Genomic DNA, 144179 nt, shown 5'->3' with positions numbered 1-144179 from the left:
TATATTGATGCATTCCTACTACCAAAGAGCATAGAAGACTTTCTATACTCTTTGCTACTACTCTTAAAAATCTACTTTTTTTGAAGAAGAAGAAGAACCTTTCCATTAAACAATTGGGTACTTTATAAAGTTCTTTACACTAAGAAAAATGTTCTTTTAAGAACTGCTCTCGCTGTAAGCTTCTTGAGGGACTTCAGAATGGTTCTTCAGTGGCATTGATGTGAAAACCCCTTTGTTTTTGAGTGAATAAGCTTTTTTCAATAAACCAACTTTTCTGTTATTCACATAGGGTCACTATGACAAATCTGTTAATCTGGTCATTAAGGTCATGCTTTACTAATTATGCCTACTTACTAGTATTAAATAATTCATTTTATTCTAAAATGAATTACTTTCGGTGGCGTGCTTGTAGAAATGTGTCAATAAGTAGGCCTACTGCTTGTTGTAGGCTATATCTGACATATAGGCCTAAAAACTTCAACTTTGACTTTTGACTGGGTAACTTTGACATGCATAAAGAATAATATTTACACAATTCACACAGTTATATACATACATTAGGTATCTCCATTGGTGTGTTATGTAAATGTCTGAACCACTGAATTGTTGGTCCCGTTTGCACACAGTGACAGTGACTGTGTGGAATATGAGACTCGTTCAGTTGTTCAGTATACGATTAAGTCTTTTGTTTGTCTCTGGCATAAGGGATATTCAGTGAGTCATTTGCAGCCTCAGACAAGTCCAAATACATCACTGTGATAATGATCAGAGTGGGTTTGAAGTAAATATTTTTCATTTGAATCAACTCTTTCTGTTTCTGGCATTTTCACATGTCACACCTTTGCCCAAGTCTCTCCATTGCCTGCCAGTTCCTCTTTGATTTCAAGCCCACCCTGGGAGTTACCATGTGTAGAAACATTTGGTTACCTAACCTCCACATAAAAGTGCCCCTGCTTCTCCAGATCCAGGTCACCAGCTTATTTATCTTTGCTCCTCAGTGGTGAAATCAACTCCCAACACCTGTTAGAACAGTGAACACTCCAGCCACATACAAATGAAGTCTTGAAAGACATAAAAAATTAATAATAATAAATTCTAACAAATAAAGTCATTTAATCAATGCCTCAGGTGATTTCACAATTTGTGGCGCTCCACAAGGGCAGGTTTAAAATATATAAAAGGCACGTTGACAGGATTTTGCTTCATTTGCAGCCATGGATGTTAACATTGCTCTTGGACTTTGCTGCACTGGTTGTTCTAGCTTCACAGCTGTATAATAGAGAAGGTATGTTTCTGAAAACTGTTGTTTACATCAATATTTTAATGCTTAACTGTATCAATGACCTCCTTTAGTCTTAATTTTGAAGCTTAACCTATGCTAAAATTATGAATTGATCAGAAGTAGTTCTGAAGGTTTTCCAAACTAAAATTCATGTTCATTAAATGGTTTTGTTAATAGCCAACCTACGGTGGTGTGTGGGAAAATGCAAAATACAATGAGAATTTTCCTTAAAGGACTTCAGGATTACTCTAATGGCAACCAGGCAAAGCAAAATAATAAAGGGTCAGGGGTGGTTAAGCCAATAGTGGGCAGGCCTGCGATGGCTATTCAGGTCTCCAAAAGTGAAAGCTCCTCGTTTTACAATTTTCTCAGATCTTATCAGGGAGTGTTGGCCGCTCAGAGGACCAAGGGAAGCTCAGTTTCTTCTTGCTGTGTTTAAGGTGCAGGGCAATGAACTAGACTAATGTTCTTCTCATGCTAATTTAAATTTTCATGTCAATAGCCACCTGCTTCCTTACAACATGCTCAACATAGGCTTCATACAATTTAGCCAATAAATTCTATACTATTGGCATCAATGGGGAGGTGGTGATTCTTACAGTGAGTGTACACATTGTACATCATTGTATTGTATAACTTTTTTTGTTTATTTTGGTATATAGTTGTGTTGTACCACTGTGAAGCATGTCTCTAATAAAAATAAAATCACTGTGCATGGGAGGTGACATAAAATTTGATTCTTTTCTATTTCTACCACTTTTTCATACAAATTTCATTCAAATTTCTGACAGTTTTTATATGCTTCATCACAGGACTATGTAATTAAGTATGTAACTGCAAAACACACATAAATTTTAGCCTAAAAAATGCCTTGTATATATACACTGTTTAATCTTTCACAACATGATCATTTATAATATGCAATGAATAACAATGAATAAAGAGTACAAGCTAATTTTAAGTTATATACAAACATACACAAATTTACTAGCAGTGATATTAAAAACCATAAAATGTAATAGAGATGGTTAACTAAAAATAGAAAAAAATATATTCATACACTAATACATAAATTCTTTAATTTTGTATTGGGTCAGTGGGGTCCACACAAATTATGTAGCCTAAAGGGACTTTTTCTATACAAAGCAATATACAAAAAAAAAACATGATTGGCTGCATTATTTTTTTCCCTTGCATGTCTTCCGACAAGTCCCTCCCTTGAGCTGATACTTGTTTGCTTTGGTTTCCACGGCTATATGAACGACTTCTCGATTGTCCAATCACGATCGGCTTTAAAATCATTCCGACCAATCAGATGGCCTAGTAGGCGGAGACTTGACGCTTGAGAGGCGGGACTCACCGGGGCCTCCATCACTTCCTGTGCCGTAGCCTGGGAACCTCTACGCTTCCTTCTGGGCTTCGGTACCCACACAGTGGACCCGGTACTTTATTATAACATCTCCTTCGAATATATATCGCACTGTTTATTTGTTTATCCATCAAGTGTGGATTCAGCGGCTCAGAATGGAGACATCTGGTAACTCGAGTAAGAAGCAGAAACTGAGTAACGCGCCTGAGAGCTGGGTGAGTAACATTAACCGTTAGCAGCTGGATATTGAGGGATGTTTTGTATTACTAATGTGGTACAGTTACAGTAACACACCTCGTGTTATGAATATGGTGTTTTTACTTATGCTGAATCCGACCCATCTTGTTTTTAACTGATAATATAAGCGAAATCCAGAATATTCGTGCTTGTAATAGAGGTCCTTAGTTGTATGAATGTATGAAAAGATGCGTATAATCAATTTATGCATAGATATTACAATTATATTATATTATTTGGTATATATATTATGGCATTAAAAGTATGTGTTTTTTATATATGCATATATAACAAAGTCATTAATTAAAAATAATAACAATTAAAAATAACACCAAGAGACGTGTCCATTCATATTATGTAATTACGTAATGAATAAAGAATGCAATACAACAAACAACGTTTAACTGAAAATGTAACCAAAAACACTTTTTCACATACGTCAATCAAACAGGAGATCTTTGTCAGAGATGAGATAGATGAAATAAATGTGATGTTAATGTGTTTCGTGCAATTTGTGCAGGGGATGCAAAGAGCCACCAATGTGACGTATCAAGCCCATCATGTGAGCAGAAACAAGCGTGGCCAGGTAGTCGGCACTAGAGGAGGATTTCGAGGATGCACGGTGTGGCTTACAGGTACTCTATCAACTTTATTTTGTAAAATAAACAACATAATGTTTCCATCATGGCTGTATCTAAAATTTTCATTAAATATCTTGACCTGTTTGTTCTGCATCCTCAGGTTTGTCTGGTGCGGGTAAGACGACGGTGAGCATGGCTCTGGAGGAGTATCTGGTGTGTCATGGGATCCCCTGCTACACTCTGGATGGAGATAACATCAGGCAGGGCCTCAATAAGAACCTGGGCTTCAGCCCTGAAGACCGAGAGGAGAACATTCGTCGTATCGCAGAAGTGGCAAAACTGTTTGCTGACGCTGGGCTTGTGTGCATCGCCAGCTTCATTTCCCCATACGGCAGGGTGAGAAACATGCAGAACTTTTTGTGTGTGTGTGTGTGTGTATAAGACTTCTTAACCATGTTCAGAAAAATATAATGTGTTTTATATTTTCTCTCATAGTCAAGCTTTTATGGCTCATATAGTCTGATAAAGGAGAATATGGAGCTCGTACTTGAGACCCAAACTGAAATATTCAATATGCATGTATCCAAGATGTTCAAGTAAACCTCAGCTGCTTCAGTCCAGGAAGTGTTCATCTTATTCTCACATTTACTCTATAAAAACATTATGAATTTCACAGCTAAAACACACATGTACCACAGCCTCAAGGGAGATGTACTTGCCTTCGAGATGCATGTATCAACTATGATGCAGTAGGCTTTATAAGGTTGAATGTTTGATCAATTGTTTTTTGTCTGCTGTATGTCCTCAGGATCGTCAGAATGCAAGGAAGATCCACGAAGCTGCTGGCCTTCCATTCTTTGAGGTGTTTGTAGATGCTCCTCTGGATGTGTGTGAGCAGAGAGATGTGAAGGGGCTCTATAAGAGGGCTAGAGCGGGAGAAATCAGAGGTAAGACAATTTTATAGACATACATATTGTACAAAATATGTGTCCAAATATGCTTATTTCCACTCACTCTTTTGATGTAGATACGCTGTGTTTTATGTCTCAAATTGAATCTCTAAATGGTCAGTAGTCAATAGGACAGTCATTCCTAAAGTGTCAACAAACCCAAAGTATTCTCTTAATTTGTGTGACCTATTTGTGCAGAAATATGTAAAATGATTAAACGAGACAAGACAACGGCCTTGGAATGTTTTGAGGCACTGAAGATGGAAAAAGAGTTCTTATATTTTTGCAAAATGTTTACAATAGATTGTGGGCTTATTGGTGTGCGTAGCATTTCATCTTGGGAAGCACAATTGTGATATTAGCATTGTGTGAGTAGTTTGAGAGTAAGTTTAAGGTCTTTGAGAGGTCACACAAAAAATTTTGAGCAAACCGGTGGTGATTCATCACAACCCTTTTGGTTTCCTGAAGAGATTGGGGTGATTATTTGAAAACAGGTTTCTGGTAGGAGATGACTGTGACTCAGCGACACTGTGTTTCCTGCTGTTTTTGTTAGACTTTTCATTTCTTTCAATACGTAAGGGTAAATCAGGTGAAGAGTGATACAGGAAAGATGCAAATCTGAAAGCTGCTAATATCTTGTGAATAGAATGATTGACGTTCATAGCAGGAAGTGTCTTTTTCTCATGTAACTGATACATGCACAACACATCTGAGCTGCTTTATACGGTGGTAGAAAACAACAAATCATTTCAGCGCTACTAAGAATTGAACTGTTTCCAGACCTAGCGAATGAAAATTTGTTTTCATGAAGTGCATTCAGAGTATGTCTGTTTCTGCTTGTGAATTAATTGGGCTTTTAATATAACGGGTTACTTCTGTTGTCCTCAGGGTTCACTGGAATAGACTCTGAGTATGAGAAGCCAGAGGCCCCTGAACTTGTACTGAAGACAGATTCTTGCAGTGTGAACGAGTGCATCCAGCAGCTTCTGGACCTCCTGCAGGAGAGGGTAAGTTCAGTCCTTTCATTCATGTTAAAGTGAATTCAGTGTGAGCCTCAGCTATATGTATCTTCATAGCGTATTTGGAGATTGTGATCTAAATGTCTTGCTTGGTTTACAAAATAATGCATATTTTAAATGACCGGTTGCAAGCACTTCTTGGCACAGAAGTGTTGGTTACATCAATGAATATGTTTACGTGCAAATAAATATTTTGTAACACTATAAATGTATTTACTGTTGCTTTTGATCAATTTAATGCTTTCTTGCTAAATAAAAGAAAGAAAAGAAAATCGTACTGACTCCAGACATTTGAATTATAGTTTATTTAGCAGTGGCAACTCATGGCTAAATGGATGTATTTCTGTGATTACGACAAGACAGCAATTCTAGTTTTTAAATAGAATGAATGAAATTGACTTATTTTGATGCCTTCATGCATTTAACCATCATATTCAAAATATGGCCTTAAACTGAATTTTATGTATATTTTAACTTACTCATTATCACATTACATGATGGAATATTTTTCTATGCAGTGTACGTTGACATCCTTATTTAATTAACACAAGGCCACAGTTGTACTTTAACATTGATTCTTATAGAAAAAGTTGCAAGTTGTCTTAGCAGCATCTCTTATCCTTTCATCATACTTGGATGTGAATGACAATGATCTCTGTTTGATAATGTTTTGACTGTTTGCAGGACATAGTTCCTGTGGACGCATCCTACGAGGTCAAGGAGCTCTATGTGCATGAGAACAAGCTGGACTTGGCAAAGGCGGATGCAGAGACCCTTCCAGCTGTGGAGATAACTAAGGTATCTTCCCTCCTCATATGCCACTCAAATACAGATTTAAACTCCTGCAAATGGTTTGCAAACACATTATGACTTAATAAGGCATAACTTGCATACATCCTAACAGCTAATGTCTGTTCTGTATTGGTGTGGTAGGTGGACATGCAGTGGGTCCAGGTGCTCGCTGAGGGCTGGGCCACTCCTCTGAATGGCTTCATGAGGGAGAGAGAGTACCTACAGTGCCTGCACTTCAACTGTCTGCTTGACGGTAAACAGATGACCTTATGTGATTTTATGTCTTCTCACGGCATAATTTCTTTTTCATGCACTGGCTTCTGAATGCACCACTAGATGGCGACGTTCGACAGTGCAATGCACCTTTTTCTGCCGGCCACTATTACATTCAGGAGTGCATCATCTTTTCCACTTGTTTGGATTTACTGAATCATTTTCTTTTAATTGACGATGACAGAGTGAAGAAACAATTTTTAGAAATATTTTGTGCATTTGTTAAACAGAAAACTTAAGCAAATTGATTGGCCACCAACATCAGTAGGGCATGAAGATACCCAACTCAAGGAGGTCAACAAGTACCTACAAATAATCTACTAATATTTAAGAACTTCAGGGAAGAATCCTGAGAACAACTCCGAATGGGGGTCCAATTGCAAAAAAACATTTCATTTCAGTGAGGGAATCTGAAGGCTCAGCAAGTGGAGTTTAAATGTTAATTAGTGGTAGAAATAAAAGAGCTATTATAGTTTTAATGGTGGCTTGGGTGATGTTTATCGCATGCTCTCAAGCCAGTTTCAGAAACCCGATCATCTGAAATAAAAAGTCGGCACCTTTTTGATTACAAGAACGACAAATGTGCGAATGGCTTTTTAAAACCATAATGCGTTCCTCGCATTTATAGAACTGGGTAATTACAGCAATTTCCCACATCAAGCTTGAGTTTCCAAAAAGTGTCAATTTAGTTTTACAGCCTCATAACGCTCTGCTGTGTGTTGTCTTGCCTAGTATTCAAATTTGCGTTCAAGGTGTGCATTGACACACACACACACACACACACACACACACACACACACCCCTATTAAGATAAAAAAGTGGGCCTGAGTTTAGTTGTGACAGAATACAGCAAGAGAAAGCCATTAGGTGTTCATGCATTACATCAACAGTGTTATTAGACTTGATTTTTGTACATCACACCTTTTGATATTGTTTTGATCCTTACAATATGCCCAGATGGACTCGTGTTGGACCAGACTGCCGTCTTTGTGAAGTGGACAGATTTGTGCATGTTGCGGCCTGATACTAGTTTAATTTGGATTGAGCTGAAATGGGATGCTCGCAGGGCTCTTTCTTATGGAAAACAGCTGTTTCTGCTATGATGTGTGTGTGTGTGTGTGTGTGTGTTTCATCCTGAAAATGGATTTTAAAAGCTTCCCGCTCATATTGCTTTAATCAAGGTGTTGGAACTCTTACGTTCTTAGAAAACTCACCACTTTCACATTCAAGAGTTCTTTCTCTTATCTCGCCCCATAGGTCATAGGACTCTTCCTTTTTAGGCCTTTAAAAGCTGTCGATTTTTCAAAGGCTCAGTCTGGTTGATATATGTACCGTGCATCTGACCTCTGTTTATAGGTGGGGTTATTAACCTGTCGGTACCGGTGGTCCTCCCGGTTTCAAGTGGCGATAAGGAGCGTCTGGATGGCAGCACTGCGTTCGCGCTGGCCTACGGTGGTCGGAGGGTCGCGATACTGCGAAACCCAGAGTTCTACGAACATCGCAAGGAAGAGCGTTGTGCCCGGCAGTGGGGCACCACATGCAAGGATCATCCATACATCAAGGTCAGAGGGGGTCAATATAGACAAAACCTGTATGATTAGAAGATTACTAACAGTTTCCTAACAAAAGTGAAAAAGCTAAAGTTCTGCATGACCAGACACAATCATAGCCATTTAGAACGTATTTCATTGATTGTAATTACTAGATTACTGTAATTACTTTTCTCTGAGCAACTCACTTCTTAGAACTCGGAATTACGCGTTTGAATTTCAACACTATTAATTCCAAATTAGTTGGTGTAATTCGAGTAATCAACAGACAAAACCACAATACAGGAAGTTGTGCAAACAGTTTTTTTGCGGGACATTAGATAGGTGTTTAATGCTGCTAGCTACATTAAACTGCATTGTATGTCTTTTGTTTGTTTTTAAATTGTTCTTGCATAATTAAGATATTTACTGTAGTCAATTTTTGGAGTTATTAAATAGAAATATTACAAAATAACTGCTTAACTACATTGTAATGCTAAAGCCACTGCCATTTTAAGTGGTTAAAATTTATGCAAGTAGTTACAAGTATGAGGATTTGAGTGCATTTTACAAGTTGGAAATGTACTAAACCTCTGGTGCTGTATATTATATATAATATTTATTTATTTATTTATTTTTTTCATTTTGCCGGGGTTTTTTCATGGTACTAAATTGTATTCATGGAATAGTTATGATCCATTTGTTACCAGTTAACGGTTAAAAAGTGGTTAAATTATAACCACTTTTTGAGCATGCTAAATTTCAAAATGTCATAAATTAAAAATTATTTTGAGCAGAGACTTATGTTCGGTGTCTTTTTTTAAAAGGACACTTGGCAGATTATTGCTGAAGTGAAAAAAGTTAAAGTGAAACTTGGTAGAAAAATGGTAGAAGTTTAAGTTTATTATTCTGAAAAGATGTATATGAAATGTGTTTTCTTAAACATGTTTTACTCTAAAACTCTGTGAAAATCAAAGCCATAATCTAAACCAGTTTTGTTCCAAAATTGAGGTTGATATCTCAAACATGAGATTTTGAATGGGCACTGTACCAGATGTTTCAATTAGATAAGATTTGCTTCACACTATTTCCAATGCGGTAATTTTTTTACTGTTTTTAATTTTTTGCAGGACCGTTTAACCTTTCTAAATCATGTCCATAATTATATTGTGTTCACATAGCAAGTGCCAAAACCTTTTCCAAGTTTCGTACAATTCTGATGAAGTAAAAAAAAAAGAAAAAAGGCCGAACAGCACTAGAGGGTTAATTACGGTAATTCTGACGTGGAGTGAATGCACCTATACAACAGTGTGGCGCTAGGTTTTGGACTAATGTGATTTTGTTGTGCTGTTTAACCACATATGTAAACCTAACCATAGACTTGATCCTGGTTAGGATAAAATTGTTGATAAAATATTTCTATCAACTTATGTAAGCAGTTGGAAATAATTAACATCATCCTGTATCTAATTTTTGTTGTCAGCTCCCTCCCTTTTCTGACTCACAAACCACCTGGAAAGTCCCGATTATATGCATGCATGAATGAGAGCACTGTTTAGACTACATACATGTTAATAAGAAAGCAGAATCACAGTGATTCAGCAGCGTGATCCATTAATGCATCACTTTTCACCTGTCTGAGACTGAGCACCCTTTATAGCAATAATTTGCTTCATTGCTCTTTAGTGAACTTTATGAGCAAATATTACTGCTCTTGCTTTGGTTTTCATCTGAAACTCAACCCGCAGTGTTGCGCTAAAGACATTACAGCTTAAATCTACTGTTTTCTTAAAGGACACCTAAGAAGGGACATCATGACTGTGAGTTATCCCAGGGAAATTTTCTTCTAAAATGAAGTTTTGTTTGAATCTGCAATTGTGTTTAAAAGAAAAGGTTTTCTACTTATGCCCCATTTTTTGAAGGTAAAGTCATGGATATCTAGCGAGAAACAGCTGACCTGATGCTTTAATAGGTCTTTGTGCGGTCGCATTGCCAAGCTTTCCTTGGACTGCACTCTGACAGAAGACAGAGCCACGATGCCCTCTTATTCGGTCTATGGAAACAAGGTCTCGCTCTCCCTCTCATCTTTGCTCAGGCCCCGCTTTAGTGATCTCTTTATTCCTCGACCTCCTTCATTTCACACGTGTTTTAGTTGGATTTCTCGCCCGGCGTTCTATTTAAACAGTGTTTAGGCAAGTGGCGCTTTCCTCCTCTCCTCTCCTCTCCTCTCCTCTCCTCTCCTCTCCTCTCCTCTCCTCTCCTCTCCTCTCCTCTCCCCTCCCCTCACCTTCCTCTTACAAATCTTGCAGAGTAAATACTGAACAATTGTTTCCATCTGTAAGTAGGGATTGTGGGCTTAGGTGGACTTTAATGGCTCCGCTCTGTTCCAGCTCGCACTAATGGGCGCCAACGGAGAGCTTTCGGACTCTGGAATGGCCCTGTCTGTCTGCTTGCCTTTGGTCACAAATAAACCCATCCACAGACCAAAGAAAGAAATTGCATGCACACAGGAGAGAAACTAGCAATCGGCTTTCTTTATTTGCAGTATTCTTCTCTCAGTGGTGTTCTCTTGATGAGGTTTAGACTTCTTACAATCCATAAACTTTTGAGTCCTTTTGGAGCTTGTCAAAAGAAAATATTTTTTTCAGAATATTTATTAAGTTATTATTAAATTATAAAATGATATAAACCATATAATATATAATAGTAAAATAATTGTATATATAATTGAGTTTTTATTTCAATTTAAAATTGCGGTAAAAGGTTTACAGTTTGTACATGAAATTGAAATTGTATATTTAATTGTGCATACATATTTACATAAATTTTTACATTTAAATGACTTCTATCGTCATTTTAATTTTTTTTTCTTTTAAAACTCTAATCATTCAATAATAAGCAAATCTCAAAATGAATATGCATTTTTCATAGTGTACTTTATGATCTTGTCATGCCTAAATTGATGTGTAGCATTTTAAACAATTTATTTTATTTCTGGTTTGCATAATTCTTCTTATTATAATTCTAAATTCTAGGCAGAACAGCATAGAATTTAAATATCAGATTACTGGCCATCATTTTTTATTTATTTATTGTTTGGATAATTAATTCAATCAAAATTCTTTTGCGGAAAATGGCTTGCGAATGTTATTTCTAGTTTTTCATCTTATGAATCTGTAATTTGATTTTATGAATCTGTATATGTGAAATATGAAATATACAAGCTGAGAATATACTATGTTCATAGAATCTGGGCCCGTATTCACAAAACATTTTATCTTACCACTAAGAGTTCTCCTAAATGGCAGTAAAAGTTTTTAGCTAAGAGTTTTCTCTTAAAACCTATTCACAAAGCTGCTGAGACAAACTTTTACTAAGGAACAGAGACAAGTCTTAAGCTAAGAGTAATGGCGGGGTTGACCTTGTTGCAATGGATCATGTCAGCATGCTTACTATGCACACAGTGATTGGCTGATAGGAGAGGGGAGGGGTCTCTGTCAGAGATGTATTGATAAAAATATTGTAGAGCACGATATTATGGATAGTTGTGAGTTGGTCTTAGTGACTTACTACTCCTAACATTTCACAGATTTAGGACCTAGTTTTAGCGCTAAAACGCTTCGTGAAATACTCTTAGAGCAAACATTTATGAGTCCTAAACTTAGGACTGACACACCCACTATTTTTAAGATTTTCTCCTAAATCGGCGAGTTATTCTTTTGAAGACTGTGATTGGTTGGTTGTCAAGAAGGAAATAAAAGAGCGCTTTTAAGAGTAGGGTATATTATAAACCTTCACTTTGAAATTACAGGCGTAATTTTTCCTGTTTTACCGTACTCGATCTCGCTCTCTGTCTCTCTCTCACACACACACACACACACACATTATGTATGTATATATATTCTTTATTTTTTATTTACCATGCTGTCATACTTACCGTATTTGATAGGAAATTAACAGAGACATTGCCTAATAAGTGCTGTAACAGATCCAAATCATTACTGCTGCATAGTTGCATTTTTCCAGTTGCCAAATATGTTAATGTAGTGATTACGTCCATTTCTGGCCCTATGGCATTTCAGCGTGGTGTCGGAGATGTTAGCATGTCTTTAATAAGATCGGTCACAAACATGATCCCTGCACGATCTAATGTGTAGCGTCTTATTAACTCACTGTCATGCATTGTGTGCAACACATTTCTTCTCCCTCTTCATGTTTCGTCCATTTTCTCCACTGCTAAAGAAACTCTTAAGCCCTTAAAAGTCCTCATCCGTACTCCTAACAATTTTGGACCTTAAGATCTCTTTTAAGGGTTAAGATTAATTCTGAATTACTTTTTTTTTTTTTTTTTTACCAGGATCTTTTCTTTAATTTTAAGAGGAAACACCCACATTTCTAAGAATTTTCTTAGAATTTTGTTACTAGGAGCAACTCTTAGCACTAAGATTTTTCATGAATATGGGCCATGGTGTCATAGAATGTCTGGTGTGTGTTAAACTCCCTCTGCTGAAGCGTGCCAATCAGCAGGACTGTAAAACATAATGTGAGGTAAATACACTTTTCCTGTTTATTTCGGCAGTCAATCTGACAGCTGAATCCACATTGGGGTTTTGGTGCAGGGGGATGTTAACCAGACTTGAGAGCATTTACCTAATTGCATCATCTATATTTTTTTTTTTTTTTTCCCCTCATTGAAAGGGGTATAGTGCTCAACCAGTGCTCCGCTATTTTCTATGACAGCTAATAGAGTTGATTTACTGTATAGATGCGATTAGTGCCAACAGATCACTCATTGAGTTTTTCCACCGCCAGTCTCTGCAACATAAATTAAATAAACGGCTGCTACTGTTGCTATACTGCGGCCAGCAAATGACAGCTGCACATGCATTCAGTCTTCAAATGCAATGCATCGGATGAAGCGTTTTATTAATATTCACCACTTTTAGGCCTCTCCAAGTTTGCATAATATGATCACATACGAGCCACCAGTGCTGCTGTCAAGTCAAATCAATAGATGAAAGTCTGTGGAGTCTGTAGCCTGATATGATAGGTCACTATATAGAGAGATTGTAATTCCTGGTTTTAAATGAAACTGTGTAGAAATTTAAGCTAATCAACGAGGGGCCCAATTTTAGGAATGATATCAAACTTGTAGACTAGAGCTTTCTAACTAGAATTATTAAACTTGTACAGGGAAAGAAAACTGTATTTACTATTTAAGTTCCTAGGCTGCTACAATGAGCACTTTTAAGGAAAAGCTAGTTGGGTTGTACAGCTCACAACAATCATATTTTTGAAATTCATAGTTGATTCATAGTTAATTTTTTGTATGTTTTCAGAGCCAACTGGTGGTTGGTGATTTTAAATATTTTTTTCTGTCTTTGTGGCTGGTCTGTGGCCAGAAGAAGACTGTAGACAAGACTTTATTCAATAGTTATGTTAGACCACTTTATTACAACATGTTGAGAGTTTAAGTCAGTATGTTCTTGCATGCATCATTTGGTTTCAGAATCTGAAGGGTTCATTATGTTCCTCATGCTTCAAAGAAACAGGAGAAATTATGGCAGTTTTTCCGACAGTATTGTACAGATGATCATTGGTGTTTTTCCTGATGGTCTTTCCTGTGGCAGATGGTGATGGAGAGTGGAGATTGGTTGGTCGGTGGTGATCTCCAGGTGCTGGATCGGATCTACTGGAATGACGGGCTGGATAGTTACAGGCTCACACCAACTGAACTTAAGCAGAAGTTTAAAGAGATGAATGCAGGTATGGAGCTACACTCTAATTTTGACTAGTATGTTGTTGTGAGGTAGAAGTAATCTTGCCCTCGAACTGTAGCGGGTCACATAGACATACATTTTCTTTAATGGAATTGAATTGTGTTGTCATAGACTTGCATTGATTCGTATATTGCTGCAATTAAAATATATATATGACAAGTTCTGAAATATTAAACACTCTTCTCTCATTTTTAGATGCCGTCTTTGCCTTCCAACTGCGGAACCCAGTGCATAATGGCCATGCGCTGCTCATGCAGGACACGCAGCGGCGTCTAACTGAACGTGGCTATCGTCGACCCGTGCTTCTGCTTCACCCACTGGGCGGCTGGACCAAAGATGATGACGTGCCGCTGGCCTGGCGCATGAAACAGCATGCGGCTGTTCTGGAGGAGGGACTGCTTGACCCCAACTCCACCATAGTGGCCATTTTCCCTTCACCGATGATGTATGCCGGCCCAACAGAGGTTAGTGTAAAATGAAAAGGACCGAGAACAGATACCTGAGGCACCCCATTAAAATAATAACTTAAGGTCAGCTGGTCATTATATTTTTCCATATTCTTGCTTTAAGTGGAGATTCTTGAACCTCTAGTCATTTATTAAAGATATGATGTTCACCATATATAAAAAATTAAACCCCCCCCCCCCCCCCCCCCAAGACTATTTTTAATGCAGTTGGTAGCGCTTCATTTTGAAATACCAGATTCAAATTAGTCTTGTAGTTTTTGAGATCTTTCTCAGTATGTTATTCTTAAAGTATCCCATACTTGCATACTTTAGGAATTACAAATTATTTGATATATGCAATATTTTATAGAAAGAAGCTCTATCAAATGCACTTTGTACTAAAAATGATAATTAAAACGGCATCTGAAGCCAATGAACATTTGTATGGAAAGTTAGTGGTGAGGAAACTTGCACAGGGCACATTCCTCCATGAATCGTCGGTGGTGCACTGGATTTCTGATCTGTTCCACCTAACCTGTGCTTGAGGCTGAAGACAACAGGACAGGCTCTTCTTGTGGGCATCATGCATCTCTGGACTTTCCAGTAGGATTTGATTTGTGTCTCCAAGAGAGATATAAACAGAACCAAATTGTTTAGAAGCCAGTGGCGTCTACAATCCATACATACATGCACACACACACACACACACACACACAGAGCAAGCACAAATGGGGAGCTTTCTTCTGACAAAACTTGTTGCTGGTGTAGTGTTCCATGGCTATTTTGAAGTCTCTTGTTCTTTAATCATGTGGCCGGGGACATTAAAAATATATTGGGAGCAGACAGAGTCTTAAGACTAAAGCAGCCCACAGGAAGCACTCGTTCACCTCATTGACTTATGAGGAGGAAGCAGGGGACACGTTGACTCCACAGAAAAGAATCAGCTTAGGTGATGTAGGCCAATTCTAATCATATGTCCATAATAAGAGATGTTTTCATTTATCTTGAAATAATACGTTTTGACGTTTTTTTAAATTGTTGCCATCTCTGTGCCATTAAACAAAATATCACATTTGGATTTGGTTTACATTATCATTGTTCTTCCAATTTTAAGCATAGGATTGTTAATCAGAAAATGAAATCTGTCACCCTCTATCTATTCACCCTCATGTTGTTCCAACCTTTCTTTCATTTGTGAATAACATAAGTTCAGCACAGATTGTGCCATATGTTTTTTTTTTTTTTCTGTATCAATCCGTTTGACTTGTACGTCTTATAAAATCACACAGCTGTTTTATCTCAAAAACCAAAATTGAAGTTAGACACTTAAAATCTTCCTGTTGTGGGTGGTCTCAAATCTTATTCGCATGCATTTGGTTGCAAGAACATTTTGTTATGCCATATTCAAATATACACAAATGTGAATGACATTTGAGAGCTATAACACGTTTATAATTTTAAGCAAGTAATCGTTTAAATTTCGCCTTTTTCTCGCACAATGCTCAACAACAACTCCAATTCTCATTTGTAAGTCAACTGGATGGACTAACACTTAGATTAGTTTTATAAAAAAAATAAAATACATCTGAACTGCTTCCAACAGGTGCAGTGGCACTGTAGGGCCCGGATGGTGGCTGGGGCCAACTTTTACATAGTGGGCCGTGACCCCGCAGGAATGCCTCACCCAGACACAGGTAAAGACCTCTACGAGCCCTCCCACGGAGCTAAAGTTCTCACCATGGCCCCTGGACTCATATCCCTGGAAATCGTGCCTTTCAAAGTGGCAGCCTACAATAAAGCCAAGAAGGCCATGGATTTTTATGACCCCAAAAAGTAAGTTTGTCTTTTTTCCCCCTTTAAATTGGCCTTTCTTTCTATTAAAACAAACTAACTATACAAATTGAGTAAGTCAAGTATCTTTAAGCAACTAATTTCATCAAATTTGAGACTTGGGCATATTGAGAGTTGTGGTAAATTGAAACCAACCGCTGAAGGCATGAATTTACTTCATAAACATTTATCTTCTATACATGTTCAAACAATCTATCACTGTACAATCTTCCCTCCATGTTAGGCTTCCTCGATTCCTAGCTGCGTTGCCAAGAATAACAGGAAATTTTTTGTTGTTGTGTGCTTTCACCAAATTCTACGGCTTTGCTCCATTCTTTGAAGTCATTTAGAAGTGGAGATCTGCCATTATTCCTCTGGTGCTGTGCAAATGCTGCGGAAGATGACTAACGAAAATCATGCGTTTTCATTGCGTCACTGCTATCGAGTTAACAGGCTTTTCAGTCGTCTCTGGTGAAGACCAAGTAGCATGTCAACATGCAGCAAAATGGACTTTTAATGTTGCATGATCTTTATGCAAATGAACCGCCCACACAGAGTTTAAAGGAGTTAAAGTTAAAACTTAAAACTTAAAAAAAAAAAAAAAAGAAGGAAATTGTATCCATTTCTCACCCTCACTGTCATTCCAAAACAATATATGGCTGTTTTTTTCCCATGGAAGAACAACAACAACAAAGACAGATCTTCAAATAGATCTTTCATCTGTTAAGATTCAAAGAGGACCAGAAAAAAACCCACTATGAAAATAATCTATACAAATCATTTAAGTGCATTAAGGTCACTCTGTTCAAGTTTAAAAGAATATAAACATTTGAAGTAGTCAATAAAGAGCAGCTTGGAGATTCTGTAAAACATCTCCTTTTGGCTTCCATGCAAGAAAACTGTAATATGAGACCATTTTTGGAATTACTGTTCCTCTACCTATGTTTTAAGTGGTGCAATTATTTATTGAGATCATTGCTTACCTTGATATGTGATGTCGAGCCGCATGTGACAGTGGGGCTGGAGGTTACTGGCATCACTTCCCTCCTCCATCCCAGCAAGACCCCCGAAAAATTGGTTGGGGGGGCGGGGTTGGGGTGGCAGACTCACACTCCGTCTGACTTTCAAAGGGCCCCGCTTGGCGCCTTAGTAAATTTATGGCGTTCCGTCTGCTCCTTTAGCAGGGTGTTGGGCCTGGCCAAATTCGAGACGAATATGGATGCTGAGCCTAATTGCCAACCATCCCCCTTAAAGTCCTCTTCTAAAATGCCTCAAATCAGTCCAACCTGTTTCTCATTTAAATGCATATTAACTGTTCTCTATGGAGTTGGAGTTTATGTGTTCCACCCCTTCAGCCCATTGAAGTGACTACCAGGTGGAATGGTGATAATATTCCATAAACTATCATTTGGGGCTCCATCCAATAGTAGGATGCATCATATTTGCCTGTTACTACTGGATGATTGCTAAGGTGTTCTGAATGCATGTTAGGGTATTGATAGGGTGTTTTAGGTGGTTACTAGGGTGCTACCATGTAGTTTTGTATTCTGAATTCTTACTAAGGTGTTTGCAACATTTCTTATTATTATCAATGTTGAAAACAGTTTTGCTACTTAATATTTTTTTGGAAACAGTCAGGACATTTTTTCAGGATTCCTTGATAAGTAGAAAGTTAAAAAGAACTGCATTTATTTGAAATGGGAACTGTTGTAACATTATAGTTGTCACTTTTCACTTTCACTTTTGATCAATTTAATGCATTCTTGCTGAATTGAAGTATTAATTTATTTGGGAAAAAAAAACGTACTGACCCCAAACTTATGAACGGTAGCAGTGTATTTTTATCCTGTACCGTAAGCGTATATAAAATAAAATGAATCCTATTAAACACTCTATATGTACCATAAAAATTACTTGACTGACTCAAAATATTTGGGTTTGTTCAAATGCATTACTCAACATTCCACATTATAAGCGCATAAAACTGCTTGTCTAGACTGTGCACGACACGTTTAATGAATGTGGTTACAATAGGGAAAGCGCAGTGCAACAGTGTACATTTATAAATTCATTGCACTGTTTGAATTTGTTTTCGTAAGGTCTGCATCTTAATTGAAGAACAACTAATCCGTAACAAATAAACCCTATCCGTAGGAGCCGTTGAGGATTGTATTTAGACTAGTGTTCGAGTTTTATTCATGCAGTTGAAGACTAATTAGCTCTATTTATCAGACGTTTTGCACTGTTTATTTTCAAAGCATTTGTTTAAATGAAAATGTGTAGCCGAGAGTTTGGATTTAATGACGTGGGTCTGAAGTTTAGATTTCTGTTTCTTGCTAATTTATTTTTTGTCTAGAAGTAAAGTCAGCCTGTTTACCTCCTCGTCTTTGCACCGTTGAAAGGAATTATGTGGCTTGAAGAGCCACTTGAGAGAACATATTTTTATCATAGAGCTCTTTTCAGAGAATAATGCATCGTTCCCTCCAGAGCAAAACGTCCCGAACAATGGAGCAGTGTACAACACCTAGTTATTATCTCTGACGCAAACCCCGAGATTATGTTTCTTTTTCATTTTCTTATCACATTTGGTTCTACACCGTCCCTTTACCGTGCACATCTTAACATTCCCTCTGCCGTCTCGTTTTACCCAGACACCAGGACTATGACTTCATCTCAGGAACCCGCATGCGGAGGATGGCTCGCGAGGGCCAGAACCCTCCAGAAGGCTTCATGGCACCCAAAGCCTGGAATGTTCTCAAGGAATACTACCAGTCTTTGGAGAAGGCCTAAGCTGGTTTCCAGGTGCGGAGAGAGTGAGCCAGAAGCAATTCTGTTACAGTGAAAGAAGGGAAAGGAGGCGGAGATGGAGGTGATCTTGGTTTGTAAAAAACCAAAACACACACACACACAATAATTGAACACTGGGACCACCCAAAGGACTTATTGCACTGTTTTGGATGTTGTTCCTCATTTAAATCACTTTCATAGTTCAGAGTCTTATGGCAGCATTTTTATATGTTCGGTTAAAAAAAAAGAAAAGCGAGTTAACTTATGAAAGGTGCATTTTAAGTATTCAATACTGTAAAGACAGAAAACTAAACTGTTTTATTAGCAAATTATGCCATCTCTATTCTTGTACACTCCATAATCGCTGTTGCAATTGGATAAAATAAAAAAATTGCCCTACTTGCCTTAAAGAGCTTTTATTGAAACTGTTACATTTACAGCATTGTTCTGGCTTTAATGCATGTTGAGCTCTACTGACAGCATTTATGCTGATAAAAGTCAGTAAAATCAGTAAAGCTGATACGTTTTGCACAATATGTGCAAGAATAAAGGACTTTTTGCATAGAGAAATATCAAAACAAAAGACCTAGAACCCGTTGCATAATTAAACAATGTATTTATGAATATAAAAATACATTGCAAGTACACTAATGTAAACTTTTTTCTGTCTTACATTTCAACCTGCCACAAATGCTGTTGGTAGAGCTTAATGTACTGAGCAATGAACAATTCCTGGAGCCAAAATGTGTGCCTGGATGTGACTGTATACAGTTATTGTGACGGTTGATATCATTAGAAAAAACCCTGTTGTTTTATTCAACAATTATTCAACTAGGTGTGGTGACAACAGTATATCCTTTGTGTTCGTTTTGGCAGCATCTTATTCTAAAATCTGGACAACTGTTTAAGGAACTTGCTTGCAAAGCAGCAAAACTATTTAAATCTGTGAGGTTTGTTCTTGAAGTTACTGGCATAACTTTAATAGCATCTGTCTAGTCTGTAACATTTCTAACCGTAGTGATTTGATATTCCTTTGTTTGAATCTAGTGTTTTGTTGAACAAAATGATTTAGCTTTTTCTTTAGGTGCATTTTTTGTAGTATTTATTTGTATGACTTTTTGTGTTGTACTAGAATAGAAAAACTATCATGTAGACGTTCTTCAGTTTACAACTCCTAGTTGTCCTGTTTATTTTGAACAGCATTGTCCTTCTTACCTCAGTGTCTTTAATAAACCATTCCACCAAAAAAAAACACAAATATCAGCTTCATTAATATTAAAAGTCTGTGTTTGTTGAAAAATATGAGAAGACATGAAAATCACTGATCATAGCGTACATTTTCCCCAGTTCCCGTAGTTAAACAGTGCCGTGTGCAACTGCTGTACAAGGTCAACGAAATATATCAGAAAATACACACAGAGAGCCAGCTGGCTTCCAGATGCAGTTGCGCCCCTGTGAAAGTGGGACACCTAGGGTTAATCCAGACACTTTCAGGAATACCCTGCCCTCTCCTTTGATTCCATGGTTTTTCTCCATATGTCCTCTGCCAGATCTTGTTCGATCTATGGTCCGCATCGAGTGGGGCCTTCAACATGAGTGAATAGCACTTCAGTCTGAACATGACGTGAACGTTTCCCTGGGTTTAAAGTTACGTTTTCCCTCTTCATCTGTTTACCTATATTCCTATAGGATCACTTGAATTATTTCGATTGAGACGCAAGAAGAGCCTTATATCTTTATTAAATGTGCCAGAACAATTTCAATACAAAGGGTGCCCAACTCTGTCAATCACGTAACTGTGTATGTGTATGATAAATGATGCTTGTAAATGTTTCTGCCAACTGTGTATTTTTTTTTTCCCCTTCAGCAGTGTCTTTTAACACAGGCTTTATTAATACTGACAGACAGGGAAGCGGCTTTTGGTTGCACCTGGTTCTTGTCTTTGCCGTTCCGCAGTAAGAGCCTCGGCCCGTTTGACCTTCCCTCCAGTGCTGAAAATGCAAACCACCATAAAGGTAAATTCATCAAATCATGAGGAAATCATTACAATATCCTTAACATATAAAGACGGGTTAGTGAAGTTGTTTTGAAAGGTGATGGGGAAAGAATTATTGCTGTACAAATATTTGCTGCTGTTGTTGTTGTTGTTGACGATAGACATCTTTGTCAGAACAGCATGTGTTTTCCTGGCAAATAAATATACGTTAGAGTTTATTTCTAAGTATACAAACTCCAGACTCTTGGATCGTTCAGCAGACAGTTTGTGTCTTTTTAATATCTCAAAGCGTTCCAGCTTATAGGTCTTGACCTTCTTGACTGCATGTAAATCATACCACGGTCAAAAATGGTACATTTATATACTGCATTAATATGCAGTTCATTAGAGAACAAAAATAATAAAAATGACTAATTATGACCAAAATCATATTTTGCACACAACCACATGATTTTTCCCCTCTTAAAAAAATGGAACATCTAATAAAATGGTGTCACCTGGGAAGTGACATCATTGTGGGGGGAAGACAACACAAAAAAAAAAAAAGGTTGGGCAAACTTAAAAGTTTAAGGCAACCAGCTTCAGCAGGTTTTTGAGTTTTCTCAACTTCTTGTTTCAAGTTTATACAACAAAAAATGTAGAAATTTCCTAAAAAAATAAGTTGAGAAAACTCAAAAATCTGCTGAAGCTGGTTGCCTTAAACTTTTAAGTTTGCCCAACCTTTTTTTTTTTTTTTTTTGAAGGGAAGTTAGATTTTTATTGTAGTCTTGATTGTAGATGTCAAGCTCAACCATTCAACAGTCAATGTTGTTGTAAGAAAGACTTTTTAGTTTTATTTTATACAATATAGTATTACATGATTCTAGCAATGCCAAGGTTATGGATTCAATTCCCAGTAAATACATGATTAAAAAAATCTGATACCTGCGCACCTTGTTTCTCGGAATCTTTGTTGGAAAAGAACCTAAATTTTTCCTGAAACTTTCAAGTCCCATTTTGTACCCATGTGTGGAGAGTGCCCGATAAAAGCCGTCCATGACAAAAATCTGCCTCCTATAAAAGGACAATGAAGCTGGGCTATTATCTTTAACTGCATATAAAACTAAAACTATTAAAAATATTTCTTGGTTATTGAAATTAATCTGAAAAAAAATTGGCATCTAAAAATGTAAAGGTATGTTTTAAACACAAGTTTAAACGCAAAAGAAGATATTTTTAAAAATTTTGGAAACGATCAGTTGACGGTAGCCATTAACTTCCATAGTATGAAATAAATTACTATGGAAGTCAATGGCTACCGGCAACTGTTTGGTTACCAGCATTCTTCAAAATATCTTTGTTAGTGTTCAAGAGAAGAAAGAAACTCTTGAGGGTGAGTAAATGATGACTTTTCATTTTTGGGTCAACTGTCCCTTTAAGTAACAAACCTGAACTAAAACTAAAACTGAAATAATATAAATTTATCCTGAATAGTAATGTTGAGAAAACTATAATAACAAAATTACTAACCATTTCAATTAAAAAAAAATTATAAATAAAGTTTAAATTTAAAATAACTTTAAATTTAAAAAATAAATAATAATAGTGTATAAATAATACTAAAACAACTCAAGCTTAGTCCCCGGCACTTTACTAGACACATGTTACAAGGTCTATACTGATTAGCAATTAATTAAAAATCTTGTCTTTAAATTCCTCCTCCAAAATTACCTGTATTTTTCTCAGGTGCTTTATATTTGTGATGAAATTAGTATGTTTGCTGACATTCCCATGTGATTTTCATAGCTTATGTAAATATTTGCTTGGTTCCACATGTTTTTTCCTGCGATGTCAGTCACAAACATTAATAATTTTCAGCGACTGCATCCTTTTCCTTTTAATCTGCTTCCATCCGGTTTGGCATATCTACAGATATTAAAATCTGAGATATAGGGCATGACCTCAGATGTGAGGGGTTTGAAATGAAGAGATCACATGGATAGAGGGGTATCATACATCAAATGCTAGAGCCTGGCATGTTCACATCAAAGAGACGCATCTGTTTCATGACATGATGAGGACCCGGTCCCATGAGGCAGCGAGGAGGAGGACATGACAGGCAAGCCTCTCGTTCTCCTCATCTTGTCCTCGTTCACCGTCTGAGTGTCTTCACATTGTATGGCAGTGCTCCAACCTCATGCCACCTACCTGGGTAAGTGAAAGTGATCTTTGTCATTACGAAAGATTCTGTCGTCTCCGTATCAGACGGCACGCCTAAAGGCTGTTCACAAACCATATGATGCATATTGTATGTTTAAATTACAGGAGCTGTTCAAATCTGCCATTTCCAGGAGCCAAGTGGTGACCCAGTTGTAAGTAAACAAGATTTTCTATATAAAATAAAAAACCAGTATACACGGTGTATATAACTAAATCCTTTATATTAATAAACATCGCCACTATGTCCTGACAGAATGACAGGGTTCATTTGAATAATATTTCTCTTTTATGGTTTCAGCTGTGTCCATATCTTAATATTGATGTAGCCTATAATCAACATCAGTCAGTGAGAATGTCAGTCTATCTTAAACGTCCTCTTTTCATATTTTACCTGCTACAAGTTCAACAAAACCATAAAGAGTATGTAGAGTTGTGTTGTGTGTAGGGCTGGGTATCGAGTTTGAGCCTACTTTTTAGGCACCGACCGACTTGCCTCGATACCACCGAGTATCGACAAACGTCTTGTCGTTCGGTACCAAATTTCGATACCTAAGGGGTTAATCTCATTAACGTCAGTGAGCCAATAAGCCTGCAGCACTAGGTGTGTTTGACTAGAAGCGAGACACACAGACTGAAGCGTGCGTGATGCTCGTGGTGATTTCAGCGTCTGCCGTCTCACTAAATGAGGACATAAACACATGAACAACATCTCCAGAACTGCTGTGAGAGTCACTTCATGAGCATTTTACCGTTTTGCACTTCATGAGCATTTTACCGAAATATATTAATATTGTTCAGCAGAGTGTACATACTGCTACTATTAAAATTATTAAAGCAATTTTTTTTTTAAAGTGATGATCACACAACATTTCTTCCATGTTGTAATTTTAATAGTAAAATTTTGTTTGCCAAAATAAATAAATGGCTTGATTTTCAGTAATTTAAAAGAGAAATGAAATGAATGTTTTATGCCTTCATTTGAAAACCAGATGCAGAACGCAGAATTTCTGAGGACAAATAAAACATTTAATAAGGCTATTTTAAGAATAAATATGAAGTAGTTTTTATGCATTCAAATAATACTACAACACAGAATTTAATAACAATAAAACATGTGGTTAAAGAAAATAAAACACCCACTTATGAAAGTGGATAAAGATTTTAAATTTCTTGAAGTCTTTAACAACCTAGAATAAATGAATAGAAATGATGATTCTGTCTGAGCTATGCGTTTTAAAACGAACACGCACTAGTGTAAACTGAAAACTATTTGAGCTTTATTAAAATTATTTGCACTGATTTATTGTGTTGGATATATTTTGTTCCTTTGTGCAGTGGCTCAGGAGATGAGTCTTTGAGTCTGTATACATGTCAACAAGCTGAAAAAATAAAACCAGTTTTTTGAGATAATATAATCTTGTTAAAACTGATTTCATAAAATTGGTATCGAAAAAAGTATCGTTCAGGAACCGGTATCGAACTCAAGGTATCTAAAAAAATGTTGAATGATACGTGTGTGTGTGTGTGTGTGTGTGTTTGTGTTTATGTGGTTTATGAGGACACAAATTTGTATAATGACATGGGTATGACAGAGGTATTACAATATGAAGGTGGTTTATGAGGACACTGCCTATGTCCCCGTAAAAGGCTTAAAAAACATTCTAAATGGTGTTTTTTTGAAAATCTAAAAATGCACAAAGTCTCCTGTGAGGGCTAAGTTTAGGTGTAGGGTTGGTGTAGGGCAATAGCACACACAGTTTGTTCAGTATAAAAACCATTACGCCTATGGAGAGTCCCCATAAACCACAAAAACCAACGCGTGTGTGTGTGTGTGTGGTGTTTTAATCATTAAGTAACTGCCCTTATATTTCAAGTATCATGAGCCATCACACAAATTTAAGAGAAATGATTGATTTTATATTTTATTTTACTTTATCTTAATTCATTTTATTTTATGTATTTCTTAAGCTAAGTTGTTTTTTAATGTGAGATTTTTCAAATATCCTTATGCTATAAAACTATAATAAAAACTGTAATTAGTAGTAACATATTGCAATTTAAAATAACTGTTTTTATATTTTAATATTACTCAAATGTTCAGCATCATTACTCTAGTCTTCAGTGTCACATGATTCTTCAGAAATCATTCTAATATACTGATTTGGTGCTTAAGAAACATTTCTTATTATCGTCCATAAATTTAAAGTTCAAAAGAACAGCTTTTATTTGAAATCAAAACCTTTTGTGAGATTATAAATACCTTTACTGTTGTTTTTCATTAAATTTCTTTAAATTGCTCTTTATTCCAATCTTGTAGCCCATTTTGCCAGTTAATAATTTGCTTGGTATTACCAAATTTTTCCTTTATTGGTCACTATTCGGTACTCTTATTAAACAGTCTGCAATTTTGTTAGAAGGTGAATCACAAACTCTGTTGCGTTTATGCACATTGGTATTCACCTGCTCATTTTCACAAGTGGTGTCGCCCACGTCGCTCAAATCGCTTATTCTTATTAAAATGAACTTTTAATGTGCTGGCAGCACAGACTTCAGCTTTACAAGTCACTCAGATGTCCTCCTCATGAATAAGTGATTATGTCTTGCCTAGAAAAAGCAACAATATGCACCAGACTTGATGCTGATAGTTTGATTTTCTTGTGTCTGCACGTGTGTTTCTCAGGTAATGCTCTGAACCCAGTCGCGAAATTTGCGTCAGGGAAGTTGGAGTGACTCTGTCCGTCTGATTGAAAGCTGTCAGCACATCTTAATGCCTTTTGGCCACAATGAGTTGATGACGAAGGTAACACTGATGCTATCATCTGCTGTATGCTTTATAGGTCAAAACGATGCATTAATAATACATTAGCTTTCACTGACACGCTACTGTATTCAAATGCAATGGCTTGTGTGGAGCTGCTTCTTGCGTCAGCGCCATCTGAATGAGTCCTGATGCTGCACTGTTCTTTTATCTGTTCTTCCTCAATCAGGAGACAGAGATGCTATCAGTGAGAAGAGAAACATGCACTAATCCCGGAGTTTATTTGTTCATCACTAGCAGTTACAGACCACCCTTCAGGGGGTACTGGTACCTCACTAAGTAAACACGTACAGCGTCACTAGCGCAGGCTTATTTGCTAGTGATTGTTGCTAGTTAATCTAGAAACAGAGTTTAGTGGGATACATTCAGTAGATTTAAAGTTATTTTTAAAGTTTAGCAAGTTTTAGATATTCTATGTTGCTTTCATAAATGTTTTTTTTTTTATCAAATCTAAAGAGTCATTTGGTTGCTTGGTCACTTACATCAAGAATGATGTACCTTTTAAAATGTCAATGAAATAAAGTTGAGTTTAGTTCCTAAGAATAAAATAAAAGGCATTAAAGGATTTTAAAGCCGTTTTAATATAAAAAAATTTAAATTTGAAATGCATTTTTGGTGCATTTTAAATAATTTCAAAAAGGTCATGTTTAAGAGCTGAACTCACATAAACTGCACCAAAAAGTAAAAACTATTGGGGTTTTCTTTTATCCCTGAGTTGGTGGTGTGTCGATGAGAAAACATGGTGAATGCAAATCATACAATAGTGAAATTATTGCAATTTTGTATTGTATATTGATTACATTATTTTTATTTTCTATTACAGTAAAAGTTGCATGCACAAAATGAAATTATCCTTTTCAAGGAAATCAATCTTTGAATCACTTCTCTGTATATTCAATCCCAATATGTATCTTTACATTGAAAAAATACTATTAATAATACATTAGAAATAATTAAATTCATATAAACAACTCATGCAACTTTATAACACAGTACTATTTGTTGTCTGAGGTTTAACCTTTCTAAAAAAAGAGGCTGTGAGGTCATTTGTGTCGTTTATGTTCTCTCTCACGGTATTTGGCCATAAATAAACACAACCTGATGATATATGGCCTAACTGGCATTTGCATTCAAATTGAAGATCATATCATTACAGCACGCAAATGACGTGGTAGCTTTGTGAGGACATAAATACATGCTCATCTTAATCCTGTTTCCCAATGCCCTGCTTGAACAAAATCTCACATTTCTGCCACTGCAGATTACCTGAGCTTTGTTCGCGTAATTAATAACCGATAGCGGAAATATGAGTGTGTAGTTACATCTGCTTGGCCTTTAGCCATGCGTTTTTATTAGTAATACATAGTGGCTCTGTTTCAGACGGGGTTTGTTGGCTGAGCACCTGGTTGGCAATCTTTATTTCCCATATATCATCTGCTGTGGTGCTATTCGATGCCGCGATTATATTTGTCTTGGACATTGTTCTAGCTTTGATCATGAGCAGCTGTAATTATTTGGCCCCGCACTTTCCGCAGGAGACAGCCGGTGCAACAGGAGAAGGCCTTGTGTGTGTATGTGTGAACACAAACCCAAACAGACCGGGCACAGTGCAGGACTTAAGTAGAGGATAAATAGCCCAATTAAATGCCTCCTTTATGGTTTTCATCAACAATACAGTTGGCTGGTATTGTGCAACACTCTTTAAGTCTGTGAATGAAGGCGGATACGTAAATGAATCAGTGGAAACTGAATCAGGCCCACCCTCCCCCTCCAGGCTTTCATCCTTAGGTTCCGAAACAAAAATAAACACATGAATTAAACCTGAGAGGTGAATGAAAGGGAATTGTTCATTTATGGAGTCCGGAAAACAGGAGCAATCGGGCCCGAAAACAAGGGTGATTTCATTAAACTCCAACAACCGCACATTTGACCCCTCCCTACAGCTCGGCTATTGTAAGCAGCAAACAATGAAGCTTTCTGTACACTATTTTTTTTTTTTTGTATTTTGACTTTTTTTTTTTTCTTATTGTACTGAGTGTATTGTCTGTGACTTTTATAGGCACTATAAAATAAAATAGGTATACAGTTTAAAACAGACCAACATAGTTCTGTCATTAAAAATATCTGAAAAACTTATTCCAAATACGATCACAGATATATTGCCTATATATAATATATATTGATATGAGATATGAGAGATACATCTATATCTCTATATAGAGATATAGATGTGTGTGTGTGTGTGTGTGTGTGTGTGTGTGTGTGTATACACACTGTAAGAATAATTTGGATGTTATAATATAGAAATATTTAATATTTATATAAATATTTAAATTATATTTCTGTACTATTGTATCAGAATATATATTATACATTTTTTTATTTTGCTAATTCTGGCTGAAATTATAAAGTTGATAATTATGTATTTCATTCTCGTAAACTCTTCCACTTTAATTTTTTTCCTTTACACATTTTTTAAAATGCTATTTGCATTTTTTGGCCATTTTCTGGCTATTTTAATACCTCTGAGTAATTACAGATTGGTTTATTTTTTATGTTTTATTGAATTTGTTTTCCTCTCAATAAAGCTAAAATATGTACTTTCTATACAGTGGAGACTGAGATTGCATTGAAAGTGATTTTAAGCCTAACAAATTCATATCACAGCATGTCAATGCTTCCACTCAAAATATTATGCTAATTTGTAATAAAAAAATTGTATTACATCAGTAATAAGGGCAAAACAGACACTTTTTACTAGTGATGTAGATTTGGCACTTCCATTAGTGGCACAGTAGCGTTTGTGCGCACTGTTCTGTTGATTTCTTGTCTTTTAGCGTTTCAGGAGTTTAAAAAAGCCATTTTTATCTGGGTCTGGTAGACAGCAGCCCACCCTGAAGTTCAGGTAATCCAGGAGTTCCCCAGGGAGCTCCAGCGGCAGCTAGACTGGTTTACAGCTTCACTCCTGTTATCCTGATTTCTATAGTTCACTCTTCCTTCACTACCATTCCTCTATCCTCAGAGCCAAATCCAAATGTGGTCTTTTTTACAAGTTTTTTTTTGAATGAACTTTTATGAGTTATAAGTAGTATCGCATGTTTCCATTTCCATTGTCCAGAAATTCCAACAAAACACACATCTCCATAAATCAGGCCCAACGGATCCCCCTGCAGTTAATCCTGTGCCAGTTTTCAGAGTTTAGTGGAATGCAAAATGGCTTTATATCGGACAGATTTAATTAGCAGTGACTGTGGAAGAGACAAAGACATATTTAGCTTTGGAATCTTATTCGTGATAATCATGCTCTTGGAGGACAGTCAGAAACCATTAGTTCCCCCCTCCCCGTGTCGCCTGCTGACATTTTAATTTCTCTTGGCCACATCCTGACTAGCCAAGAGAAGAGATATATTCAGATTTGTCCTCAAATAATATGGCTCCAGTCGAGCTTATTGTGTATAGATGATCCATAATTTCACACCATTGTTTATTATGCAGTTGGATAAATATACAAGTCACTTTAGTTGTTGTATCAGCAGATTTCTAAGCTTGTAATTTTATTCTTTGTAATTAGATCATCTCTTGTTGTTTCAGCTTTTTTGAAGAAGTGGGTTTCTTTAGTGAACGACGTACTCAAATGAAGTTTTATTTTCAAGACTGACTTTCTTTTGTGGAACAGACGAGGACACACTTTGAAAGGTTTTTTTGTCCATACAATGAAAGTTAATGGGGGTCCAGTTTTGTTTTGGACATCATCGACTTTCATTGTATGAACAAAGACTGTTTATTCATAATCGGTGTTGGGGGTAACACATTACAAGTAATGCAAATCATGAATACTTTTTTTCAAGTAACTAGTTAAGTAGTGCATTACTTTTCAATTTACAATGAAATATCTGAATAATTTTTTCAAATATGTAATGCAAGTTACTTTGTTTTCCTATTTATACACTGACACCTCTCCTGTCTCCGTGTTGAGAAAAATTGGGAGTAAGGTGTAGAGCCTGAGGCACTTTTAGAGTAACTAAGTAACGCAATTGGTTAGTTTTTTATGGATTAATATAGTATTAAACTTTAAAAAGTCACTTTCCCCAACACTGTTTATAACATCTTTTGTGTTTCACAAAAGAATAAAAATCATACAGGTTTGGAATCACAAGAGAGTGGGTAAATGTTGACAAAAAGTAACATCTTCGGTGATCCGTCACAAATGAGATAAAAAATAAAAATGGGATAACAAGCATAACTCGGATCATTTCATTTTGGATATGATGAGAAATTCAGTTTTTCTTTTGAGCCTATGCTCACCTGGTACCATAGTCTAATATCTATTTGTTCCACTCTCTGTGTAAACAATATAGTTCTGATATTTTAAATTAATAGTTGTATGCATCGTCTAGCTTCTGAATTGTGTCAGAATGATGCCTTCTGCCAGGAAACTTGGCGAAATTCTGCAGCTGGCTCACAGTCGATTTCAGTTGTCATATTAGATTATTTTGTACAAATATGTAGGTGATTTCAGAGAGGCAAAACAATCTAGCTTTGAAAGCATAAGATCCCACCCTCCCTGCAAATCACTCTCCAAAGCCATGCCTCGACACAATGAGAAACAGCATCGGTGGAGGGTTGAATACAACGCTGTCAGATTACCTAGCAGAATAGATCTGCTACGCTACCGCTGCTGTTGTTTAGTGCTGTAGTTGTAGATTATTTTTGCTGCCGCTGCAAGTTAGTATTGCAACTTGCTACTGCCAATGCATATGGTGCTGTGAGTATTTAAGACATACTGCTGCTGTTCAAATAGCATATAAAATAACTCCTAGCAGATCTATACAGGTGGAGCTGGGGAAGATGGAGGGTTTCAGAGGAACTCTGAAAGTGTGCTGCAAAATGCTCAACTGGATGCTAAACAGCCATTTAAATGTAAAGCAGCAACCTCATTGGCTGGATATGCAACATGAATCAATGAGCTTGTGCCAAGTCATTTAACGCTGTGATTATCATCAGTAACCCATCAGCCTGCGCCATCCAGTGTTTCATGAACACATTCTGTTTTTAATAGTCAATTATTGTGCTTTATTGTTTAAGATCCAACATGAGTATTTTATTTGGTTTACTAATAGACAATAATACAAGCATGTTCACCGTCAGGTGTCAGTTTATTGACATACATTTAGATAAAATGTTTAGTTTGAAGTTTATTGTGTGAGGCCCTCCGAGACAGGCCTGAAGACAAATTGAAGAAGGGAATTTTACTGAGTGTAAGTGTGTCCAGCTGCCTAAATGACAGATATGTTTTTTTGTACATCTGTACATTCTTTTTCACTTTCTGAAGACAAAATTCCAGCTAAGTGGCCAAGACCTCTCGGCAGTATGAATATGAACAGAAACACGTCCTGTATGCGTGATGCATCAGCCCTCAACGGCTCCCCAGAGACATTTTCTATCTACATCCCGAATCAAGGTAACAAATGTGTTTCTGTATCACGACTAGGTTTCTCTGCCAGATGCGTTCAAATCAGCGTTTAATTTGCGTCATGTTTTTGGTGGAGTGGGACAACACAATTAAATGGTCTTTCGGACCTCCGTGAAGTGAAACATCTGTGATGTAAACACTCTGTCCTACTGATTCAGTCTTATTATAAGGGGACATTGCCATCTTGCCTTTCGTAAGCGCTCCGTTACTGTTATATCCCACCAGGAGTGGGTTATTTATGTCATAAATTGCTGTGGTATTACTGACACTATCCCCTTGTGTGTATTTGTGGGAGCCTGGATTCCACCTCTGCTCATTTACACCTAATCATTCTTTAGTGTGAAAATCAGGCTGGAAAATCAAGATGGAAAGGCAGATGGAACATATTAAAAATATATATACACACACACTGAGTGGCTTACTAATGCTTGTCAGAATGACAGTGGGCATTATCCATGCACATGGAATTCATTTGTGAAGCTTGGAGTCAACAGATTTCTACATGATTTTTGACTTCTTTCAAACTTCCATTTTGTTTTTACGCCAGTGAATTTTGTGGCATCTAACTTTCGAGGACTGTCCTAACAAATTTTCAATAAGCCAGGGTGTGTGAAAAAGATTAAATACATTATATAGCCATGATTTGAAACACTGTTCCCCTATACTGTAAAATTATTATTATTATTTTATTTTCTGAAGTTGTAAAGAAAACATTATTGGCGTATGTTTTACATAAAATAGCCTACTATTTCAGTCTGTGTACTTCAAAATGGGCAAATATGTTTAATTCATAGCCTATTTTTGAAATTTACTAGCACTTTCTGAGTAGAAATTGTTTCTACACAAATGTATGCGGTGTAGCTACTTGTCATCTTCTCGCTGGAAGAATTATTATGTGGATAAATAAGTAATTTGCTTATTTTGAGCGCTTATTATTTGTATTAGTAGGCAATAATTCTGAATATATTACACCCGTCTGAAAATACTTGATTCTGATTGGCCAATCGCGGCATCCAGTGGTGAGATATTTTTTAATATTTGCAGTCTTCCATTTCAGCGATATCAGTTTGCTCATTTGAATAACTCAAACCGGCGTTACTTTCATATTTCTCGTATCAGATCGTGGACTTAAAATTTTATTTTTTTATATATACAGTCACAACTAGCGCCACCTTGTGTCTCAGGCTTTGTAGCGATAATCACCTCAGAGGGCTTCAGGTATTTTGAATACACACAGTAGGCCTATTACTGTATTTTGTTGCACTGTTGGTCTTGTTGCCAGGCCAAATGATTTGTACGTTGTAATGGACTTTTTTCCTTAGCGGAAACTTCATAACACGCAGGTAAGGTTACGATTGCAACTTAAATCAGTATTTGGATAAATGCGATTAGTCTGTGAAATATCATTTTACTCCATCTAAAACTCATAATAGAATGAGCTCTGGACTCGTGCCAGTGTAGGTTTTCCTTTAATGACTTGAGGAAGTGGCTGTTGAATAGACTTGCAATGTACTTTGGTTTTGGTTACGGTATTACAGACTTCTATGAGGCCCTTTGAACTGAAAATAAAGAAGTGTTTCCTCACTATTCAGACAAATTACATTTGATCTTGGCTGTTTCCTTTCTTTTCAAATCCCTTTTAAGTTGTCTGTTGAGTGAGAGAAGGCAAAAGTGACTTTCTTGGCTGAGCTGAAAGGCCAGAAACATATAGGGTTAATAATCATACAAAAGCCCAGCTGGTGGTTTTGACTTTTACTTTCTTAACGTAGCCTATATGGTGACTGAATAGACTGTTTTAAAGTGTTATTTCACACAACATTAAGCAAAAGCTGCTCTTTTTATGTCAATAGAAAAAAAAAGCTCCATAATTACTGAAAATATTCATTGACATTGTTCATTTTACACTAGTTTTGATGTCAATCATACATCATCCTTGTCTTGTGAATGATTGCAGTGCAACAACTTTAAAACCTATAGCAGGTTTTCAGTGGATAACAATTCGCATTTTAGTCACACAAAGCTATTGCATGGCTTTAGAAGAATTCCGATACATCTTTAGTTTGAATGTTTTTAGGATGTTAATGTAACTAGATTTAAATAATTTTAAGACTTATTGCAGCTCTCTGGTTGAGAACCACTGGTTTTTATGGAGAAGATTGACAAACTTATCGTATATACTTCTCTTTTAACGTTCATTTTTGTGTTCTACATACAAATTAGTCATACAGGTTTGGACCGACATGTTGAAACTACTTACTACTCTTACAAAATCTCCTCTTTTTCTTTAGAAAAATGTACTTTTTGTGTTCTCGAGGGTAATCAAAACCAGATAAACACAAAGTTTAAAAGAAAGTCAATTCCTCTTATCTAACCTGCTTCTCCCAGAGTGTTAAAAGCTGTTGCAACATTTAGTCCAACACATGGTTACAATGTACTATGCACCATCACACACTATTTAAATGTCTCAGTATATGGTTTTACTCTTCCGTCAAGCACATTTGAGTCTGAATGTATGAATATATGTTCCAATTTAGTGCATTGCTAATGAAAATGTGCTAATTTAGTGTTTAGTTCATACTCAAACACAGCCCGGGGGTCAGAGCAGAGACTGCAGTCTTCCCTGTAGAGAAGCCAAACTTCATTAGACACTGTGTATTTATGTTTCAGTGTTTATTGAATGGTGGTTTGAGTATTTTAGCGATGGTATGCTTGCTCATCACTCGTTGCCCAAAACGGAGTAGTTAGTGTCCAAGAACAAGACTGATGGATTTTGATAAGACATTCTTAATTCCGCTTGGAACGTCTCCATGCTCATTTAAACCCAAACTATTTGTCCAAACATTTGTCAGTGACCTATGGTGAAAAGCAGGTCAGAACAGGAGTAGCAGTTAGATGCTTGTGGTATGGCAAAGTATGGAACCTTTTTTTAATGTTACCCACAATTCTTCCTTTTACACCCAGAAGGTCTTCTGGAATCAATTGTCGCCTCAACAGTGTGTCAGCACTCCTGAAAAGTTGTCATCCGACCAAAACTAAGGCTTCTATGCTAGTGCAGCAGTTTGTATTTAGTAGAAAATGTCACCCAAGGCAAAATCGCAGCCAACATAGAAGCTCTGTTTCATAATATAGTGAGCTGCCTCTCAATTCACTGACAGCCAGCTGTATTTTTTAGGTTAACTTTGAATGCAGTTCGATTTATTCTTCTCTAATGATTTCAAATAAATGTTTTTTTTATATATAAACCTGAAAGAATCCTGAAAAAGTGTATCATGGTTTTCAGAAATATTAAGCAGCACAACAGTTTTTCAACATTGATATTAAGAAGTAATGTTTCTTGATCAGCAAATCAGAATGATTTCATGTGACACTGAAGACTGGAGTAATGAGGAATGCATCACAGGAATAAATTACATATTCAAATAGAAATAGAAAACTTCTTTTAAATTGTAAATATTTTGGAATATTACTTTTATCACTGTATGTTTTATCAAATAAATGCAGATTTCTGACCCCAATCTTTTGAGTGGTAGTGTGTGTTTATGAAATTTATCTTTACAGTTAACTCCATTCCCCATTTTGGATGATGACTGCAGTGCATGTTGGGATTTCTTTAATTGGAATGGTCCTTGATGATGGATACATGCAACATTATCTCAGAATCGAACCAAAACAAGGTAACTTTTAGGGTATCTATTTATGCCTACCTTTCGAAACAGTCTTGAATTCAGGAACATGCTATGTTTTTGTCTAGATAGTTTGCTTTATTCTATAACAGATTTAAATCTCAAATGCTGTCTTTAAAACGACTTAATCATGCAGGACTTCATGGAATCTTATCATGCCAGCTGGGCACCAAAGCGTTGGCTGGAATGGACACTGGTTGCCCGGTCCCTGCCTGCTGCTTCTGCAATTTCTACATCTCATGTTTAGAGACAATGAGCCATTGTGTGGCAGTTATTCAATCCTGTGCAGCTTGCGAGCTTTGACAGTGAGTGATCACATAAAATGATGTCACAGCAAATGCTTGTAAGCCAAGTACAAAGGAGCACCTAGATACTGATCTGTGGCCAGATTAATGTGAGAGAATACTGAAGAATTCAGAGGAAGTCTGTAACAAAAGTCACAATCGTGTTGATTTTACAGAATAAGGCAATTGTGTCCCTTTAAAACATTGGTCTCAAACTCAGTTCCTGGAGGGCCGCAGCTCTGCACAGTTGAACTCCAAATCACACCTTCTTGGCAGTTTCTAGTGGTCCTGAAGAGCTTGATTAGCTGGATCAGGTGTGTTTGATTAGGGTTGGAGCTAAACTCTGCAGAGCTGTGGCCCTCCAGGAATTGAGTTTGAGACCAATGGTTTAAAAGATACATGGATTGGAAGACTGCTGTTCTGCCATGATTTTACTGAAGATTTTAAATTACAAAAATGGAAAAGAAGAACTTCTGACACTCAGGATCCACAGAACTTGGAATGTCCGATTTCCAAAAAGTTCTACAAATCCCATGACCCATGCGTCTTCATTTATTGCCTATTAGGCTAATTGATTATGCTTTCAGCCACAAGTAAATATGTTGTAATCCACCCAATGTTTTTTGAACTTTCATTGTATGGATAAAAACAGTTCAAAATGTTGTTTATCTTTCTGAAATAAAGTCATACGTGTTTGCAACACTCTTAAAAATGAAAGTTCTTTTATTTGCATCTATGGTTCCATGAGGGACCATTAACATCCATGAAATCTTTCCATTCTACAAACACTTCTTTATAGTGAAAAAGGTTCTTTATATTATTAAAATGTTCATCTAAGAAAAAAAAAGGTTCCATTCCATTCTCTGAAATTGAGTGTTGATTGCTGTTCACCATGTACTCAATATAAGGCAGAACTCACAAACAACAATGACTCTGTGTCTGATTTACATTTAAAGATCTGTTTGTCTATAATTAAAACCCTATTCCTGACAAACCCAATCAGGAGTGTACACTGCTATAATTACACAACAATAATTGCACTCAAGTATGTTGTGTTCTGTTGCATTTCAGCTTGCTATTAACATACCGACATGATAGCATTGCTGTTTTATGGTTGACTGGAGTGATTTAGTGGCATATTTGTAAAATCACGGTTTATCATGAGAGTGGTTTGGGGCCTACAGTCATGGTACATCGTAAATCTAAATAGATGAACTGGCTCCAAGTTGCAATTCCTGGAATTTGTCACTTCCTGTGTAGAACTTTTATTTAGATATACAGTCATACAGATAATACAAGATGGAATATTATTAACATTTTTAAATTTAACGACAATTTTAAATGAAGCATGCATTTCTTCAAGAGTGACTACTGCGTTCATAGTGAGCTGGGAATTTACAAGAACTTCAACATGAAATACAAATTGATTTCTTAAAGTAAAATGGGTTTAAGGCACTGGTTCCTGGAGGGCCACAGCTCTGCAGAGTTTAGCTCCAACCCTAATCAAACACACCTGATCCAGCTAATCAAGCTCTTCAGGACCACTAGAAACTTCCAAGCAGGTGTGATTTGGAGCTGCGGCCCTCCAGGAATTGAGTTTGAGACCAATGCTTTAAGGGATAGTTCACCCAAAAATGAAAATTCTGTCATTAATTACTCGCCTTTATGTCGTTCCAAATCTGTAAGACCTTTGTTCATCTTCAGAACACAAATTAAGATATTTTTGATGAATTCCGAGAGCTCTCTGACCCTCCCATAGACCGCAAGGATCCTACCATGATCAAGGTCCAGAAACGTAGCAAGGACATCGTTAAAATAATCCATGTGACATCAGTCGTCCAGCTGTAATTTTACGAAGCTACAAGAATACTTTTTGTGCGCAAAGAAAACAAAAATGTCTTGTAGTAATGCGAGTAATTAATGACAGAATTTTCATTTTTGTGTGAACTATCCCTTTAAGAATACTATTTCAGTTTTTTTTATATGCAAATGTTTTTGGTTACTGAAAAAGGCGTATTTGTAAAAGTTTACACAAAAGCAAATCAGCATATTAGAATGATTTCTGAAGGATCATGTGACACTGAAGACTGGAGTAATAATGCTGAAAATCCAGCTTTTTCAGAGGCCAATAGTAGCTTCTTCAGGGGCTTTTCTTAAAATCCAAGACCATATGGATAAGATATAAATGTAGAACACATGATGCCTGTGAACACTTTTAAAATATGCAGCGCTGAAATCAAACTGTGTGGGACTCCAGGAAAAACCCCACTTTATGGATTCAAGGTCTTTTAGGATAACTCATCAAATATTTCTCAATATTTGGCACTCAAGGTGACTTGCTTCTTACTAAGCCTTCAAAGCCTGAGGCGTAGTCGTATTAACCCAGATCAGGCTGCTTGGGTTTGAGTCCGAGACTATGCCTTCAAGGCTGTCATTTAACAGCAGCTTCCCTTCATGTGGTTAACGCTTCACTAAAGAGCGGTCATTGTTATCAATTAAAAAATCTGAGTCATTAAGACGTCAAGAAGCTGCATTCATGCTTCGACCGTTTTGTGACTTTTAGGGAAATGGCCCAATCCATCTTCCGGAAAAAAAGGGGACAGTGTAGGAGAGGTTATCAGATGAGGCAGTGCGGTCTTCTTCATGTTCACCCATCATTCCAGAGAAAAATTCCACCACCAAGACTTCCTGGAATTTAGGGATCTTGAGGAATAAGCGCTGACCAAATCTGATGAAGGTTTGAGAGGTTTGTTTCTCCTATGAATTTGAAAGTAATTTTATTAAGAACATTCTAAAGAAAATAGTGCAACAACAACAAAAATAACAAAAAAAGTGATATTATTACTAATAAAATCAGTTTTCAGTTGCGCAAAATAAAAGAAAAAAATTCAATAAGTAAACCAAAATAGTAATTTCTTAGTTTCTCTTTCACTTTGCCATATATCTCATTTTTTATTTATTTATTTATTTGGTTGATCTTTTATTTAAAATTCTTTATATTTAATTGTTAGCTAGAGATTATCTTTTTGTTTTGTTTTTTGTTTATAAATGTATAATTATTTTCTATTTTCTGTCTAAATCTCTGCCCGACATAATTATTTCTAAAAAAATAAGAAAAACTTTGACTGTTTGAGACGTGAATAATAATACATTGCTGATAATTTAGTCATTTAAGCATTTGTTTATGGAATGCAAATCATGATCTCAGTTTTCCTTGTTGTTTTACTCTTGGCAAAAGATAAAACACTTCTTTTGCGTATTCACTTATCTAGAAAGCCATGACTTCTATCAGAATTTTATGGGTAATTGATTTACAGAAATAAAACAAGAAACCACACACACCTGTTTTTCATCATTTGTTGAAAAATACATTCAGGAAACAGCATGGTTTGGGACAAAGGTTTTCAAAGGGTTCAGCATCTTAGAAAGAGTTTTCCGATGAAATTGATCAATGCAAATTGTTTTGTTCCAATCATAATTCCATTTAACAAGGCGCATGTTTTATGTGGCTGCAGTATATTAATGTATAGGCCTGGTTCATACTGTATATTTGGCAGCACTGAGGTGGGTCTGAATTTCAGGTTTCATTTGTCATCTTGGGTTGTGCTTGAATATGCTCTCAGAGAAGGACCACACGGAATATGTAAGAAATGAAAAGTTTTCTTTTGGGTGGTTAGGCTTAGTGGTTAAATATCTGGGTGTGAAACCCAAATGCTGCAGGTTCAAACCCTCAGCAGGCTCATTCACAAGCTATAACTTTGAGTCCCTAAATAAGACACTTAATTTTACACACATGGGTCAAAAATGACCCATCTATGCACGCATAAGAAAAAAAAAAACCTGCAAAAGAATAAAGACGTTTTGTTAAAATAATTATTTTAGCAGTTATTTAGACCAACACAAGTTAGCATCTATATTTTAAGTTTAATTCTGGATTAGTTGTTGGCCACTGAAACGACAATTTTAAAAACACAACCAGTTGCATCAGCATTTGAATGAATGAACATGCAGTAATTGCTATGGTACATCACCTAAATATTATTATTGATTATTCATAATGTGCTCCACTCCTCAATTTTGAACAACATATGCCAAATACTACCTACAAACCAAAGTGTACACTCTTAAAAAAATAAAGGTGCTTTATTGGCATCTATGGTTGCATGAAGAACCATTAACATCCATAGAATTTTTTTTTTTGTTAAAATGTTCCTCACAATAAGGTGAAGAAGTGTTCACTTAAAGGTTTTTTGGGGAACCAAAAATGGTTCTTCTATGACGTCACATTGCCTTTTGGAAGCTTTATTTTTAAAAATGCAAATCGTTGTCCAGTGACGTCATGTTCTGTTTACATAGTAAGTATAGCCTACATACTATATATACTGCAAAAATAGTAACAGTAGTATGTTAATTCGAACATAGCCGTTGTTTGTGCCCGTTTTGGACACTGCGAAGAACACCAACAAATTGAAAATTTCAATGGAGTCTTTGTTTAAGTCTGTTAAGTTTCTTAGTACTATGCAAATGTTGACCTACAGTGTGTTTATGTTAAACAAAATGAGGAATAAAATAAGCAGACATGACTGCAGTTTTGACGCAGAGGTACGGCAGATTCTGACATATGATCAGAGTGATGAGATAAGACACGCTTCATTGACAGAACAGACGAGTTATGTTTCTCTAATATACCTCTCGCGGCGTTATTTCTACTGGAAGCAGTCCAGTCGTGACTCATGTTGATGTGAGATGTAACCAAGCTGAAGTTGGCACCTGGATATGGTGCCTGACATTTGAAATGGCTTAAGAATTTGTGGGCCACCAAATTTTAATGACTATCAATAAAATAAACAACAACAGCTGATCTCTGCTGTAAATTTGTCTCTGTTTGCTCTACTTGAGATGGCTTGAGATGATGTTGTCTGTGCGCACAAAACATTACATCGTAGCGATCAAAGCTCGGTTGGCTTATTAACAATTCGGCGATGACAGAATTTCAGAACGCCACCCAGAGTTCTGTGTTAACCTCATTGGAAGCTTTATTTATTTTTCCACTGCTTATTCACCTGTTACTCACTTTCAAGTACCATATTTTCCACTCAGGCTACATTTTTACCAGTGAGGTTTTGTTTTCAGCACTATATAGTTTATCTGCCAAAAACACCATCCCTATGATTTCATCATCATAAAGCATGACTGCATTACATCATTACTATATTACCGTTCACTTACTTCCATGGTCCTTCTCCACATGTGATTTATTATTGTGGCCGTCTCATATAATTTATACCTCCAAGATCAGCTGATTCATGGGTAAAAGTTCAAGCATGTCAGTTGTTTGAAATCAACATCCTGAATGTTGTTTTTATCCAAAACTTTGAGAAATGTGTTTTTCCTCTTTAGCAGACAAGGGTTCTCAAAAAATCCTGGCGTTAAACAACTGCTGAGAAACTCACAGATTCCATCTGGTCGCTGGCAATGAATTTAAGCGAGGACTCATACTGACATTACGTAATTATATTTGCGGTTTATCGGTATTATTGTTTGCTAAACCATAAATTGTCTTGTATTAAAACCATACAAAAAGTGTGGATTTTTTCAAATTCTTATTTTTGATGTTCTCTGTTTTTCTTTTTAGATTTTGTTTTTAATTTATGAAAGTTTAGAAAGCAAACTACTCTTGTGCTCTCTCACTCTATATCTCAAGGTCTATTTCATAATGAGTAGACTGTTCTCATATAAGATGATTTTCTTATTATACTTAATTAGCAGACATGTTTTTATCTGCTTTGACACAAATAGCCCATAAAAGATACATTGATAGATTTTAACTTTTTTCCCCAAACTGTGCTAGTTAACTGTGCTAGTTAGTTGTGGGGAAGTCGTGGCCTAATGGTTAGAGAGTCGGACTTGTAATCCGAAGGTTGCGGGTTCGAGTCTCCGGCCGGCAGGAATTGTAGGTGGGGGGAGTGAATGCATAGCGCTCTCTCCACCCTCAATACCACGACTGAGGTGCCCTTGAGCAAGGCACCGAACCCCCAACTGCTCCCCGGGCGCTGCAGCATAAATGGCTGCCCACTGCTCCGGGTGTGTGTTCACGGTGTGTGTGTGTTCACTGCTGTGTGTGTGTGTGTGTGTGCACGTTGGATGGGTTAAATGCAGAGCACGAATTCCGAGTATGGGTCACCATACTTGGCTGAATGTCACTTCACTTTAATAGGCTACTTAGTGTTTTTATTTATTTATTTTAAAGCTTGTCATGGATGGATGGAAGGATGGATGGATAGATAGATTAATGATGGAAGGATGATAGATAGATAGATAGATAGATAGATAGATAGATAGATAGATAGATAGATAGATAGATAGATAGATAGATAGATAGATAGATAGATAGATGGATAGATTTATGGATAGATTTATGGATAGATGGATAGATTTATGGATAGATGGAAGGATGATAGATGGATGGATGGATGGATTTATGGATGGATGGATGGATAGATGATGGAAGGATGATAGATAGATGGATGGATGGATGGATGGATAGATAGATAGATAGATAGATAGATAGATAGATAGATAGATGGAGGAAGGATGGAAGGATGGATGGATGGATAGAATAATGATGGAAGGATGATAGATAGATAGATAGATAGATAGATAGATAGATAGATAGATAGATAGATAGATAGATAGATAGATAGATAGATAGATAGATAGATAGATAGATAGATAGATTTATGGATAGATGGATGGATGAATGGATGGATTTATGGATGGATGGATGGATGGATAGATGGATAGATTGAAGGATGATAGATGGATGGATGGATGGATAGATCGATGGATAGATAGATGATGGATGAATGGATGGATGGATGGATGGATGGATAGATGATGGAAGGATGATAGATAGATGAATGGATGGATGGATAGATAGATGATGGAAGGATAGATAGATAGATAGATAGATAGATAGATAGATAGATAGATAGATAGATAGATAGATAGATAGATAGATAGATTTATACCCTACTAATTAAAATAATAATAATTAAATGTAACAAAGATATAATCAGGCAGATCGACTGATTGAAAAGCACATGGAATAGTTTTAATGTTAAGCTAAATCTCTTCTGCTTCACAGGTTCAGCTTCATTTATTTAAACATTCATGTCGCAAATGTGCTGCGATGGTTTCCTGCTGTTTCAGTCAGTAGTGTGTGTGAACAGGGGCGCACCAGATCAGTTTCATCCTTTGTCAATAGGCCTGCGGACTGGGGGGCGGAGGAAACACATCCTATAAAAAGAAGGTATCCCGCATCATGAAACACCAGGCTTCTTCTCAAACACTCACATGAACAGGAATCCTCCTCTTTGCTGCAACTTGCATTGATTTTTTTAAATGTTTTTTTTTGGCAGAGCATCCTGACGCTTTCAATTTCTCCGCATCTTTATCTTCTATCTAAGCCTATTTGCAATGTGTATGCTATGTTACGTTTTTCCCACTGATATTTGACCGCTTATTTGATGGGCTCTGTAAGGGGTTTATACTTTTTTAAGCCCAAGTGTGGTGGTCAAAGCACCTAGTGGTGTATGAAACATCTTATCTTCAAGAAACCAATACATTTTCATTCAGAGAAAAAAAAAAAGACTGAAAGGATGCTGAACGTTTCGCGGAGTCGGAGCTTTTGGATGTTGATGCTGATCATCGCGGTAGTGCGGATGGGAGAAACTCAGGGGTCCGAGAGCAAAGCCCAGGTGAACTCCATCAAATCACTGGAGCCGCAGACCACCGCCGCCGTCAACCGCTCCAGCGCTCAGGTAAACCCGACACCTCAGACATTATTTCACTAGCTAAAACCTTTCAGGAATTATTACTTGCCTAATGACTAACGAAATAACTCTCAGATGTCACTTGTGTGCGATTTGTTTGCTGATCTTTTTAAAGGAATTTCTATCAGTCACTGTCTGAGGGACAAATCGTTTGCCCCGCTCAAGACACATTCCTAAAATTAATTACATCATATATGTTTTAAACACGTTTTTTTGTGATCTAAAATCAATCTATACTAAAGGGATAATGGTAACTGACTAATAACTTGCTATGGTTACCTCCTCAGCGATGTGACTGACTTGTAAACTAACTTTTTGTGGTTAGTGTAATCCTATTTTGTATTAATTTTGTTGTATAGGCTATATATTACACCGTAAATCTTATTTTCTGACAATTTATTTCGCATGTTTGTATATTAGGTTTCATTTAGAGGATTTACAAAGTGTTGATTTACATTGCAGGATCTGACGCCAAGTTTTACTTTATATATAATGCAACTGGCATGTCATGTTATGTGGCTCATCTACTATAATCAATTTTAAAAGCCTCAAACATATGTGTTATTTAAAAAATGACTACAGTAGTATCAGAAAGTGATTGTGGCTCAGTTAGATGGCCAATGTCCTTTTTGAAAGCTTTACTCATATTTCTAGTCTGTTAAATCCTGGATTCATGCCAAGCTCAACATTTAATTAAGACTTGTTTTAAGTATACATTTTCAGTAAGACACAATATTGTTACTTCAGATTTAAAAAAAAAAAATAATAATTCTCTTTGCTGTTTGGTCCTGGTTATGTCTCTCAGATCAGCTGTAAATATGCAGATGTTGTTGTAATTGAGAGCAGACGCAAATCAATGCAAAAAAGAGGAGGTGATGGGATTTTTCTCTTTGTTTTGGGAAGATCTCCAGTATGCAAGTTTCCCTGCCAGACCCTCATCTAAACAATTGCTCTCAACTTTACCATCTCCATAAATGCAGGTGGTCTGGATGATTAGACCACTGCCATACATGTGGAAACCACTACAGTCCAATATTAGTTAAATGTCATGCTACATTTAGCTGCTTATCCAAATGTAGATTGCTAACAACTTTGTAGATTGCTAACATAGCGACTGTTGTCTCAGTTGCAGATATTGTGGACAGATCCCAACTTTCTATAGCTGGGGCAGCTCTCTAAATCTGAAAGTATATTAATTAAAGTTAACTGTGGAAATGTTATACCTTGCTGAAAAAAAAAAAACTGCCTAAAATTGTTCTGCTGGTCTTCGGTGATTTAAGGTTCTGGACCAACAAGTGCCCAAAAATGATCTAAAACCAACCAAACCAGCTGGGGAGACCAGCAAAGACTTTTGGTGTAAAAAAAAAAAAAAAAAAGTTTAGAATAATTTATCTGTTTTCTGAAGGGTAGTGTATTTTTACTTTATGATTATGTAGTGTGTGTTGTGTAGGAATTTATATAGATGCAGCAAACTAAATTGTAGATGATGCAAACGGGTTATAACGGTTATATTGTTCATAGTCCTTTAGTGCCACTGGTCACACCCTAGATCTCCACAGAGTAATCATCATTTGCAGGTATAACAGTTTACAGTAACAGTGTATTAAATTTAACACCAGATTTGAAAGAACAGGTCATATGGATGCAGTTCTATGGTGGCAAATTTCTTGATTGCACCTGTGGCTTTGAGAAATTTCTCTCTTATAATGGTTGCATTTTTAATGCAAATAGCCATCATGTTTTTGAATAACATATACATGATTTCATGATGCGCAGCCATGAACATTGATTGTTGGTGGCCATTTTTGTTGATTTTTCTTATTGCCATCAATTGCTGTAGGATTTTTTTTTTCTGATGTAATGCCCCCTATGGGTGGAATTGGACAAATCTAGCCCCTGCAGATTTGTAGTTGTTCACAAAAATGTAAATACGCTTATTATAGCGCCATCTAGAGTCAGACGGATGCAAAGTAGTGTGTGGCATCGGAGCATTTTTGATACCGAGACTAATAATTTAGCATAGAAAAAATCAAATAAAAGAAAATAATGAAATCAGTACAAACACAATATGGTTTCAAAACTATGGTATGAATGACAATGCAAATGACATAATAAAAATGAGCACATGAGCCCAATTAGTCTCTAACTAATAATACAGCGCAAATTATATATTCCCTGAATATCTTTACAAAAGTTAATGGTGGCACCCAGAAGAGTGCCTGGAATTAATTTACCATTATGTCCTTGTTGTCACTTTCCCTACATTTTTCTCTCCCATCTGGTTGAGCTGTCTGAAGAATGCTTTACATTTTTATGTCATTACACAGCTGCTGAAATGTTTCCTCTCAAGTCCTCTAACTCTCAAGGATATGGTGAAGATTATAACAAAAGCTCCCAATAAATCTCCCACACTGGCGTTCTCCCAACTGCTGCAAATTAGGCAGGCAAGAGAAACGGCCACCCAGTTTCATACATCCGTCCTGAAGGGGACAAGCAGAATTCGGTTCGCTGTTTTGTGCTGTAAGTAAAGCTGGCCGGTAGCCATGATGTCAGAGTTTTATTAGTAGCTGCAACTTCATTTAAATGTACCTAACTCTTTGACGGTGAAACTCATGTCAGATGTTGTCCACAAATAAAATAAACCTACCAGTACATTTGAAACAAACCAAAATCACTCACTTTAGACGATCAGAGTAAATGTTCAAGGGGGGTTAATGGTGGTTTCCAGTTGTGGGCAACCCAAAAAAGAGGGATATTGGGATTGGCAGAACTCGTTCACCACATTAACCTCTCGACTAGAGGGGAAGAGGCTAGTATTCCCCATGAACACGAGAGCTGTTTCACATCAGTGCCGCAGCTTTGGGACTTTTAACTTTTCCTCTTATTTAATTTGACGCTGAGGTTCCGTTAACGAGTAGGACCGGGGCGAGGGATTATTTGGGTCTGGCTTGTAAAGAGGCGAGGTGGGTTGCCCTCTCCTGCGCCCTCTGAGGTTAAGTGACTGTTTAGTGATGCTAACGAGCTGAGAGGGTGAAATAAAACAGGCTAAGTTGTGGCGGCGTTTTACCGCTAACAAGGCTAATCATCTGGATTTGACTTCATTTGAGGAACAAGACAGCCGAGAGGCTATAATCACCACGTGTTTCTGACCATTATTTAAAGTGCAAAGGCATGATGTTGCATCTCTGTAGCGTTCCCTGAATTCCATGGATGTAACGCTTAGCATCCAATTATCAACGCTCATTGAAAAGCACCCATGTGAATGTGAACCAAGGTTGATTAACTAAAGCTAGAAATATAATATTTGTTAACTGAAATAAAATATAAAAACATTTTTCACTTTTATTTTGTTTTTGAACTAAAATAAAATAACTAAAATAACTGAATAATAACTGAAATAAAAATGAATAAAAACTGTTCAGACATAAAAAAATTAGCAACTAAAAAATCATGAAAGCAAAAAAGAATTACAAAAAAGGAAATAAAAAAGAATTAATGTATTTTAATTTAATTGAATAAATAATATTTATTAAATTCAATAAATAATATGTATTAAATGACTATTTATTAAATATGAATAATTAAATAAAAGTATTATTATTTAATAAATAATAAACTAACAATAAAATAGTTCCATATCGGTGATACTAAAATAACATTGATGCGAACAACACCACAGTGCTGCAATGGATATGTTTCAGGGCATGTTAATGAACTAACTACTGTTGATCGTCATAAACTGTAATTGTGAATATTTACATTGATTTCACATTTCAGTTTGTATGCATCTTTTGCCTGTTGTCCTGTTAAAGAACAGTAATTTGGAAGAAAATACTACTTATCCCTACCTAAAAACATAACTAACATACTCCCAACCTGATCAAGATGGTCTGTTAGCTGTTTTAGAGGGGGCTTGGTCACTTTTTTAGCTAGTTAGTTTGGGAGACCAGCTTCAGATCATCTAAAGACCAGCTTGGCCAGGCTGGGATGACCATCTTAAAACGGCTAAGATCAGTTTCTTAGCAGGGATTTTGCTGGTTTATGAGATGATATTCTTGCAACACAACGTTTTCCATAATTCTCAGAGACAGCTCAACAATGATCAAATACATAGATAAAGCAACAATTACACATCTTTTATTATTTTCATTGTTGTAGTAGCACTAAAACATTGTTGGGAAGTGAAATAAAGAAAAATGAATTACATTTTTTACAACTTCATTCATTTTCAGTGTTGGGGGGTAACGCATTACAAGTAATGCAAGTTACATATTCAGATTACTTTTTTAAGTAAGTAGGAATGCATTAACGCAGTAACTCATTACTTTTAAAAGTTACTTTTTCAAACAAGTAACACAAGTTACTTTGTTTTCCTATTCATTCACTGATTCCTGTCCCTGTGTTGAGAGAAACTGAGAGGCACTTCCTTCAGCCTGAGGCTTATTCATTTCACTTTGTGTGTGAAAGAGCCTTTGCAATTGCCAAAAGTATAGCTTTTGGGTTTTTTGTTATTAAAAAACAAATAAGCAAGCCTAGCCCAGGTGACAAAAAGTAACACAAAAGTAACGTAATGCATTACTTTCCAAAGCAATTTACTGAAACACTGGTCATTTTGTTGCAGTCGAATGCTTGAAATGTATAGTAGGAACCTTTGTATTTATTTATATATATTTTTTGTGGTCTAGACTGCTTATTAAGTCATATTCCCAGAGCCCCCATATTTATGTCAATAGTGGCTTTAAGGGTTTGTTCCAAATATGTTTTTTTCATGCTGGTGAGATTAGCGTTCAACTTGTGCTTCAAACAGTGGGAGAGTGCGCAGCTTTCCTGTGCAATCTGATAGCTATAGGGCCATGCCCTTTGAGGGTGGATAAGGTTTGTTTGCTCAGTGACAGTTTATTTTACTCTTGAAAACCCTGTCAATTCACTAACACCATTCATGGTGTCAGATGTCAGCTTTGCTTTTGCAAGGTCAAGTTAAGCTGGGCCCCGGGGCCCTAGAGGAACGTATGTGTGAGACACAGGTTTTATGTGTGAAAACCCTATTCAGGATTTCATGAGTCTGTTGTATAGATGAACTTAGACGTGGGTTCAAAGAAAGCCTTGCAATCCTATAGTTGTAGACTGAAATTAGACTGAAGATATTTCTTTTGTAAGCTGTAATGTACAATATCTATTTTAGGCTCAAAGGTAGCTGAAAAAAATCGTAGTTGTTGCAGTAAAATTAAAATGAAAGATTTATGGATAGATTTTAGCAGATTTTTATCAAATATTTAGTAGCATTTTTAGTACATTTTTAAATAAAATTAAATATAAAATAGAATATAAAAATATAATTATAATGAAATATGTATATACACACACACACCTTAAAAATATATATTATAATTAAAATATATATAAATATAATAAATGTTATACACACACACACACACACACACACACACACACACACAAATGCACCATATATTATACAAGTTTTAAAATTTTAAACTGCATATATTTACAACTCTACTTGTGATTAATTTCAAAAATAAAAATATAAATAGTTAAAAAAATAAAAAATTTAATTTTTAGTAACTGATATAAAATCTGAAATTTTAATACTTCCATAAAAAAAAACTAAAAAAACCTACACTGCATTATATTTCTGGCAGTTTACAAATCTTCCTGCTAAAGTACTGCATGCATATCGGTTCCTACTAACAAGATAAGACTTGACATAGTTTGGGTATTACCTGATATCAATCCTTAAATGTTTTTTGAAAGCATGAGGGAGAATGCAGATAGGGAGATGGTTTTCAAAGGCATGGCGCGCTTAGTCTTCAGAGTCTGTTTTTTGCTAGCATGAGAGAGGTGACACAGGGGCCAGTGGGTGTCCCTCATTGCCGTCTGTCTCTGAGCTTATCATCATGACACTTATCTCACACATGAATGTACTGTATGGGAGGAATAAAAACAGACTGTGGAATCAATGAGGGATGAGGATCAACGAGTCGTATCCAAGCGTTGGCCGGGTCATTAAAATCCTGATGTGATGGCTTTGCCAGATTGTGTGCAGATGCGATTGTGTTTCTGCATTGGTTCTGGTGGTTTATGCGACGCTATGGAGAGATGCGGGTGACTCTTGCCACTTTGGAATCGAAATTCAGTTGGTCTCTTTCACTTTGTATCCCTAAGTTGACATAATTTAGTCTGAAAGCTGAGAATGTTTTACGTCTAAGCACATCATATAACTGAAACGAATAAGAGGATGGAAAATGTATTCTTTTTTTTATGATGTCTGAATGGAATTGTCTGTTTTACATGGTTCATTCTTCTGCTAATGTAATGTACTCAATCATGTTCTAACGATGCAGTGAATGAATACTGAATGTTTGAGGTCAGTGACTTTTTAGCATTTAAACATTTTATGAGCCTCATCCATTCCTTATTCGTCTCGTGAATGTATCGTTGGTGGTTTGGCCTGGTTTCATCATGTGTTTTCAATGTTACCGATTCTGTTTCTTGCATAAGAAAGGAATATTGCTCTAAGGTCTGTCAATCTACAAAACAGACTTGTTTCTTTTGTTATTAGATATTGAGATATTCTTCTCCCCTTGTTGGAACACGTGTTTTGCATTTGACGCCAAACTGAAGATTGTTACGGGTGATGTAACGCATTTCCCTTGATTAAATCTTCACTAGCTGGTTTCTGTTCTGTTCTGATTTGTAAAACATTGTCAAGCTGAGTTACAACCATCAGTTTTATCTTAAGATGATTTAACCAAATATTAAGGTGCTTAAGGTCTGGTTTGCTTATTTTGGAGGGGTTTTGGACACCCGCTAGACTGCTTTGAACCAGTTTAGCCTGGCCTAACTTGATTGTAACTCAAAGGTATACTAATATAAAACACATATTAGACAATTATTTCAGTGTATTATTATGCACTATTAATTACATTTTTAAAATTATATTACATCTAAAAGATTAACCACATAAAAATGTGCTGTATTGTGGTCATTTATTTTATTGTGTCCACCTAAATATTCATTACAGATTCTGTGTATAAATGTCTTTGTTATAGAAGCTTGTCTCCATCATACATATATATACTTTTGACTTTTTTTCCTCACAATTCTGGGTTTATATGTAATAATTCAGACTTTTTTTTCAGGATTCTCAGAGAACTCACAATTATGAGAAAAAAGTCAGTGACTTTTTTTTTCTTGCAATTTATATATCGCAAATGACTTTTTTCTCATAAATATGAGATATACATATGAATTATGAGGAAAAATGTCTGAATTTTGAGATAAAACATTGCAATTACTTTTTTTTTTTTAAATTCATTATCCCAGAGTGAAAAGAAGCTACTATGTTGTTCAGACAAATGAATCTAAAATTCATAATGTCCACAGATTTGTGGAAACTCATTCCACCTGTTGATACTGAGGCATTATCGCTGCAGGCACAAAAATTTAAAAAAGGGTCAATCCTGGGATCCAGTGGTCTGATGTTTCCCAATATTAGTCATCATCCATTGCAACTTTATATATCAGTGTGCTCTTTATGGAAACTGGCACTACTATTATGTTTTTCGCAGACTGGCTCATTGTATTAAAAAAATGAAATAAAAAAAATCTAATAAATAACTCAATATCTCAGTATTTTGAATGCATTTATTTGGTAAGTAGCGATCTTGTAAGTGGGATATTACTCAGTCGGTACAGTGATAAATGTTCCCAGGATCTTGTAGAAATAATATACTGCAGGAGACTGCAATATTTTCATTACATTCCCACCATGAAATGTTTATCATGGGACGCACAGATCACTTTGCTTATTTTGCATGTAGTTTCATCCACAATTTCAGCGGTCATATAAAAATGAAAATAAAATATGGCTGGTGACAAGGATGAATGATGGTTGGAATAATCTAATTCAAATAATGGATCAAATAAATGTCTGTTGTCACCCCTGATTCCTACTATTTTATCTTTATTGTGACATTAAATAGTTTTATTTGCTGTTCAAGGAACTAATAACTTCCAGGATTTGAGTGTTGTGTTGAAAACAGGATTTAATGGAGAAGAACCAGATCTGATCAGTCTTTCTCATTCTGTTCTCAGGGTTATCCATGCAGTAGTGATAAAGAGTGCACAGTGGGAACGTACTGCCACAGTCCTCAGCACGCCCCATCCCGCTGCCTCACCTGCCGCAGGAGAAAGAAGCGCTGCCATAGAGACAGCATGTGCTGCCCTGGCAACCGCTGCAGCAACTGTACGTTCCTGATTGATCGCTGATAGACATCCTTTCCCATACTAATTCAAAGAAAGTTACAATGGATCTTCTCTGTCTTTCTTCAGACATCTGCATCCCCATCTCGGAGCGTGCCCTGTCCAAGTCACCTATGGAGGAGCACAACAAGCTTTCCATCAAAGAAAAAGGCTGGAGGAGGAACGGCAAAAGTCAGACCAAGATCTCTCTCAAAGGTGAGCATATATGGGGGTCATTTCATATGTTATATGTGCAGCAGCAGTATTTCTTACATGCTCACACAGCAGCATGTCTGTGGATGTATTTCCACGGACCAAACACATTAACATTGTCAAGTAATCTGCCTTGCTAAACCCTCCAAAAAGTCATCATGATAGAACTAAGTTTAGTGTTAGTTCATGTTTACTAACTAATGTTAATTAATGGAACCTTCCTACAAAGTGTTACTGAAATACGTTATTGGAATAAACTCTGAATAGCTTTCGGAATTATGATGCCTCTAACCAGACACTTTCCAGTGATTCATTTTTTCCTTGAAAGCGTTCTCTGTGTACCCTGAATTTCAGGAAGTTACATATAATCTCAAGTAATGTGATTGTAGCATGTGCTTTTCTGTCTAGTTTTGTGTGCCATATGCATCAGACAGTCAGTCAATGTACCTTGGGCGGTCTGAGACTGTTTCATATTCGTACTCACTTATGAACTATGTCTGCAATGAGTTGATTCACTGGATGCGGTTACATGCATGTGTTGAGGGGGACGGCGGGCCACAAATTTGGCTGTAACTACACGCAGCTCGTATATCTTGAAGATTTAACCACAGCAGGAGGCCTGTGAAGGAAGGATCACAATGGAGTGCTGTTCCCACACCTCCGTGTTCTCGCCTCAGTAACATGCAAGCTGACGGCACAGTCACGCTCAAACATAAATTATACCACACCAGATTTAGACAGAGCCATTTGAGGCACCCTAAATGTACAGACTGCTATTTAGAAGAAATTATGAACTTTTACCTCAATCAATCAATCAACATTTGTTATTTATTTATTGTATATTTTATAGTAAGTTTATTTATTTATTTAGTTGATTGATTGATTTGATGAATTCATTCATTGTTAAAAAATACCCACAAACCAATGTGGAAGATGCAGGTTTTGTCTACTTTTTGTGTTAAAAGACCTTTGACAGGAAAAGCTTTCATGGTGCATTGTTTCAAAAAAAAAGAAAAGCTTGTATGACTAAATAATACTTATATGCATAATAAATATTTGCTTCACTAATTATCTCTTTGAAGAGTAAAGCAGACCATTTGCCAAGCATATCAGGTTCCCTTCAAATGGGCCAAATTTCTTAATATATCGGGAAATGATTTGCTCAAATTAGGGGCCCCAACACTGTTTCTGTATATAGGCCTCGTAATGCAATTTAAATTGGTATAATGAAGTACAGAAAATATAAGTAAGCTAAAACAACATATGGGGCTGTTTTTTTTCTTGTACACTTTACAAAAGTACCTCAAGAGACAACATACAGTGCCATGTTATGTCAACAAATATTCACCTTGAAGTGTAGCTTTACTTAATTTAACACAAAATCACACTACAACAACATTCAATTGGTAAAAAAAACCCTTGCACTATTTTCAGCTTGTACTAAGTGAACATCAGCCATTGGAAAATTGTTTTGCATTTGTTTGTAAGTAGATGTATATCAGTAATAGTGACGTATTTGGTGGCACTTTATTTTCTGATTTCACTTGAACCTTGTGGAGAATATTTGCATGAGACATAAAAAGATGGAGCGTGCGTAAGAGTTGTACACATTACCACCATATGTCATCTTTGACTGGGTTCTGCCATTGACTGATGGAGGGGTAATACAGTCACAAAGTAATGGAGGAAGCAACAAATATTTTCTCATGTAGGAACACAACAGAAATATGATTGGGGGAATGGAAGAGAGTGAATTTGCATTTCATACCAATTTTAATGTAACAAACTGTAGTGCTTTTAGGGATTGGTAAGGGAAGAATAAAATAAAGGCAAAAAATTATTATCTGCAAATAAAATCTTCTGTATATAATATGAACTGTATATGCAATATATGGAACATTTAAGCAGAAAATATTGGTTTACAAAACTAGCTTTAAAGGGATAGTTCACCCAAAAATAAAAATGTTGTCATCATTTACTCACCCTGATGTCATTCCAAACCTGCATGAGTTTCTTTCTTATGTTGAACATCATAGAAGATATTTTGAAGAATGCTGGTAATCAAGCAGTTGATGGTCCCCATTGACTTCTATAGTATTCTTTCTCTACTATGGGAGTCAATGGGGACCAACAACTGTTTGATTCTTCACAATTCTTCAACATATCTTCTTTTGTGTTCAACATAAGAAAGAAACTCATACAGGTTTGAAACGACATGAGGGTCATAAATAAATGATGGCAAAATGTTCATTTTTGGGTGAACTATTCCTTTACGTTCTATGGATTCTATGAATTTATGCATCTGGCAGATGCTTTTAGCCAAAGCATTTTACAGTGCATGCATTTCCATGACCTTGTCATCATTAGTGTTCCGCTCTTCTGTTTGAGTAACAGAAATGCCATTGCCTTCTTCTTTGACCCTGCAGGTCACGAGGGCGACCCTTGCCTGCGATCGTCCGACTGCTCGGAGGGCTACTGCTGCGCTCGCCACTTCTGGACGAAAATCTGCAAGCCTGTGCTGCGGCAGGGTGAAGTCTGCACCAAACAGCGTAAGAAAGGCTCCCACAGCCTGGAGATCTTCCAGCGCTGTGACTGCGCCAAAGGACTTGCCTGCAAGGTATGGAAAGACGCCACGTCCTTCTCCAGGTCCAGGCTGCACGTGTGCCAGAAGATCTGAGACGGGAGGCCCCTGCAAAACAAGCTGCACCTTGGGGCCCCTGCGTCCCGCTGGGAGAGGAGTGGACGAGGTCTCCTTTCTCCAGGACTTACTCAGCTGTGATAAAGAGAGAAAGGGTGAGATACAGATGAATGTGTGCCAGAACAGGGTGGGTTTGGGATGGGAACGAACTGATATGGTAGCAGTTTGAACCCAGCCGTTGCCGTTGAGGAAGCACTCCGGGCCTCTTTTCAAGTTTTATTGATCTACAAGCCATATTTATCACTGATTTAACGTTTGATGCAAGCGCTGGCATTATTTCAGTATGTCCGTGCTGTTAATTTAGTATCTGAATGCTCTGATTTGGTTTCTTTTTTCATTAAATATTTCATGCACATACAAGTTTTTTCACTGCATAACCACTAAAATATTAACTAGTTTGTTTTTGGATTACATTGTCACAGACTTTGGGTCTCATTCACTAATAATTGTCTGAAAACAAACAGCGATTTTCATTTTTAGTTGACTTTTTTCTAAATTTCTGTCATCTGCTCTTCTGAAATTGCACTTTGAGTTTGCTTGTGTTAAAATCCTATCCTATGTGTAACACCAGAACAGAAGATCAGTAGTTTGTTTTCAAGGTAGCCACACACTAGTAATGCATTTTTCTGAGAAGTATGATCATTAGTTCAGATTTATTCAATAGATAACATTTTTATTATGTCAGACATGCTAAATTGGTTCTGATTATCAAGGGAAGTTGTTTACAGTGCTGTTCAGTGAATGTGCAGATGCTTTATGACATTATGAATCATATTCCATGCTTTTATTCTGTAAAATTCCACACCATCTTTTAGCTATAATAATAATAAAAACTAATAAGCTCTTATATTGTAAATAAAATGCAAAATTTTCAAAAATGTATTTAAGAAACAGCTGTATATCATGTGTATATATTGGTAAAAAGGAACAGACGGGGACATAAATAAAGTAGCATAAAGACTTTTTTAATTTCAGCTTGTTGTTTGTCATAGCATGGTGTGGTTCCATTTTCCTCAAGCTCTGTTTTTACACCACAGATATGAAAATCCCCACGCAGAACTATTTCTATTAAATTATTTTCAAAACCCATTTCTTCTTTGCAGAGCTCATGTTGTGTATGTGTTTAATGTTGGATTTCCTGGGTTAGTCATTTTTATTGTTCCTGTTGCAACAGTGCTGTTATGTCTCATTGTGTATTTACAGTGATTTAAACAGATTAAAGAATGTATTTTGTATTACAAGCATTTGGCTGCTCTCATATTTTCAGCTCTAAACTGAACAGCTTCAGTGTTTTACCTTCTAAAAAAAAATTTAAGAAGTCGTCAGCATTCAGTGAATGAGTCTGAGTGGTTTTATATGTTCTGTATTCCTGTGGCTCTAACTCTAATAACATTTATTAGCTACTACATTAAACATAAGTAACTAACATGCATTTTTCCTTTCTTCTCAATGGCTGTTTCACGATTAGCTTAACAGCCGTGAGTCTAACATGTCAATAAAACACGAAGACTGGGCCCTTGTGTTTCTGGCAGACAGGTTACGAGTAGGCGAAAGAATATAAAACGTCATATAAGGCCGTTAACATGACAAACCCTTAACAAAGCTGGAGCGGTCCATAAAATATTCTTGGACCACGGAAACAGCTTAATGTTGTCTATGTATCTCCAACTTTAATATGATGTTGTCCTTTGGGAGCAAAGAAAAAATAAGTATTTGTTTGGTTTATTAATTATTCTTAAATCAGGCTTCTTAGGTAAACGGCATGGCATGAATCGTGCCATTATATGTATGAAGATTCATTTCACAGAATATAATATAACATAATAATATATATAAAGGTTTAAATGGGAATGTTTCATTCAATCATATTTTTGCCAAAATTTCTACTCTTTTGGAATTTTATTTTCCCCGAAACGTTCGGTAATAGCTTTCTTTGTTTCAGAAAGCATGCGTGCGCAGCCAGAGTCATTGGTTAAATTCGAAGGGCCAGGAATTTCTTTTGAATTATAGTGAACTTGTGATTTTTATGGACAAAAAAGATATGAATATGATAAAAAGGAAAACTGGAAGAAATACAAGTCTTTAGAGTTGTATGTGGCAGATCTACAAACATTGCGCTTTACTTCTTTCATCAGCTCCATTGATTTGATTGCTTTCATTGGAAGTGTTGAAATCGCAGGGACTTTCCACATTCATTCCTTAAAAACACTGAGAAATCCGCAAATAAAAAAAAACGTACATATTTTTATGCTCATATTGTTTTTTAGATTTTCTATTTTAAACAGATTAATAAAAAAACAATTGGTCATGGTGATCTAGGTCTAGTGAAAATCATTCTGAGCGGTTTAATTTTACGGACCGTTAAAGGAACTAGCGTCTGATGTTGCAGCCCATTATAAACCATTTTATCAATTTTTTTGGACCGTCTACAGGCACAACCTGTAATAATTATGAAATACCAGCCTTTCAGCTCGTCATGCTGTCCAGGCGTTTGCATTATGTTTCACATGTGTTTTTCATTCTAAATAAGGACTTGTGTCTTTAGCATTGGGTGGGCTTTTGGGACCAAGGTAAGCATTGCTCTTTGCTGCAGCGATTCATCAGTTCGGATTCGTAAAAAGACAAGCGAGGCAGAAATTCTCTGAAAAGTCCCTTGATGGTCATTGAACCTCAAATCCGATTTGAAATATAAAGCCGACCGAAGCTCTTTTCTGAACACCAGAGCTGAAGAGAAGAAGAGGTTAGTAACAGTCGGCCACCCACCACCACAAAGCAGCAACCGTAATCTGCTAATTGGTTCAAAGTGATGTCTGTGGCCCAAAGCTGCTCTCTCCTCTGAGACAAATGTGTCATCGTAATCCAACACCGTTGTTAGCATTGGCCCTCCGTGTGACTGTGCATGTGCCAACAGGCTTTGGTGTCGTGTTTATGGATGGAGGGCCCTGGTGATGTGCCCGAGGTAGCATGTGGCACACTTTCCTGGACATCAGATGTGGAAGAATGAAAGTCAAGGCCACACAGACACAGGGGTGGCAGATGAAACCCCACCTAGTGCTGGGAAAATTCACATTTTTTTATGTGTCAGCTGTGCCTTTTTTACTTTTTTCTCTGATATATTGAAATAAATTCCTTTTTGGCCCTTTGGGAAATTTTGCAAGCTGAGTTTGAATAAACATCGTATGCATGAGAGTTGCAGCACAGTGTGATTGTGGAGCATATGTATTCACCTCTGTATTCACCAAGGCTGCATTTCAGACATATTGAATTTTTTTCATCTTTATAAACTCCGAAGTATTGAATTTTCATTTTCTAAACTGAGTCAACTAACATCTGTGAACTTATGCAGTAACGAAAAAAAAATGAAGAAAAACTAATAATGACCTGGCAGAAAATGACCTTTTTCCATTAGGTTTCTAGACATTGCTTCCAATCATAAAACAAGACACAATGCAATGCGTAATTCAAAATATAGGTAAAACATCTGTGAAAAATCAATACTAAAAATGTCTTACACTGAACCATATTTTTTAAATGTCTAATAGACATATTTAAGATGCATTTTAAGTGACTTTGACAAAGAAATTATGCTTATGAAATATTTTTATGGCCAAAATATAACAAAATATTAAATAAATCTTGTAAACAGCACAGCTGAACGAAACATATTTGTTTAAATATTTGTTGTTAAATAGTGAAATATGTATCAAACTATATGTGTATATATATATATATATATATATATATATGTGTATATATATATATATATATATATATATATATATATATACATATATATATGTATATGTATGAGTGTAAATATGTCAGAAAACATTTTTTGCATGATATATTTTTGCTCTGCAATACAGGTTTATATTTCCTGGTGACGGACGGACGGACGGACGGACGGACGGACAGATAGATAGATAGATAGATAGATAGATAGATAGATAGATAGATAGATAGATAGATAGATAGATAGATAGATAGATAGATAGATAGATAGATAGATTTGTCACAGGTGATATTCACAATGACCTTGTTAAAACTGATATTCTGTTTGCTTGAGTTTCAGCTAAGACTCAAAGTTTCCATTACTCTTTTCTTTTTCTGCTCTTGACAAAAGCCATTTTTCTTACGATTTTTAAATCATTTCAATCAGGCCAAACCTACCACATACACAGAGGCCAAGTAACGGGTCATAATTATTTTAGAGTTTATCCAAACACACTGGCTGCAATATGCCAGTCCCTTATTTCTGGAGCTCTTCCTGGTGAAACAATCAGTCCAGCCCGCTCCTCATTACTCCACACTGAGCAGAAACCCTCAGACTGCCAGACAGGAATTCCAATAACCTAGGGCCAGCAGTGTATTTTTTAATTAGAAGACAAAAATGATACATTTGGGAGGAATTAAGAGACAATCTGTCATTGGATTAACCAAATCAACAGGCTTGCTGTATCCAAACCATCGCATTTCTTGCAAACAGAGAAAATATTGAAAGCTCTGGCTGCATGCTTTTAAAAGGAATCTCAACAAACAAGATTAAATGTGAGCGATATTATCTCAATATGATTCAATGTCAGCGATGCTATCTCAATTTGTGTTTGCAAAAGATCACAATGAAAAGGACACATTGCATATGTGGCTTTGATATGTGTAAACACAGCTGATTCATTCTGACAGATCATGTTGTAAACAGCTAAAGTCCGTGCTACGTTAGCTGAAGGTAACGTGCACACTCACTGTTTACCCGGTGCTCGTGTTCTCGATGTTTCTGCGCAGATACCCGCAATTCTGAAGGGCGACGAGAGCATCGGTGCAGTCGTGCTGCACTCGGGGGTTAACGACACCAATCTGCGGCAGACGGAGACACTGAAGAGGGACTTCAGGAGCCTGATCGAGACGGTACACAGCACATCGCCCGCGACGACGATCATCGTGTCAGGACCGCTTCCCACGTATCGACGAGTACACGAAAGGTTCAGTAGACTTTTTGCTTTAAACGAATGGTTATTGTCATGGTGTAAAGAACAGAAACTGCTCTTTGTTAATAATTGGAATATTTTCTGGGAGCGTCCTAGGCTTTTCCGTGCTCATGGCCTGCACCCCAGCAGAGTCGGATCGGAACTCCTGTCGGACAACATCTCCAGGATGCTACGCTCCATCTGACTAGTAAGCCAATTCTCAAATAATTGCTATAATGACTATTGTTCTACCCACTTAAATGATAGAAGTACTTGCGTTGTCCAATCTATACAGACTGTGTCTGTTCCCCGAATAGCGAGGTCAAAATATAAATTTAATGCAGGATCTAGAAAAAATCTGATCGTGATTAAACCAGAAAAACGCAAAATAAATGAACAAAAACAATTTTTAAAGCTTGGGCTCCTAAACATTACATCACTCGCACCCAAAGCAGTTATTGTAAATGAAATGATCACAGATAATAATTTTGATGTACTCTGCCTGACTGAAACCTGGCTTAAACCAAATGAATATTTTGGTCTAAATGAGTCTACTCCACCAAGCTACTGTTATAAACATGAGCCCCGTCAGACTGGTCACGGCGACGGTGTTGCAACAATATATAGTGATATTCTCAATGTTACTCAACAGGACACAGGAGGTTTAACTCATTCGAAATACTTCTGCTTAATGTTACACTGTTAGATATGCAAAATAATCTCCTATCTCTTGCTACTGTGTATAGACCGCCAAGGCCATATACAGATTTCCTAAAAGAATTTGCAGATTTCCTCTCAGATCTATTGGTCAATGTTGCTAATTGTCGGAGATTTTAACATTCACATTGATAATACAAATGATGTTAGGACTTGTGTTTACTGACCTAATAAACTCTTTTGGAGTCAAGCAAAACATCACTCATCATTTTAATCATACGCTAGATTTAATTATATCGCATGGAATTGATCTTACCGATATAGATATCATACTTCAAAGTGATGATGTTACTGATCATTTCCTTGTATCGTGCATGCTGCGTATTACTGATATTAGTTATATGGCTCCGCGTTATCGTCCGGGCAGAACTATTGTTCCAGCCACCAAAGACAGATTCACAAATAACCTGCCTGATTTATCTCAACTGCTCTGTGTACCCATAAATACACATGAACTAGACGAAATGACTGGCAACATGGGCAGTATCTTCTCTAATACATTAGAAGCTGTTGCCCCCCTCAAATTGAAAAAGGTTAGAGAAAAACGTACTGCGCCATGGTACAACAGTTATACCCATTCTCTCAAGAAAGAAACTCGTAATCTTGTGCGCAAATGGAGAAAAACTAACTTAGAAGTTTTTAGAATTGCGTGGAAAAACAGTATGTCCAGCTATAGACAGGCTCTAAAAGCTGCCAGGGCAGAGCATATCCGCAAATCTCTGTAACAGTTTGTCTGTAGAGAATGTGGCTGACATCCTCATTCAGGCTGACCTGCACAGCGCAGAGCAGCTTAAAGCACAAGCCATAGACTTCATTAATAGATGCAGTGTTCTTAGACAGCTGGGCTGTAAAGATGGGAAGAACTGGAATAGCAAGTATGTGTGCCAACATGCTACCATCTCCCAGAGTCCTTTGCAAACACATCTGTATTTAACAGGAACCTCCAGTTTGCATAGTAATTATGTGACTAAGATATCCGTAAAACAAATTGATTCATGGCACAGCTTGTGGAGAGGTAGATAATAGATAATAGATAATAACCAAAACAATCCAAGGTTCTTATTTAGCACAGTGGCTAGATTAACAAACAAACACATGCCACCCGATGTAAATATTCCCTCACAGTTTAATAGTAATGACTTTATATACTTTATAAAATAGATAACATCAGAAATACAATATCAAATGTAGATTCTACTGCGTCTAGTATTTCAGCTTCATTCATTGCACCCAAAGGAAAACTGCAGTGCTTTACAACTATAGGACAGGAAGAGCTAAATAAACTTATCAGTGCATCTGAACCAACAACGTGTTTATTAGATCCTGAACCCACTAAACTACTGAAAGAGTTGTTACCTGTAGCAGAAGAACCGCTTCTCAATATTATTAACTCATCGTTATCTTTAGGTCATGTCCCAAAACCATTCAAGCTGGCGGTTATTAAGCGTCTTATTAAGAAACCACAACTAGATTCTAATGAACTGGCAAATTACAGACCCATTTCAAATCTTCCGTTTATGTGTAAAATTTTAGAAAAAGTTGTGTCTGTTCAATTGTGTTCCTACTTGCAAAAAAATTATCTCTGTGAAGAATTTCAGTCAGGTTTCAGGCCTCACCATAGTACAGAAACTGCACTTGCTTCAGACCAAGGCTGCATCTCATTGCTAGAATTACTTGATCTTAGTTCTGCATTCGACACTATAGACCATGACATACTCATAGATTGATTACAAAACTATACTGGTATTCAAGGGCAGGCTTTAAGATGGTTTAGATCCTACCTGTCCGATCGCTACCACTGTGTTCATTTAAATGGGGAGTCATCTCAATTATCACCAGTAAAGTATGGAGTACCACAAGGATCTGTCCTAGGTCCTCTGCTATTTTCAATATACATGTTGCCTCTTGGTAATATTATTAGAAAATACTATAAATCTCAACAAGACCAGATGCAACTTCTCAACTATCTAAGCTAATAGATTGTGTAAAAAATTGAAAAGATTGGATGACCAATAATTTCCTCCTATTAAATTCAAATAAGACAGAGATTTTACTTATTGGACCAAAAAACAGTACACAGAATCTCTTGGATTACAATTTGCAACTAGACGGATGTACTGTTACGTCCTCTAAAGTCAAAAATCTGGGTGTTATATTAGACCGCAGCTTGTCCTTTGAAAATCATATTTCCCATGTTACAAAAACGGCATTCTTCCATCTTAGAAACATTGCCAAGCTTCGAAACATGCTACCTGTTTCTGATGCAGAAAAGCTAGTTCATGCATTCATGACCTCTAGACTGGACTATTGTAATGCACTGCTACATGGTTGTCCTTCAATAAACAAGCTACAGACAGTCCCAAATGCAGCGGCTAGAGTTCTTACCAGATCAAGAAAATATGATCATATTACTCCAATTTTACAGTCTCTGCACTGGCTACCTATTAAGTTCTGTATCATTTACAAAATATTATTACTTGCCTATAAGGCCCTAAATGGTTTAGCTCCTGCGTACCTAACTCGTCTTCTACCACGCTACAATCCAACCCGCTCCCTAAGGTCGCAAAACTCTGGACTTTTGGTAGTACCTAGGTAGCAAAGTCCACTAAAGGAGGTAGAGCTTTTTCACATTTGGGTCCCAAACTCTGGAATAGCCTTCCTGATAACGTTCGGTGTTCAGATACACTCTCTCTGTTTAAATCTAGATTAAAGACACATCTCTTTAGCCAAGCATTCACATAATGCATCTTATAATCTTGTACTGCAGTTATATCTGATCAAATGTACATTATTATTATTCTTCAGCTTGGGTTGAACAAATAATGCTTGCTTAGATGGAACAGCAGCTACACTAATTATGTCTCTATTTGTTTCTCTGTTTCTGTCACTGGAGTAACATCCCGTGGTAACTAGGAATTACAAAAGCTTCAGTCTGGATCCAACCGTTAAATGATCTGAGATGACCGAACACCTGAGAAAAGATAATGCCAACCCCTCTGAGGACCTCAGAGGATGCCAATGTCAGACAACATACATAATTACAAAATTTTGCCATAAGTGAAATTTATTAAGGTTCTGCAATATATAAATATATTGTGGAAACTTAATTTCCTTTAGAGCTGCTTTGCAACGATTTGTATCGTAAAAAGCGCTATACAAATAAACTTGAACTTAAAGAATGTTCACAGAAATATATTTACTTTGAACTGGACGCTTCAAGTTTGGTCAGCGGGCCACTGCATGCACACTTCCTTAATTTTTCATTTTCTATTCCAGTTTATTCCTTGTGAAACATCACTCGAATTACATTTATGCATTGGGCAGATTAATTGGGGGCTCAAAATATCGATATAATAGGGTAATAGTTTAGATAAAAATAATCAATATAATGTAAATGTGAAGCTTTTGAGTTTTAGTTTTAAAACACGTGTGTGTGAACTGTTCAGTGCAATAGTTTGTTTATAGATATTTGAAGTTCATCAATATTAGTTCCCTGCAGAAAGTAGTGTATCTATCATGACCCACTTGTGTATTTATTAATTAGGAGACAAAATGTGACAACTAGGATGATTTTTGAGATCTGTCATCAAATTAAATTTGATCCAACCAATATTATCTCTATTTATGTTTATGAGGCATCAATGTGAAAAGGCATCACTGCATGTGTCTTTGACATGTCCAAACACAGCTGATTGAATCTGGCAGATCATAAACAGCAGAATAACGTAATGTGGGTCACAAAAATTGGTTTATTTGTTTCATTTGCTTTTAACGTTCTGCTCCAGGTTTGCTCAGCATGTCAGAATGCACTCCAAGCTCAGACTTGCATTGTCCATAATTTATTTATTCAATATTTCTTTATTTATTGAATGTGGCTCCATCAGTTTGCAGTAAGCTTGCTTTGTTTCGTTTTGCCTCATTTGGAACTTGATTGCATGCCATGGGAATTGATTAACACAAAATTTGTGTCTGAAATTGACAACCATATCTTATAACTTAATTGTTCTTGCGCTAGCTGTGAATATTGCTGTGAACCTGACGGCACCGTGGAAGCCGCTGACTGATCTAAAACCTTCAGGTATAGCCTACAGCTCATCTCCGTCTTTGTGAGTTACCGATATACACACATTAAAACACGCAACACACACACGACACGATGCACATTTGATACAGTGCAGAGTGGCGTGACAGACAACCAGTTGTCGAGTACGGTTCCCTTGGCACAGGTGGAAGTTGGTTATATACGGTGGCCGAGAAGTGCAAAACAAATCACGATTGTGAAAACAAAATAACAAATTACAAACGCAAATGCAAATCTAACAACAAGTAGTATGCATAGCACAAAATCCTGCTATTTTAACATAGTGTAAATAGGTATTTGCACTTAGTGTAAATAGCATCTATTACTATATTGCACTTAGTTAAATAGCCTCTATCGCTGTTTACACAGTGCAAATAGCTGCTGCCTAAAAATATACATGCATGTACATTTACAACACTCTGTATTATATTACCTTTGAATCAGAATACAAAAAAAACTTGCTAATGCGAGGGTGTTTCTAATACAGTGTCTATGGGAGTGATGGTAAATTTTACATAGTTCTGTCAAATAGCGATAGCACTAAGTGAAAATAGCAGGATTGTGTGCTATGTATACTACTTGTTGCAAATAGTGGCAATTATCTGCACCTCAGTATTGTAATAAAAAAACCCAGTATGCAATAATAACGTACTGAGTGTAAATTATAATTTTAATTCAAATTATTAAATGGATGCCACCTTAATTGCTACACTAAAGCCCTCCTTACAACTACCCTAACCCTACCCGATACTTTATTTTCAACTTTTGGGTTATTTCCTTAATTTTTATTGAAATTAAATGCCTTTCCGATGTGATACAAGAGTTGAAAAGGCAGAAAAAAAAAGTTTGGCAAAAGGCAGACTCCGGGTCGATCGCGTCAAAAACCACAATGACACACAATCTACCATCTGCGCCACTGGAGCTGATGCTTTAATTGACTCTACTGGTCTTCTTCTGGTTCTTCCTGTACACCTTGATTGACAGATGTCTCGTCCAGTCAGCGATGAGTAATCTATTCCCAAACCAATGGCGCTGTCTCAAACTATACCTACCTCTTCCGGTTTGTCTGATTTGTCGTTGTGTTTTCTGACTTGTTATTTTGTTTTCGGATTTGTTGTTGTGTTTTCTGAATTGTTATTTTGTTTTTTAGATTTGCATTTGCGTTTGTTATTTGTTATTTTGTTTTCAGAATTGTGATTTGTTTTGCACTTCTAGGCCACCGTAGTTATACAATGCAGTTGTCACGCTCTCTCAAATTATACTCGAAATATGTGTGAACGTAACCTTAGTAAGCACTCAAATATAGTAATGATAACCATATTCTGCTCTTGTGTTTACTTGGCTCGCGAATGACTTGCCCCCCCCCCCCTGAAAAAGTGAAATTAATGAGCACAAATACACCTCAAGTCTTGTTTAGAGAAATAAATTCCTCAACATCATGTGATATTCATAGCTTACAATGTATTTTTTGTTGCATGTTTAAGGCTACTGTCATAACACACCATGGCAATGCTTGCAATCGGCCCATATACCCTTATAATTATTATATTTCAAGGGACAGCCTTACTGGTATCCAAAACCATTATAAAGTGCACTCATTCAATCCCATAATGCACCTCAATGACGTGTGTACAACCATTGTACACTCAACGGCAGCTAGAGAATTCACCGTTAGAATTGAGCCAAAATTAATTTTCACATTTCGCCAGAAGATATTATCCGCATCACTAAATATATATCGAATTTGCTGGTTTTCACTTGCTCATTCAGTGGTGGGCGATTTTGGATACAGCCTCATGATATATCTCATGAGCTGGAGCTCCCCTACATGCTTCATGACAGTTATTGGGATGAGATGAGAATCTGTTTCCTGTTTGTTTTTATCTGCAACACATTTGGGGTCAAGTGTGTCTGTCTACAAACAAACTCTGGCAGTGTTTGTTTGCAAAGCATTTGTGGTCCTCAAGAGTGGGCATCCATCTTGTTCTTTTCTCCTTGTGGTTGCCAGTGTTACAAGCCTTGATCAACATCCCAGGAGAAGCAACAGTTGAGGGTTGTTTATGTACACTAGGATCTCACAAATCATGATGCGAGAGTGTAAGATCTGTCAACAATAGTCCAATAAAAACCTCTGCCAGCCATTGCTCAGTTCATTACAGAGCTATATCCAGTCACATTATATCAAAGGTTTTGTTAAATAACTAATATCTGTGGTGCATCACTTGAAAGACTACAAACTAGAATATAAAGTGAATCACATGATGAGTTATATTTCGTGGCACTGCTGGTTAGCCAGCACGCTTTGCGGCTGTGTTCAAATCAGACTGTGTTTGATCTGATTACTCACTGGATTAAAATGATGTGATGCGGGTTTAGGGGGTTATTCATAGTTGATTGTAAGTTTACAATTCACTGTGCATGTTGTGTGTGTGTATGTGTACCATTGTTGAGCCATAGTCCAAAAAATCTAGTGCCAACTTGCATCCATTTTTGATATTGGTTTATGTGTTTTTCAGTGTTGCACTGCTTGTGATTGCACCCATAGTGTGACTCTGTAGCAGGATAATGATACAAATTTGAATAAATTACACAAACTGTATTAGATGCTGTAATAAAACATGAAATATTGAAGCTCATTACAGTATGTTAGATTTTGAAGGTACTAAATTGAATTATAAACCACATCCTGTGCAAGAAATCTTTCAGAAGAAAAAAAATTTATTTACATTTTTATTAAAAAAGCATGTTGGAAAGACATAATTTAACAGGCTTCACTGTAAAACTGTAAACGTATCTTCTTTTTGTATGTAAGTTCTGTCTATTCTGTCTTTGTTTATTAGTTGTTTTAGTATTATAATACACAAAACAATTCAAGGAGAACATAAATGATTAAAGTTGATAAAAGTAATATCCCACAGCTGAAAAAGAGGAAAGATATCTTGTCCTATACTATGAAACAGTTAGCATGGCTTATTGTGGCCAAAAAGTACAAAAATATGTAGCACTGCATGAGTTTTTATTTAGTTAAGCTGCTTTATATGATTTTATTGTAGTTGTGTTATTGTATTCAGTGAGAATTTAAATAATATTGCATGTCGCATTTGTATTTTTTACGTTTGTAGGGGTATGAAAGATTGTTTCCATAAAGTGATCTGATTACCATTCTAGGGAAGTAATTATGAACCTGTAGTGGTTATTGAGTTGAACTTCCTCGACACCGCTGTTGCTCCAGTCATCACTGAGAATCCATTTGTCAAACAGGACAATATGATATCCTGTTGTATTGTGCACCTTTCAACGGCTTAGAGCGACGACACTGCCACTCCTACTCCCATGAGGATGGCTCCAATCGCCTCATCCCGTCCACATCCAGTGTTATTCCGCATCTCCAAAAAGAGCTCTTTGTCCAGATGTCTCACTTTGGCAGTTTAACTGGATAGGGCCTTATTGAGTGCTTGTGGGTGGCAAAGGGTACAATTTCCCCCCCTGTCCAAATATAGAAAGAGGCCAAACAATTACCAGGGCCCTTGGTGAATCAGCACATCCATCGGTTGTCTCAACGTTCTCCCGACGCTTGCAGGAGACAATGGAGCCAGAGATCGACTGGAGATGGAATGTCACGGACAGCATTCGGTACAAAGTCGCTGTCTCTGTTTGTAATCAACTCCAAGTCAGAACCACATGCTGCGCTCGGGTTAGGAGACATGCAAGCTCATACTTGGGTTTCATTTATGGGCCAGATTGGAGAGCGTTTGCCAGGGGCCATTTCAGCACATGTAGCCCTAATTGAGACGCAATCACTGTTTTACACATTAGCCTGCTGCCGTTTTGCTGACGGTTACACTGAAAGCAACGCTGGAGTCCTGCAGTGGCATCTACAGAGCCGGTTTATAGGCGAGCGCCAGGGGCCATGACTTCATCTGGCACACTGTGTATTGATGAAAGACTATGAATGGGCTGCTGCGAGGGTGGCAGGCACTTCTTTTGCTGTCAGCAGGCTTGTTCAGCGGTAGTGATTACACGGAAAAGTCACACCTACAGTATATTGCTGGGTTGTGCCTGATCATGCATTACATGCAGAGGTGTTTAGCGCGCACTGCTGTTTTCCAAGTTTCTCTCACAAATCAATTTCTGACCACCCCGGCAATGACCACCTTTAAGAACATACGGCTAATTGGACGGATAATGCCTGCCGGATTATTCACAAAGCATTCCAAAGTAATGGATAAAAGGTCTTGTGTGAGGTCTTAATTACGGAAGTTATCAACTGTTGCTGTATCAACTAATATAGATTAACATGACTGTCTGTCTGAACCAAAGAACTAAAAGCGAACTATCTGTACCATATTGAATTGCATAGCATCATATGTTTTCTACTGCATCATATTGCATTGAATCGCATTGTTGAATCGAATCGAAAACGGATCGCTGCTTCATATGTATCTTTAATGTATCGTATCGTTGGCTATGCATTGAGATGTGTATCGCATCGGCTTCAGTTATGGAGATGCACATCCCTAATGCAGAAGAATTTAAATAGGAAAAACTACGTTGTCTGTTTTCGCTAAAAATTTAATTGATCTTGTTTGTTATAAAACATACTTAAAATGCTTCCAGTTTTTACTTATTACATTGTTGTTATCTTATGAAAGGTCAGCTGTTTAAATAACTGAAATATCTTGAAGTGCTAGTGTGTTTTAACAGTTTTGAGTTGTTGAGCAGATCGCAATCACAGTACTAAGCCATATCTTCCTCTCACATGGCACACGGACTCCTCATGGGGCCGATCCTCTGACAGTCTTCAGCAGGCTCGGCCGTGCTCATCGGGGACCGCTGTGAATGAATGACCTGGAAATGGACGTTTCATATGACCACTCTTCGGAAGTAGAGCTGTTAGGAGTCCTATTATGTGCTCAACAGCTCCCACGTCCACATACACACACACACACACACAGAGACAGACAGACAGGAAAGAGAAAGATGAAGGGAAAAGACAGAGAAGGAGAGCGAGAGAAAGGGGCAGGGGCAAATTGGAGGGAGGGAGGAACGTACCCCACCCTGTTTGCTCCACACTAGGGATTCCGGTGCCCTGGTGACATCACGTCTCTTCAAGTGAGCAGACTGCATTGTTATCACTGACTGGCTCAAACCTTTCTCTTTCCTCTCGGTCTGTTTTTTTCCCCCTCGTTTCTTTTTCACTCACTGCCCTTTTTTGTTTTGTTTTTACAAACAACAAAAGGGACGCCAGAGTTTCATCAAGGCAGGAGACATCCTTCCTCTGGCGGTTAAAAAGAGCAGCCTCCCCGCCTCCCCACACCCCACCGTATGAATGGGCAGATCACACAAACTGGGTGGCTCCCACCGGATAACTTTACCTGGTCTTTCCTCTCCCACACCACCGCAACCCCCTCCCTCCCTCCACAATCCCATCATTCATGAAAAGTTGGGAAAGATCTTTTGAACATCTAGGCCGATGCCTATATGAGCTTTACCTGTGAAAGCGTACAGATTGATATCATAGAGAGATATTAAGCAGCATAACAGTTTTCAACACCGATAGCAACAAAAATGTTTCTTGAGCACCAAATCAGCATATTACAATGATTTCTGAAGGATCATGTGACACTAAAGACGAGAAATGATGTGGAAAATTCAGCTTTGATAAGAAGGGAATAAAATGCATTTGAAAAAAAAAAAGTTGAATAGGAAACAGTTTTCATAGGAAACTTCTGTGTATTTTTACTCTTATATAAAATTTTGCAGTGTTGCTTCTCATGTAACTTTATCATGTTTTAAGGATTACACATTATGGGGTCGTGAACGTGAGAGGAAAATCCAGGAAAAATCCTGAAGCAGGTTGTTTTCCTATATCAGAAGAAAGAGAATTCGTGCTGACTGAAAACACAGCTGTATACCCTTTCTTCACTAGTGGAGTGTGTGGCCAAGCAGATCATAAGTAGTATAGCGTTCAGTTTTGGCTTGTCAGCTCTATTCATAATAACATAAAACTCCTGAAAGAGCTCCGCTCTTTTGTTAACCCCGATTCAGCTTAGTGTAGGTCACTTGTGCTTCTGTTACTAATCACTCAGCCCACACAAAGGGCAATTCTAAATATTGAGTGTGTATTGTGAGAACTCTGTCTGTGCCAAGCCAGTACGTCACAATCTCGACAGTCCTGTTCCAAATGATCTAGTTTTCTGTCTGCTCCCTACATGGACAGCATTCTAACTAGGGACTGATCAGGAACGCTCTACACCCTATGTGAAGTGCATGCGACTTCACTTACAATTGATTGGCAATTCACCATTAGCATTTGTACAAATGTACATTTTTTATTAGATGTTATTAAATATTGTAATGAACATTCTCCTAGTTTTGCTACCCATTTTTTCCACTGAGCTTGTTGCTATGTGTAACGTTGCTGGCATGAAACAAATGAGGACAATGATGTTGCAAACCCAAATGCAGTTTTATTTACAATGACCAATGACCCAAAAACATAAACCGTGAACTTAATCCTTAAAGTAAAACAAAACATTGACATGAACTATGTGCTTGACTAGGCTATAAACAATGGCCTGGCACCTGGAACAATGAACAGCTGTGAACTGCTACACTTCTGTGAACAATGGATTGGTAAACAAGATAATAAGACCAATGAACAGAGCCAGGGACCAGGCCAGGGTTGATGGAACAGGAAGCCAATGTGGAGCCAGCAGAACATGGAACCAGGATGGAGCCTAGAGAGTTAAAGGATGGCTTCATGGTTATGGCAGGACAGACATGGATGGCCTCAGTGGCTGTAACAGACTAGGCATGGATGGCCCCTGTGGGCATGATATGGAGCACAGGAAGCTAGTAGACCTTCTTTGCATGTGACACTGCAAGCAGACATCTCAGCATGGGTTTTGGCAGATGCTGCCTTCTTAGGAGAAATGTATGCAGCCCAGACAAACAAGATGGCAATTGCCTTTGGACAACAGAAGGACCTCTAGGATCACCTATATTCAGCCTCAGACGTCACGCCTGATGCACATCGCACACAAAATTCGAAAAACACTTCAGGAGTTTCGAAGTCGTCATCGGACTGGCTGAATTATACAGGATGTGTCACTTTCTTTAATGTTCCACCTGGAAACAAAAATGGCCTGATGCCACACCCCCTCATGGAAGAAGAAAGCCGTTGTGATTACAACTGTGATGATTAGCGCTTATCAGGATCAACTAAACACTGAATTTTCAAAAGTATGTGAAATATTTAAAGTTTGCGTCAATCTCTAAAATATGTCTATAAATCTTTAAAAAGAGTTTTACACAAAGGTCTGTTATTGTGGGGACATTTTCTTACCCTTAAACATGTCTCGACACAAAATGAAACGTGATTGGTTGCTTTACCTGTCAGTCATTTGCCCTCTTGGGCGGGCCTTGGCCATTCAAAGCGGCCAAGGGTCCCAGACCTTCTGCCATCAGTCTGAAGTTCTGGCTACAGGAGACTAAGGATCACCAGACTAGGGAGCACAGGTACCAATATGGCCATGGTCGGTAAGGTCTGTGATGGACCAAGCTCTTTGGCTGTCAGTGCTTGGGATGTGTAACCCTCCAACTCCCAAAACAATGTTGAACTTGAGTGGCCATGAGCAGCTGAGTCCAATTCCACAATTCCCACAGTAAGTAAGAAACTGCTCAGCAAAAGGGCATAGTCAATATACTTGGCTAGAGTCCCTGAACCATCACTCCCAGGTATTAGGTAATTATTTAAGTCATTTAAACCATTACGAAGAATGCCTTTTAAAGCCACATCATTAATTCCTACCTGATAGCACAGTCCACAAAACTCTTCCACGTAATCCTCAATAGGTGAATAAAAGCCTCCTGTAGCGAATCCATGCATTTTTGTATACTTTGATGTCATACAACTATCGGTCTGTGCCGCGCCGCTTCAAGCCGAACACACCTAACATGTACAAATATTTTCATCGCTTTGACCGTTCTCTGTAGACCCCACGTTCTCACTCGCCACGATTGATTGACAATGCCTGCATGTTATTGATCAAACTACTTTTAGATCATTACCTTCAACAAGTAAGAAAACAGGAAAACAAAGCCAAAACCTGGATATTTTAGGCAATATAGAAATCCTGGCCAGAATGTGTCCCCGGAAAATGGAATGTATGATCACCTTACAACCAAAATCAAACTTCTTTGGTGACATTGTTGATTTCGTGATCGCAAAACAAAATGACAAATCCTTCTCGAGCAAGTCCTGTGCAGCGCTGCCGACGACTTCCGTATCCCGAATCAAGCACGTTGATGGACGGGTCTCGCTCTCGCTCTGGTTGCAGTGTACGTGCGCTCTTCTGGGAGAAGTGCCCATACAAGGAATTCCATCCTTTATAACATCATAAAGTGCCATACACGAGAAAAAAAACAAAAACAAATTTTACAAAACTTATACGAATCTTGGCCATGTTTAACATCAGAATCCAACTCCTTAATAGTACAAATAAATAAGTCAGAATGAAATGGCATTAGGCTTCCCCTTTAATACACTTCAGTACACGACTAGGGCTGCATTCGAAATTGCATACTCTCTTGAGTAGGTACTTTGCAGCTGCTAAAAAAAGTATGTTCTACTGTATGTACTCTGAATGTGTATAGTATGAATGTAATTTGGACATACTACTTTTATCATGTGACCTACCAGCGTCTGTTATATCACTTCACTACCTTCACAAATCCTTTCCCATGACCTCATGACATGAGATAGTGTTGTGTCCATGCATACTTCATAATCTTGCCATAAGAGGTCATCCGGTTACTTTTTATACTCTTTATGAATACTGTGAATTCAGATATACTAATCTTGTCATACACTGTTTTCGCCTACTGTATAGTAGAGAAGTATGCAATTACAGATGCAGAGCTGTACCTTTTCTCCACATTTTCACGGTTCATTACCCGTGCGACTGCTTTGTTCCTCAAATTGTTTCTGACTCCTGGTGTTGAGAAGATCTCTTTCTGTCTGCCCTTTAACCTGTCCTAACCCTGTTTAATTGTCTACTCCAGCCCTCTGGAGACTGATGTTACAAGTCCGACCGCCTCCGTCTGCAGGAGACCAAAGGCTCCAATGCTTTGTCACCTTCCTAGCACTACAGCAGCTCTGGAAATCTAATGATTTGTTTATTGCCATCAGCCAAGACATATAATTGGGTCCCACCGTGGGAGGAATGATGTATTCTTTGGCAAGTAAATCAATACTTTTCTATCAAAAAAACTAACTCTGCACTGTCATGAGAAATTAACGGTAGTGATCCCCTGAGAGACTTTTTCTATGGGGATATGGCAAAACACTTGTTTCTATATAACTAATGGGGCCTCACTATGTTAAGTATCCATGGAAATTGGAACAACAGCTTTAAAAATAAACTGCACACTAAGGAAATTTCAGTGGTAGAGAGGAGGTGGTAGAGGTGGAGGAGAGATGGCAGTGTGTGAGTGTGTGTGTGTGTGCACTTATATAAGGGAGGGTTAGCTTAAAACGTGTGCTAAGAAAATACCATAAGCACTTCTTGGAAATTAGTATGTTGTTTGTCTTGGACAAAATATATGTTTATAAATTTCATAATTTAATGTAAATTGAAATTAAAATGACAAAATTTTATAGTTTATAAAATAAAAATGAAAGTAAAACTTTAAATACATATAAATACATTTTAAAAATTGAATACAATTTAAAAAATAATCTAAATTAAATAAGTAAATAAAAATGGTAAATAATGCACATAATTGGCTAAGACTAAGCCTAAATAAATAATAAGTAAATAAGAGTTTTTACAAATTAGAACAAGTTTGATTCAACTACTAAAATTGTGTTTGATGAAAACCTCATGCAAACATTTTTCACACATGCTCTTCAGAAACTCATTAATCCGGACAGAAAAATTAAAGCCAGACAGTCAGTTACTGTAACAAAATAGCATCAACATTTATTTACTCCCTTTTTTGTGGCCAAGCACAATAACATTTTTCTTATTGAACATATGGGCCCTTTAATCATAACAAAGCATCATTTTATTAGGGTTGAAGACAAAGTTGGGGAAAAATAAAATAAAAATGAGATCAACAATAAAAATAAAACGGCAAAGATCATTTCATTTTTTCTTTCTTTTACATTGTGCATGAAAATAAAAAGCTCTTGGTTAAGAAGACACACATTTAATGAACAAATCCCCTAATGGCACTTGTGAAGGCTTCGTGTACATTTCCATCCTGTTCAGCAGTGCAGCACATTGACTGGCACTTTTAATATGCTTTCCAGAACTCTGTGGGTGGCTCTGAAAGCAGCGTGCTTGAAATCTCTCTGTTTTAATGTTTCATCTTTACTAATACACTCAAGGTCGCTGAGAAAGTTCCTTTCAAAGCCAATTGTCTTCATCTGTTCTGAAAAAAAGACAAGAATACATGTAATGAATGTAACATCAAATGGCTTGTCTGATGCCACGGCTGTGGCTCATCCAGGCCACACACTGTTCAGATTTCAAACTACTAGTGGAAAGAAGCTGAAGTCTGCTCACCTCTCAGATTTTCTCCATCAAGGGTTCTTGCCATTTCTCTTGAGGGTTTTCGGGTCGATGGAGGGTTTAGGTGATGACAGTGCTCGTAACTGACCTTTCACCTTTACTTTCATGCCAATTCCTCCTCCTCTTTCACCTCCAGGAATCTTGCCCTATCTGTTTATGTAGACAGGGAGGAGGCACTACTTCTACTACTTCCTTCTGCTTTTCCTTAGTATATCCCTGGGCTACTGTTGGACCCTGGGATAAACTCTTCTCTGTGTGGGTCATTGTTGACCGCAGATTTTTGTTTTGATCCTTACGGAACGATTTGTTTTTGTGTTTGCATGAGAAATGACGTGGTGTCCGATCTATAAAAATCTCCTGGAACAAAATAAAAAAAGGCAAGTAGAGAAAGAGATAACAAAAAATAGAAACTACAATGCTTTTCCTAATGCTCTCACGTCTTTTCTTTGCCTCTGTCCCTTGTGGTAACAGGACACCTGGACCATTGGTGTGCTGTATTTATTTAAATGTCTCTAAGGGACGGTTAAGTGTGGTTCCTTAATGGGACTCTTTTCACTGGTCACAAAAAAATGCACCTCTCCCATGTGATCCATTCTCTGTCCTGACTTATAGAGCTAAACTGAGGCAGAAACAGACTGCCATGACACGTTAGACTGTATTCCCACCCTTACTGACACCATCACTCTTAAAAACCCTCTGGACGTGTTGGATGTCATGTACAAATACTTATTTTTTCTGAAACTACAGACACAATCAAAGGCTTGAGTTTTGCTATATGATGGTCACATTAAAAACTCTTTGGTATTGGATACTCTTTAGCATGCCTTATGAAATACATAAAATGCCTTTTATCAATTAACTTATGCAGAGCTGGTGCATAATTTGCTATAAAACTGCACACTTATGAGGTAAAAGTTTAAATTACATCATGATCCTTATTTAGAGGAACTAGTCCACACTTTAGTTCCTTATCAGGCTCTATGTCCCTTATCAGGCTAGATGTTTATTGCTGTAACCTAATCTCTGGCTTCGGGCAAATTAGATAGCATTTCTCCTATAGTTGGTTCTTACATTTGGCAAGTGTCCGTGTGCCATGATGATGGTTCAAGGAGTGATGGATGTGCTTGAAATAGAAGGTCAATAAATGGCAGCTGAGGTTCATGGAGGGCTAATGGGGGCCAGATGTAAGGCAAGGGTCAAAGGTTATTTCCCATCTCTCTTCCTCTGTCAGTATGAATGCAGTGCATTGACACCCAAATCCAAAGAAGCTTAATTTCTGTTCTGATGAGCTAAGCTGGCTGTTGTGTTGTGGCATATCATATGTGACAAATTTCGAGAGGAAGACAAGCAAACTGCAATCAAAATCCTGACTCAAATGTCAGCATGGATGGTGAGATTTATCATGTTGGAAACTGGGATTTTTTGCATTTTGAAAAATGTGAAACAAAGATAATCAAAGATGCTTTCTCAAGTAATGTTAGCTGACATGCTGATGTCAAAAATGAAAATATCAAAAACTGTACAAAGGCAAAATGCAGAAAATCGCTAAATAAAAGCAGATAAATAATAACAACACTTGAAATGTGTTGAAAGAATGCAATAATGCCGTAGTATAAAGTTGTGCGTGACATGGCTACAGATCTCCACAGATGTTTTCTGCTGGTTCCAAAAGCTTTATTATGACAAATAGTCTTTAGAGAGTTGCATTGGTCTTGTGGAATAGATCATTCTTTAGATTTCAACAATTTCAGCATTGGAATCTATGGCGGAAGCATTGGCAGCCCCTTGAGGCTGATATTGGTAAACCTCTGAACTCCATCATGTGGTCATGTCTGTCATCACAGGATTTGATAAAAATAAGCACCACACATCTTGAATAGATGAACTAGACAAATTAATTTCAAAGTGGAAGAAAGATTATGGAGAAGGACTACCATTAGTTCTGGAGACTAATATAAGCAATGCTATATTATTGCACTACTCTTTAATAATAATTAGCAATGACGTTAATTATGTTACATATTTATTAATAACAGAATGCAAATTGGATCCCAATCAATGGGTCAGTGTTTCCCCTGCTGGTAGATGATGTAATTACACTATCTTCTCCTTCAAAACATATGACAAAATAAATTATGTAAAAATATGAAATGGACATTTTCCTTGCCATGATTTTCTAGCGTCTCCAGAGAAATGGTCACATATACGCAGAACTGTGTGTCAGTGAACAAAGAACAGAACTGAAATAGCATACATCCTTTCTTCCTTCACTAGCCAAGCTACTGCCATTGAGATGAATAAGAATGCTAATGGCTGGGTTTCTCCAGGTATTAAACCTCCTCACTCCCGTTTCTCCCAGAAGAGATCTGTTTGGTTTGAGGTCACATTTTGAGAGTTAAAAAACAAAGAACCTTGAAATACACAAGCTGTAGTTGATTTGTATAGTGTTTGGCTGTGAGACCAGTAGGTCTCTTCTTTTACATGATTTACCAATACATCTGCCATCAGCATGTGGTTTTCATTTGGCTGTACTGTTTGAGGAAGATAAACTGCTAAAAAACATACTGAAGCGGGTTCTGGACTGTGTCAGAAGATCTGTGCTTGGCTGATTTTTTACATTGCGTAATTATAATTATAGCTCCAGTGTTGGATGAGCACTGGAAAAGTACTCAATGTACAAATTTCTCAAAAAAGAAAAAAGAAATCATACTAACAGGAATAACTGAAGACTTTAAAATCAGTTACAGATTGTAACAAAACCATGTCACTTTACAATACAACCTAGGTATATAATGGCTCTGTTCCTAGTTAGCTGTTTGATGTCTACTGCCTACATTCTAACTGAAGTGGAACCACAAAGCAGCTGATTTAGAATGTTCTAAATAGGCAGCGACTCTTACACAGCATACAACTGACCGTTTGCAAAGAGTTTAATTGACAGGCACTCTGACTAATCATAACGCCATATTGACCAACAAATAAATCAGACAGGAGAGTAGATTAACTTCAGTGTGTTCGCTGCTTTCAGCAAGAATTAAGTGATTCTGTTGCGCTGTTAAGACAAGTGTGTTCATTAGAAATCATTACAAAAAAGACGATTGATGCTTGAATTGAGGCAATACAGTGATCTGTCACGAGTCACGACACATTAAAGAGCCACAAAATGGTATTGTTTGAATTTCTTAAAAAATGACAAATGAAAATTTGTTTCATACCAGAAGTAACTTGCCCTGCCTTGTCTGTTGGCATGTTGTCAGTTTCCTCTTTGCTTCGTGATGTATTTTTTACAGCGTGAGAACAATTAGTCAATTAGTGCTCTAACAGCAAGCACGCGACTGATTTCAAGAGAGTTTGGTGTTTGCTTGTTACTAAGCAGTACTTTTAATCATAATGCATTGTACTCTTTGGATAAAACAGTCCATTTTTAATTAGGTTTGAAGTACTTTAATGCAATTTTATCTGATGCTTTTTGACATGTATCTTGGATTTGAGGATTATGGGATTGTCTGCTCCTCTGGAATTTGGCCAAACTGAAGTGTTTTACAATCCAATACAATCCTAAAATAGTTGACTAGTTTTGTTAGAATAGAGCTGGTAATACAAACTTGTCCTTTCTATACTGAAACTGTAAAAGACACACCAATGGCAATACTGGACATTATTTGGTGAGCATGCCGAAAAAGGCAGGTTGAATTTACCCATGTTTTGTCATTTTCATCAGGGAGGATCACAGGATGATGTAGATTTTCCAAAGCTTAATGTACTACAGCTACAGAAACCATAACGGGTCACGACATCTATGACTGTCTGCTTCCTTTCAAACTATCGTCACTCACCGCTACGAAAAGATCAGTAAAAGGACAGAGTCTTAAACAGCGAGGATGGCTGCTTTCTATTGCTTTGATCATGACGTTCCACAGTCTGTATTCCAGATTCATCACTCTCTTTATCAAGGAGGTACAATCAAATCTCAACTGCAATCTAAAGCCCATTACGAGACTCCAAGACGTTACTGTTTTTTGTTCAGAGAATATCTGCAATGACAATTTTTTTTTTCTTATTTTAAGCATACAAAAAGTGAGGTTATGCTTAAAGAGAAAATCCTCAAAGTCATCTTTAATATACAGTATATGTATTTGACTTGCTTAGGGGTTTCCCCAAATCATAACAGACAAATTGAGGCAAACAAAGCCATCACTTATGATTTGGCAGTGCAATGTTGCGGGCATCTATAATTCTGCCTTTGTTTATAGTCAAACCAGATGGGCATAGCAAGTGTAATGCAACACAAAGCTGGATTTACAAGGCAAACTGTACTAATATCACTTACACTTGCTTGCATTATGATAATTGGCCGCAAGTGCATTTGGAAAATGTATTTCATATGTGAAGTACATCTTTGGAAAATCCCGGTAAGAGGTTTCAAACGGTCCTGTAAGAACATAAGACTTCAGGTCATTAGTGTGCTCAAAATGCTTTTGAGTGATGTACTGAGGTTGTGTGGGTAATACTCAGCAAACCAAAGAATATATCAGGCTAACCAACAGTGTGGCAATTGGCAACCGCACTAAGTGTTGACACAAAAAGTCTCCTTAGACGTCTGGAACCTAAAACTACAGATCGGTACTGGGTGCTGAAACAACGTTTGTCAAAAGGTGGCTAATATCTGGCCATCAGCCTGAAATTCGCTTGATTTCAACTGCGGGACAGTGGAGTCCTTGTCTTGGACTAATTATGGTCCTCACCTCAAATCTTTCCCCCGCTGGGAATCCCCATATTCCAAGTCTTCTGTTCTGAAGCAGTTCAGTAGCTTCTTGTAAGCAGCAGACTGAAATTTAAGATGTTATTCTCTGAAAATCTGCCCTTCCACTGAAGTTCTCCTGCACACCGCAATCAATCTTGATCCTTGTGACAACATTTTAGAAAGTACTGTGTAAGTACGTGACATCTTTACATTAAATACACCACAAATTTCAGAAAACATCAGAAGATTCAAAATATTGTGGTTACCATATGAGATAAATTTGCAGTAGATGACTGGTTACAAACACTGTTTTATATATATATGCATTTAACTTTGGTTATAATTATTTATGAAAAGATCTAATGTATTACTATGTACATTGAAACCTGCATTGCACATAAAAGCTTTTAGTGTTACCCGCATCTTTTTTTTTAATCGGGTCAGAATTTCACAAAGCAAGATTCATAACTATTAATAAGTTTTTTAATATGTCATTGTATTGACAACATTGACTAGTAAAAGCATCTTTTAAATGAGATTTTAATTTACTTGAAAGGCAAAGATTTAAGATCTATGTTTAATTCATTCTTGATTAGTATTTTTTTTATAATTTTGTCATATAAATACATCTTTTAAACAAAATGAATTTACCTGAAAAGCAAAATTAATTAAGATTATATGATTTATTTTTCTTACCCATTTAAAAATATATTTTTTAAAACAAGCCTACATTTTTTTTTAGATTTGTGCCCGTTATAAGAAAAATAAACTTCATTCAAGATATATTTTCTTAAAATAGTTCCTAATATCTTATGCAATTAATTTACCTTGTTTAAAGATGGTTCAATATTTCTATTGTACACCTGTACCAATTAAGAAGTGCACTGCTTTGGCTAATTATTTCCTGTCGGAGCTGTCTCTGTTACTGTAACACCATTAATGGTTAGGCTCTGCCCTCCTGTGGTCGTCATGGCAACTCTTCATCATCACTGTCAAGGGGAAGGTGACTGTCAGTGACGTGACGTCAGAAAAATCACTGCTTTACACACTCATGCCATGAGCACAAACCCCACGAAACCCTCTGCCTTCTTTCATGTGCTGAGTGTTGACTAATTGAGAAATACTTCCTGATTTGTGGCTGTGTGCAGGGCAACCAAACTGAATTGAGTTACACAATTGGTCATACCCCTCTGCTTTCCGGCTGCACAACTGGAGCCAAACTCCTCTAAAGAGGGTCACTGCAGCACATTCTGTGCTATAGCGCCGGCCAGTGATTCTTTGATTCGCGTTATTCTAAACAGAGATGAATTCAAAAGAGTTATTTAGCGTTTAGATTAGCAATGTCAAGTCTTTTATTTCAAGGCATCCCTCTGTTCTCTTGTTTGTTGAGTCTGTCCTTACAGATCTCATGCAGAGACGATTTAAAGCCTGTTTAACTGGCGCGCGTTAGACAGGAACACATAAGCTCCTCATATAATATCCTGCTGTGAACATGGATCTGGAATTAGGAAAAGAATTATTGAAAACTAATTCAACTTCCTTTTTTTGATTGTAAAAACTGCGACTGATAGCAGATGTCAAAATGTAGGTATGTAAGAAACTTGCCAGGGTTTAACTTGTTTTCTGAGTGGCTCCAGAGCTGTTCCCTGCTCTTGGTGGTCTTATTCATCGGTCTTCATCTTGCACGATCGCTCAGTTTGTGAGGACGGCCTGCTCAAATGTACAGCACTCATCAGCACTTGTGGCATAATGTTAACATTATAACTTTTCCATCTTGTTTACAAAATTGGGAAATTAATAGGGCTAATACCCAAAACATGATGAGAATAACTGCAAAGCTGAAATAATACACAACGTGCAACAGGAAAATCAATGAAAGTGCATTTATAAAATGATTAGCTTCATATTTCGGTAGAACACAAAAGAAGAATTTAAAAACGTCTCGTTGTATGATCTTAATTAAGCAGTGAAAGTCAGTGGGGTCCAAAATATTACTGGAGCTCATTGACATTCGCTGAGAATGGAAATATGTTTCGTTCATTGTTATTAGCAACATGAAGTGCATTAAACTTTACATTATATCTTGATTTCCCAAACTGGGCTTCTTGAAGGAACTGCAGGGTGTTAGTGAGTTTAATGAAAGGCTAATGATTAATTCATTAAAATGAGAAATTAAAATAAATATTTTTTAAATAACGTCATGTGACCATTACCACATTAGAGAACCATGAACATGCAAATGTGTTATTAACTTCTTACCTTAAAATCTCAGGGGGTACTTCAAGAAAATACACTAGGTCAAAGAGGTTTGGCTCACAAAAACAAAACAAATCAAAAAAAGTTTGGTAATGCCTGCTTTACATGTAAATAACAAATGATGGGAATTTGTGTGAATTATTTTAATGTGTTCTTTCCAAAGACAGACTTGTGTGAATAATACATGAAATCAATGCAGTCAATAAAAGTAATGTAATATAATATAATTTTTTATCACTTAGCATTTCATCACTTGCTCACCAATGAATGGATCCTCTACAGTGAATGGGTGCCGTCAGAATGAGAGTTCAAACAGCTGATAAAAACATCACAATAATCCACACCACTCCAGTTCATCGATTAACATCTTGTGAAGTGAAAAACTGCATGTTTGTAGGAAACAAATCCATCGAGGCGTTTAATATGAGGGTGAGTACATTTTCAGCAAATTTAATTTTTGGGTGAACTACCTTTACCTAAACCTTTTCAAGTTGACTGTAAAACATCTATTTAGTCATGAGGAATAATTTGCATATCCTGCGAAGGAAAAGCGTCTCACTAGAATGGATGTTGTCTTTTAAGTAACTCACTGAGCTGCTGTTTGTGAGCAAAAACTTATTAAAATGTCTGAGTTGGTTTTTCACATGGCTAATAGATTTCCTATGCTTTCATTGTGTGCTGGTGAACTATGAAACCACACACATAACAGCAAGCTTCAAACGTCCCTTTTAACAGCAGCCAAACATCCAGAGACCGCTCGCCCTGTTGCTTTTTTTTCTGTCTCTCGATAAAGATTATTACTTATAAAGATAATTTCCATGAATAATTTTTTACAGACCCTTCGAAGGCCTTTATAGAGTTTTTATGTGACCATATAGTAAATTTCAAGTCAAGTGTGTAGATTTTCAGTACTATATGCACATGTAGGCCATTAAACTTTTGTTGGTCTCAAGCTGTTAATTCTCTTTGAAGCGCTGCCTAAAACATCTTTGCGTTCTCAAATATACACGTTCATCAATCCGTATGTATGTCGCAGCTATGCTTTGATGGACAGATGGAGTCAGTCGCTCTCAACATCTTCAGTTTTGCGGCTAATTAATTCAATGTCATTTTGGGAGAGAGGAATTCCAAACAATGGATTTGTTTGCTTTAGTTTGTTTTGGGCTTTAAAAGCAATATGGAAAATTTTACGTAATTCTAGGATATAACCTTATTCTGACTGGGTGTTGTCACAACAGTCAACCACAAAAAAGGCTCACAAATGTGCAACAAATCTGTGATCAGAGAGCGCTTCATGTTGAGTAACAGCATCAGAATCCTTGAAAAGCATCCTGAATGTCTGAAAGCCATTTGGAATAAGAAAATGCATCCCCTTACAACTCAAGTAGTACATGTCTTGAAATCTACCTACATGCTTACAATAAGTCAGCTTCTGCAATTATACATCTATAGGTTCAAATATAACAGGCAATACATTATTGATTAAAAAATGAGCAAAATGCAGAAATCATCTAGGAAAAAAGACAATAAAGTAGCAATTCCACTCAAAGGATACAAAATTGCACTTAAATTGCTTGAAAAATATTTTTTGTTAGTGAAACAATAATATTTATGTAATAATGAATGTTTATTATTATTTTTACATTTTAAAATTTAAAGCTTGCATTGTTTGCAACCATCTTACCAAATTTTGCCAGTGTTATTTTAGTATAACTGAGATGCTTTTATAGTTTTTATTAAAGGTTCTAATATTTTAATTTTAGTTTAATTTTTAAAAATTATTTTTTTTCAGTTAACATTTTTTTTTTTTTTTATGGTTTTAGTTAACTATTGACCCTGATTTTGGCACATGCCAAATATATCTTACATATATTTGTAATTTATTTATCAGATGAAACTGTGGGTCCAAGAAAATCTTGTTGCTGGAAATTGTAACCACTAGTGTCTTTAAACCCATAATGCCCTACAGAATCTAGAAGGAATTTTGTTTCCATGCCATTCAATTCCACTGTTATACCCAATAACATAAGTGCACCTTTGAACTTTTGTTGGTAAAATTGGTCGATTTGATAAAGAGAACCTCTTCTATCTATCTTTCTAGACTCACATCTAGAAACGGCAAATGTAATAGTCCTTAATAATAATAACACAAGTGAAGGCCTTTTCAATCTTCCTCTCATCATAGTGCGTGCTCAGTAAAACACAAACAATCATGAATCCAGCACTCACTTGCCCCATCCGTAACCAGCACATAAAAGTGCCCATGCCTCTTCCAGGAGAAATGTTGCCTGAAGACACTTCACTCTTGACTTCTGAGGGCACCTCAGCATCCAGATCCAGTCTTTAGATAAGAAACCTCCTCAGAGAAGCCATCACCACCACAAATCTACTAAACAAACACAGCTAATTTTAAAAGCACTTTGTTTAATGAACTGTATACGTTAGTGGCTTGGTAAGACACTTTATGGCTTACTGTAACTTCAAATCCTTAAATCAATCAGCAAGTGCAGCTAGTTTAATAAGAGAAGCTCCATGTGAAAGGAGCCATGGCAGAACAAGAGATACATAACAATGCAAAGCTGAAAAGTGAAGTTTTTTTCCCCTTTAGATGACAATGATGTTGAGGTCCACTCATGGAGTTAATTATTTTTGACAGAATGGGGTTGTATGGACATATAATCCATCAGTTTAACAGAACAGAGCGGGAACGAAGCAGAATCTGTTCAGCAGGATGCAACACTTCCTCTGCAAACGTCTGTGATGTTCCCCTTGAGGGACCAATGAAACCCAGAAAATCAAAATGGCTTTAAGAAACAAGCTCAAATAAGATCAATTCAGAGGAAATTAACATGATTCACTAACAATAATTATTCCATTCTGGATCTTAACAACAAAACACCTTATACGAGAACAGAGAGGGACCAGACTACAAGAATGCATGTTAATATCTGACTTTACGCTGCTGCACAAGCTATATTGTGTTCCTGTTTAAAATGTTTTCACCTTTATTTATATTTTTAGTTTAGATCATTATTAACTTAAATCATCGACTTAAAAGTCAACATAAAATCTAAATTTTTGTAATATACATCTGGTCTGATTTTGTCTTGTCCTTATTTCAATTAATTACTATGAATTAATGCGCAAACAAAACAAATTGCATTTTAATTGGATTTTATGAATGTAGGGTCATTTTAATTAATACTAGTGCCGTCAATCGATTAAAAAATTTAATCGCGTTAATCACAATCCTGGACTGTGATTAATCACGATTAATCGCAAATTGAAAATACTAGGATTTGCCTGTAAATGTGTTGAAATAAAGGAATGCATAGCAAACTAGTTTTAAGGAAACATAACCTTTCACATCTCCGCCAGGAATGAGACATAATCCTTATTATTCTCTTGTTTGAATTCAGCCATTCTTTACACTGACAATAAAACGTTTACCAAGCCACATCGCTTCAATCCCAGTATACATTTACCCAACTATTATCAAATGTTTTTCTAAATAAATACAAAACATTTTCTTGCGACCTTACATGAAGTATTATGATAAAATGCATTATGAAGAAGAATTGGACCTGTTCTGCAGCTGCATTAGAGCTAACATTAGCATCATGCTACATGAGACAATTTATGAGATTAATAGTACACTTTTACTCAGAACTCACTTTAAACCACCATCAAGTGTTTGTAATAACTTCCTTTTGCGATCACGTGTATACACTTTGGCCGCGGTACATTATAAAAGTAGCCCAAAAAACCGCAACCCAGGGCTCTGTAATTTTTCCCACGACTGTATTTTCAAAATAGCCCAATTGTGCGGCAAAATCGCAACCCTGGCAACACTGGTTCGCTGTACCTTTATCACATATGCGTATAATATCTCTCGCTCGCTCTCTCTGCGTTCGCTTCACTTTTGTCTAGCCCGGCACCTCATAATCACACAATCCCTGCGTCCCAATGTGCATACAATCAATTCTATATGCCCTAAATAGTGTTGGAAATTACTAATATCACATAGACTTTAGGATGGATAGTGTGCACATTGGGACGCAGGCTTCCGCGCTGCAATGACGGCAAGAAGTTGGGATCTATGTATGCAACTTGAAGTGTTAAAAATGTATATGTAAAATAAAATGCCAATTAACTTAATTCCAGAAGGACAAAAATCAAGTCCTGCCCTACATTTCCCCCCCCACTTAATACATGACCGATCGTTTCACTAGATAAGGCCTTTTTTTCTCGGTTGGGATCATGTAGAGCCTTTAAAGCTGCTTTGAATCTGCAATTTGGACCTATAACACGTTGGCCGCCATTGAAGTCCACTATACGGATACTGGAACGTTTTCCTCAAAATCCTTAATTTCTTTTCGACTGACATGAACATCTTTTTTGACATGGTGGTGAGTAAATTATCAGGAAATGTTTATTTTGGAAGTGAACTAATCCTTTAAAAAAGTTAGTGTTTTAATCATTATATAATCCTGTATAAACATATTACCAAGAACATGCATATAAAGAAACACTCAAAGAGTGGCATTCAAGACTTTTATTGATCTCAAACGTGTCCCTTCATTCAGCACAGTTAGAGAGGTCTTCTCGCAGAAGGAAATTCTTTCCGAAATTTCTATTTGATTCCACTGTTACTCATGGTCTGAGCTTTGCACACTCCTTTGCCAGCGACCTCAAAGGCAGCTCCCTTGTAAGTGGCCACACATTGGTCATCTGTGCGCAAGTCTGGCTGGACCTGCTCCCACACTTTCTTCTTAGGGTTCAGCTCCTTGTCAGGCTCACCTGGAACAACAAAACAGAGAAGCGGATAGTTTGAACTAAGTGCTGATTAGTTTTTCTCCCAGGTTTTGAAATCAACTCATTATCATTAATATCCCCTTCCACAGACCGATTCGTAATGAATCTAGAATGAGTTTAAATAATTTGTTCGAGCTGAGCCAAAATGAGAAGCTCCAAAACTCAAGAACTGATGGAAACCAGATGAAGACAGGTGTTTTTGCTACTACCTGCAATAAGCAGTCATAAATCAAACCAAAATGAATTCAGAAGGTTGATTTAAATGCAGACGGGGATCCTGTAATTTGCATCTGTTCTACTGCTGACCTTTTCACAACCATCATAACTGCTACAATCCAAATGAGACGAGAAATTCACAAGCAGAGAAAGGACTAAGAAAGGTCACAGTCTGTCTCCATTACTTTTAATGATGAGTTACAGATGCATGCAGTAAATGCAAAATAGAAAATGCAAAAATAAAGTCGTCATTTGAATCAAAAAGACTTTTACATGGGAGAATATTGAACTATTGCATGGCAATCCATGAAAAACAGCAAAACAATACAAGAAAGAGTAGAAAAGGTAGTAAAAAATAATTGAATATAAACTGATAGGACCATTTTTTTGCTGCAAAGGTCATTTATGACTCCTAGCAACTGGAGGAAGTTGGAGAACTGCCTTACTCCTGTTGCGTGCTTTGTTTTGGGAAAAAACTGTGATTAACTTGGAAAAAATTAATTGGACAACATTTTATGTTTTTTTGGCTAAATGGAAAGGTGAAAGAGACATTCTCATTGTGTCCTGTGCAGATGGTCCTCCTCTGCACTCCACATTCACACAATTCCTGGGAATCTCTCTCTTAGTTGTGTCCGACTGACCGCAAATGCTACACTGCTCCAAATCACCAGATCCACCATATTGTTACAAAGCATGAAATACATTGTATGGGTCAAAATGATCAATTTTTCTTTTATGCCAAAAATTCATCAATCAAAATCATTAGGATATTAAGTAAAGATCATGTTCCATGAAGATATTTTATAATTTCCCACCATAACTCTATCAAAACTTAATTTTTGATTAGTAATATGCATTGCTAAGAACTTCATTTGGACAACTTTAAAGGTGATTTTCTCAATACCATACAAAAACGGAAAGCTTATTTATTCAGCTTTCAGATTATGTATAAATTTCAATTTCAGAAAATTGACCCTTATGACTGGACCAGGGTCACAATTTTCAACTGGCCAACCCATAAAAATGAGCATCCCTCACAAGATGAAGATACTGTATGTTGTGGCAGGTTTAATCAATAATGTCAAAGACTCGTAACCAAACTTGGCAAATTTTGAGAGCTATGGCAAATGGAAGATTTTCATTATCAAAAAAACCAAAGACTTGGAATAGTGAATGCATCAAATGTATCAATTTTATAAAATTTTTATGGTGTATTCTTCTCCAGTTGAACCATGACAGCTCCTGGTTACCATATGCTTGCTTCAGCAGGAACATTCTACTTAACCTTTGTGTCCCATAGAAGAAAGAAACTCAAACGGGTTTTTGGAACAACCTGAGGGTGAGTAAATCAGCATAATAAACCAGCATGATGCACTCAGATTGGCTCCACAAAGCAGATTGTATATAGGACTGCTGGGCAGAAATCTCATATTTCATTGCGGTACGTTTGTGTATAAATATATAATGTTACCTGGGAAGCCCTGGAAGGTAACCCTGTCTCCAGCCACGGCTCCACTCGGGGGATCCAGGATTTCAACCTTCTCTGGAGAACTGGCACACATGACCATGGCCTGGGATAAGACGCCTCTCATCTTAGCAGGCTTCAGGTTGCATAGGAGCACAGCCATACGATTCTGCATCTAAAGATGGAAGAAATGAACATAACTAAATGGGCGGCACAGGAACGGAGTGCAATCTTTGTAAGCGGTTAAAAACAATACTATAAATTTAATATCTAACTTATTGCATTGCAAAATGAAACGTTATGCAATGGACCAACAACAGCATACAGTATTATGAGGAACAGCTGGGCAACTTTATAATTGCTGAATTATTTGTTTTTATAACCAAGAACCAGGGATGTAGAACAAAACAAACCCTTAACAAAACTAATAAACTGAATACATGCAATAATCACTCAACTCATCTACTTCCAAAACCTGCACAAAATGAACTGTAGACATTCATGATTATTTCAACTTTATAAATGCCCAAACATGCTTAAAGCAACTGTGATGTAGTCATAACCAGAGGGGGGAAACCCAACATGATTAAATTAAATGAATGAAGGAAACAGATGCGTTTTATGGGTGTAATTAGAATTTCTGACGAGCTGCTAGGAATCCCCCAAACAAATCGTAAACTCAGGGTTCTGGAAAATAAAGCACAAGAGACTGAGCTGCCTGCATGGAGCAGGTTTATGGACCTGCATGAATCGTAGTAGTGCAGACCTTTTATATGGAACAGTAAAACTGAAATATCCCCCTTCTCAATATTCTGACACATAACACCTAATCAACAAGAGCTGCATTCATTTTATGGCAAACAAAGATTGCTCTCAGGTACAGTAGCGACACATATAGCCATCATATTACTTCAGACTATACCAAAACATTGTCAAACAGGGGCGTAAATAATTTCCTCAATTACAAAGATGATGAGAAATTTGAGATCTGGCTATGATTCAGTTAGTCTTGTATGATTCATGTTTCTTTTAATATGACGAATACACTGGAAGGATGAATAATGACATTTTTTTGTAAATTTTAAACAATCATTTTTTTTTCATATTAAATATAAACCGAAAATGAATATATTTTGAATAAGTCAACATGCTGCAGCTAGTTTAAAAGGTGTAGAATTATTAAATTGTATAAATTAATCAAATCTGACAGTAAAAATTCAATGCACTGATTATAGAATTTAATATTGAAATATGTAATCAAATCAAGTGCATTTTAATAACAGTAAATACATTTTAAAAACAAATGAAAATAATTCTTTATAATTATAATAATTACATTAGGTGCTGTATACTTTAAGTATAATAACTAAGTATAATTCATTGCAATTACAATATTGCTTTGCAAGTTCCTGAATAAATGCTTTAAATGTTGTATTTCAGTGATTAGTGATCATTCCAATGACTGTGAAAACTAGACTCAGGTGTTTGTCCTGGGTTAGATAGGTCAGTACCTGCTCCAGAGGGATGTGTTTGACCAGGCCACTGACAACAGTGCGTGGAGCCGCTTCGCCAACATCTACTTGCTCAACATAGAGAGAGTCAGCGTCAGGGTGCTTTTCAGCGCTGATGATGCAGCCCACTCGCAAATCCAACCGAGACACATCTACTTTCGCCTCTTCCGGAGGAGGCGCCGAGGGCTTCTTCTCCTTCTTCTCTCCTGGACCAAAAATGCGTACAGATCATCAGATGATGTCTTTCACATATTTTTGTGTTTGCAACTTTAACAATTACAACCATCACCCAACACACCGTAAATATCAGTACAAAGCACAAGCTGTGTATGTAGTAGAGCTGTTAGAGACATTGTACCAACCTCGGCACACCGTGTCATTCTGGGGTTTTATTACAGTACATGTCCACCCTGAGGAAATGTGCTTTTAGTTTGTGAGGTGTTTTTAATGCAACTCTTTGAATGATATTTTTAGCTTGTGCGTATTGCTCCCTAGGGAGCTGTTGGGATACTTTTAAAAGTCTACAACTGGAAATTCTGTCGGCTTTTCATTTGTGTTCTGTTTTTGAACTTTGCCCAAAACAATTGTGCCAACAATGGCTTCATTATGGTGTTTGTTTCTAATTGCTCCAGTCATTTGAAAATAGTACAACTTTACCACTGTTTCCGGACTTATGAGGTTTGGGGGAAACTGTTTTGGAACACCACCACCAATGAAAACCTCTGTGTTGTCTATACAAGCATTAGCACTGAACACAATGACTTCCAGGCGAAGAAAATCCAAGAACTACAGGTCAAAAGTCTAAGGTCAGTTAATAAATAATACTTTTATTCAGCGAGGATGCATTAAAACGAATAAGAGTTCTTCCATCAAGGCAATAAATTACATTTTGAAATGTGCAGTATTGTAAATACCCTAGTAATATTTCACAATATCCCTATTTCACTGTATTTTTGATCAAATAAAGTCAGCCTTGGTGAGAATAAGAGACATTTTTTAATATCTGAGTTGAAGGTCAAACATCTGAGACCAAAATGACAATTTTTCATGCCAAGTTAATTTTATATTAGATATATTTTGTCAAACATACCAATTTTGGCTTTAGTAATTGGAAAAAGTCATAGGGCACCAAACTGCACTTTATGTGGAAAAGCCCCAGTACTATTTTCTTTCATAATCGTCCATTTTCACGCACCACTGCAAGGTGGTCGGGTTAAACTTTCTTTATTTTCTCAGAAAACCTTTTGAGTTTCAGGTGAAGTTGTCAATAGCTGTTAAATATGCTTCATATCGCAAACTATTAATAAGGAATAATGAGTGTAGTAGACAACCCTTCACAATGCAGTGCATGCAGACTATGTGTCTACGTGATTCAATTCCACAGTCTTTTGTGGTTTAATAATCACACATGGCTATTGTGAATTTAATGGTGATTTTGATTAATCACGCAGCCCTACGTTAAGAAAATATCGCTAGAAAGAGTGCCAAGAGTCCTCAAAACCTTCTAAATGTGAGAAACCATGTAGATCTGCCAAGAAATAAATACGCATGAACTACAGGTGCTACATCCACACCAAAACACCGCATTCATTAACAATGAAGGAAAAGAGACATGTTTGAAAATTATGAAACTCGTTTTAACATCTGGCCCAATGGAAAAACACAAGTTAACTTGTTTTTCCTCAGCCTATAAATGCACAAAAACGATCTGCGATCTGTACTTAGATATGAACAGAGCGTTCTCGAGTTAAGTGATTGGAAATAAAAATAATTTTTATAATAAATAACCATGAAAGGAAATCGGAGCCATTTCAAATGCTGTATTCTGTAGGGCAGGAATACTTAGAAACATAACCCCCAGAAGACATCAGTGAGGTCTTTAAATCTGGTTTGCTTTCAGAGCTGGTTGTAACCCAAATGAGTTTGACCTACATCAACAGCTTACATTCACTCATGGCCTTTTCTCAAACTCTACAAAACTTCAAATGCATTCATTATGCTGCATTGTTTATGAGAGCGGGACTGTGCATTAGGAAAAGGTTTTTCTCATTTATGTTCCTATTTGTAACTTAAGTGTAAATCATTCACATATTCCCAAAAATTCAATTAACCCCTAGACATGACCCATCCTAGCCTTACCAAGTCATTATTATGGCCCTATATTATTGACACTTTCTTTTAATTGTAATTTACAGCATAACTAGACAAAAGTTTTATATGCAACTTAATTTCATTCAGTGGGAGTAGATTTAGCAACTAATTAAAAAAGATCTGATTTTGACATCCCAAACGTTTCGGATGGTGTTGCAAATGAATCAACAGCACTGGAAACTTTGCCACAGCAGAGATGAACTCTTATAGTCTCAGAAGCATGCTTACCCTTCTTCTCGGCTTTCATCTTTTTGCTGTCATCGTTGTTTTTGGCTGGTGGGGTTTTTGCGGCTGGGGCAGGAGCAGAAGGGGCTGCTGGGGCAGGTGGCTCTGAGGCTGTGGGTTTAGAGACACGCTGGATGCTGGGCTCTGCTGAAGGCACGGACACGTCTTTCACTGTAAAGAACAAACCAAATGATTTTACTTCTTTATTACTAAAAAACAATGTTTTTGTGAATGCCAAATGCTCAGCACAACGTGAAGATTTATTTCTATTAATCTAAAAGCACTTCTGACTACTCAGCAGGCATCACTGATATCTAAATGTAGGTGATCATGTGTTGATGTGTATAATTTTGGACTGTAGAAGTTTTGAAATCTAAAAGGTATAGTAATTTTTCAAGTACATCATCTTAGTATTTCATTATTTCAAAAACATTCACAAGAATACAGTATATTGTGTTTTTATTATACCTCCTCTCCTCTTTTCCATTTCCAGAAGTTGTTTTTTCAGTTCTTCAATGTCCTTCTTGAGCTTGGCGTTCTCCACCATTAGTTTCTTTTCCTCTTTCAATGTGGCCTGCACAACTACAACAAACATTACATTCATTAGAACAAAAAAAACACTCATAAATTCAGAACTTCTCAACTCAACTGTTTACTACTAATCATTTGCTATTTTATTTGTTATATTTCATTACAATAAAATATACACCACTGTTCAAAAGTTCAGCGAACATAAGATTTGTTCAAATGTTTTTGAAAGAAGTCTCTTACGCTCACAAAGGCTGCATTTATTTGATCAAAAATATTGAAAAAAAATTTATTTTTGTGAAATAGTAATACAATTTAAAATAACTGTTTTCAGCGTCACATGATCCTTCAGAAATCATTCTAACATGCTGATTTGCTGCTCAAGAAACATTTCTTAATATTATTAATGTGGAAAACAATATTTGTTTTTTGGAAACTGATATAATTTCCATGATTCATCGATGAATATAAGGTCCCAAATTTAATGCATCCTTGCTGAATAAAAGCATTTATTTCGTTCAAGAAAAAAAAAAAGGAAAAAATACTGACCCCAAACTTTTGAGTAGTGTAAAAATAAAATTACATCTTTAAATATCTATAAATAATACATACATATTTTTCCTTAGTAAATTAATATTGTTCTGGCTCAAATGGTATAAATGTTTGAAATCCCTATGAATGTAAATATTATATTTCCAAGCACTTGCATTCTGAAGTTGATTATTAAGAGATTCCTCTTTCTACTTTTCATCCTCTCAGACATCCTCATTGGTCATTGACCTGTGGTCAGCACACATGCACGCCTCATGCATCCACTTACTGGCTTTCTCTTTCAACAGCTGGACCTGCTGCTTGAGGTATTCAATGATCTGGTCAGCCTCCGCAGCCTTCTGTTCCAGTCTCATGAGTGAGGGTGTGTGGCCTGACATCTTGAACAGGGATCGTACCAGAAACCTGAAAAACAAGCCAAAGGAAGAGATCAAACGCGGTAGGAACTCTTAGTCACTCATAAACATGTTCACAAAAAGAGGATCCACAGAGACATCCTATCCGTGTTTGGGAACATGCGGCACTTGAGAGCATGACCTCTTTAAATGAGATCTTTTCAGATCTTTGGCAAACGTAAACATGAGGTGTTTTGGCAAACTTCACACGGTGCTTTAATTTGTAATTTATACCGATACGTGGCCAAGTTTCTGTCCTAATCCCCTTCCATGAAGGAGAATTATAATGAAACATCTGACACCAGCCAGATGCTCAACAATAGATCGGCTAGACGCCAAACAACATCATCAAAAGCGCACATTCTAATCCCAGCGAATCCTGCTTTGGGTTCGCACTTCAGTACCGTTTGAATCGCCTCGCCACATCCAGGTCAACTGAAATATAAGGAAGCGGATGGAAGTCAAACCATGTGGCATCTAAACGTGTGTTTTCACATGTCCACAATGAGACAAATACTGCGTAATTGCATCACTGTCCTCTCAGCTCTGTGTTTTGATTGAGGAATGCGCTTTGGCTCCACGACGGATCAAACAACGATTCCCATTCAGTTGAAAGACAGCTGGTGAAGGAACATGGACACGTTACACATTTGGCTTGGGTCATCCACTGCAAAAGGACTAAGGGAATTTTTACAAGGCGTAGGAAAAGAGAAGAACACATCATAACACATAGTGCAGGGTGGTGCTGGAAAACAACAGCTGGCTCAGGATGAAAACAAAGAGTTCAGATGAGGAAATTAGAAACACAAAAAAGCTGGAGTTGATAATATCGTGGATCAAAGTCTCTTGTTTTTGAAGTTCTTGAACTGCTTTAAATGGGCCTGTGGTGGAAGAATTTATGAGCACCATGACATGACTGTTTTCATTTGCATAACCCCTGAAAACGAGTCCCGGAGCCCAAACACTTCCAAAAAAAAATTCCCAAAAAGCTCATTTTACCATAATGCCCTTCAGCGATGGTCATCGGCATCATATGAACATGAATGCTAGCCATGCAACGGATATAAAATTTATGAAATGCAACCAAAAACAACGGCGTCTGTGAAAAAAACCTTGAAAATGTTCACATTTAAGGCCAACTGACACCAGTGCATGTAACACTTGCAGGAGCAGCTGTCACTGTCATGCAAGTCTGAATGGTGCCGAGATAATGACCTTGTGACTTGTGCCACACATTAGTCAGCGCTTCCATTGGTCACCAGCGTCAGTCAAATCACAGTAAGAAATTCTAAATGATCTTAAATTGCATCCCACAGGGATGTTTTTATGTAACCTTGACACGTATGCACTTGACACGTTCTATATTTGACATCTAGACTATTTTGGGACACACAAAAAAAGGGTGGAGTATATGTATGATTTAATATTATTAATAAAAATAATTATTCTCAATTATTAAGTAAGTTTGAGGTCTGTAAAACAAACATTTTAAGGTCCATTTTAAGATACAGAACTGGAGAAATTATTATTTTATCAACATATTTATTATTGTTTACAACACCATCATGCATCAAGTCATTACACTGGTTTATGTTATGTTATATACAAATTTACTCATTTGTGTCAAACAAATTAAACAAGATTAAGGCTTTTTCATATACATAGACATGCATGGTGGCTTTTGTATCTGTTGACTTGTTCAGGACTGCACATAAGTGAAAGTAAAAGAAAGAAAGACAGACAGCAATTTATTAAAGAGTTACTCATTTCAAAGTAAATTTTCTATACGTGTTTAGATAATCATTAAGAGGGAAATAACAATATATTAATAATCATTGATGTAATTTTTCCCATAAACTGTCAATAAATTCCCTTTTTAAGCAGATGTCTACGAAAGGATGGAAATTTAACCATAATATGCCATATAATACGATGTTTTAGTTTTTCAGTAGTGATATTCATACAGAAGGATCATCATGACTCATGGTGATATTATTAACTTCTCTATATAGACACAGTGCTGGCTGTCACTTCACATGTCAATCTTCATAACCCGTCTGTACTTTTACAGCTCGACTTTAACTACATTCCTAACACATTACATAGACAAATAGACAATACTCATAAATGAAAACGCCAATGCGAGCTCTGCTACTCACATAAAACTGCAGCCGTGCGTTTATTTCTCTGCTACAAAGCCGCACGCCACACTCGTCTCTCGTCGTAAGGTGATGACGCCACGGTCACGCGGCGTTCAGCTGTTCGCTGGCGCAGGATAAACGCGTCATCGCGCACCTCCGCTGTTTACAGTCGCCGGAAGACTAAACTGATCTCTCAAAATTACAAATATATATCTGTAATATTATCAATGGACACCTGAATCAAATGGAGCAGTCTTTCATTTCAGACAAACGGGTATGTCGCTGACTTTATTATGCGTTTGTAAAGCACGAACGGCAGAAATCCATGTGCGTACAGTATATTTCAAATAAATATTGTCAGATATTATCAGTTCGGTTTGTAACCGTGTGTCAGACAACGTACTGAATTATGCTGTAAGATAAAATATACACGATTACCATACATGACACTGCTAATTTACCACAATTTTACTGTTGAACCGGTTAATGCTATATTTAATGTATAGTAGCCTAAATATTATATAATGTACAGAAATAATTGATAACAATTTAAAATTATACAACAGTATATTTTGTGTAATGCTATATATTCCCCATGTCAGTGTGTTTTTTGAGCATCAGGTGAGTCATGCAGCCTCTCAGAGATGCAGAGCTGGGGGCCTCCACCTTCTTCGCCTCTCCTCTTCCTCACGATGTGTGTGGCAGCAATGGTCTTCCTCTCACCCCCAACTCCATCAAGATCCTGGGACGCTTTCAGATCCTCAAGACCATCACCCATCCCAGACTGTGCCAGTATGTGGACATCACCAGAGGGAAGCATGGTATGATGGCTTTCATGCTTTATTGTAATGCATTTCTCACTAAATGACTGGCAAATCATCAGATGCACAAATAAGAGAGAGTCTAGTCGAGGTGCTTTTATTTCCATAGCACTTCATACGATACAGATTGTTCCAGCTTCACAGTACTAAACAGGGAAGACTGAATCTAAATCAATGATTTTGAGCAAACTTCAAAAGTTAGACAAATGTAAAGCAGCTGTAGCAAGACAATAGTGTCAGTGTTGGTTCAGTTAAATAAATTTGGTTCATTAGGGACCAAGCTCTACTGAAGACAGCAGTGTTGTTATTCAACTAGAGTCATTTTAGTCAGTGTTGATTCAATTTGGTTCAGTAACAGTGTACTGTCCATGTTGCAGAATTAATTCAATTTATTTCAGCTATAAAGCAGAAGATAACAGTGTAATTATTCAGCTTAAATTCAGTTCAAGTTTTGTCCTCATCCGATAGACTCAGCGCAGTTAAATAAATAATGAATATTAAGTGTCTTTTAGGGGGACAGTATAAAAAAGTAACGTCTATTGATAAATTACAGTAAATAAAGTTGAATTCCTATGAATATCTCAAAAACAATGCATCGCATGGCTATCTAGTTAATTTGCCACTAAATGTTTCAAAATAGCTTGTTGTAGCAGTGTTGTACCTTGTGAACAATTTTGATACCTTTGTTTCATAATTGACGAACGCTGCATCATTGACACTGTTATTGAATTAGATTTGAATAGGTGATGACATTTATAGGTGAAATTGAAGTTGTTTCATAATTGATGAACATTCAACATTGACACTACGAAGCTGCTTTGAAACAATCTAAAGTGCTAAATGAATAAAGTCATGCAATCATATTAGAGCTTGCCAGATCAGATTTATTTTTTTGTACAATATTATTATAGTTCTAGCTGTTTATAGGACACTTTGTTCTGGAGACTTTACCATGAAAAGAAGTGTGACCTTTATATTGTCATAGCACTTTTTTTTTGCAATGTCATTAAGTTGAAATGTGTGCTTTTTTCTTTTCTTTTAAATACCTCACCAAGTCTGTTTTTGTTTTCTGGTGCTCTTCAGCGTTTTATTGTCTTTTATCTTAGTGATTTTTATCTTTGCGGTTTAATGACATTATTCATGTGCAGATTCTGCCTGTGAGAATCTTTCGTTTTATCTTTCGTTGCTTTATGTTAGCTCAGTATTTATCACGCACGATGCGCTTTGTATCATGCACGTGTCCCCTATGAGAAAACCCTCTGAGATCGATGCATGTGTATGCAAACACATGTGTTTGAAGTCCTTATGACATTTATTCAGATTTATTAAGAGTTATAACTTTCTTTCATGTTTGAGAAATGACTTTGAATGCAGGTCATCATCTCTCTGGAGGGAATAATCATTTCTGAGCATAATGGCTGGGTTATTAAAGCCAATTTTTTAAATGCTTTTTCTTCACTATGTGATTCAAATGGGAATAGTATGAATGTTGTACGTTTTGGAGTGATTGCTATTGCAAAACAATAGCGTTTTTTTGAAGATTTTTCTGGATGTTTCTCAGTTGCATGCAGAACAGCGCAAATCAAATGTAAAATAAATAAATCACAGATAAATTTACTTGAGATGCAAAATCTCAAACAGTAGAGAATGGTGCTTGCAACATCAAAGGTTGTGGGTTTGATCCCCATGAACTCTATTTTGTCCCTTGACATTTTGCAGAACGTCTGGTTATTGTAGCTGAGCACTATGAAAAAAGCTTGAAGGACCTTCTGAAGCAAGAGAAACCAGTCAGGTAACACATGCATATGGAATATAACTGATTGCATATGGTCTATTTACATGACATTGCTGCAAGTGAGGGATTCTTTAATGAAAAACAGTGTTTATTTGAAATAGAAATAGCCACTTTTTGGTCAATTTAAGGCAACACCAATTAATAAAAGCATCGGTTTATTTAAATGACATGAATACTATTTGATACGACATTGTCCTATAGTGCATCGCAGTATTTCTGAAAGGTGTATTTGAACAGTTCATACTCTTCTGAATTCACTATCATTTTTAATCTGTTCTACATCATCAGGTCAACAGACTCATTGCTTTAATATTTGTGGCAGTGCTTTTTTGGTGTTGTTCTGAGATCCATTAGTGGTTTGTATCTTCTCATGTGGAAGCCATTGACACCGCTGTCAAATTCTTCATGTGGCCAGTTTTTGAAAGCTTTTCTTTTTTTGAAAGCATTTGATCGTTGTGTGTGTGTTATCTTTGGCCTGCATTATTAGGGCGATATGTTGTATTAATATTGACACAATTGGGATCAGACGTTAATAGCAGTTGTAAATTGGGCCAGTGTGACAGCAGTTCACTATCAAAGACTAGACGTCGATGGTATTTTACTGAGCGAATGTTACTAAAAATGGCTTGAAAACAAGACAGAGGACAAAAACAACTTATTGAAACCAGTAAAGCTTGCATTTTTTTAGACAATATATAAAGCATTGAGTCACAATTTCCAATCAGACCAGTCATGTCTAGCAATATTTTCACCACCCCAATTACACATCCAGATTTTTCCAAAGAAATATGTTTTTCAACATCCAGACCTGTCTACAAGTTTCTAGACTTAGTCAGAAAAGTCTGAATGTACTGTTTATAATATTTGACTGATAAGAAAACATTAGCCTCCAGTAAAAGTACACGAGGAACACTTTATTCAACACCCTGGTTTGAATCATTTATTAAATGTAATCATCCTTTATTTTAAATTCGGTATTTCGGTTCCAGCATAAAGCATTGATTGATTCTAAAACTTCTACCTACAAAAAGCGCTCAAATTACAAATTCACCAAAATCCATCCCACTTTTGTTCATTAAGTGACATGAACTTATACCCACGAGGGACTTGTTTTTGAGGTCAGACTCACCCAGCAGCCTGTGCTTGGACAGACCGTTTGTCCTCTGTGTCATCAATTAAAAGCAGATGAATGCAGTGTCTTTTACGTTCAGCTCTTTTTTTCCATCCAGTATTGTTATTAAGCACAGAAATACTGTAGCTGTCTGAGCGGAATTCCCAGCTAAACCAATGATGTATTCACAAAAACGAATTGATATTAGCAGTGACTAAAGAGCTCAGACCGCACATTTATGCTGCTCTTGTTCTGCCATCTACTGTCTAAATCAGATATTTTATTATGAATTAATGGCACTTAAATTAATTACATATGCCTTTCATTTGACCTCACAGAACCTATATAAATATATCTATATATGTTTGTGAATATATATATATATATATTTATATATGTAAATGTATATTTGTTTATTTATTTGTTTTTAGAATATAATAACTGTTTGTATTTTGTATTTGTATTTTACTTTAACTTAAATTTTAGGAGTGTTAAAAAAAATACCAAATTCTACCCAAAAATCAGTGATCGATCGTCCAAGATCAGGTCTTTATTCCAGGAGATGTGATAAATAGTTTAGCATAAGTATATGTGGGTAGGCATAGGTACATATATGGTTGTAATATTATTTAATAAGTTCCATTTTTCAAGTTTTTAAGATGTTCTTGTCTCTCTTAGTCCAGAGAAGGTGCTACAGGTTGCCTATGAAGTGCTGGAAGGCTTGGAGTTCATGAATAAACACGGCATGGTGCATCGCGCCTTGTCTCCCAACAATGTTCTCCTGGACCACGAAGTATGTAGAAACACAGACGTGTATTGAGAACTCGCAGATAAGCTGCATGATGTAAAAAATGACTTGGGTTGTTTCAAATTTTATTTAAACTTGTAATTTTGGGGAGTTTGACAAGTTCTTCAAATTTTAATATAAAAGCGATAAACTGGGAATTCTAACAAACTGTGTCAATGTTAGCATTTGTTGAGTTTATATAATACAATAAGCACAGTCAAATGGTCAATTAAATGAGAATTTATGTCGTACTGTGACGTGCTTTCAGCTCACTGTTGGAATAAAATGTTCTTTTACAAATCAACAGGGTAAAGTGAAGCTGGCCAAATTCGGCCTGTATCATATGACCGACCACGGAGCAGATGTTGACTTTCCTATTGGGTATGTCATTCAGCTATAATGTTTTCCATTTGTTTTCTGAGCTAACATATTCCTCAAAATGAAACTCACGTGCTTTGTAGTCTATACAATACAGATAACATCTCAGCATCATTATTGCGGAGCAGAAAGTCAGGGCAAGCTTTAAATCACGTGCACAGTCTTTTTAAGATGCATCGCGGCTCCAAATCGAAGCGTCAGCTTTTCATGGAAAAAAAGATCAATGGGTCACGCTGTGCTCTTGTAATAAAGAAAGATGAACTAACATTAGAAGTGCATCATTGTGGCCCATCTTTGTTTTGATCAAAAGCAGATCCTGGATATCAAAGCAGCTTCCTTATGCGGTATCATAAATAACATAGCTGAGTGGCACAACTAGGAGCCCTCATGTTCACAGAGGGCCCGTCTTATAATATCCGGTTGTGATTTGGGTTTTGTGGGACACGTCTTTTGTTATCTGTCATCACAAGGACCACATCTCCGCTCTGCGAGACCTTTGCAACACCCGTGTCTTCTGTTCCTCTGTGTTTCCGTAGGTATCCATCGTACCTGCCTCCAGAGGTTATTTCTCAAGGCTGTTTCTGTTCCAGTGACCCCTCCATCACTGAGGCCCCTCTTCCTTCAGGGCCCAAAACAGACGTTTGGTCTCTCGGGGTGCTTCTGTTTGAACTCTGTGTGGTACGCTCTCAGAGTTTTCATAGATTCTGCTCAACAAGGACTGAACTGAATTTTACATTAATGCAAATTATTTCCTTTTTTTTTCACCGAGATATGAATAATTTATGATGTTACTGTACATATATTGTATGTTTAAACAAAATCATGTCCCCAAGGATTTACTTACAGGTTACATTATATGCATATTTATCAATCAAAGACAGTAAAGTTTATAAATTACTTTTCTTTGTTTTTTTTTCCATTGGTTGTACATTGGTTGATTGGAAAATGTCGTGAAAGGCAATTTTAAAAAAGGTACACATTAGCTCGAAATGTGCTGAATTACTGAAACATTTTTAAAAAAAAATATACTCAGTCTAATTATAAACATACAATCAACTACATAACATTACATTTTTAAATCATTAATTTTTAATTAAATTTCCAGGCCAGTTTTATTTTATTATTATGTATATATTGTCATAGTTTTTATTAACATTTTGAATTAGATTCATTTTTATACTTTTATTTTTTTTTTCATTTTAGTTGAATTTGTAATTAATTTTAGGTATTTTTCAAAAATGTTTTGTCTTTTTTTAATGATTATTGTTTAAAGGTTTTTGTTTTCAGTTTAATTTATTTTATTTTAGATATTTTAGGTGGTTATTTTAAATTAAAACTAACCAAAACTGGAATTGAATTTAAAAATGAAATTTTAAATAACACCAATAACATTAGAAATATATTTAGGTTTTTAATGTAATATTTTTATTAGATTTTATTTTATTAAGCTAATATTTGTATAGTTGAAATAAATCGTTCAACTTCATTTCAATGAACAGAAATATTTTAATAGTTTTAGTAAATGGTAATAACCGCCCCAGGCCAGAAGAAATGTTAACTAGATTAAAAAAAATTGTTAACAAACTTTAATGTTGGCTTGGCAAAGCCTATTCTCTTTTTAAAAAGAGGAATACAAGGTCAAATCAGGCACAGTGCATTATGGGATACAGCACTGCATTTAGTATGCTCTGTTGTATACTGCACTTTTGGAAAATGAAGTAGGGCTTAGAAAATTTGCATACTGCAAAAATACTTTTTAACTGTGACCACAATGATTTTAACATGAACTATTTGTTGTCATGTGACTTGTGTTGCCCAACAGGGAAGGCAGATACTACAGAACATTGCTATTAGTGAGAGAATGAAGTTCATCATCACCTTAGGCAAGTTCGTGCTTATGTGACGCTGTTTATGTATTCACACCACATTATTATGTCTATTTTCTGTTGTAATGCATTTGAGCATTGGAATACCTTATCGTTTCTACAGGATGCATGGATGACATAATCACTGTTCTTGCCGAGGAACACGGGTGCTTAGATACAATTAAGGTAAGTTTGCTCATCTTAATGGATAGCCTTTCATCTTTGTACTTTACATTTGATTATGTTTTCTTTTTTTACTGCCGGACAGAAAAATACACAATCGGTCTCATGCTTTATCTGAGTGGTTTCATCTCAAAGGAATTTTACTCTAAAAGGTTTTCTTTGAAACCTCTCAGATAAACTCTTCTTAGCTTGACACCGAACGCTCACTGGTCATACGGCTAATGTTTTCCAAATGTCCTCATAAAACTTCACTTCTCAGTGGGGTTTATGGCATGAATGACAGATAGTGCTGGTTTGTCAGAGTTTGGCTGGGTTTGAGGCTTTACTAATATTCTTGTCTCCGGCTTTTTCCCAGGAGCTGCCTGAAAATGTGCAGGCTTTATTGAGGAAATGCCTGACGTTTCTCCCTTCAAAAAGGTTACCTACAATATTTAGCCCTATATGATTTCTTTATGGGAAAAAAATCTCTCTCTCTCATCTTCCAATATTTTCATGCAGTCAGAAGGGACAGTTTGGCATTATGACATTATACCATGAAATCTCTCGAGTAGGGACTTGCGCTTATTTATACCAATAATTGTATTATTTAAATTCTTTGTAGGAATGGGTCATATCATTATAAAATTGATATTTTTCATTTATATTGCATGTCAATATTTGTATTTTTTTTACCACTTCAGAATGTAGATATGTAGCAGAGATACTATTATAGTTTTTTATTAATATTTTGAATAGTTTTTTTTATTACTTTTATATTTTCAGTTTACTTTCATTTCATTTTAGTATATGCTATTCATTTTTATTTTATTTTTAGTTACTTTAGGACAGTTTAGTCAGATTTGTAATTCATTTGATGTGTTTTCCTATTTTTCTTATTTACTTTTTAGGTTTAATTTAGTTTTATTTGTGTTTTAGCTTTATTTCAATTTTTTGTTTTTATTTATCATATTTCCAGAATAAGTCTTTAGAATCAATTTAAATGAAACAAATTAAGTTAAACTAAATAAAAATTGTGTTTTGTTTTTGTTTTGTTTCAGTTATCATTTATTTTGTTTCTGTATTAGTAAGTTTGCTTTTGAATTATCACATTATTGGAATTGATTTATTCATTAATATTAATTTGTACTAAGTAATACATACAGTATTAACATATAAACATTTTGTTTTATTTTAGTTAACATTTTATTTTTGTTTAACTTTTAGTTTTAGTTAACTGTAATAATTAATTTGTTCATAAAGAGCTGAAAATTGGAAAATTTTCCATACTTGTTTGCTTTGGTCTAACTGAACACATTGAAAATCACATTATTGGAATTGATGTACTACTTAATATTAATACTAATAATAATTATTAATGCATACAGCATGTGAGTAAACAGAGAGGACCAAATTGATGTACTCTGCTTAATTAATAATGATTATTATTATTTCTTTCAGACCCACTCCGGCCGAGCTTCTGGGAGACTCTGTGTTGGAGAGCATTTCCTGTCAGTACACACCCTACCGGAGCCCTGTGCATCTGTTTGCTGCATCCCCGCGCAGTGCTCATTTACAGCTTCCTGAGGAGATCAGTGAACTCTGTAAAGGTTCGGGTGCCCAGATCTCACACTATGGAAAATGTTTTAATGACTATAAAAAAGCAAATTCTAAAAATAATGTTAATGACTATACTGCTGTGTTGTGCAGATGATGGAGAGACCTACCTTGCAGAGAGAGCTATAGACGTGATGTATCATCTGTGGTGTTTGGCAGGAGGAGACCTGGAGAAAGAGCTGACCAATCAAGAGATCATCCAGTCAAAACCTCCCATCTGCACCCTTCCCAAGTACTCACACATCTCTGATCCCCACTTATCGCCAGCTTCAGAATCAGCTTAACGACTGTGTGCAGAATAAATCATCTGTTTTAAATAGCTGTTTGCATTCATGTAGCTTATTACCATGCTCAAATGTGTTTGCTCTCCAGGTTCATTTTGGAGGATGGCGAGTCTTTTGGTCAAGGCCGAGACAGAAGTTTTCTCCTTGATGACACAACTGTGACTCTTTCTCTTAATCAACTAAAAAATGTAAGGGTGTTTCCTCATATAGGCCATCAAAGAAAAATTGTAAATGTATAAAAAAAGGTACAAAAAAAAGAAAGAGAATATATATATATATATATATATATATATATATATATATATATATATATATATATATATATATATATATATATATATATATATAAAATGTATGTATATATGTATGTATATTTAGATGTGTTAATATGATTTGGGTTTATATTGAATATTGATGACAATATTAAATTTTTTATTGTACATTCATGATTATCTCAAATATTTAGATGTATAATTAAGATTTGGGTTCATATTGAGTATTGTAGACAACATTTGTATTTTTGTTATTGTACATTTACGATTATCTTCAATATTTAGATGTGTAATTATGATTTGGGTTCATATTGAATATTGTATACAATATTTATTTTTATTCTACATTTAAAATTATTTACAATATTTATATGTATAATCAAGATTATGATACATATTGAAAATTGTAGACAATATTTATTTTCTTTTATTGAAAATGTATAATTATCTTTAACAATTTGATGTGTAATTATGATTTGGGTTTATATTTTATATCTTAGACAATATTTTATTTTTTATTATTCATTTATGGTTATCTTAAATATTTAGAAGTATAATTTAAGATTTGGGTTTATATTAAATATTGTAGACAATATTTAAATGTTTTATTGTACATTTACAATTATCTCCAACATTTAGATATATAATTAAGATTTGGATTTATATTGAATTGTTTAAAAAATGCATAAAATGTGACATTTATAAAATGTAATTTTGCATTATCTACATATTTATCACAAAAAGTTATATATAATATTTTCATATTACATATACATTGCCCTCCATAAGTGTTGGAACAGTAAAGACCAAATTGCTCTACTACAGAATGTCACATTTTATTATTAGCCGTTTCAACACATACAAGTTTTACCAAATAAAAAGAACAGCACTTTTAGAGTTCATCCCACTCATTGATGTGACCATAAGTATTGGGACAGTTGAACATAAGGCAGATATAAAAGATTAAAAGCTATTATTTAGTTGCAGATCCCTTGCGCACAATCACAGCAGTGAGTCTGTGACCCAAAGACATCACCAGACTCTTGGACTCATCCTTTGAAATACTTTTCCCAGCCTTTAATGCAGCCAATTCCAATTGTTGCTTGTTTTGGGGAGTTTCTGCCTTTACTCTCCTCTTCAGCTGGTGAAATTCATGTTCAATCGGATTTAAATCTGGAGATTGACTTGGGCAATCTAAGACTTTCCATTCCTTTGCCCTTATAAACTCCTTGACTGAACTGGCAGGGAGTTTTGGGTCATTGTCCTGATGCAATATGAAGCACTTCCCAATGAATCTGGTGGCATTTTCTTGAATATTTTCTTGAATATAGGCAAGATGGTTTTGTACCCTTACAAATACTCATACATTAAGTCATCAGTAAAGTTGAGAGGGCCTGTTCCAGAGGCAGCCATGCATGCCCATGCCATGACACCACCTCCACCATGCTTTACAGATGAGGCTGTATTCTTGGGATCATTTGCAGTTCCCTGTTTTTCTCCACATTTTTGCTTTCCCATCACTTAGATAAAGGTTAATTTTTGTCTCATCGGTCCATAAACACAGTTCCAAAACTCTTCTGGCTCACCTTTGTGCTTTTTTGCAAACTTTAATCTTGCCTTTCTATTTTTGGTGCTGGTCAGAGGTTTGTATCTTGCTGTGTAGCATCTGTAATTCTGTGTCAAAGTCTCCTGAGGACAGTAGATTGTCAGAGCATCACCCCAGCTTTCTGGAAGTTGTTGGTGATTTTACAGACACGTCTTTTAGGGTTCATTTTCACAGATTTTATGGTTTGTCTGTCATCAACTACTGTTGTTTTCTCAGCCGATCAGGTCGCTGTTGGTTTCGAAACTCTTGATTTCTCCATGCCCTTTATTTTTGTTATAGCTCTAACTGACGACTTCTTTTCTTTTAGCATCCAAATTGTTTTCTTTTCTCTCAAAGTTAGCTCCCTCGTCTTCATCCTGGTTTGTGTGTGTCATCATCGAATGCAAGATTCAGAATGCAGAAGTAATGGATATAACTGATAAAACACATTCCCTGCTTTTAATATCTGAAGAATTAATGCAGCAGGACACAGCTGATCACTTAGAAAGACCTGTGAGGCAACTGCTCCAATACTTGTGCTCACATCAGATAGAGAGATGAAACTCTAAAAGTGCTGAGCTTCTTAGCTGGTAAAACATCTATGTGTTGAATCACCCAATAATAAAATGTGACATTCTGTAGTTTTGTCTCATATTCATCTTTTAATCATATTTGTAAATGTCTTGACTCCACAGCCAACAGAGCAATTTTGTCTTTACTGTGCCAATACTTTTGGAGGGCACTGTGTAATATATATATATATATATATATATGTGTGTGTGTGTATTTACATAGGATTTATGTTTATATTTGATAATTAATTTAAAAATATATTTTTAAGTGTGTTTACAAATTCAGTTGTTAAAGTTGTGAAAGGTTTTAAAGCTAAATCTGGACAATATTTGGCAGTTTTTTTTTTTTTTTTGTTAAAATAAAACAAAAAAACGTGAGTTGACATATTAAAACACAGCTAATCTCTCATTCTAGAGGCTGAAGGATGTGGCAGGAGAGACGTACTATCCGTTACTAGAAGATGAGTAAGAAATAATCTCTTATTCGTTAAGTCTCATTTTGTGTTCAGTATTCTGGTGTGTTTGGCAGCAGTCAGTGTCTGTCTGATGCTATAGAAATGTCCTGTGTGTCCCGCAGGCAATCCAGCCTGCCTCAGTCTAACAGCAGTAATGAACTGTCTTCCACCGTCACACTGCCCCTCATTATCAGAGAGAGAGACACCGAGTACCAGCTCACCCGCATTGTCCTCTTCGACAGACTGCTCAAGGTCCTTCACACACACACACACACACACACACACTTTCTGAAAATGACCACATAAAAATAGCTGATGAAATCACCTCATGATGAATGTCCACCCACAGAAAAAATGGCTCATAAAGAGTCTAAATTATGTGCTGAATTTTGCCTAAAAATGCCTAAAGTTGTTTTTGAGGTTTTAGGATTTAATTTTTAAAAGACAAATCATTAACATTGATTTATCGGGCCTTTTTAAACACTTTTTTTGTTGATGGTGATTGCAGAACCCTTGACACCGAGTAATAATTCATAGTATATCAGTTTAACAGACTTCATCAGCTCATAAAATTAGTTTTAACAAACTGCTTTTACTGTAAATAATTCCATGAATGTGTTTCGCATAAATTTTTAGGCGTACCCCTACAAGAAGAACCAGATCTGGAAGGAGGCGAGGGTTGATATTCCTCCTCTTCTGAGGGGTCTGGCCTGGGCAGCCTTATTAGGAGTTGAGGTACACACAAATACTGCCTTTATACGCCAGGGAATATATAGTAATTGTTCAGCAATAGATGTTTTATGACCTTTTTTTTTTATAGGAAACCGTGGGCTGATTTTCTCGAGTCAAATCAAAATGTTGATGCATTTGGCAACTAAAAAACATGCCTGGCGTTTTCTGGTCATTAATGAACTATTGATGCATGATGTGTGCAATCAATCAAAATTTTGACATAAATTCAGTGCACATTTAACTTTATAGCAATAAAATTATTATATTTAATATTAAACATGCCCTTTAGTGCAATACTTCCATATTCAAATCAATCAGTGTACGCCCACAGGGGGATATCCAATCAAAATATGATGGCATCGATAAGGACACGCCCATCCCCACTGATAGACAGGTGAGATTCTTTTCCATGTGTTTAACAGTCTTCACACTGATTGAGGTTATTGAAAAGCTCAATAATTCATCAGCCTGTTGAATAATTCACTTTGTTTGTGAAGTACCTGTCTTCACCTTTAAGCCTTGTTAAGATTTGACTATCCACTGCTGAATATTTCAAACGATCCCGGAGCAAAACAGCGCTGACAGAGACACGTCGCCCACCTAGCCACCTGTCTGAGTTCATTTAAGGCTGCAGATTTTATGCATTAGAAGCTTCGTTATCATTTGTCACGCAGATTGAAGTGGACATCCCTCGCTGTCACCAGTATGACGAGCTGCTGTCGTCACCTCAGGGTCACATCAAGTTTCGGCGGGTGCTCAAGGCTTGGGTGGTGTCCCATCCTGATCTGGTGTACTGGCAAGGTGATGAAGCAATGCTTGGGTGGGGTCATATACACGGTTCCTCTTTCTGCCACTAGATGGCACCAAAGACAGTATTTCTGTTGTACATTCACTGTTTGATCAAGATAGCAGATGAATGCAATTTATTAATGTCTGTGTGGGTGAGTCTTAAGAAACCTGTCAAAAACACATCTGGGTCATATTTCACCCTAAAATATTACAAAAATATATTTTTATAAAGAAAATTAACCTTATTATTAGGAATATCAAGGTGTTTTTTATTTAATATCATTACAATTAAACACATTTTCCACCAAAATCATAATTGTAATGGTATGTAATTGCTCTCAGTGGTGATTCTCATTATATTCTTATTACTGTAATACATTAATTTAAGCTGATTTATTTCAAACACAAATTACAGCAGTTTGTAAGTAAATAATTGAATGCAGCAATAAATGAATCTTTTTTAAATGATCGTAGGTACCATAATGTACAAATAATATACAGTTTAAATAATAACCCATTTGATTTTGCATAAAGTATTTTTAGTGTTATTTTCATTATTATTAGTTTTTTATTAACTTCATTCTGAATAACAATTTTCATTACTATAATACAGTATTTATTTTAATAACTATCATTACAGACAATATAACAAATACTATCATGATCTATAAATACAATTTCAATTATGTTTCTTTCTCTTTTTATTTAATTTTGTCTTTCTTTTGTATTAATGTGATGGGAATCATGTCACAATGCAAAAAATCTAAATCCTCTGCAAAAAAAATTTTTTAGGGTGAAATATGACATGGGCATTTTCTTGACAGGTCTTATGAGATTGTCCCATGTATGTGCTGATGTGATGTTTTTGCTGTAGGCTTGGATTCGCTTTGCGCACCTTTCCTCTATCTAAATTTCAACAACGAAGGTAAGATTTCTGTCCAATTTGTTCTGTCTTTATTTATTTATTTTTTGACATTCTTCCTGATATTAGTGCCTCTAGCTGAACTAACTTGTCTTGTTATTATTTTTCCTCTCAGCTCTTGCATATGCTTGCATGTCGGCCTTCATACCCAAATATCTGTATAATTTCTTCCTGAAGGACAACTCGCATGTGATACAAGGTAAGGTGACCTTTTAATTTCTCCATAAAGAACAGAACTACCGTATCAGATTGAGAATGTGCAAAAAAAAAAAAGTAACCACATTTAATCAATTTACAGCATGCCCGATTTGTGTGGCAGTTTGCACGTGCTTGCTTGCATTGCAGCTGTTTCTTAAAAATCCTTTAAGTGTTTATGGCTGTTACACTGCAGTGATTACAGCCATAAACACTTACAGGCTTTCTGTAGCCTGACATTTGGGCATGTTTGTTGTTGCGTTTGCTAGCTCAGCTGTCAGCACTTCAGGAGCAGAATTGCTTTGTTTAGCTCTCTGACTGAGCTTTGAGCAAAGTGTTTGTCCTGCCATGGGTATAACGTGTTAAAAGTGTTTTTGGTGCGAGTACAAGCACCTGAATGCTCTTATTCGTCACTTCTCCAGAATATCTGACCGTCTTCTCGCAGATGATTGCGTTCCACGACCCCGAGCTCAGCAACCACCTGAACGAGATTGGATTCATACCTGATGTAAGTGTAAATATTTCAAAAACACATGAGCTCACATAGTATGTTTACTTTGTTACATGCCCCATGAAATCAATATTTAGTCCATTCCTGTTTGCTTTGCTAGTTTACTCCTAAAAGTGTTTCAATTGGCAGAACCAAAAAGCAATGGGAAATATTGTGTCTACAATGTAATTGAGCAATGTATTACTCAGTATTAACCTTTTGTTGTATTCAAGAGCCGAGGAATTTCTTCAAATCCACAATACTAAATATGAGCTATAATAACAGTGACTCTTGCCTTCGCAAACACCAATGAGTGAGGTTATTTTTTTAATTAGATAATGGAATATAATAATAATATTGGCAATAATAATTGCTATATTATATTTATACAGTTTGATATAGTATATAAAATGTTGTAATAATGTTATATTATATTTATATATCAAATTAAATAATTATTATACTGCAATTAATGCTATAACAGTATTAATGATATTTTATTATAATTAAAATTTTACTTAAATGATTACTATTAAATTAATACTAATTAATAATAACAAAATTAAATGATATCTGCCAGTTTTAAAAAGTCTTAATTTGCCCTTCCACAGATTAGGACATTAAACAGTCTTAAATCAAAGCTATTTTCAAAGTTTAGTTAAGTTAAGCAAAGTTATTTAAAAGCTAAGCAATCTTTTGTGTGTGTGTGTGTGTGTGTGTGTGTGTGTGTGTGTGTGTGTGTGTGTGTAAAATGAATTAAAAAGTAATGGAGATTGTTTGAAACTTGTCAGTTTCCAAACTTTGAAGTGCTATAAATACAATTTACAATTAGAAAACATATTGACGTATTGTTTTCCCTTTAATTTATTTCTCAAATTCTATCTTTAATTGTTCTTTAAAAAGTCTTAAATTTACCTTGATAAAACTTGCAGAAACCCTGAATTTAATCTAATTAAATATTGTTCATAATGATTATTATTTACTTCAGTAATGAGTTATTACATTTGCTAATTTGATTTAGTTTAGTTTTTCTGGTTTTAATGATATTCTTGTAAAAGACCAATCCCCTGTCACTTAAAGGGTAGTTAGTACACACTCAATTCTTAGTTCTCAATTCATATTATTGTCTCATACTAGAATGTTTAAAAATGAATAAAAGTAAATGTAAAAGATAAAATGCTTTTGATTGGGTATATACAGTAATGGCTTGTTTTTGACAGCCGATCCTCTCTAGAGTGATTGAGCACATTTATGCGTTCACGTCCTGTCGCACGTCAGATCTGCTGTGGCTCGTGTCATTGATAGGGCGCTCACACACGCGGCTGACCCTGAGATTTGGTCGCTGGCCAAGTTTTCCTCGAGCACGCACACACACCGAACATTCTGGGATTCACGCTCCCTCTTTATTTTTTAAAATGCCAAGATGATGTCTCTCTACACTGATGGATAGGTGACCTCCACAGACAAATTCACCCACAGCTCTGCGATTGAGGGTCCAAATAAATGATGAGTTGTGGGAATCAACACTGAATTGGTCTTTGATGCAGGAGGAGTGAACTGGCGTTCAGTTCAGCCTCTGCACAGCTGCTGTTATGGTTCGACCGCATGAATCAAAAGAAGACTCATGAGAGGATGTAACCACTGCCGAACTGAAGTCTCTGAGAAGACCATTATATACGCTTAACCCTGCCATGATTCCCAATGCATCTGATCTGGAAGTGTTTGTTTTCTTGTCAGCACAATCCCAAAGTCACCTTGCTCTCTTTTGAAGAGGCTGTGCTTTTCTCTGAAACAAGGTGGACCTTGTTAACATGGGCCAGAATACCCTAGCAACCACCCAAAACACCCCTAGATTCTTTTTGTGCATCACCAGATGCTTTTGCACTGTTTGCTTGATGGCCGTTTGTTCCCACAGTTGTTGTCATTTTAATTTTCACTGTAGTTGGGATAATATTTGATCTTGACTTGACTTATCTTGTTATTATCAAACTGTCTTTGAGGCATGAATACATCTTGGCTGATGTTAGTTGAGGATTTGGCTCAGTTCAGTAAAGTCTGCATGAGTGCTATTATATTTGGCAGCACAAGGCCTGAAATTCACAGCAAAGTGACCTAGTTTTGTGTCCTGCTTCATGTTGGTATTCTGATAATGTTGGATAGGCCAGGTTTTTTTTGCCAAAACTAACTGTTTTTTTTTTTTTTCATTTCCTTTCAAAGCATTCATCGAATTGCGTGGACAAAAGTGCAAACGTGTAATTTCGGACCTAATTGGGTAATGCTCATTAGTTATGATGCAATCAAGGGTGACGTTCTGTTACTTTAGAAGGACGTTAATGGCAGTTTGGGGTCAGTAAGATTAAAAAAAATAATAATTAATACTCCAGCAAGGATGCGTTAAAAAATTTAAATTGACATTTATAATGTTGTTTCAACAGAATACAAATCCTGTTCTTTTGAACATTTCTATTCAATAAAAATGTATAATGGTTTCACAAAAATATTAAGCAGCACAATTGTTTTACACATTGATCATTATTTAAACAGTTGATTGATCAGCAAATCAGTATACTTGAATGATTTCTGAAGGACCATGTGACACTGAAGACTGGAGTAATTATGCTGAAAATTCAGCTTTGCATCACAGGAATAAATTGCACTTAGGGCCAGTGGACACAATCAAACGGTAGATCTTTGTGAACCAGTAGAGATTTTGGACTATTTTGGACTATCGTCTCTATCGTGGTTACACGCTCACGTGACGTTACTGGTCATGAAAACGTATTGTTTGCATGTGTTTTTAAGCATTGCGGTTTAAAAACAAGTGATTTTTGGGCAGCTCTTAAAGTGACAGCAGTCTAATATCCCTGCAGTCTGTCGTTCATGTTAATCAAACAAGTAGAATGTAGAGAAAGTAGAGAAAATCTGGCACTGCTCTTAACTAAATCACAGTGAAGAATAGACAGTGTTTGTGTAGGCCTACGTTTGATTACTTTGAACAATGTATGTAGCATTTCTTTTTTATTTGTTCTACTGTAGCCCCCCCCCCCCCCCCTATGTTTGCTTTTCGAGTGAGCTTGAGTTTTTTTCTATGGTATCAAAAATGTTGATATCATAAAGACGTTGTTTATAGCAAAAACATCACCCACCCCTAATTAAAATGAAAACATAAATTGTAATAATATTTCACAATATTGCATCAGTATTTTTGATCAAATAAATGCAGCCTTGGTGAGCATAAGAGACTTTCAAAAATATTTAAAAATCATACCTACTCCAAACCTTTTGAACGTTAGTGTATATTGTTTCTTACAACATCTATATTGGGTGTCAGGATGTCATCAGACCTCGTCCCATCACGCACAGCTCCTCGTTGCCTCTAATTTCGACTCCTCCGTGGCCGTGCTGTCATGTTTAGCAGCGGTCAGTCTGTCTCAGTCGGAGATGGAGCTCTTCCCAGCAGGAAGCTGATTTGGCTAGACCGAAGCCTGTCTCGCGCTCATCCTCTCATTTCTCCCTAAACCCCTCTGAGGCCGAGCCACCAATCAACTGCTGAAATGGATTATACATCCTACCCAACCGCAACTGAGCAGAACCATGGGAAAAGAGGCAGTGTTAGAACAGGTGCTGGACGCGGAGATGTTGGCTGTTCATTACACTCCCACACACGTCCTCTCATTTCACAGAGGGCTGTGAAGCAAAGGCCTGAATTACAAACACAGGTTTCCTCTGATGAATTTAACAATTGCTGAGGTGCTTTATTGGGACTTATAAAAGGGCCCGTGCTGTTTATTCATATAAGTCGCATTGTTGCTCATGTAAAAATGGCTTTTGTGCAAGAATGAATGTTCTTTCTTTCTGTTCCTTTCAGCTGTATGCCATCCCGTGGTTCCTTACAATGTTCACACGTAAGTATCAGTGGCTCATTGGCAAGATTGGGCGTTTGCTAATTTCATAATCATTTTCTGGATGGATTATACCAAAGAATAATAACAAGTAGGACATTATTAGAAGTGTTACCTTCCCTTTTTCTCCTGAAGTTGACTGGTTCCTTTTATTCAGCTTTGTGGAAAAAAAACATCTTCAAATTAAGATTGCAAAAACAGTGTTAAGATGATCAACTATAGACGGACATATAGCCTTGGTAGTAATTATAGTCATTTGCGCTGTAGTAATTAATGGCATGCTGAATTGTTCTGATTACATCTTTGATGATGGTAAATGGGTCAGCTTTGGTCTTTTTGCATTTCCAAAACAATAAGCACTGATGGACCTATTGTGCATTGTTTAATCATACACACTTTAATGTGTAGTATCTTATAGTAAAACACACAATAATAATAAAAGCAGTAGTCATTTATTATTACATTAGCAACAAATATTGTTATTAATAATAATGTACAAATAATTTTTATTATTGTAGTTATTATAGCAGAAATAATATTAATAATGTAAAACTATACTTATGTAATTTAATAAAAAACATTATAATATTTCAAGATGCTATGTTGTCCTTCGGTGGTCACGCAACAATAAACAATAAGTTACTGTTTTTTTTTCTTTAAATGCACAACAAATTCATTACTTATACTTATGAATTAGTTATTATTTATTAACACTTTTTTAAATAATATCATTATATAAATGTCTTTTTTATATCTGAAATCAGAAATTACACAATATAGCAACAGCCATGATACAGAAGGCCTGTTGACCATATTAATGCGCAGCTGTTACAGTGCAAAGGCTGCAAAATACACTCGTAATAAGTCATTTCTTGTCCCATTTTTCCGCAGATGTGTTCCCTCTGCACAAGATCTTCCACCTGTGGGACACTCTGCTTTTGGGAAACTCCTCTTTCCCTTTCTGCATCGGTGTAGCTATTCTACAGCAGCTGAGAGACCGTCTGCTGGCCAACGGCTTCAACGAGTGCATACTGCTCTTCTCAGACCTGCCTGGTAAGAGTCACCAGTGAAAACTTTTTTTTCCTGTACTAAAGTCCACCTATAATGTTACTCAGGATTTCTTGTTGCAAAAACAGTGATTTAGTTTCTCTGACCATTTCTGACCCGACAAGCTGTTGCTGCTGTACCTTTAAGACTTCTGTATGCAAATGACGTGTTATGTTTAGTTCACCTCTGTGTGGCAGTATAGTTTTGAGACCCATTCGACAGGCCAAGTTGTTGAATATTGAATAGGCATTGATATGTCAATATGGGTGGTTATATGCTAAATATCTTGTTTTTGCAGTTTGGTTAGCATTTTTTTGCATTGTGGATTAACATTTCTGCATAGTACACTGAGCTTTCTTTTGCAAAGGCTTCGTAGTGCATTGAGATTTTTTATTTTATTTTTTTAAAAATCCCATTCAACCGAGTAAAGGTCCGTTCACATTTGACAAAATTTTGCAGTGTAATTATGCATGAAGTACAGTTCACACAGAAATCACTTTCAAACCATGCAGCTTTCTGTAGGTCACTGCAACAAATACGTATGATCAACATGAATACGAGCAAAATCTGAGTGAAGAATTTTCCCAAAACTGCTGATCGTATTAGATTCCTGCTGAAATTACTGGATTTTGCCCACAAAATTTTGCTGAGCAACGATAAATATGCCAGTATATACTAGAATTATGCAAAGCAGGTGCACTGTGGGTAAATCCTCTGTATACTATAGAAACGCTGAGTATAGTCCTGCAGTCGCTGTGGACCCAGACTTGGAAACTGAAGAGGGATGCACACTTGTCTGGTTAGGCGCACCTTGCCTCCCCTCTGTCAAACAATGTGCTTTATTCCCCGTAAGCTTCCTGACGCCGGGGCTCAGTTGGGACTTGTTTGCGATGAGCTCAGGATAAGTTATGCGGCTTATCCCGTTCTTTCCGTGTGGTATGCTGGGAAAGGCAGCTGGCACCGGCGTGGCCTGACGAGTGGCGTTCTGGTCGGGACAGCTCCGTGTGTTTCCTCTGGCATCTGCTTGCCACTATTCCCTGAGGTTGCTGTCAACACGGAGCTGCACGGCGTGGCTGAAGTGATGGACGATGATTGAGTCTAATGTGAGGGAATTAGCTGGGAGCATTCAGCGCTGCAGGAACGCTGATGGTGTGTACTCTCAGCCACAATGCAGGGATTACTTCCCAAAATAATGTGGAAAATATCACGTTACCGTGGCAGTTGAAAGCAGGACCATTTCTGAAACTTGTTGCTGTATCTTTCAGGCTAAAACACACTGGTGTCAACAAAGGTTAGGGTTTAAAAAAAAAAAAACACTGTGTGTGTGTGTGTGTATGTGTGTGAAAAAAGGTAAAAAAAGGAAGGAGAGCGGGATTTAAATGTCTTTTTCTTATTTAATTGGCAGTGGATATGCATGCTGGTCATACTTTCAGTTTTTCCCACCAACTGAGATAATGTGTAGTCCAATTTTGTCTGCATACATTTGAATACATTTTTGAATCTCTTGAAAATAAAGATACAAAAGCATATATAAAGGGGCAGGACATAAAATAAAAATGACCAATTTAGAAAATAAAGATACACAACTGTATGTAAAGGGTTGGGACACCAAAAAAATAAAATAAAAATGACCAATTTAGAAAATAAAGATACACAACTGTATGTAAAGGGTTGGGACACCAAAAAAATAAAATAAAAATAACCAATTTAGCAAATAAAGATACAAAACCATATATACGTAAAGGGGTAGGACAAAAAATTATTATTATTTTTTAAATATATATATATTATTATTATTATTATTATTATTATTTTTATTTATTTTTTTATAAAAAAAAAACCCATATATATATATATATATATATATATATATATATATATATATATATATATATATATATATATATATAAATAAATAAATAGAATTGTAATTTGGAGCTCGCAAAATTAATTTGTGCTTGTGTTGACTTAAAGCAGTGTCAGATCATTTTTTTTGTTTGTTTTTGCTTCAACTATGACAGGTGCAATATGTATTCCTTTCTACTTTACATGCTTTACATATAAATATATGAATAGTAGATTTGACTTTTTTTAAATAATGTGCAAATGAGACAAAGACTCATCTTAGTAACTAAAACTAAAATATTAAAATATTAAATTGATCAGGAATTTGAATAAAAGCTGAAATAGAAAAATGTAAATAAAAAATAGCAAAAATTTAAAAGTTGTCTTCACAAATAACTGAATTAAATAAGTTGAAGTACTAAAATTTCCAAACTGAAATAAAAATCTAAATAGAAGCTAAACCATAGTCGGAGCGTGTCTAAGGCCCCTGACAAAAATGCACCTGCACAAATAAATTAAATATATTATGTGTGTTACTAACAAAGTTAAAATTAATGAAAAATGTCGATTGCAGCATTAAATTAAGATCTGCTCATGTTGCCCCATTTTTCTTTTTCATTGTTAGTGTTGCACATTATAACCAATCACACACGATTCTGTTGCGCTTTGGAATGCAATGACCAATCAGAGGCTTTCTAATGAGTCATCGCTGATGCTAAGTGCGCACGTGCGTGCTCGCTGATTGAATTTCGGATCCTCATGAATTCTCTCATAAACAACAAAGCGCAGATGTACGTATAATGTAAGTAAGAGATTAATTTCACAGTGTAGACAGCTTCAGAGATTATAACCATAGTTCTGTTTTTTTGAGAGCGCTTAAACTCGCGATTGATCAAAGTTAGTGATAATGTTCTTCGCTCGCTTTCTGTTTGAATAACCGTCGAACGTAATTATCCATTTCTAATGGTTTTAAATTGTAATCGCGTTAAATACAAATTCAGTCCCATTAAAAATATTTAATTAGGCTACATGACACCCATATCTGATGAAAAAATCTATTCATATATGAATCGCGATTCTGTCTTCTAATGATTCTAATGAATTCACAAGTTTCAAAATCAATGTTCTAAAGCAGCGGTTCTTAATACTGTTGCTCGCGTCGCCCCGCTCTGCATCTCTCTCTCTCTCTCTCTCTCATTCAGATCGTCAGATCAGCTCCAACAAACTGTTCCAATTATACACTTATTTTCACATAGCTATGAGAAGCGTTATACATGGTTGCTAAAGCTTTAATCAGGATAAAACCGTATATTAAAAGCTAACAGAAGCAGTAGCATTTACAAATAACAGCGTATCTAAAAGTATGAGACAGCATGCCGTGCTTGCACAGGTTCTGCACGATCCTCTTCACTAATATCCTCCGTCTCAATCGGGCTCAAATTGATAAGCAATATTGACGACGCCATTGTTTCTAATACAACCGGAGCACATGCCACTGAGGTGAGGGGTGGGATGTTCAGACGCGCACTAGAGGCAGTTTAGCCAATCACAACACACTGAGCCAGCTGACCAATCTCAGCCCATCGTGTATTTCTGAGGGCGTCATAAAACCAGGAAATAATCGGGGTGTTTATCAGAGAAGGGACAGAGCGGTGTAGAATAAAGGTAAGTTATGTGAAAAATAATGCGTTTTTTAAAAAACGAAGCATGAACACATGTTAGACTGCACCCCACAAACACAATCAAACCTAGAAAAAAAAGTCAACCACCCCTTTAACATTAATAAATACTATAATAGTAAATAATATTAAAATAAAAGTCATATTGGTGATGTACAAAGAAATCTTATTTTATTTTCTAAAATACACATTTTATTCTACCCACTGTGGCTAACATGTCGAGATCACATGACCAGTTTATTTTTGCATTCATCCAAGTTTATGAACTGAAACACCTGAGGATCTGTTTGTTAGGTGATAGTGGTAATGCTTATGCTGTTATATTAGTGGTTTGAGAAGATGAATATGAAACACAAACACTTATTACACCTTTAAAGCTGAAATATGCAGCAAAAGTGACTTGTAACAGACAGTCCCAGTCAAATTCTTTTTTTTTTTTTGCTGTTTCCAGAGACTAGGATTGTCGCAAAGATGAGTATGATTTCACAGGATGCCTGATTCTGTGGTGTCTGTCAGGTGGTAGGGATAATTCCCAAAAAATTGCAAAAGAAAAGCAAAATTCTAAAGAAATCAACTTTAACATCAGCAAAACCATTGCATGAGCAATCACAGAGAAATCTGTTTTAGATGTGGCAGCGATGTTCAACAGAAGCCCGTGAGACATGCCATTATTCCGTCCTGTCAGGAGACAAATATCCAGCTGGAAGCAAAGCACAAATCACATTTTGACAAAAAGAAGATCTGACTACAAGTGGCTAATAAGCATCTGTCACTGACAAGTCTGGAAATAGCTTCAGAGGTTTTACAGGACGGTCTTCTATCAGATATTGCTGAAAACATGACAGAAGCAGAGAACACGAGGGATGCACTATGAGGTTTGATCGGTTCCTCAAACCAGATTAACTAGTAGCGCTGTTTTAGAGTCGTCCAGCTGTCAACCCTGTTTATATCATGTAAATCTACTGGCCTGTAGGAGTTTCTGTAGTCTAACACTCAGCAGCACGTAGGTGACTGGATTATTAGGAATAAGATGCCTGGGTATGTTTTTGTTTTCTTTTTCAAATAATCCATTATAAATGGACTAAATCAGCTCTGACATCCATCATCCATCGTAAATCAGTGCTGTTGGATATTTTCCTCTTTGAAAACGTGCTGTACATACTGTTTGATCTCGTATTTTGTTGTGATGACATTTTATTACTTCCTCAGGCTAACGCTGTCTCATTTTTTTAAACATGCAGATGATTTTGATTCTTTCTGTAGTCAAATAAGGACATAGAAAAATATGAGAAGGGAAAATCTTTTAAAAATCTAATTTAAAACTCGTTTATAAAAAGATTTGAAAATGTTTGTACAGCACTACAAAATTTGTATTTAACGAATGCATGAAAATGTCAAGTGGGATAATAATAAATATGAGTAAATATGATCAAAGAAGGCTGTGAAAAATTAATCTGCATTGTTAATCCTTTTGATCTTTTATTTTAAAAATTCACAAAAATCTAACCTTTCATTGGATAATAAGAATTTAAAATGGGGGGAAATATCATTATTAAATGAATGTTTTTCTCTAATACACATTGGCCACAATTAACGGCACCCTTTTATTCAATCCTTTTTGAACCCTCCATTTGCCAGCTGAACAGCTCTAAATGTTCTCCTATAATGCCTGATGAGGTTAGAAAACACCTGACAAGAGATCAGAGACCATTCCTTCATCCAGAATCACTCCAGATCCTTCAGATTCACAGCTGTTGGTGCTTCTTCTCTTTAGTTCACCTCACTCATTTTCTACAGGGTTCAGGTCAGAGGACAGGAATGGCCAGCAGAAGCTTGGTTTTGTGCTCAGTGACCCATTTTTGTGTTGTTTTTGAGGTTTGTGTTTGGATTATTGTCCGGTTGGAAGACTTAAACATGGCCCATTATAAGATTTCTAACAGAGTCGGTCACTTATTGATTTTTAATCTGTTGGTATTTGATAGAATCCATGATGCCATGTGTCTAAACAAGATGTCCAGGACCTCCAGCAGAAATATAGGCCCACAACATCAAAAATATATCAGTATATTTCATTGTACACATGGGGTACTTTTTACCCCTGTGTTCACCAAACCCATCTTGAGTGTTTGCTGCTAAAAAGCTAATTTTTTAGTTTCATCTGACCATAGAAGCCAGTCCTATTTGAAGTTCCAGTTGTGTCTGATAACTGAATATGCTGGGGAGTTTGTTTTTGGATGAGCTAGGAGAATTGAAACCCTCCCAAACAACATGTGGTGATGTAGGTGCTGTTTAACAATTTTATTTGGACCCGGAGACTCAACTATTTTCTGCAATTCTCCAGCTGTGGTCCTTGGAGAGTCTTTAGCCACTCAAACTCTCCTTCTCACCGTGCATTAGGACGATATAGACACACATCCTCTTCCAGGCAGTTTCATTACATTTTCTGTTGATTGGAAATTCTTAATTATTGCCCTGATGGTGGAAATGGGAATTTTCACTGCTCTAGCTCTTTTCTTAAAGCCACTTCACTAATTCGTGAAGCTCAATTATCTTTTGCTGCACATCAGAAATATATTCTTTGGTTTTTCTCATTGGGATGGATGATTAAGGGAATTTGGGCTTTGTTTTCCCTCCTATTTATATTTCTGTGAAACAGGAAGCCATGGCTGGATAATTTCATGTTCATAATCACCCTGGAGTGCTCAAAATTGTGAAATATGAATGGGAATATACTTTTACTCATAAGAATTTCTAGGGATACCAATAATTGTGTCCAACATGTATTTAAGAAAAACATTTATTTAATCTTCACCCCATCTTCAATTGTTTTAGTTCAATGAAAGGTTAGATTTTTGTGATTTAAAAAAAAAAAAAAAGATATTAATAATGCAGGTTTATTTTCAGAGCCTTTTTTGATCATATTTAACAAATAATATTTTCACATTATTTTATTATTATTGTTATTATTTTTATTTTACAAGTGTCATGATTTTTTAAATATGATATATGCTTGAGGTTATCTGATTTAAAATAATAATTATGATAATATTAATAGTAATAATAATATTAATAATGCCATTGTCAGAAAATCATGAAGGTTTTATATAAGTTGTCTTTTTAATATAATTTCTTGTTCTGTTTTCATATATTACAATTTTAAAATAAAACTGCCACTGTTTTTGAAGAGATAATTCTTTACTTTAAGAAAATATCAAAATTAATTTTAAATCAGAATCATCGTACAAGAGGTGTTTTCCAATAATTTCAGTCTCTATTAATTGCATTTTTGAATGTAACTTCATAGATGAAAAAGTTATCATCTTTGATCCGTGTGTTATGCTTCCTAGCTGTTAAATACCTTGGTTTTACCATAACTTTTAGGCATGCTACCATGGTAATAGCAATATTTTGGGACATATCCTGGCATAACTTTTGTTTTTTGGGATGTAACATGGTAGTACCATAGTATTCTTTGATGTTTTTTGAAGTATTAATATCATAACTATAAAAATCACAAAATACCATTGCATGTTAAAATACTGATCTATTATGACTGTGCCATGGTACTGCCACAGAACTTTTGCAAGGCTCAGCTAGTTGTCTAGGTGGGATTTTGTGCTTCAGAGGAAGACTTTGTGAGAATTATTTACAAACATGTCACATTATTTCTCTCTGGGTAAATCTGTAAATGTTGCCTGGGGTTTTTTGGGCATATGCAAAGCATCAGTATTCACAAAACAGGGAATTTGTTCCAAAGCAAAACTTTTGTCAGCTTATGCTGTGAAAACCCACAAACACACAGGCTCTCTGAGAATTAAACGCCTTTGAAAGTTTTGCTTTTGAAGCCGAGGATGGGGCTTTTTTTCATAGGTTCAACAGAGGTCTCGAGGGATTGGCGTCTCTTCTCTTTTCTGTCTGTAATTGTGACAGCGGTGTAATTAACACTGCGTGGGGCGGTAGTTCCTGGCAAGCGTGGATGAACATGCAGACACTTATGTTTGAGAAGGTCACGGCTGTCATTTCTTCCACCACATGCTGTTGAGTTGTGCTCCTGCCTCTAATGCATGCCTCAAATGCCTCGATTTACCTCGCATGCAACTGCGCCTGTCTCCGCTGTTACTGGATCTGCCTGGCAGGCGTCCACGATGTGGGCCGTTATCTCACATCTTGAGGTTGTTTCGCTTTGTTTGTCTCCAATTCGCTCGTTTTAAATGGCTATTTCCTCGTCACAGAGGAGCGAGTGGCATTAAACATTTAAAAGCCATTGGAAGGAGACTGGTGTGACCAAACGGGGTGCAGGTCGATACTGCTGAGATTTAGGGATTTCATTTTTCTGTTCTCTTTCGCTGGCAAGCCACATGAAAAGTCTGAGGGGTAGAGGGAGAAAACTCCTTTTATAGGTAAAATGTTTCCTTGCTACTTACCAGCTTCTTCTCAGTTTGCTGCAGTCTTTCAGACTTAAACACACACACGGATTTCACTGCTTTAGTGAAGAGTTTTTATATGCAAAATGTTTTAACTCTAACTCTCAAACCTGTTAATATAGATCTAAAGCAAAACTTGATTTTTTTGGTCCAAAAATATGGTCCTTCCAAGTTGAACTATACAAAACCTACACACAAATAGTAATCAGAAGCACTTTTTCCTCCATTGAGATGTTGAATTTTTCCCGAGATCCAGCCAACATTGCACAAACATATATGAATCACTGAGTGTAACTGTTCAGGTTATTTTTACTAAAGAGCTTGTGAGCAGTGCTTGAACATGCCATTCTTCATTACCACAATGCTACAGTTGTGAATGTTTGTCATTGCATTGGTATGTGGTTGCTTTGGGGTTCTAGATGGTCTCAATTCACTTCAATCCAGTTCATGTTTTTTATATAGTGCTTTTTACAATATACATCGTTGCAGAGCAGCTTAGCAGAAAATTAATGTTTCTAAAGGAACAAATTCGAATTCGACTGACATTTAAGATGTTCTGCATTGATGATCTGCATTGTTGAATCATTGGTTCATTGAGTGAGGTGAACCCAAGTACTGAATCGGTCTGCTTCGAACGAATCAGTCAGCCCAGTTTTGTCATCTGATTCTTTGAATAGATCCAAACTAAAATCATATTGCTACTTCTGTTGTGGTGTTGATTTATAGTGTATATATAAATAAATAAATGTGTATATATATATATATATATGTATATGTATGTATATTTATAATGTATATAATATATATATAAAGTACACACACATAATGTACACAAAAACTATTTTGGATGCGATTAATCATTTGACAGCACTAATGAGATGTATTAATGTTAAAGGTTTAGGAAAGGAAAGGAAAGGAAAGGACGTGATGTGTGGCCAAGTGTGGTGACCCATACTCGGAATTAGTGCTCTGCATTTAACCCATCCAAGTGCACATACACAGCAGTGAGTAGTGAACAAACACACACACACACACACACACACACACACCGTGAACACCTGGAGCAGTGGGCAGCCATTTATGCTGCGGCACCCGGGGAGCAGTTGGGGGTTTGGTGCCTTGCTCAAGGGTCTCACCTCAGTCGTGGTATTGAGGGTGGAGAGAGTGCTGGACATTCACTCCCCCACCTACAATCCCTGCCGGACCTGAGACTTGAAGGTCTTAGGTCTTGGTAAACTCGAAGGTTTACTGATTATATATATATATAAAATCAGTAAAGCTTATATTATATACCATATGTTAAGGTTACAAGCTTTAGTCATCATTAATTGTAATTGAATGGCAAGATTGACCAGCACAGTCTTCAAAATGTCTTCAACCAAAAAAAAAAAGAAGAAAAAAAGGAGGAGTTTGGAAAGACATGAGGGTGAATAAATGATGACAGATTTTCTTTTAGTTTATTCAAATCCCTAAATCCCAGGTATAAGCAATACTGTTGTAATAAAGGTACTTGCCATGGAGAAGCAGTATATTGTTACAGTATATTGCTTCCCCAGATTCTCTCTTTAAAGTGCGTTATTCATTTATGCACAAAGTATTCAATAAGACATTTTTCTATTGAGACTTTAAGCACCGTCATCACATTCCTCTCTCCTAACGTGTTTGCTTGACCCACTTGCTGCTACACGACTGTGTTTACTTTACATACTGTTAGCACTAAATATAGAGTTGGTGAATCAGTGCCTTGTAATTCCTGCCTCCTGTACACAAATGTCTCAACTTGTTAATAACATGTTACCATTTTTTTTTTTATTATTCTCTCACGCAGGTTACTAATTAAACCGTAGAGACTGGGTTTGTATATGTCACTGAGTGTTTTGTTTTGGCCACAAATGCAGACATCCTTTTCGGTTGCACAAAAGCAAGTTATATTTCATTGGAGAAAAGTCGTGGAGATTAATTTTCCTCCTCAGTCTTTTTTCAAGCCCTCATAAAGAGGTTTTAGCTAAATGCTATCACCTTTATCAAGGGCATTTTTTCTTTTGGAAACTGTGGGCTGGAAAATGATGGCAGTAATGAAATGTAATGAAATCAAATATTTTCTTTGTCATTTATTTATTCAGGAAAATGATCCAATATTGAATATCTGTGAGTGGCAAAAGTATGTGACTCTCTTGGATTAGCAGTTAATTTGAAGGTGAAATTAGAGTCCATCTGTGAGGGGTTTTCAGTCAGTGCAATGACTATCAAATGTCAGTACGTGACCTGTTTCGTTCAAAGAACAGGGATCTATCAAAGTCTGATCATGTTTGTGGAAGTGAATCATGTCACGAACAAAGGAGATTATGGAGGAAAAAGAGTTGATGTTGCTCATCAGACTAGAAAAGCTTACAAAACCAACTCTAAAGAGTTTGGACTCCACAAATCCACAGCCAGACAGATTGTGTACAAATGGAGGAAATTCAAGACCACTGTTACCCTAGGAGTGGTCCACCAACAAAGATCACTCCAAAAGCAAGTCGGCGAGGTTGCAAAAGACTCCAAGGTAACTTCTAAGCAACTAGAAGCCTTTCTCACATTGGCTGATAATAAAGGTTCATGAGCCCACCATCAGGAGAACACTGAACAATCATGGTCTGCAGTCTGCAGTTTGCTAAAGATCATGTGGACGAGCCAGAGGGCTATTGGAGAAATGTTTAATGGATGGATGAAACCAAAATAGAACTTTTTGTTTTAAATGAGAAGCTTTGTTTTGAGAAATGAAAACACTGCATTCCAGCATAAGAAACTTATCCCATCTGGGAAACATGGTGGTGATGGTAATATGATTGTTTGGACCTGTTTTGCTGCATCTGGGCTCAGGACGGCTTGCCATTATTGATGGAACAATGAATTCTGAACTATACCAGCAAATTCTAAAGGAAAATGTCTGGACCTCTGTCCAAGAACTGAGTCTCAAGAGAAAAGTGGGCCATGCAGCAAGACAAGGACCTCGGGCACACAAGTTGTTTCAGAATGTCCAAAGTCCAGACCTTAATCCATTTGAAATGTTATGGAAGGAGCTGAAGCAAGCAGTTCATAGGAAGGAAACCCTCCAACATCACAGAGTTGAAGTGGTTCTGTGCTGAAGAATGGGCTAAAATTCCTACAAAATGTTGTGCAGGATTGATCAGCAGTTAGAAGAAATGTTTAGATGCAGTTATTCCTACAAAAGGGGGTCACACCAGATACTGAAAGCAAAGATTCACATACTTTTGCAGTATGTAACACTGGATCGTTTTCCTGAATAAATAAATGATAAAGAAAATATTTTTTGCCTCATTTGTTTGATTGAGTTCGCTTTGTCTACTTGCAGGACTTGTGTGAAAATCTTATGATGTTCTGGGTCATATTTATGCAGAAATATAGAAAATTCTAAAGGGTTCACAAAATTTCTAGCAGCCCTGTATATTTTTGTATCATTTATTTGATGTTTTGGAATAAATATTTTATAGTTTTCTTTCCCTCTACCATTCAAATTGTTTTGTTTTTCAACGAGGATACATTAAATTGATCATAAGTGACCGGTAATATATATATATATATATATATATATATATATATATATATATATATATATATATATATATATATATAAATTACTGTGATAACCATTGTTTGCAAAATATTATAGCTACTACAGTTATTATGATTACAAGCATAATAATAATCTCTATTCCATACCTATAGGGCTGATTTCACTCCTCCAACCATATCGGATGACTTCAGGAGAATTTAGTAGTCTGTCATTTAGTTCTTATCCCACTTTCCCACTGAATCCAGATGACTCCCTCATGCATGTATATTTCATGCCATCTGAAAGTCTGAATAACGTCTGCAGCTAATACTGTGACGAAAGCTGTGTTTATAAAGATGGGGTGTGGAATGCGTAGCCAAATCTGTCTTTCGATTACATGATATTTGTCTTGGCTACACTGCGAATACTGTGCCTGAAGGTGGTGGCGTTTCATGCAACATTCATGAAATGTGACTGAATGTCTTTACTCATTCCTTCCGTGCCACTGTGTAGGGCGGGGATTCGAGAGAGGTATGGATTGAATGTGGGACACACATGTGGGATGTCAGGGACCCCTGGTGCATGCACTGTTCGGTTCGATTGGGAGGATGTTATATTACAGTTATGGCAGAGGTGACGAGGCTCCATAATTATGATGTGCGCGTGTCTCGAACCTCCAGATCCGTCTGTCGTTCTTCATCTGTGCCTGTAGATTTGGGTCAGTGGAAGGCGGGACAGGGAGGTGATGGTTGGAGGAAAGGTGGATCGTCTGTCACAGTCTCTAATGCACCGACTGATTGGTGCCTCATCTCTCATGCTGTTTGCATTCATTCTCCTCCTCCTCTCTCTGTTCCAAAGCCTTCCTTGCCAACTTAACTGGAAAAGAGCCTCATAGGTGACTGATTTGAAACACATCACATAGACAGAATCTCTGTGTGCCATACAAATAGCAATTCTCACACAAAGCATACTCTACATACATGAAAGTTCTAGATGTAAAAATCCCATTCACTTTCTGCATTGAGAAAAGTCAGACTTAACATGAACACTGAGATTCAATGGTATATGTAGCATTTATGTACCATATATAATGTAAAAAAAACTATTTCAAATGCATTTTGTTTTTAATTTTCAACTTTATCTTCTTCAAAGAATACTGAAAAATGTAACATGGTTTCCACAAAAATATTAAGCAGCGCAGTTGTTTTCAACTTTGAAAATAATAAGAAATATTATTAAAGGTTTATGAAAGATTTATGAAGATTTATGAGAATTATGAAAGATCATGTGACATTTTATAAATTTTTTATATATACTAAAATAGAAAGGCTATTTTAAATAATATGAATAATTAATTAAATATTTCACAGTATTGCAGTTTTCCTGTATTTTTTGTTAAATTAAAAACACACAAAATATATATCTGTGTGTGTGTGTGTGTGTGTGTGTGTGTGTGTGTGTGTGTGTGTGTATATATATATATATATATATATATATATATATATATATATATATATATATATATATATATATATAATAATAATATAAATAATAATCAAAACTTGCAAAGAAATTTCACTCTGCCTTTTGGAGCATTCACATTTTCTATAATGGTGTTAAATGCTTTCTAAGTAGGTAACAAACTTGTTTTTTTTTTTTAAAGCAGAGCTTCTTTTTCTCTATCTTGCCTTTATTACTTCAGAGGACAGAAATCCCAGCCTCTCAGTGAAAGTCCAGTGTTTATAATCCAGTATTCAGATCATATCCTCTTAAATAAAATGAAGCTGTCACACTCGACTTGATTTAAATAGTAGGCCAAGCATGCTAAACCACTTCATTAGGGATACCTTTTTTTCCGCTAACAGGATAGAAAGTGAGTGAGATAGCGAGGAAAGGATTCCTGATTTGTTTATATCCAAGTGAATCCCTTTTACTTTAATCTCCGGTTTAAGGCGCATGGCTCAAGAGAGCTGGCTTTGCATTTGAAGGAAGCAGCTGAATGTCCTCTTCTCTTTATCTGCGGCTGGGAGAGTGTGAATGAAGTGTTGATGTCTTTGCTGAGTTTGTTTGTGACTGAATGAAGCATTGGCAGGGAGTCGGAGTCTTTGGATCAGCTGGAGGGCAACTCTCTGGAGAGGCTTTCCAAGGTCATCCAAGGTTAATTAGGCGGAAGTTAGACAGTCTGTGATTCTCCTGCGGCTTTGCCAAATGAGCACAAAGTTGCTGTTCTTAGCACTCTTAAGATATTTAAATTTCCCGTAACTGCAAGTGCTAGATTCAGTAGTTTAAGACTTGCTTTTCATAATGAAATAGCCGTCACTGTCTTAAAGCACTATTTGTGCTTTACATAACTATAGATATATTACAGATGCATTTTGTTTCCACAAAAATATCAAGCAGCACAAATGTTTTTGACACTGATAATAGCAAATGTTTCTTGAGCATCAAATCAGTATATTAGAATGATTTCTGAAGGATCATGTGACACTGAAGACTGGAGTAATGAAAAATTCAGCATTGCATCTCAGGAATAGATTACATTTTAAAATGTATTAGAAGAGGAAACTATGGAAGCCCGTTTCCGACACTGAATAAAAAAGGTAATTGTGACTTTTTATCTCACAATAAATTTTTTTTTTTACTCATAATTGTGTGATATAAACTCGCAATTCTGAGATTATATCAGTCTTCCCCTCCCCCTCAAAATTGGAGTTTAACTCGCAATTGCGAGTTTATATCTCAGAATTCTGTGAAAAAAAGTCAGAATTGTGAGATAAAAAGTCAAAATATCTTTTTTTGTTTTTTATTTATTTAATTCCATGGCGGAGACGGGCTTCCATAGGAAACAGTTATTTAAAACTGTAATAATATTTTACAATATTACTGTTTTTACTGCATTTTTAAACAAATAAAAGCATAAGACTTCTGTCAAAAACTTTTTTTTTTCTTTTTTTAGTTTAACCAACCCCAAACTTTTGGCTGGTAGTTTATGTAGTGACATTTCTCTCTTTGCTGTTTTGCATTCAGAGATCGACATTGAACGCTGTGTCCGGGAATCCATCAACCTCTTCTGCTGGACACCTAAAAGTGCCACTTATCGCCAGCATGCCCAGTCAAACAAACCTGCCAATGACAGCAACAGCTTCGGGAAAACAACTTCCTATTACTCTTCAGAATATCAAGACCTGACCAAAACGGACCTGGTAAGTGTCCCGAATTAACCTTTGACCTCTGAGTACCTCGGCTCCATAATCAGTCATTGAGGGTTGGCTTGTAGCATTAGGATGCATTTCAGAAGATTATTTAATGTGACCGAACCTTATAGTGGAGAAGGACCAACAAATAACTTCCCATGTAAGAGTTAAGGAGAAACGCTTCTTCTCTCTTATATTACTGTCATGAGAGTAGTTGCTATTGAAGATATAAAGGTAAAAACCCTAAACAACAGAGTGACCTTTATTACAGTAATCGCCTTCGACATCTTGCCGAGTTCCTTTTGCCCTTTTGGACCTTTAAAGATTGCTGTGTGCTGAGAGCTGAAGTCAGAGAGTATGAAGGATGGAGCCTATTACCCACTGCTAATCAAATTATCCATGAAGGTTTGCGGTCAGAAGAGTGGTGAATTTAGCCACTGATGATTTCAGCCTCCCACTGTTCATTTGCTAATGAGATACTTTAGCTCGCTAGTAAACACTCCAGTGCTGAGGGAAACAGGAATAGGTCAAATATGTGAGGTTTTATTTCAAATGTTCACAATGACTCTAAATAACATGAAACTATGGAATATTTGCAAACTAGTGGATCAAGATACTATGATCTCAATTTTTATTGTTGTCTGAACGAGTTTGGCTACCTAAAAAAAACAACCTTTAGTAGATTCTGAATTTAAAGAGACAGTTCACCCAAAAATTAAAATTCAATTATCATTTTATTACCTTCATTTTTTATTGAATTCATAGAACACAAAAGAGGATATTTTCAAAAATATGTTCATACATTGGAAGTCTGTGTGCTGTTTTGATCAGTGTTGTTTTGGACCCCACTTACTTTCATTGTATGGACAAAAACAGCTGAAACCATCTTCAAAATGTCTCCTTTTTGCTCTGCAGAAGAAATCAAGTTATACAGGTTTGGAACAACATGAGGATGAACTATCCCTTTAAAAAAGAGAGAGATGTTTTGGACTCTAGTTGAATAGGTCATTGAAAGGCATAAATGCACCTATACATTACATCCTTCAGGTGTTGTCTGTTGTTGAACAGGTAGACAATTTGGAGGTCATAATTTCAGCACAGTTTCTTTATCATTTCCAATGTTAATGCGGAAATTTCATCTACATTTGTTCTGGCTGTCTGCAGTTTCTTCCTGCTGAAAACTCACATGTAGGCTACAGGCATCAGTTGACCTCAATTGGCTCGAATGCCGCCATTAATTTGTCAAAGTATGTCTTAATGCATGTGAGAATTCAGCCTTTACCCATAAATATTCCATCCTCTGCTCTCATCCAACCTTTCCGATGACCTAACCTTCTGATTGTGCTCGTTACTTTTCCTGTAATATTATGAAAATCTCCTGGTTGACATATACAAAAGACCAAAGGTAATACGAAGACTTTTCATGTTCTTTTAAACACTTTTAAACACACGTGGCTACTATGTAAGTACTGTCATTGAGAAATCTTTCTCTCACTATAAAATGTGTGTGTATGTGTATATAGATATATGTGTGTAAATATATATGTATGTGTGTATACACACACACACACACACACACACACACACATATATATATATATAAATATACACACACTATATATATATATATACACACTATATTGCCAAAAGTATTGGGTCACCCCCTTCTAATGAACAGGTTTGACTACTTTAGTAATTTCCATGAGTACAAATCTTAATGTTTAAGAATATAATGCAATTCTAGGGAATTGTGTGCTTCTAATTTTATAGCAACAGTTTGGACAGGACCCTTTTCTATTCTAACATGACAGTGCCTCTGTGTATAAGGCACGGTTCAAAAAGACATGATTGATTCAGTCGGTGTGGAAGAACTTGACTGGTCTGCAGAAAGCCAAGTCCTGATCCCAACTGAACACCTCTGGTGTGACTTTATATGCAGACCTTGAGCCAAAAAACTCATCAACAAACACCAGTGACTTGTATAGACACTACAAGGACAAAAGTATTGGGACACCCCCTTCTTTAGAACAGAAAAAGGCACTAACAAAACTGTGGCAACAAAGATGGAAACATAAATTCATGTATTTAAAAATTGTATTTCCATCTCTGTTGCAACAGTTTTGGACGTGTCTAAAATGACAGTACCCTTATGTGTGACTTGTGTTTGGTGATGAGTTTTTGGCTCAAGGTCTGCTTTTAAAGTCACACCAGAGGTGTTCAGCTGGGATCAGGACTTGGCTTTCTGCAGATCATGTTAGAATAGAAAATAATATCATTTAATTATTATTTTTTATATTTTAGCTTCCAAAATTTCTACTTTGTTTCACATTTTGCTTATTTCCTACATAATGGAGAAATATTAATAGTGATGATTAAACATTGGGCTTTCACATACTTAAAATTGAATTGGTGCTTCTGCACAACCAGGATAATAATGATCAGATTGCCACCCCTTAATAAATATAATAAGCCAGCCAGATAATTAAAACTGTTTGCTTACTTCAGAAGCATTGCTGTATTTATTTATTTAGGGTTTGTTTTTTACAGGTTGTCTTGTAATCATTAAATAACTGATATTAACACTTCTGCACAAGCTTGTGAGTCTTTTTTTTAGAAAATGCATCTTTTAGCACTGATATGACTGGTTATGTATCATGAGGATGTGAGATGTATTTCAAATCACACTGAGAGCATCTATCTAACCTTTTACCACTTTGCGTTTGGCTCTCTGTTTGAGATTCATCAGCGATGGGCCCAAGGCAGTGCTGAGCTTCACAAACACTCATCTGTTGACCTAATCGCTTTCTATTCTCTGACTGAAAACAGCGTGATGTCTGGAAATGCACTGCTTCAGCGATATCTAGCTACATCCATATCTGTGAAAGGCTGAGAAACGCTCATGGTCTAACATGCCTACGCACTCACATATACATTTACATTTAATCATCTTGGCGAATGCATTCTTGCATAAGCAATTAACCACAAAGTGTACAAGATGCATAACTGGGTAGAAAGTGTCTCAAGTGTGCTGTGGCTTAAAGGAATAGTTCACCCAAAATAACAAAATTGCTGGAAATGTACTCAACGTCAGGCCATCCAAGATGTAGATGAGTTTGTTTCTTCATCAGAACAGATTTGGAGAAATGTAACATTACATCACTTGCTCATCAAGAGATCCTCTGCAGTGAATGTCAGAGTCCAAACAGCTGATAAAAACATTACAATAATCCAGTCCATCAATTAACATCTTGTGAAGCAAAAAGCTGCTATGTAAGAAACAAGTCCATCAACAAGACATTTTTAACTTCAAATGGAAGTTATAAATATATGGCGAATATTTAATTTATATGACTAAAAAAGAAGTCAATATAATTTATATGGCTGAAATACAAGTCCTCTATTCATAGCATTGCTTTCTCATCTGAATCAGGAGAGTAATCACCTGGGGGTGATGTACTTTTAGTAAATTTAGTGATTTTTAGGAAATTTTCATTTTTGTGTGGACTGTTCCTTTAATGGTTTAAAGGGTTCATGACAGATTTTTTTTTTAGTATTGATGTCATCTTGCACCTCAGATCCAAATCGAGCTGTTTTTGGAGCTTGATTAAATAAATGCTTTGTTTATAATAAGGAGGGTGTTTTAAGCTACGTAACTTGCACAAACACCTCTTATATGCCAAAAGATGAAGGCAAATTTAATTTCTCATGTTATGACCCCTTTAAGATTTGCACTGGTAAACAAAAAGCATCTCAATGGCAGTTATGCTTTTAAATCAAGTGACTAAATAGTCTTTAGTACAAAATATACTGTTATAGTTTTAGACCCATTCTCCTGTGTCATACAAGTCTATTTGAGTTCTAATTTCCTTTCTATTTGGTCTACTGTTTATTCATCCTTTGTCATGCATTTTTCTCTGTGCAGAATCTCTTGTTTTTTTCCTCTAGCTGTGCTCTGGGGGGTAAATGGTGCGGTTAGGCCTGCAGTTGATTGTCATCTCCTGGTCATTAGAGCATGATGTGTCTGCTGAACAAGCTTTCTGCTCTCTCTCTTTTTGTCGGCCGTCTGACAGCTGCCATCACTAAAGCCTTACTCCAACAAGTTGGAACTTGCAGTCAAACCTTCTATCAGCAGTCGTGTGTGTGTGTGATAGAGATGATGATACCAGTGACTTTCTCAATCTGATTCAGAGAAACATCATGTGTATGAATGGCTGAATGCATTTTTGAGCAACACTAAGTAGTTGTAGATGGTCGTGCTCTGAAATTATTATCATGATGAATGGTAATAACCACAACGTGCCTTTTATTGCAATGGTTACTGACTGCAATAAAGTATAATCAAATGGTCATACCTGATAGGGATGCATAACAAATTAAATGTGTTATGTAAAATAGCAACAGATTTCTGATTGAATTCACATTTCCTATTTGGTGCAAGATGAAAATTCCAATTCAGTAATACAATTTAGTTTTGCCATTTTCTGCACTAGTCATAACATTTCATTTAAACATAAATGTGTCTATAATTTGCTAAATTAGAATCTATTCTCTGAACTGGACAGATACGTTGATGAAAGGGTAGAGAAATGATTATTTCCGCAGTGCATTGCAGCCACCGTCAATAGGTTTGAAACTTAGTTCCCATTCGTCAGTTATTTCATCAAAACAGGTCTTTGCAATTCAGAAGTACTGAGATTGTATGTGCAATTTATTTGATCAAATATACAGTAAAAACAGTAATATTGTGAAATATTGAATCTTAAAAAACAACTTTACAAAAAAAATACTTAAAAAACGTTTTCTATTTGAATACATTGTAAGATGTATTTTATTCCTGTGATCAAAGCTGAATTTTCAGCATGTTCAGTGTCACATGATCCTTCAGAAATCATTCTAATATGCTGATTTGGTGCTCAAAAACAAAGAAACAAACAAACAAAAACACACACACACATATACAGTATATATACAGTGCCCTCCAAAAGTATTGTAACAGTAAAGACAAAATTGCTCTGTTGGCTGTGGACTCAAGACATTTACAAATATGATTAAAAGATGAATATGAGACAAAAATACAGAATGTCACATTTTATTATTGTGTGATTCAACTCATACGTAGATGTTTTACCAAATAAAAAGAACAGCACTTTTAGAGTTTCATCCCTCTATCTGATGTGAGCATAAGTATTGGAGCAGTTGCCTCACAGGTCTTTCTAAGTGATCAGCTGTGTCCTGTTGCATTAATTCTTCAGATATTAAAAGCAGGGAATGTGTCGTATCAGTTATATCCATTACTTCTGTATTCTGAATCTTGCCATCAATGATGACACACACAAACCAGGATGAAGATGAGAGAGCTGACTTTGAGAGAAGCAAGCAATTTGGATGGTAAAAGAAAAGAAGAAGTCAGTTAGAGCTATAGCAAAAGCAAAGGGCATGGAGAAATCAAGAGTTTCGAAACCACCAGCGACCTGATCAGCTCAGAAAACAACAGTAGTTGATGACAGACAACTCATAAAAGCTGTGGAAATGAATCCTAAAAGACGTGTCTGTAAAATCACCAACAACTTCCAGAAAGCTGGGGTGATGCTCTGACAATCTACTGTCCTCAGGAGACTTTGACACAGAATTACAGATGCTACACAGCAAGATGCAAACCTCTGACCAGCACCAAAAATAGAAAGGCAAGATTAAAGTTTGCAAAAAAGCAAAGGTGAGCCAGAAGAGTTTTGGAACTGTGTTTATGGACCGATGAGACAAAGATGAACCTTTATCTAAGTGATGGGAAAGCAAAAATGTGGAGAAAAAAGGGAACTGCAAATGATCCCAAGCATACAACCTCATCTGTAAAGCATGGTGGAGGTGGTGTCATGGCATGGGCATGCATGGCTGCCTCTGGAACAGGCTCGCTCAACTTTACTGATGACTTAATGTATGATGACAGTAGCAGAATGAATTTGGAAGGGTACAAAACCATCTTGCCTACCAATATTTAAGAAAATGCCACCAGATTCATTGGGAAGTGCTTCATATTGCATCAGGACAATGACCCAAAACACCCTGCCAGTTCAGTCAAGGAATTTATAAGGGCAAAGAAATGGAAAGTCTTAGATTGCCCAAGTCAATCTCCAGATTTAAATCAGATTGAACATGAATTTCACCAGCTGGAGACGAGAGTAAAGGCAGAAACTCCCCAAAACAAACAATAATTGGAATTGGCTGCATTAAAGGCTGGGAAAAGTATTTCAAAGGATGAGACCAAGAGTCTGGTGATGTCTATGGGTCACAGACTCACTGCTGTGATTGTGTTCAAGGTATCTGCAACTAAATAATAGCTTTTAATCTTTTATATCTGCCTTATGTTCAACTGTCCCAATACTTATGCTCACATCAATGAGTGGGATGAACTCTAAAAGTGCTGTTCTTTTTATTTGGTAAAACATGTATTTGTTGAAACGGCTAATAATAAAATGTGACATTCTGTAGTTTTGTCTCATATTCATCTTTTAATCATATTTGCAAATGTCTTGACTACACAGCCAACAGAGCAATTTTGTCTTTACTGTTCCAATACTTATGGAGGGAACTGTATATATATATATACATACTAGGAATGGGAAGATTAAAACATAGTTGGCATTTGTATCGCAATGCATCATTTCTAACATATCTGCATATACTGTCACTTTTGATCAATTCTTGCTGAACAAAAGCCTTATTTAAAAAAAAAATAGATATCTTACTGGCCCCAAGCTTTTCAACAGTAGTGTGTTTGCATATTATCAGCTACTCTTTTTGCACCAAATATTTAATGTTGCATTGGCTCTGCATCATAAGATCCATGTAGATTTACAAGAGATTCCTAATGCTGTTTGAGTTCCTCTGCAGACTAATTTCTGTCCATTTTGTGATGAATCCACCTCCATTAGTTGGGCTTTACTAGATGCTTTTAAAGGCTATTTATGGCTTGTTAAGTGAATAAACTAATTTACTCAATAACTCAATAACAAGGTTCTCAATAACATGCCACTCTAACACAAAGAGTCAAAGAACTGTGGGTAATCCTCGTAAAACATTCCTTTTGGGCTATGTACACGGCCTTTGTGTCAGCCTGTTAATGATTGATGAATGACAAAGTGCAAATGACTTCTCGGTGAACTGAGGTCATTGTCAGAACCAAAAACCTTGAAGCAAGTGGACCTGTACTTTAGTCTCAAATACTATTGTACTGACCCTTTTCAATCAGTTTTGCTGTTCATTTTGCAGTAGAAGTAGAAAAAATAATACACTGCTAATTTATTACATATATTTCTATATAAATTTAAATACAAAATATGAAATATATAATATAATATTTTTTAATGCAGTGACAAACATAAGTTAATCATTTAAATTAATCCATTTACTGTACATGGAAATATATGGCTGCCTTTATATTTTAGGAAGGATAAGATTATTATCATAATATAATCATCATATTTGTGGGTACGTGGCATTAAACATTTTGAAAATACTTGATGCATATTGTTAGACACGATCTAACAATATCAATCCAAATATAATGGCAATGTATCTGGGAAATGTAATTATTTTTCATGCAACAAAATGCTTGTTTTTTTTTTTTTTAGTAGTATATTCCAGCTTTGAGGTGGCATGCGATGCTAGGCCCTGATTGGTCAGGAGAGGGGAAGTGAGCAGACCATTGTCTCATTTCTTCAGTCTTAGATCTGTATTATTATTCTGTAGACTTTCTTTGAGACTCTCTGATGTGCGAAAGCCTAAACGTATCACCTGTTCCAATGCAGCCAGATGTTGGATGGTTAAATGCCTCTCACGCACCACAGGGCATCGTGACACGACTAAATTTATGCCAGATCTCCATCTGTCATCATTTGTGACAGAAGATAGCATATATCTTTTGACAGCTCCTGTCATGTACATGTTAAGCCTTTCAAACACAAGCTTGTTTTCAGATTTGCACTGGTAATCCTTTTCAGACCGTAAATACCCACTGGAATGTTTGCATGGATTTAGTTATTTCTCCATTTTTAAAGCCAGCTCCTTTCAGCTTTGAGACAAAATATTTACGATCAGACCAGCTCAGTGGCTTTCGAATCTCTTGCCATTCTCTGAAACCACAGAGCATCCAAACAGGCAAGTTTATGGCCTATTGAAATGTCACCACTGATAATAAAAGGTCAAGACTCTTGCCTGCATTTAGAGCGTCTGAAGCCAGGGCACAAGGGCCTCTTTTAGGCAATGATGAGAATGCCATGGGCCCTGCGGATCTAATGCACTTTAATACCAGAATCCATTGGACATCAGCCGCCCTCCATTCCTCAAACTTACCTCCATTGCTAAGGTGACCTCATAGGTAATTGGCTGCACTCTGTGGGAGGCTGGTGCTCCGTGACTGATTGGTCTGATTTCATGGGCTACTGAACATTGACATTTACGAGATATCCCCCCACCTCACTGCCCTTTCCTGTGCTGTTGCCCTTTGTTTCAGAGTCCTGCCCCTGAGAAGTGAGGAATTCAGCGATAATGCGCATTGTTATTAAGGTTTTTACCATTTATGCAGTGTGGCTCGCTGGTGCTTTTTTTTTGTTGTTGTTGGGAATCTTCTTCGCAATGCACACTTGTTGCAATTTTAGGCAGTTTTTCATCAAAGGGTTGTCTTGGTGCTTTTCACAATCATGAGATGTCACAAAAAAATTGGATTTATCAATTTGCTTTATATGTGCTGTATTGTTCTGTGACATTGCTTATACAAGCTAGCTAATACAGCAAAACAGTGAACATACTTGATAAAAATAACTGGCTAATTTCAGAACTAAACTGCAATTGCAATTTTTACAAATGGCAAAAGACAATATAAATATGAACATTAATCTACAATAGCACTATGGTATGACTGGGTTTTTAAAGTTTCAAATTACTTTTAAATTCAAATGTCAGTCATGAATATGGTGATGATATTATAGATGTTTAAATCAGTAGAGAGTTTACTATACCGTTTACACTGTGATTAATTCAAGATATGTTTCTCTGAACTTACATGCTTATAATTTGTCTGATCCTATGCAGTTTTGATTCTCAAATTCAACAGCATGTCACTTCTCAGATTTTCCAAGTCCCGACAAATGCCGATTCATCAGGTTAAATTGGCGCAGCAATGCCATAGAATATTTTTAGAACATTTTTTCTAATCTAAAGAAGCTTTTTCCTTTATAAAGAACCTTTTGTGCAGTGGAAAGTCTTTTAAAGTTCTTCTTGGTACCATACATTACTTTAGCCAATACAGAACATTATTTTTAACAGTGGCAATCAAACCCACAATCTCAGCATTGCTAGCGACTTGCTCCACTATTTGAGCAACAGAATGCAGAAAGAGATGTATAGCTCTCTCTACTGGAAAACATGACAATATTGCTAAAGAAAGTGATTTTTAAAAAATTACAAACTACACATATTAGATTGGTCATACTGCCCGCCCCTTTTTTGTAATTCACTCGCTGTCGGCGGTTACTGTAGATGATTTGCTTGGTAATTTGGCCAGTGTTGAGGTGTAGAGAGGATGAACAGGAACAGTGATTGTTATCCACGCCTATTGTGCCTATTAAATCGGTCCTTTCTGATAAAGATCTAATGTGCCTGAACCTGAAGTGCCAATTAGAGCTATGATATTGCAGTATTGCTTTTCAGTCGAGTGGGAGAAATTATATATATGTGAGAATGAGTGGTTTTCATTTCAACTGGACCATTTGCTGCTCTGTTAATCGTTGGGATGTGGCACAGAAATTTCCAGACAGGTGGGCTCCTTACATGTGGAGACTAGATGAAGCTAATTGCCCCAACTGGGTTGGGGAAAAAGGATTTGATAATGGGTTTAAGATAGCAGGGGCCCAGGACATTGGCTGCAATGGTAGGCCAGAAAAAGTGTCTTGATTTTAATTCGGGTAAGTTTGTGCACCCCATATAGACTTCAGAAAAAATGCAAGTGTGAGGATTTCTGACAACAGCTTGTGACAGATTTTCTAACAGTTAAATTAAGCAGCAGTATTTTGGATACCCTTGAGGGATTATGTGGCACATCCAGCTAGGCTGGTGAGCTGTCGCATGAATAAAAAAAACATAATCTTACAGAACTTTTAATTCTCACCCACACGATCAGGAAAAGATCATCGGACTGACATCTAAACAGCACTTAATACAATTTGCATCTACTTGTGGTTTAGGGTCAGGTGAATAATCTCAGCCTCCTCTATCTGGGGAAAAAAAAAAGTTTAACAAGAAGTTGAGGTCAGCTAAAGGTTTTTTTTCTGGAGTTGTGAGTCATAATGCCATAAGGCTGTGTGATTGCTGTGATGTGTTCACTGAATGCGAGCTGGTCATCTTTGCAGATATCTAGGGCTTTTATTCACCTCAAGGTAACCGCTGTGTTTGAGAGTCAGAAGCCATCTTGAGAGCAGCTCAGTCTTGACAGGTTGAGCTCGAGGTGTTGATTATTCATTCAGGTTGAGATGTCAGAGGGATATGAGATCACAGAGGTGAAAACAGATAGAGGCATGAAAAGGAGCCCTGATTTTTGTCAGCATGGCAGTGAAATAGAAAAGCCATGGATTTGAATGAGAGAATCAAGCGATCTGGTATAAATGGAGAATGGTATCGGACCGAGTACAGATCCTTGAGGGATACCAGTATCGTCAGGATGCAGGATGCAGGAGTTGAATGACTCTTCACTGTTTTTCTTGGTGTATTACACTAACTGGCTAATATTTGCGTGTCTTACTTTCAACCCACTCATCACTTTCTCTCACACATTTTTTTAAAATACCGCTCAGTGCTGCTAAAAATCTGTTGTTTTACCACTTATTTTGTTTTGCACCCTCAGAGCCGCGAGCCACTCAAGCTGAGCGAGCTGAAAGCAGAAGTGTCTCCACGTATCTCTGTAGAAGACCTCATTGACCTGTGTGAGCTCAGTGGACTGGCTTGCTTTAAAACTCCTGTCAAAAGGGTGAGGACTGGGAAACCTAAGATTCTGGCAGTGGACATCCGGAGCCTTGAAGAGTATCCTTTCAGTCGTAATAATACTGTAAATAGAATCCTCACACTGCCAAAAAAAAGAAAAGTTTTAGTAAGATTTTTTTTTTTTTAGTCTCACAAATCCTGCATTTATTGATTATAAAAATACAGTTAAAAAAAGCAATATTGTGAAATATTAGTATAATATAAATTTTCTGTTTGAAAATATTTTAAAATGGTTCTGTGATGTAAAGCTGAATTTCCATTTGTTTTAAGTAGATACAAGAGAGCACACAAGCAGGATAAGAGCGGTCATAATAGATGTATTCAAGGCTTTCAGGGAAATTAAGCTGCCGCATAGTAAATATAATGTAAAAGTTGCAGGGCTGGTATATGGATGTAAATATTCATTGTCCTCTCATTCTATATTCTGCACCATTTATGACCATATCAATATGTTATATTGTTAGACAAAGACCGTTCTGTTTTAATGCCTGTATAAAGTCTGCATGAACTAATGATTAACGTGAGCATTTTCTCATCCTCTTGAGAAATGGAGAAAGGTCTTGTTAAATGTTTCAGAAAAGTACAGCTCCCAATCATTTTTGTTGAAAGATGTAGCGCAAAATACCACAGATTGTAACTTTATCTATAGAGGAAGGCAGTTAAGAAGAGTTATTATTCAATTACACTATGCACTCTTTCTCATTTCTCATCTCATCTTTCACTTTGCTTACCTGCCGCATTTCATTCAGCTCTGCTCTTGCATGTACTCATCTTGGTCACGTTCAGTCGATGTCCCAGGGGACTTTTTTTCCCACTTGTTTTATTCTTATTTTTATCTTGTCCTGCATACTTTGTCTCTTTTCTTTTGCAGTGCTGCAGTGGTTTTTGGATGGAGTTGGACGGTTTCCACAAAGCCGATGGATCTATGTGGAGTTTGTTCTGTAAATCCTGTGAACTTCACCTGACACAATTACAAATGGCCAGCTCAAGAGCTTACAAGAGATTGCGTGCCGCTTAGATGTCTTACCAGAAAATACGTACACCAAAGTACCTCTGGGTATTCGCTTAATTCACACAGAGTAGAGCTGAACTTCGTAATGGCTCCACATTTTTAATCAGGCAAAATCGTAATAAAATTTAATGATGTTGTTTTCAGAAAGTATGAGATTTTTTATTTAATTATTTATTTATTTATTTTTTTGGGGGGGGGTAGTTTTTCTTTGTTGTAAGCATCATTAAAAAAAAAGATTAGTTCAGTTTATTTATATACACTGCAAAAAAAACTTACTTAGATATTTTTTGTCTTGTTTCCAGCCAAAATATATAAAAATTCTAAAATCAAGAAGTATTTTCTAGACAAGCAAAAAGTTATTGTCTTGTTTTCAGCAAAAACAAGTCAAAATTAAGTGAGTTTTTGCCTGAAACCAGCAAAATAATCTGCCAGTGGGGTAAGCAAAATAATATTATTTCAAATAGAAAACAACATTATTCTGCTTAAAGAAATGTATAGGCTATTTTTGTTTATTTCAGCAAGTACATAAAAATCCATTATGGAATGAATCCATTTCAAATAAATACTGTTGACCTTTATATTTATAAAAGAATCCTGAAAAAATCCACAAAAATATTAAGCAGCACAACTGTTTTTAACATTTTTAATAAATGTTTCTTGAGCAGCAAATCAGAATGATTTCTGAAGGATCATGTGACTCTGAAGACTGGTGTAATGATGCTGAAACTTCAGCTTTGAATCACAGGAATAAATTACATTTTAAAATAGAAAACAGTTCTTTCAAATTGTAACAATATTTTACAATATTACTATTTTTACTGTACTTCTTTTATTTAAATAAATGCATTCATATGGCCCTTGACCGTACATGTGCAGCTTCGGTCGAGGTCACATCCCAGGCAGTATTAACATCCCGTACACCTCCACGTTTGGGCCAGAGGGGGAACTGCTCCAGTGTCCCGCCACCAGCACCCTGGCCGGATACAGATTCCGTGTCATTGTGATCCTCAGCAGCATCATGAAGAATGCGACCATGGTAAAGTTATTGGATTTTTAGTTTGTAGGAAACACACATGCACTGTTAAATGCAAGTCACTTTAGATTGAGGCTTCTGTCAAATGCATTAAATTGAACAATAATGATAATTGACTTTCTTTTCTCCTGTAGTTTGCAGCTTACCTGGTGAAGGTAAATTTCCATCGCGTTTGTGTCTTGGATGGTGGCATGAACAAGATGAAGTCCACTGGGTTGTTAACCGTCCCATCCCCACAGATATAACAGGATGTGCTTTTGTTAAAGGGAAACTTTGTAAACTTTTTACATGGTGCAAAAGTGAATATATTTCTCAGCTAATACAGTTTTCTTCTAAACTATGTCAAGAGTTCCTTAAAGGCATTATGCATGTCAGCACTGAAAAGTTTGAACTTGAAAATAAATAACAAAACTAAACACAGACTTCTGGGACCAAACAAATCAACAAAAAATAAAGTTTTTTTTTTTTTTACAAAAGCTGTTGTCATAAAATCATTATTTGTAGTTTTCAAATTGAAATGGATTTATTTTTTTAAAGTCACTAAATTGAAAGGTGCCATTCCCTTCCTAGTATTTATTAACCTGTTTACTTTAATCAAAGTTCCTGGTTTTATTGTGCATCCACTTTATTGTAAAAAGATTGCTAAAAGTCAATTCGCGCTTCCTCTAAAATGATTTTCCTTTTCCGTTTATGTTGTGCGAGTTATTGGACAATGCTGACCAATAGTCGAATAGCTATGTTAATGATTCAATCAATAGGAAGCCCCACTCTGCATTTTCTCTTGTTAAATATCCAGTTGCAGTCTGAAATCCGTGTTGGTACAGAGAAAGACATTGTGAACAGGGTTTAATAGTTACGTTTTCAAGCACCTACATTGTCAAAAACTTCCAGAGAAAGTTATGATAAACAGTGGACAATATTCTGTAGGTGAGAACGCTTAATGCCTAGACAAAAAC

At 36.4% G+C, this 144179-nt stretch overlaps 4 protein-coding genes across 5 annotated transcripts; 3 read left to right on the top strand and 1 right to left on the bottom strand.

The window, feature by feature from the left end:
• The first annotated feature begins 2655 nt into the window (after positions 1 to 2655).
• Positions 2656 to 20118, top strand: LOC306873331 (bifunctional 3'-phosphoadenosine 5'-phosphosulfate synthase 1). The gene is made up of 12 exons (XM_079422563.1): positions 2656 to 2866; positions 3409 to 3523; positions 3630 to 3865; positions 4278 to 4416; positions 5308 to 5426; positions 6123 to 6236; positions 6372 to 6483; positions 7860 to 8065; positions 13663 to 13798; positions 14008 to 14276; positions 15862 to 16091; positions 18740 to 20118. Exons 1-12 carry the CDS (start codon positions 2807 to 2809, stop codon positions 18876 to 18878), a joined length of 1875 nt encoding a protein of 624 aa, XP_079278689.1. The 5' UTR covers positions 2656 to 2806; the 3' UTR covers positions 18879 to 20118.
• A 22544-nt stretch (positions 20119 to 42662) lies between these two features.
• On the top strand, positions 42663 to 55576 carry LOC306872592 (dickkopf-related protein 2-like). Its single transcript, XM_079421208.1, has 4 exons — positions 42663 to 43151; positions 51276 to 51426; positions 51513 to 51638; positions 54062 to 55576. Exons 1-4 carry the CDS (start codon positions 42924 to 42926, stop codon positions 54310 to 54312), a joined length of 756 nt encoding a protein of 251 aa, XP_079277334.1. The 5' UTR covers positions 42663 to 42923; the 3' UTR covers positions 54313 to 55576.
• Positions 55577 to 86216: 30640 nt separating this feature from the next.
• On the bottom strand, positions 86217 to 95791 carry LOC306873327 (aminoacyl tRNA synthase complex-interacting multifunctional protein 1-like). Of its 2 annotated transcripts, XM_079422552.1 has the most exons (8): positions 95690 to 95779; positions 93407 to 93540; positions 92527 to 92640; positions 92062 to 92229; positions 89683 to 89888; positions 88178 to 88346; positions 87992 to 88039; positions 86217 to 86475 (listed from the first exon to the last, which is right to left on the bottom strand). In XM_079422552.1, coding segments are annotated over exons 1-8 (1008 nt in total). In that variant the 5' UTR covers positions 95692 to 95779; the 3' UTR covers positions 86217 to 86308. The 2 variants fall into 2 exon arrangements, with proteins under 2 accessions (XP_079278678.1, XP_079278679.1); XM_079422553.1 differs by lacking the exon at positions 87992 to 88039 and having other exon boundaries at positions 95690 to 95791.
• On the top strand, positions 95791 to 143695 carry LOC306873326 (TBC domain-containing protein kinase-like protein). The gene is made up of 26 exons (XM_079422551.1): positions 95791 to 95945; positions 96274 to 96492; positions 98212 to 98284; positions 100077 to 100191; positions 100493 to 100566; positions 101100 to 101241; positions 102386 to 102446; positions 102553 to 102614; positions 102967 to 103028; positions 104049 to 104197; positions 104298 to 104436; positions 104577 to 104676; positions 107333 to 107382; positions 107495 to 107624; positions 108009 to 108107; positions 108436 to 108498; positions 108779 to 108905; positions 109768 to 109818; positions 109931 to 110014; positions 110433 to 110518; positions 114369 to 114405; positions 115294 to 115455; positions 129981 to 130156; positions 141042 to 141217; positions 143067 to 143226; positions 143358 to 143695. Exons 2-26 carry the CDS (start codon positions 96300 to 96302, stop codon positions 143466 to 143468), a joined length of 2682 nt encoding a protein of 893 aa, XP_079278677.1. The 5' UTR covers positions 95791 to 95945; positions 96274 to 96299; the 3' UTR covers positions 143469 to 143695.
• Positions 143696 to 144179: the final 484 nt, after the last annotated feature.

Source organism: Barbus barbus (genome assembly GCF_936440315.1).
Source record: "Barbus barbus genome assembly, chromosome: 7".
NCBI classification, from domain to species: Eukaryota; Metazoa; Chordata; class Actinopteri; order Cypriniformes; family Cyprinidae; genus Barbus; species Barbus barbus.
The sequence above is the reverse complement of the archived record's forward strand: the minus strand, read 5'-3'. Positions and strand labels throughout refer to the sequence as shown.

What these genes read in the sequence shown, in the direction of transcription:
- LOC306873326 (XM_079422551.1), top strand. Translation starts at nt 96,300, where the DNA reads ATGCAGCCTCTCAGAGATGCAGAGCTGGGGGCCTCCACCTTCTTCGCC. An exon ending in CATCACCAGAGGGAAGCATG is followed by an intron (nt 96,493 to 98,211) that starts GTATGATGGCTT and finishes GACATTTTGCAG; the next exon opens with AACGTCTGGTTATTGTAGCT. An exon ending in TCTAAATTTCAACAACGAAG is followed by an intron (nt 109,819 to 109,930) that starts GTAAGATTTCTG and finishes TTTTCCTCTCAG; the next exon opens with CTCTTGCATATGCTTGCATG.
- LOC306872592 (XM_079421208.1), top strand. Translation starts at nt 42,924, where the DNA reads ATGAAACATCTTATCTTCAAGAAACCAATACATTTTCATTCAGAGAAA. An exon ending in TGGCAACCGCTGCAGCAACT is followed by an intron (nt 51,427 to 51,512) that starts GTACGTTCCTGA and finishes GTCTTTCTTCAG; the next exon opens with ACATCTGCATCCCCATCTCG. An exon ending in GACCAAGATCTCTCTCAAAG is followed by an intron (nt 51,639 to 54,061) that starts GTGAGCATATAT and finishes TTGACCCTGCAG; the next exon opens with GTCACGAGGGCGACCCTTGC.
- LOC306873327 (XM_079422552.1), bottom strand. An exon ending in GCTGTTGAAAGAGAAAGCCA is followed by an intron (nt 92,641 to 93,406) that starts GTAAGTGGATGC and finishes TGTTTGTTGTAG; the next exon opens with TTGTGCAGGCCACATTGAAA. An exon ending in TACCTTCCAGGGCTTCCCAG is followed by an intron (nt 88,040 to 88,177) that starts GTAACATTATAT and finishes ACTCACCCTCAG; the next exon opens with GTTGTTCCAAAAACCCGTTT.
- LOC306873331 (XM_079422563.1), top strand. Translation starts at nt 2,807, where the DNA reads ATGGAGACATCTGGTAACTCGAGTAAGAAGCAGAAACTGAGTAACGCG. An exon ending in GTAACGCGCCTGAGAGCTGG is followed by an intron (nt 2,867 to 3,408) that starts GTGAGTAACATT and finishes CAATTTGTGCAG; the next exon opens with GGGATGCAAAGAGCCACCAA. An exon ending in TGGACCTCCTGCAGGAGAGG is followed by an intron (nt 5,427 to 6,122) that starts GTAAGTTCAGTC and finishes GACTGTTTGCAG; the next exon opens with GACATAGTTCCTGTGGACGC.